The following is a 124601-nucleotide window of genomic DNA, read 5'->3' as shown; positions in this document are numbered from 1 at the left end:
TTAAAAATTGATGTTCTGTGCTATATTTTAATACATAGTGGAACAAGAAAAATCTTGATTTTTCTCATCAATCTATTTTTCCAAGTGGATTTTAGAATCATGTCCTCAAATTCCAACAACAAAAAATTCCAGTAAGATTTTTCAATGGGATTGCCTTAGTCTTGTAAATTAATTTGAGAAGAATTTATTCATACTTTTCAATAGCCAGTGTTTTCACCCAGGAATGCAATCTACCTTTTGATATTTCAACCTACTTTTATACTTCTTGATAAGGTTTTGGTGACACAGCACCTGTGTAGTCCAGGGTGTTTTATGCTTTTTCATTGCTGTCATGATCATAATTTTTTACAGAGCCTTTAAACCAACAATTGCTCATATATTGGAAAACTAAGCATAACTCTGGATATTCCACTCAATTTCACTTTATTTTGGGAGGGTTTTCTTATTTACTCCCAAGTCTACCCATTAAGTATTTCCTAGTAATAAAGATTTTCAGTAAGAAAGTCTTCATAGTTTCATTTTGTTATCTTTTTATAATTTCAAAACACCAACTAATGGAAAACATGGTTTCAGAGTCTCAATACACTAACACTAATGGACAGTCTTTCTTAAGAAGTAGAAATTTCTTACTTTAAGAATTTTTTTTCTTACTTGAATTTGGCAGATATCTAAGTGGGAGCTTTATATTAGTAACCCTAAAATCTGTTCTTTTTCAAGTTACCTTATTATGATTTATTTGATAATTATTACTACCTTGTAATTAAACAACAGATACATGAATATATCTGCTTATAAAAATTCAATATTATGACTAAAACTGCAGTCCTCACTTCGCCCTCATCTGCTATCCTGTACTCATCTCCAAAATTGACAACTCTTACCAATTTGCTCTATGTCTTTCCAGAACTTTTACCAATACATTTACTCTCAGAAAAGATATAGAGTTGCTTAAATTTAGTTTTAAAAATCTATTTTTTTAGTACTTAAATGTTGTCAAGCTATATACATTATTCTGCAATTTACTTTTTTCACTCAACTGGATGAGGAGGAGAGCTAGCCCTCTGAGGACTTGGTAGTACTCATTACTTCCTCCCTCTTCCTTATTGCATGGTATTCCACAATAGGACTGCACTACTGGATGAGCCATCTCCATAACAGCTATTTAGGTTGTTGCCGGGTTTCTGCGATCACAAGCAATGTTGTGTTAAGCATCTGCATGTTTATTTCCCAAGGTTGGTGGTAAGTAGTAGAATATCAGCCAAAATATTCTGATTTCTCATTGAGTTCCTAACCTATTTTCAATGTCTTGGATCATTTTCATTATTTTTTTCCATTATTACATAATAAAACAACATTGAGACTCAGAGTTACCGTGTCTGACTTGAACTAGTTAACAAGCAGACCTGGGTTGTTGTTTTCTTTGCTGGGCAGGGTGATTCCTGGAAACCTCATGTGAGCCAGCTGCCACTGTTTGTTTGTTACCCTGTGCCGTTTGGTTTGGAACATTTCTGAAGTCGTTCAGTTTCTGCACGTCTAAATGAATGACTGTTTCTGGGTACAGGTTGGTTAGTGGTTTTTAAATCCTGGACATGGGCCTGTTTCTGAAGGACTCAGTTCTGTGCCCTTGTGTTCCTCCACACAAGGGAGCCTTGTGTAAGGAATCATTCATTACATCTCTCAAATGGGCCATAGGAGAGGAGCTATTTCACTCCAGCCCACTAGTTATTACAATCAGGTGTGGACCTGAGTTGAAGTCAGTGAGAGAAACACTAGTCCTACTTATTTTCGCATGCTTTAAATTCTGGTCTCCCGTATCTCATCAGTACAAATCATTCTAAAACATCCTTTACCTTCTTTCCAGGTGTATCCCTCCTTTATTCCTCATTGCTTTATTCAGTGCTTTGTGTATTTGTTATGTAGCTACTACTCTACGCAAAACATGCAGAAGCCTGAATGCCTGAACTTAGGAGAATGGATGATGGGAAGGAAATATTCTAAAATATCCCTGATTAAGACACAGTAACTTTCAACTAAACAAGACATTAAAATTACCTGTGCTTTGGAGTCAGTTAGTTCTGGGTTCAAATTCCAGCTTTATTTGTTCATAATAAGCAAATATTTGCAATCAACTCTAAGACCGTGAGCCACTTCAACCATTTTAGTCTGTTTTCTCATTGCCAAAATGGGTATAAGTAACAGGTATCTCACACAAAGTCAAATGAGTATATGAGCATGTACTGAGCACTCAGTCAGTGGTTTTATTATCTTTACGGCAAGTATTTGATATGAATTTCCACCAGGTGATATACCTGTCTCTATATTGATTTAGACCAGCAATTTTCAACCAGTGTGCCGCAAAAAATTTTAAAACATTCAATACATGACTATTTAATTAGGGGCGTTGACCTCTTTTCCTTTAGATTGTCAAATAAAAAAATGACAACAGCCACCCCAATAATAGCCATCCAGTGTGAATTAATCAAAATTATAACTTTTTTTTATCAGATTGGCAAACAATATAATGTACTTTTTGATGTGCCACAAAATTTTGGTAATTTGTTTATGTGTGCCATGAGATGAAAAAGATTGAAAATCGCTGATTTAGACAAATCTCCCATGTCATTCTTCCGAGGCCCTGCAAGAGCTTGAATTCTCAAAGAATGGTGTGGCTGGGATTTCTCATACTTTCAGGACAAATGCAGGAAAATTGATCAAAAATCTTAACAAGATCAGCCCTGGCTGGTGTGGCTCAGTGGATCGAATGTTGGCCTGTAAACCCAAGGGCCACTGGTTCGATTCCCAGTCAGGCCACATGCCTGTGTTATGGGCCAGGTCCCCAATAGGGGGTGTGTGAGAAGCAACCACACATTGATGTATCTCTCCCTCTCTTTCTCCCTCCCTTCCCCTCTCTAAAAGTAAATAAATAAAATTCTTTTTAAAAAAAAAAAACCTTAACAATATCATTAACAATAATCCTGGAAAGAAAAGACGTTACTTACTAACGCTCTCAAGCACTCCATTCCTGATTCATGGGGCATTCTCTAAGTGATAGCCAAATCTAGTCATGACACTCTGCTGCTTCTAACCTGTCAAGACTAAAACTGTTTGCCTGGTTTACGAAGCTCTGGGCTTCTTACACACATCCCCACATTTATTTGTATTTCACACCCTATTCTGATTCAGATTCTCTGAGTTACTGAAACCCAACACGTTCGTATCATGAAGCCATTGAATACACTGCTTTTTCTGTGTGATACACACTTTCTTTAAGTTATTGCCTAAGTTCTACTCTTGTTAGATGTCTTTTTCTCTGAGGAGCCTTCTTTGCCTCTCCAAGGCTGGATTAATGTGGTTTTGTGTGCTCCCATTACATCCAGTATTCCTTCCGTCACTGGCATGGCCATTTCATTCGTTTCCTTGACTAACCAATAAGCTCCTTGAGTGCAGAAACTTTGTTCGCCATCTCTAATCACAGCCCTGCCACACAGAACACACCCAGTCCATTCTTGAATATGTCCAAGAATGGAGTGCGGAAAGGATGTATACTTTTAGTATAGTAACCTAACCAATTTTTCCAAGCAGAAAATTTATCATGAGGAGTTGTGGGAAGTGAGACTAGGAAATAAGTCTATTCAAGATTTTAGAAGCTCTTAAACTTAAGAGTTAAATTAAGAGTTCCATCTTTATCCTGTGAGCAGTGGAGATCTATTCAAAGTTTTAGCTCCATAAGATGACATATTAAAATGTTTATTTAGCACTATTAATTTGGCATTAGATTATTTGACAGAGAAAATGAGTAGAGATCACAAAAGGGAGATTAGACTTGGAACTTCAGTTTCTCACACATGAGGGGAAAAGCTGACAAATGGTTGATAATTGTGACTCTTAAGAAGGTTTGTAACTTTCCTAATGGTGAGAACCATATTATTTCTTATTTCTTTTTTTTTTTTTTTTTTAGTTTTTATTTATCTATTTTCGGAGAGAGAGGAAGAGAGTGAGAAAGGGAGGGAGATAAACATCCATCCATTGGTTGCCTCTCACACACCCCGAGTCGGGGACCTAGCCTGCAACCCAGGCTCGCGCCCTGCCAGGAACTGGACTAGCGACCTCTTGGTTCACAGGCCAGTACTCAGTCCACTGAGCCACACCAGCCAGAGTTTACTTCTTATTTCTATCCATTTCTTAACCGTATCTTATTTCTATCCATTGCAACTGATATAATGGTTTGCGTTTCACTGATGCTCAGTAATAGTCACCAAGTGAATGAATGAGGTATACAGACAAGGACAGATGTATAGGCTTGGGGAAGGAAGATTTGATAAGACTTGACTGGTCGCCTCTGAAAGGGTGCCAAGTAGAAAACGGCGCTGTTGCTAGAAATAGGGAAGCCAGTTTATGGAGAAGGTGAGGCTAGGAATCCACATTTTTTGTGTACCTTTTTCCTGGAAGGAGTAGACAAAAAAGCAATTCATTCTCAAATATTCTTAAGCCTGAGAAAGAATTCATAACATCCCTACTCTCCTTCTTACCTTTAATGGTAGGAAGAAAGTTGCCGGATGGTACAATGAATCAGTGATAGTCATAGAGCCAGCAGAGAATGTCCTAAGAACAGGAGCCTTCACATGGTTATCTGGGACTAAGAACATGCACATGCACTAAAAAAGCCTGTCTTTATTTTTGTATTTATTTTTAGAGGAAGGAGAAGGGAGGGAGGAAGACAGCGAGAGAAATATCAATGTGTGGTTGCCTCTCATGTACCCCCTACTGGGGACCTGGCCTGCAACCCAGGCATGTGCCCTAGACTGCGAACCAGTGACCCTTTGATTTGCAGGCCAGCACTTAATCCACCGAGCCACACCAGCCAGGGCACAAATCCTGTCTTTAAATAAGCACATCGTGACACTCTGTATTTCCATTCTTCAACTTTTCATCTAGGTGAAAGGAGATGAAACTCTAATTGCCTGTAGTCTGGGTAGATGGCAATAGTTGAAAAGAAATAAAAACCATGCTGCTCTGAGTACTGGATTGGCCAAAAAGTTCATTTAGTTTTTTTCCATACAATGTCCCTAGTAGTGCTTTGTTGTCTTTAATTTCATTCAAAACAATTTTGTTAGATTGTATTGTGAAGGCTATCATATTAGCGTACATTAAAAAAAACCTTATCAAAATTGGTGAGTTTTTGCACATCCATTTTAATATTGAAGATGGAAGAAAATACACATTTTTGGCATATTATGCTTTATTATTTCAAAAAAGGTAAAAACGCGACTGAAATTTAAAAAAAAAAAAGGTTTGTGCAGTGACTGATCAAAAATGTCAAAAGTGGTTTATGAAGTTTCTTGGTACTGCTGACATTTTAGCCAAAAAAACCCTTCCTATTTAAAGCCTAGGGCAGTTGTCTTATGCATTGGAAGATGTTTAGCAGCACCCCTGGCCTCTACCCACTAGAAGCCAATAAGGGGAGGTAGCCAACATACTCAAAATAGCCAAATTAATAAAGTTATTGGTGAAAATGAAAAACATGTCTTTTATTTTACTGCCAAAACTAAACAGACTTTTTGGTCAACCCATAGAATTCTCAGGTCGGTTGTTTTCTGGGAATGCTCTCTTGTGTAAAAGAGTAAAATGTGGAAAAATGGTTAATTTACAACAAAAGGAAAAGGTGCATGTGAACACTGGTGATAAGTAGTCCAAGCCGGGGTTAAGTAAATGGTGATCACCCTCCAAGCAAGCTTAATCAGGGACTTTTTTTATTTCAAGCGTAAAGATGTTTACTTTCACATGTACTTGGCGTGGGGTCTGTGGACATTGCCTGACAGCTGGGAACCATATGCAGCCCACCCAGACTGCCTCAGGAACTTCTTTCCCCTACAGATGCCCCGCCAGGTCACCCTCGTGTCAATGAAACTGGCTGCACACTACATTGGGCAGGCCACGGTTATTCATTCACACACAAATATTTGTAGAGCACCTACTTGTGTGACCCTGTGCTAAGTCGACTGGAGGTGGGAGAGGACAGTAAATACCGAGAGGGGTAAAGCATTTCCTGAGTATGAAAGGTGCTTGCGATCTACTCTGGCAGACAAAGTGCAACACTGAGAAGAAAGACAGTGTAGGATTTTCATGAACCATTGTAAGAGGTGTAGGTGTCCCAAGATACTGTGCTAGTACTTGACAACGTGTGGAAAATCAGGAGGTGACCAGAGTTTGCCGGACAAAGACAGCCCACCTTTTGTTGGAGGGAAGATCTTAGGAAGGAGAAGAAAAGTTGAGCTGGACTATTTGCTGTTATTATCAAAACCTGGCCTGAGACTGAGCTAAATGATGTTGAATGAGTCACTAAGAGATAAAACAATGAAACAGACTGCCTGGCTTGCACAACCCAACATCCGGTCTTAAAGCCTTTTCCTCTGAATGGCCAGTTGTTCTGACACCGTGTAGCCACAGCCTACTGTCTCACCCTTTACTGTTTTAATACTTTAAAGTCACTGAATTTATTCTTTTAGGGCTGGTATGAGCTTTTAGATGTCATTATGAATGATTAGTCAAATTCCTGGATTATTAACAAGCAAATGGAAGCCAACTCACCCTAGAATTCTGGATTGGCAAGTACATCAGGGAAAATCCCAGAGACCAACAGAACATGCCTGCCTTGATGTGTGACCCCAGTTTAAGACTCTGAAACCAGACAGGCCAAAGGCTGCTGCTGTCTCGTCCATGCAGAGCCCTAGCGAGGAGGAAACGCTCTCCTCAGTCCTTCCCTCTCTAAGCAAGGAAAGACAATTTGGGGTATAGAACTGTGTAAAGTTGCTCATCTTCTATTCCAATCGAGAAACCATAAGAAATTAAATCCAATGCAAGCTTTCTAACACTGTGGTTGTTAGAGAGTCTGACAACCAATCAAATCCTTCCTATTTAAAGCCTAGGGCAGTTGTCTTAACAAGGAGAGAAAGGGAATCCCGTCTAGACAGTGTCATCTGAGATGGGCAGAGTGAAGGGAGGGACTGCAGATGAAAGGGCAAATCTTTAGAGACAGGTGCCACCAGGTGCCTGTTCATCTGCAAACTTCTTTTCATTCCAGTTTCTGCTTCTCTTGAAGTCTTCCCTGCCTGTGTCCCCTTTGAGCCACCACAGTTCCCTGCCCAACCCTCCATAACGGCACATAATATGGCAATGCAGTGAGTCATTTGTCTATGATTCCCTCCTGACACAGGGAGTTTACATCTTAATCACTTTTGTACTCTCAGTACCTGTGTCATGTCTGATTCAGCAGAAATATTCAATAAAAGTTTATTGAAAGAATGAGTCCTTGGGAATAACAGTTGGCAAAGTTGTAGCCTAAGGACATGTTTCTCAGACTGAGATCTTCAGGGTCCCAGAGCTCTGGAGAGGTGTCTTGGGACCCCCATGGGAAAGTGGAGTAGGGTTCTCCCAGTTGTTCCATCTCCTGTTACAGCCTTTGATCCAAGTGGTTCTGATTTTGTCTGTTTTATATAGTAAGGGTCTACATTTTGTTCTGTTTGAAAACTGCTAGAAAAATCCTGTAGGTGGAAGGAGGAAGAGCCTTTGGGACTATGGTCCAATATTAGCAGGATGTTGTTACAGGACAAAGACGAGTCAGGCCACTGTTTCCTCTTTAATAGGAGTGTTCAGCTTGGCCGTAGCCTCAAGACTGATTGCAGGACAGTAGAGACAATTGGCTGCAGGAGAAGAAAAAAGGTGGATTAAGGGATCTTTCAATTCACTTCTTGAGTGTGTCCCTTTGGTCTTTGGCTCTGGATTAAACTCCTTAATATAACAGACAAGGCCTCACTTCCTCCTCTTGCTCTTCCTACTGTCTCACTCTTCCCTCTGACTATTCCTCCCTCAAATGCAGCTTGATCTTTCTTGCCTCAAGATGTTTGCATTGGCCCTTCCCTCTGCCTGGAAAACGTTCCTGGGCCAGTCTTTGTTCAAGTCTCCATTGGAATGTCCCTACCTGACATCCTACTTCCCTCAACCTAGACTAGGATGGCTCCTTTATTCCCTGTTTGTTTATTTCTAATTTATTTATTCCCTGTAAATTATTTCTAATTTAGTGTGCTTATCTCAATTATAATCATCTATTTAATGACTGCTCCCTTTCTCCCAGATATGTTGTGAGTGCTGATGAAAGCAGACTGTTTATTGCTATATTTCCAGCACCCAGTACAGTGTCAAGCAGCTAGGGGTGGTCTACAAATTCTTGACAAATGCGATTGGTAACCTCAAAAGAAGCCCTGAGTTATCCCCACCTCTTAGCATTCACAGACTTTGCATAGTCTCTTTACCTCTGGTCATTTTCTTCTAAACTTTACTATATGGCGATATTGAGGATATATCACTCCCATTATTAGGCTACAAGAGATTGTAACTTGCATCTTGCTAGTTACCTTTTCAGCCTACATGCTTTGGTGAAGCAAGCTGCCATGTTAGAAAAGTTAATGTAGCAACCAACCGAGAGAGGCCTGAAAAGTTGCTGAGGCCCTCAGCTCAATAATTCGCAAGGTACTGAATCCTACCAACAACCACATGAGCCTGGGAGTGAATGCTTCTCTGCCCGCTCCTCACCCCCAAAGCCCTGTGAGATGAGACCCCAGCCCTGGCCATCACTTTGGTACCAACCTTGTGAGAACCCCTGAAGCAGAGGACCCAGCTGAGCCAAACTCTTGACTCTCAGAAACTAAGATAATAAACCTGTGTAGTTAAGCCACTAAGCCTCGGGGGTAATTTGTAACACAACAGTAAATGACTAGTAAGTCCAATGAACGAACGAACGAATGAATGAATGAATGAATGTGAAAACCTCACCAAAGAAGGACAACTTAAGACTTGAGGGAAGTGCACTGAGGTACTGAGACAAAGACAATTGTTGATGCTTCCTGTTTGATTATGTTTCTCCCAGCTACAGAATCTGCAAGTGGGAGTTTGGGGTAAACTCTTCCAAGTTTTCATAATCAGAAATTCCCCAGATCAGCGGATACCTTGTATGTCCAGGTACTATCTGGTATAACCTATGAGAATTTGTGTGTTTATAGAGAAATAACAAATATACTCAGTGATGCCAATTGGGATCCAGTTTATGTCAAAATGTACAGTCTGGCTTGGGTGGGCTTTATTTTAAATGGCTGCATTTCAAATCTTGACCCAAGTACCATCTCTGCATGTCTCTGTCTCCGGCGTATTTGCCTGCAATTAGAGTCTCATGTGACTCTGAAAATGGAAACAAGCTTTAATAAATTGAAATGGGTTGATAGGCTTTAATTGTGTCTATAGTCCAGATGTAAATAACATAAAATCTTGATAGAGCTATAAATACCAGTTTTGTTAATAGCTGTCATAATTTCTAATTTCCCAATTCATTTCAAAGATGCTAATTCTCACCTTTTCCCTAGATTGATTTCCTTGCTTTCAAGTGACAAAAGGGCGCAAAAAATAATAGTATATACATCAGAGAGCATTTGTCTCTTAACATCCAATTTTAATGGAGGTCTGAAAAGAAGTTCCTTTCCTACCTTTCTAAATCTTATATATTTTTTCATACATATATAAAATCTTATATATTTCCCAGTTGCACATGGGAAATATAATTGGTTATGGAGGTTCCTCCAGGTTAAGCTTCAAATACGATCTACTAGGTACTAGCACGGTGGCATTGTATCCTGCCCTAACATTTAAAGATTATTTCCTTTCAAATAAAGGTCATTTATTCTTTCTGCTATTTATAATAATTTTCTTAATCTTCTCCTTGCAGCCAAATCCCATTCAAATTGCTCATTACACAAAGCTCATGTTTGCTCTGTGGAAATGCATTTAACGGCATGATGTACCTTTCTGTGTATCTAAAAATAAAGTGAGAGGCCTATTTGGAGAAATCTGGACAGTTAAATCCTAAATTTAAAGATGAGTTATGGAATGACTATTTGAGTTACAAACTTTTATAAAAGTGGTTATACATTTATATAATTTAGGAAGTGCTCCTCCCAATAAGTCTAGTACCCACCTGACACCACACTTAGTTATTACAATATTATTGACTATATTCCCTATGTTGTATTTTACATCTCTGTGATGAGTTACAAACTTTTAAAAATCATTATTTGCAGAAGGATGCATTGCACTATTCCTTAAAATGTCCAGCTTCTGCAGAAGTTGCAAAATCAAGATTCTTAAAGCTGGCTGTTTTAGGGGCCACTGTAAAAAGGTAATAATTTATTAATCAGAAATTAAGATAAAGTGGTAATGGGAGTAAACTGAGCCTGGAGAGTTTCACAAATTATGCTCAGGTGGGCTGAGAAAACAGCTTTGACTTTCTCACAAACCCTCGCTCACTGAGTCAACTTAGTCTGCTGCAACAATTCAAACAGTACTTGAGGAAAAATGCTTAATCTTTTCAATTTTCTACAGTGTTGCACTCTCTCTGCTTCCACTGGATGGAACTGCGGGGGCAGGGAGTGTGTCAACTGAGTCATCCTGGGACTAGAGTAGTGGGGTTCTAGAATTCAAGAACTGTCATTTGATGTTCCAACCCCAGCTCTTGCCCACTATCCTCCCTGTTTGGAACAGAACCACAGGGTTCTATTGCCTGCCACCTATAAGAACCATGACTCCCAATGCCAGAGTCTTATGAAAAGGAAAGGAACTATTTATTCAAAAGTCATACATCTTTAGAATAATGGTGGAATTCTGCCATTAAATCCCATGCTTTAGAAAAAAAAAACAAACCCAAAACATACAATCCTGCCTCCCATTGCCAAACCAGGCCAGTCAGGGGTACCATCTCTTAGGGAAAGAAATAGAAGTCTGTAGCTTAGCTGGGCAGATTCCTCTCTGTATTATGGCTTCTTTCAGACATCTGTGCTCGGATAGCTCAGCTCCTGCTCGTAATCCAAAACCGTGTCCTCATGGTGGGCAGGGGGGATCCTTCTGCCTAGACCCCCTGACTGTTGCTACATCCTGCCTTTCTGCTCCTTTCTAAGCTGCATGGTCAATTGAACGAGAGAGAGAGAGAGAGAGAGAGAGAGAGAGAGAGAGAGAGCACCTCTCCTGGCTTTCCTACTCTCCTTCCCTCATGGTCTAGAGCTTCGCATGGCTAAGACAGAGCACAAGAGCTGCCCCCATGCCTGGGTTTAAATCCCAGTGTGGATCTTCCTCTGTAATCCCATTTCTGACTCCTCCTCCACTGGCTTATACCTGCCAATAGTCTGGTCTCTTCTGCCTTTCAGCTACCGTTGTTAGTCTGGGCAAGCGTGCCCCTGTGACCTAGGAGCCAGCTCCAAGCCTCTCTCAGAGGCGCACCAAGCCCCTCCAATTACCTCACGAGTTAGAGTCTCACCCCATCTCCCTAGCTGTAAGCTCTTCAGGCACAGCGCCTTAACATTACTAAAACACTGGCCAAGTTCTTTCAATATGCAAAGTAACACTCAGTGGCTCTGCTTTGCTTCCCCTTTGCCCAGCCATGTTAATGGAGGAACTTTCCATTTTGGGGGACCCTGATATTCCCTGTTACATGCTGACCTTTGCATACAGATAAATTGACTGTGTTTCAACATCTGGCATTTTGGCCCGAATTTGGGGGTGATTCTAGCTGCCTGCATACCCCAGCTTCTTGCTTCTGTCAAACCACATGAAGCCGTGTCTCCTATCACCTGGTCTAGATAATTAACCCATGCTCTCTGCTGTAGGGCCATCTCCCCTTGTCACAGTGAGCCACTCTACACTTAGCTCTCTCCTCTCACTCAGTGAGGGAACTGCAGGGCACCCCCATACAATATGGGAAATGAAATAGTCACTGATCGACCAAGTTTACTTAGCAGTGGTCCTAGGTATGGTGCAGGGCAGGTTGCAAAACAGTCTGATCCCAGAGTTCAAGCAATGAATTGAAAAAACAAACAATCAGAATGTCCCCACACTTGGCTTCTCTTTCCACAACTCCCTTGACTTTCTTCCCTAAGAATGGAGAGATGGAGAATCATATAATTAACTTCCTGCCTCACATGACTCTCTCTCCTATTCCCACTATCCATTCAGGTAACAAGGGGAACTTTCTTTTCTTTCCACTTCCTAAATACTTGAGAGTTCCTCTGTGTCATACCCTTCTCCTTCTGAACTCCAGCCTCAAAGTTGAGACTTAATGACATGACACATTGCATATGAGGAATAGCTACTTACCCATTTCTAATTCAGGAACCATTTCAAAAATAATATACATCTTCTATAAGTCAGCAGGAAGTATAGCATCTGATTTGGAATGAATATTATAACTTGACTCTTTAAATATACCTAGAAATTTATTGGGTGCCAAATATATGTCAGCCATTGAAAACAATGAGTGTTCTGCTACATACTGTACAGTTCCATTTATATGACATTTAGGAAAAGACAAAACTATAGAGTCAGAAAACAGACTGGTGGTTTGTTTTCTGGGTGGGGAGAGGGGGTTGGCCATAAAAGGGCATGAGGAACTTTTTGCGGGTAATGGAACTACTCTGCGTCTTAACCATTTTGGTGGTGACATGGTTGTATGTGTATGTTAAAACTTGTAGAAATGTACACCAAAGGAGATGAATTTTACTATACATAAATTAGACCTAAAGAAACCTGACACTTTTATAAAAAAAATACTGATGACCTTTTATATTCCCAAGAGTATAACCGACACTTATTGAGCACTTACTAAATAATTCAGGGTTCTACCACTTGAAGTGCATTAGCTCATTCAGTCCTCGCAATAACTCGGTGTGAAGGTGCTATTATTATCATCATCTTCATCTTGTTAATAAGAGAACTGGGACCTAGAAAAGTTAAGTAACTCACCCAAGACCACATGGTAAGTACAAATGGAATTGGAACCCAGAGCTGATGCTAAAGTCTTTGGATTTTACCACTATGTTAATGCAGGTATGTATGTATATGGCCTCTCAAGATAAGTGAGTTTAGGCTGATAAATATTGAAGAGGTAAACCAGTCACATTTACATTTGCCTGTAACTTATCCTTCCTAGAGTCTTTTCTGGTTTAATCACATTTACTCTCAGAACAGAAAGTAATGGTACAACACTCCGCCCCATAATTTCTCTCATCCCAGGAACATAGTTCTCCAATTGCCCCAATTGAACATCCTCAATTCGATCAAGAGACCCATTTCTCTCAATTGCCTTCAGTGAGCTAAGCATGAGTTGTATCTGGGTGACTGTTGGCAATGATGATTCCCTGGAAAGTTGTAGGGGGTTCGGTGGCCCACCATATTTCAAACTCCTGACCAGGCCTCCAACCTATACTCTAACCTGGCGGCCTTGCTGTTCCAACCCAGATACCACTGCAGTCTGGCATAGGAAAGATGGCAGACTTCTCCCCTGCTTATGGAGAGTTCCCTTCTCAAGTCTGCATTCACACACCCTGGGTCTGAGAACTCCAGCTCATGCTGCCTCTAACAGCAAATGAATGAAGCACTGTAGGGTGCTTCATTAGCTGCTGATGCTAGCACACCCCAGATGTCAGGATGCCAGGGAGTCTTCCCTGCTACTGTTCTCTATGATCAATTATGGATCTTGGTGTAGGACAGTGGTAAGTTATGGTAAACTCAGAGCTGGTTCTTGCCGCAGGAAAGGAGTGCTGATCCCCACATCTGGTCTTTCGGTTGTCCCGGCAGGGTATATACACAGCAGGGTGCACTTGCCATTAGCAAGGAGGTCAGAGTGTGCACTTTATTACCTCAGAGGCTTTGGGCATCTGCTGAATCCACTGCTGGGGAAATTTAAATGTTCGAGTCTCAATTTGCTCAGCCAGGACCTTGGACCAGAAGTGGACAATGCAAACATGCTGAAAGAACAGTGATCCACCCCAGCAAATTCCACCTGTGTTTCCATCTTATCTGCTTTACTTAGGGAGCAATGTGGTCCACCATTATTGCTGACAAGTCACTGATGATATCCATAGGGTCTTAAACAGGTGCTTTGGAATTGAGAGAAGACCACCTAGGCCACAGCTGAACTCATCTGTCATCATCCTTTATTGGGCCCCTGGACCAGAGGGCAGGGTTGCTTTGATTGGGTGATTTGAAGGTCTATCATTTAAACGTGCACTTGCCCCTAATTCTCACTGTTCGGGGGACCTATTGGTATTACTGGTCAATTTATGACAAAGATGCTAAGGACTGGGACGAGGTGGGTAAGTTTTGATGGCATGGTGAGGGGAGAGTGGTAAGGAAGTTGGGGCAGGTTTGTAGATAGTGAGCCTTCCTTGAGCTGATAGAGCCTCAGAGAAGAGCTCTTGAAGTGGTGACATCTTGGCACTGAAAACAAAACATCAAAAATAGTCAAGTGATTCTTAGAAGACAGATTCTTTTTCTGCTCACCGTTTGGCCTGCAATAGAACCTACTGGTGCTACTCCAAACTATTATCAGTTGTTTGTGCCTCCGTATAAAGGAATTTTTCCTTTTTAATAAAGAAAGCCATGAAAATATGGGACACCTGAGGGAAAGGGCCACAATCAAGTAAATAAAGGACATAGAGGAATTAAAAGACAGGAAGTGCAGATGTTGTTTATATTTACTTTTGCAGCCCAGAGCATGAAGATAAAGATCATTCGAAACTGAGTGGGACAGGCAAAAAAGCAGCAGAGAGATCAGCCAAGATAGTAACAGAAGGCAGAATTAATTCTGTAAAAAGTGGGCCTTCCTATAATTTTATTTCCTCAAGCATTAGAAATCACACGATTGAAACCTATAAAGCCATCCTATATCTTTACACATAAAAAAAAAATTGCTACCTTTAGAGTTGTCCCTTGTCCCTGTTTCCTAGTCATCTGTTTTGTTGTTTCAATCCTCCTAAACGTTTTTGCTTCAATATTCTTTTTTTTCTATTTAACAAATAGTTATTGGGTGACTGCATATGCAAAACTTACTGTTACCAGTGGGAAAGATGGTGATTTCTTAAACTTTCTCTGTACTCCATACTCAGACCATTATGGAAGAAGCATTAGTGCACAGGGTGGGGCAAAATGGGTTTACAGTTGTTTATAATACAATACAATACATTATAATTATTGTAATAATACAATAATTAATAAATAATACAAGAATAAACTCTGTGTTTCAAGCACTCACAACTCTAAACCTACTTTTGCCTCACCCTACATTGAAAAAAATAAGTACTTACTGTATACAAGCACCATGCTAAGAAGAGAGGACTGTGTTTGTACAAAATTGTGCTGTACTAGCACTTCTGAAGATTGGGAATCCCTGCTTTAAAGGAAATGCCGTGGGATGGAAAACTGAATTATGAGAGTTCCGCTTCTGTAATTACTTCCACCTTCTTCAAACTCCCTCCCCCAACTTGCCTTTTCTCATCTATAAAACGCACAAGATCACAGTTCACTGAGTTAGATCATCCGCTCGATGATTTGTAAACATAAATCAAGATGTCAGGACATCATCGATGCAAAGTGGCCTTGTTCACAGACACAGAAACTAAAACAAACCAGACCATGTTTGGACCGGCAAGCGGTCAGCGTGACCTCCAGAGGCAGGGACTGTGTGCTCCTCATGGAGCCTGCTCTATCCTTCCTTCAATGCCAAACTGTAATTCAACCCCAACCTGCACTGTGGGCTTGGTCTCCTCAGTCCCAGAAGGTGGTCCTCCCCCGACCCACACCCCCACCTCATCCCTAAGGGTTCAGTTATCTATGGAGTTTACCTGGACATGCAGTAGTAGCCCTTAGGTGTGAAAGATTCCATTCTGGTGTCTAGCACCAGGGAAAGGGCCTGTAAATATCGACAGTGCAGCATGTTATAATTTTAGTCCTTAAAAAAGAAAAGCAACATAGGTTTGTAGAAAATTCAGGAAATACAGAAAAACACAAAGAACAAATTGGCTTTCACCATCTAGTAATTTTTATGTGCATATATCTATCTATCTATAGATATATATATATATATATATATCTATAGATAGATAGATAGATAGATAGATATATGCCAAAGTCACCTTTAAGAATGTATTTTAGAGCAAAATAAAAAAGTAGCTTTAATACTATTGTTCTGTAAGACTGCCCAAGATGCCCCATGGAATCTTCTTTATTCTTTGCCCTACACTGACCCAGTCAAGTATGAGACTGTTCTTGGCAGGGGAAGGGGACAGATTCTAAATACAGTATCACAGTCCCTTCCTAATTATTTGGGAATGTGTAAGCCATTTTCAGGAAATGCAATTTTCCCTATTTTATTTTATGTTTTTGGTGGGGGGAGGTATGTGTGGATGAGGATGTCAACAAAGGTACAGGAGTATTTCTAAGTCCAGAGTGGTCCAGGATAACCAGCAGGGGCAGGTCAGACTGTGGACCCCGCTCCAGACCTGCTGATTGAGAATCTGCATTTTCACTAGACCCCAGGTGCTTCCAAACTGCGCGCACCTTAAGCGTGAGAAGCACCGGCCTTTGGAGCCGATTACTGGCCTTCCTCAGGTGGTATTGATTGTCAGGACTTGTACATAATGTTCACATCTCTTTGATGTTGAAACTAGCAATAAAAATCCCACCTCCATGGGAGTAAACACCTTTTGCTCAAACCACAGTCCTGATTCTTTTGGGAACACTCTTAATGTGTTACCTTCCAATTGCCCTGAGAGTTGCAGGGCGCTCCAATGGAAGCCAAGGGAGGAGGTCAACCCTTAATATTGCCTCCACCTCAAAGTCCATTCCCAGGTCAGAGTCATTGTGTTTGCAGCCCCTTATGTCATAGTAAATCATTCACCCAGTGGGGGACAAGAGAGAGATTCACAACAGAGCTCTTTCAAATCTGTTGGAAAAAAATCAACAGTCATCTTACCTGCCCCTTCCCCTCCCGCCCGCCACCTTCTTCACTCCCATACCTGTTTTTGTTTCCTGCCTCAAATGATTCATTTAACCTTCGCTTGTCCACCAGGGGGCCCCGGGAGGCACAGGCAAGGCACGCGTGGGATGGTGGCGACCCTAATCAGGGGAGCTGGGATCAAAGACTTTGGGTGCACTCCTGCGCTTAGAGGGAGAGAAAGAAATGGCAGAAGCCAAAGCAGTCCCATCTATCCCTGCTGCCAGCCACAGTCATGTGTATGCTTCAGGATGTATGTCGCTCCCGCCTGGGCAAAGGCCCCCGAAGGGCTGCTAACGTTAGGCCTGCACTTGAAATCTCAAACCAGGGAGGTGTTCCCAGGCAGACACCTGAAGCCACCTTCAAAAAGCAGCATTCCCCTTTCTAGGACTAATGGCACCGTGTGAAGTATCATTCTTGTCTCTTCTTTTCACAAACTTGATAGGTATCGCAAAGCTTTTGTGCCTGGGGCACTGTGGCTCCCTCTGGGTTCTGGCATTGGGTCATCCTCACTCTCTTGGATAGCATCAGACAACCCCCCTGGCGCCCCGCCTCGGCCTTGGCTCTCAAGCACTCATCGGCCCCTCTCCCTTCTCCACCTGGGTCTGGCTTCTTAAGGTCTGCAAATTCTTCCATGAGAGCATATGGGACACCTATGGGGGTCCAGTGCCTGAGGCAGCAGGGTAAAAGATAAAGGATGGTTAAGAATGGCTCCTTCCTGGCCCTTGGGGAACTTATAAATATCACTCAGTTCATTCTGGCAACCCCCAGTTGATTATAAAGCAAGCAACCACAGAGGTCTTTTTCTTTTCGATGGTTATGGAGCATAAGTGGTTAAAATCTCAGACCCTGCGGTTAGAGAGACCTGCACTCAAATCCTGGCTCCCTGTCACTAGCTGGGTGACTCATCTTTTGCCTTCTTAATATTTAGGCCTCAATTTGTACTTCACTAAAATAGAAGTAACTATACCTGTCACATAGGTAGATAAAATGCTGTTTGTAATGCACTTAGCACAGGGCCTGGCTTTGGTGAGTGCTTGGTGAAAGGTAGCTGTCATTATTGTTACCTAGAAATGGACAGAAGGACATACAAGATAACCTGACAGCTCAATGTTGTAACCTGGTATAGAACTGAACACTGGGTTCAGTTCTGGATCTGCCTTGAGTTAGCCTCGTGCTAGTCTGTGTGCCTCGTTTTCTTCATCTGTAAAATGTAGGTGCCACTATGTGGTATTTTTGTCCTTGTAGCTAATTTGATAAATTAGACACAAGGACAGAGTTATCAAATGCTAACTGTGTACTGGGCCCTATTGCAAGGGCTTCTTGTGGTAATTCATTTGCTCCTCACCATATACCTGCTTGAGGCACAGAGGTAATATGCCCAGGGTCAAGCAGCCAGGAGCGGATGAAGCTGAGATTCCAGTGCAGGCAGCCCAGTCCCAGAGTCTGCAGAGTCAATCTTTCTTACTTGAAGAGTAAATGGTCTAATGGTTTTGAAAGTGCTTTTGGAGTGGGAAGCACTCTACAAACTTAAGAGATTATTGCTATGTATCCAAGTCTCTTGCTGTTTGGTCTTCAGCTGAGATCTTTAACCTTACCTGGCAGGGCATAGATTTGGGGAGCTACTTTAGGTTTTCCTGAAACCTTTTAATCACTGGCTATTATGAGTTGAATTGTGTCTCCCCAAAAATATGTATTGAAGTCTAGCCCCTAATACCTTAGAATGTGAGCTTATTTGGAAATAGGTTATCAAATTAAAATGAGGTCACTGAGCCCTGGCTGGTGTGGCTCAGTTGGCTGAGCATCACCATGCAGGGCGAAGGGTCGCCGGTTCCATTCCCAATCAGGGCGCATGCCTGGGTTGCAAGTTCGGTCCCCGATCAGGACATGTGCGAAAAGCAACCATTCGATGTTTTTTCACATTGATGTTTTCCCCTCTTTCTCCCTCCCTTCCCCTCTCACTAAAAGTAAATAAATAAATCATTTCTAAAAATGTGGCAATAGGGATGGGTCCTAATCCAATGACTGGGATCCTTATAAAAAGGGAGAATTTGGACACACACACACACACACACACACACAGAAGGAAGACCATGTGAAATCACAGGAGAACACCACAAAAAGATGGAGGATTAAAATGATCATCTCCAAGCCAAGAAACACCTGACCCTACCAGAAGCCAGGAGAGAGGTCTGGAACACATCGTCAGTGCCTTCAGCGGGGGCAGGGCCCTGCCAACACCTTGATTTTGGACTGCTGGCCTCCAGAATTGTAACAAAAAAAAAATTTCTGTATCTGAAGTGTCTAACCCATGGTCTGCAGGCCACATATGGCCCAGGATGTCTGTGAATGTGGCCCAACACAAAATCATACATTTACTTAAAACCTTTATTTTGTACATCAGTTTTCATTAGTGTTGTGTATTTAATGTGTGGCTCCAGACAACTCTTCTTCCAGGGCAGCACAGAGATGCCAAAGTTTGCACAGCCCTGTAAGCCATCCAGTTGGTGGCACTTTGTATGGCAGCCCTAGGAAATGTATACACTGAGATCAAGGGAGGTGGAGATTAAGGGGAAGAAGGAGATGAGTGGGAACTTCAAGGCTGATGATGGGTAGTAAGAGGATGCTCAGAAGTCCAAAGGCTCCTAGATATACATGTGTGTGCGTATGCATTTTGTCAGTGTGAAAACTGATCTGTGAGCTCCCCAAGTTTGGAGATATTTCCTCTCTAAGGAGGTCACATGAGAGAAATGAACATTAAATCATCTTCCATCTCCCCTGAAACAGGTGGGAAAAAGGAAGTGAGAAACAGCGGAGCTAACTTTGTAAGTCCCTTGTACCAGTGAATAAGAGAAGCAGAATTGGAAATTGGGTTTTCTGACTCCTGGCACACAGACCGACCCTCAGCGCCTGATTTTTTGGTCGGCACACAGGAATTCCTGTTACAACTTATTTCACGAGATTACATTCTGGTTCATTTTTTTTTTAAAGGAAAATTTTGATTGAAATATAACATACAGAAATGTGCACAGATCGTAAGTGGACAGCCCGACATCTCCATCTCTGTAAACGGCACCCAGACAGAATTAGCACATCACCCGCACCCTTGAAGCCCTCCTGCCCCTCCCAGTCAGCAAGGCCAACAAAGGAACCACTATCCTGACTTCTAACATCACAGACTGATTTTGCCTGTTTCTGAGCTTGATATAAATGGGATTTCACAGTACTCTTTTGTGTCTGCCTTCTTTCACTCCACATTATGTTTGTGAGATTTGTGTGTGTTTTGCATATGGAGTAGTACATTCTCACTGTGGTAGAGTACTCTGCGGTTCTGGTCTTTTGAACCAAATCAAGGGTCCACAGAGAAAAAAGTGTCCTGAAATTATTCAGGCTGGTCCTTAAAAAAAATATTAAAGCAACCAACTTGCTGAGGCAACAACAAAAAAAGTTGGTTAATCTTTACAAATTGGAGTCAATTTATTAGCCATCTATTAAAAGCCATTTTCCCAGATCACTCCCCAACCCCCTTTCCTTCTCTTGTTGCTTGGATTCGCACAGCCCCAGCTGTGTTACAGTTGGTGTGACTCAGTCTGGACTGATGGGTCGGGGTTGGAGGTTAACTAGCTGTGTTCTACCTGGGTGAACCCATCCTGACCTCAGGGTTGCTCAGAGCCTGGACTGTTTCTCATTTTGCCAGTGGAGTTTCTGTACCATCCGTCACACAGGTGGTATCGGAGCCACCTTCATCAGGGAATCTGCCTCTCTCATCTGACGTTTTGGAGTTATTCCCCTTGTCTAAATTGCCCTCAGGATAAAGCTCCTGAAGCCTCAGGCCAGCCAGAGGCAGAATGGCCTCTGCAGAGGAGGCTGGTCCTCCTGCCGAGCCCCTCCCTTTGCAGCCACTGCTAACAGTCACTCCCACAGCTTTCTCAGGCTCTGGCCTTCGTTCCCAAGGGCTGCTTGGCTGGAAAGGGCCTGCACCCTCTCCTCTCGCCTTTTCTTTGCCAGACCACAGTTGGCCCTGATTCCTTCATGCTAACTGACCATTCTGGGGTCTCCCTTTTGCTGGTAACAATGACCTAATCACAAAGTGCAATTTTAAGGGAGCCCCCATGCAAATCAGCTGGACTGCCGTCCTGAGCCTGAGTCCATATATGGTACAATCCTTGAACTGCGCAAGGATAGTGCTGAGTGCAACACAGCTGATTCACCAGCTGTCCCTCTCCCTCCCTGGGCTGTGCCTGCCCACTCCAGTTTCCAGTGACATCAGCACTGTGCACCCATAGCAAAAGGTTAAGGACTTCTGTGAGCCTTCGGGAGCTGGCAATTGACGGCAATTTTTACTTTTTTCTCTGCTCCCCAATTCCTGGGACGCTGTCCTTTCTGGAATGTAATAGAATAATAATATGGCTGATGCTTTTTCTCCAGTGCTTCTCTTGTGGGGGGCCTGGTTCAGGGAGGCAAGGAGAGAAGACAGTTTATAGCTCAGAGCCTTGCTCAAGCCCAATTGCAGAGGACCGTTTTGAACAGGAAGCAGTCCCAGGGCCCCACCCGACACCAGCCCTTCGTTGGAGACTTGGCTATTCTTTGGTCTCCACCCTTAAATAGTTTTTATTTTTTTGGCCTTCTTTTAAGTATGAGCAATGGAACTAAGAAATTCTCAGACACAGGGAAGAATACTGAAACCTGGATCACCAGCTCTATTCAAAGCTCATTAGTGAATAATCACTTTCCTCTTATTAGCATCCTCAACCGTGTTCCAGTGCCTATTGAAAGCAAAGCCTTGGACTTGATTCCGGCAGCGGTGTGCTCAAGCCAGTTCAAACCAGCCATGAACTTAATTGTTAAATATTCAAGAAATTTGCAAGCCAATTGTTAGAGACATTAATTACTAAAGATTAAGTTACCTATAGTTAAAATGGAACATATTTGATTTAAACAAAGGTAATAATCAAAACTCGTTCAGTTCCTCATTAGTTCACTGTATTTTACTTTTACCTGTGCCCTTGAGGTTATCCCCACTATTGTGTCTGTATTGTATAAATGCCATGTACCAGTGTGATTCTGCACATCTCTTCCCAGCTCCTTGTTCAGTAATGTCACACTGGAAGCTCGAAATCAGGCATGCTGGCAGTGTTCAGGTGGGAAACACAACACATCAGGCCCTTCCTCCTCCACGGTCCCAGAGCCAGCTGTTAGACCGCACATACAGACCCGCGGGTGCGGAGGTCAATAAAGAATGACTGACTGACTCACTCCCTGCCTTCAAGGTACTTATACTGCAGTGAGGGAGACAAGTCCTTCAAGACTTGAACTGGCCTGTGTCTCTTCTAAAATATCGAATGGCAAGTTAAAGAGCATGAGCTTGGAGGTCAGAGAGAGACCTACTTTAGCATCCCAGTTTTGCCGCTTACTCACCACGGCATTGGAGCCAGGTTGGGGATCAGGTAAGCCCCAGGAGAAGGCAGACCAATTGTTTTTAACCGTCTTCTGTTCTGATTGGTCTGGTCGTTAAACATTTTAAATATCAATACTTACCCAGCAGAAGAGATACCATGATCAAGAAGGTGGTTTTCTTAGGGTGTGACTCACCCATTGTACTAAGGGTGTGCTGACCCCTGCAGTTTCCCCAGATGTGGGAAATTCGACTGCTGATTTGTGGTAGCGGGGGACTGCTTTTGTGCTTTCCCCTGGCGGCGGGGGCGTGGCGGAGACGGTGTGCGTGTGAGAAAATTTTAAATATCAGTCATGATTACAACTAGGGGGCCTTACAGACCCTATAGATCACCCCCATTACACCAGAACCCAGGCCTGATTGGGAGGGAAAGACTCGGAGAATGGCACACAGGCTCCCAGCCTCTGGCTGAGCTTCTAGAGCTCAAATATGGAAAATGCTTACCATACTTCATCAAACCTGAGGCGTCTTTGCTCATAAGATACACTTATTATTTCATGAACCACTATTAAAGAAGAAGTGCTGCCAAATAAACAATGACATGCCATTGATTGTAAGATCAATGTTAAATGAATAAGATGTTAAAATGAGAAAAGGTGTGCATCTTAGAATCAACCAAATAATGACACTGCAAATCTTCCACCAAAGGTAAATATTAATTTCTAAAATGCTGCCAGATCAGTCAAAATTGGCAGAAGTATTCATGAGCTTCTAAGAAGACGGGAGCCCAGGTAGGAAGGTGAAAGCAGGCTCGTGGAGCTCCTTGAAGCCCAGCTAGAGGATGAGGATTTCCTCCTGCAGGCAGTAGGCAGTCTCCAGGGGTTCCTGGCAGAGGAGTATGACATCTCTGATCAAGTGGCCTTGGGTGTCTGAAATAGTTATGAATCCATCTGTCAATGGAAGAATGTCCAAACCTGTAGAGAATTTTTGTAAGAGTGTATTTGAACCAAGCTGATGACACACTGGGAAGCAAGATCTCAAAAGCTCTGCAGAATGACAGTTTTGTAGTATCTTCTATACACTTGGAACTAAAGAGGGAAGTGAGGAAAATTACATGAAGGTGGGAGAAAGCAAGGTACAGGATAGTTAACAAGATTAAATGCTCCCTTGAAGGTGATTATGCCTCCAAGGGGTCTGAAAAAGATCACTCTGACATTTCAAAGGTGTGTTAACCTAGATACAGGAGAACAATGGACGGGGCTTGCTTAAGGCAAAGATAAATCCTTTACTGAAGAAGTTATAGCCCTGGGTCTTGACTATCTACCTTGACCTCCCCAGTTTGGAATTTATGATCAGATCTCACTCTGAAGTTACTCTCTGCCACTGAACTTGTCAGATTTATTACAGAGCCCCTTCTTCATTCACACATCTCATACCAAAGAACTCCCCTCTTACACAAGAGAGTTGGACTAGAGCAACTGCTAAGCTCAACTTTGACCAGCACTGGTGACTGTGTTCACTCCTGATACAAACGAGGATGCACTCACGGGACAGCTCTCTTTTAATAAGGAGCTCAGATGTAACCCAGGAATTCCTGGGTATTTATCCAAAGAAAATCAAAACTTTAACTCAAAGAGGTATCTGCACTACCGTGTTCATTGCAGTATTATTTATAATAGTCAACACATGGAAACACCCAAATGTCCATCAGTGGGTGAATGGGCAAAGAAAATGTGAGATGTATATACATCTCCTTAGAAGTAGGCACCTTGAGACCTCATACAGCTCCAATTGCCATCAGCTGCCCTGTCATATTTTCCTGAATCTCATTAATAGTCTGAAATCTCTTCCCCTTCAAAGGTGATTTTAGTTTTGGGAAAAGGGAGAAGTCACAAGGCACCAAATCTGGCCTGTAGAGGGGCTGAGTCACCTGAGTGATTTGATGTTTAGCCAAAAAATTCTGCACAAGAAGTGATGCATGAGCTGTGTGGGCACAAGGTTGTGATGAAGCTGCCAATCACCAGTTGCCCATGGCTGCGGCCTTCTGAATCATCCAAATAGTTTCTGTGGAGGAATGTTCAAGCTTAATGCAAAATTTGATGCAGATTTGCTGCTCTACTTGCTCAGTCATTTTGAATGCAACAGCCACACAGTGCACACACTCACTCACTGATGCCTACTGCCCCCACTGACTAGTACAGTGAAGTCATTATTGTTCACGCATGCACATTCAAGTCTACTCTCCTTGGCTGCCAGGTTACATCAATGTGGTGTGCAAACTGTTCTCATTATATTAACATGGCTAGACTTCTTCTGGGCAGACCTTTGTATATCACATTTACATGTATCACAAATATATATATATATAAATGTATGTTTATATATATAAAAATGGAATATTATTCAGCCATATAAGAGAATGAAATCTTGCTATTTGCAACAGCATGGATGGACCTTGAAGGCATTATGCTAAGTAAAATAAGTCAAACAGAAAAGGATAAGTACAATAATATCTAATTCATACGTGAAATCTTAAGAAAAATGAAAACAAAAAAACCCAGGTTCATGGATGTAGAGAACAGATTGGTGGTTGCCTGAGGCAAAGGGTGGGGGTAAGGGTAATGAGCAAAAGGGGTCAAAAACTGTACTCTTCCAATTTAAAGTGAATGTCATGTGAAAGTAATTATAGCATGATAACTATAGTTAATACTGTATTGTATATTTGAGAGTAGCTTGGAGAGTGGATCTTAAAAGTTCTCATCATGAGGAAAAAAATTTTGTAATTATTTATGGTAATGGATGTTCACTGGACTTATTGTGGTGGTAATTTTGCAATATATACAAATATCATTACATCATAAATCTGAAACTAATATAGTATTATGTCAATTATACCTCAATGTCAAAAAAAGTAGTATTGACATTTTTAAAAAATAAAGGGCTCAGTTACACCCATCCAGGTGTGCAGGGTCTGTGCGTTCTCTAAGTCGCTGAGTGACAGACAAACCCTCTTGATAGGGGAACTCAAGAGTTAAAAGATTTTAGCTTCATTTTAGCTTCAGTCATAGTTGATAGGCTTAAGTGATTAATGCATGTGGAAAGCTGTTAGTCCAGGGGTTGGAATGCATGACCTACATGACTCCAAGAGGTCCACAAGCAAGTCAACCTTTGTGCCCCAGGGGTCTGCAAGCAATCAAAATGGTATCTGAGCAATCCACAGACAAAAAAATACTAGGAAAATCACCATGGACTGCAATTGTTATCTGATTAACCTTTTTCCAAACCCCTTACCTACCCTTTCTATCTCCCTATGAAAAAGGTCAGCTTGAGATGGGATGTTATGATGGTTTTTGAAGGTACGTAACCTGCCATCTCCTCAGGTCACTAGCATCTGAATAAAGTGCCTGTAAAGATTCAATTCTTGTCTCTACTTATTGATTCTGGTAGTGACAGGCAGCATGAATGCTGACTTTTCTGGTTTCATATCCTGGCAACTCCATCAGGACACCTCCAGTACTTTCCAGCAATCTGGGTATTTGGCAGGGAGTCCTGTTGGCTGCTTGGATACAGAGCGATCTGATCAGATCACTGGGGAGGAGAAGGACGGGGCCATAGGAGGAGGTTCCTGGAAGCAATGGTAAACAGCCTGAGATGGGATTGGCTGAGAAGCTGAATGCCTCCAGTGTGCGTGGAATTATGAGCTGGAAGATTCTGAAATAAAAGAAGGGCTCTCATGCTTGCTGGCTTTCTGGCCCTCTCTTCTTCCTCAAGGATGCCTGGGTGATTAAGCTGCAGCCGCCTGCCATTCCCCAATGGATGGTATATTGGATGGGAAGGAACTCTGAGCACAGCTTTGGATCAGGCTGGCCTGGTAGGGGATGGCAGGGTTTTTCTTCTTTGGGCAGTCTAGAGGGGACAGACTCTGAGGCAGAAGCCTACCATTCCTAACTGACAGGCTTAACTGATTAAAGTTGTAACTGAAGAGTTAGAGTTTAGCCTTAATTGATAGGTGTGACTAAGGCATATGGAAAGCTGTTATTCCAAAATTGTGTAATTTTTTAATAAAGACTTCTTTCCTTTATCACCAAAACTTTGCCTCCAGAATTTGCCTAGAGGGTAACAGTGGGCAGGAGGACCCCACTTGCTATTGGTAACACCTGGACTGGAGACTATAGGTCCTGCAAAGTGATTCTACTGTGGGTCTCCAATTCTTGGCACTCCCCATCATCTTCACTTTCAAATGAATCGTTGCGTTTTCTGGTTCAGAATTGCAGTCCCAGATTACGACTCAGAATTGTAGTCAGGAATTAAGGTGGCTTCTGGTTTGTGTGACATTACAGAGCCCTGTTTGGTAGAATGTGGAGGGGGATCCTCCATTCTAGTAAGTAGCCCTTTGGAGCCAAAATGGCTGACTGGTTGACCTATACTTATGAACCTAAGAAAATGGAGGTTTTTTGGTTATACTGCTTGGTTTAGTATAATCTGAACTCAAGAGAATGGTGGCTGCTGAACCAGTGTTTATTTTATTTATTTTATTTTTTTATTTTTTAAAAGGGTTAATAGTTTTTGTGTTTTTTTAAGGAAAAAATTCTACAAACATTTAATCAAAAAATGGATAAAGAATACCCAAAATTCATTTAAAGCTTTTTAAAAATAACAGAAACAGGCAAGAATATACAAAAACAGGTCTAGTTTCAACAAATAATAAAGTAACAATTAAAACAACATCATTGTCACAATCAGATTAATAAGCATTAAAAATATTGGTAGTATCAAGTATTGGTGACTGTGAAAGGAACTGGGTATTCAGACTCTTTCTTCATCTTCTTAAAGCAGTCCCTTTAGCATATCTTGTAGTGCTGGTTTGGTGGAGATGTATTCTTTTAGCCTTCTTTTTTTCTGGGAAACTCCTTATTTCACCTTCCATTTTAATTGAGAGCCTTGCTGGGTAGAGCAGTCTTGGTTGCAGGCCTTTGTTTTTCATGACTTGGAATATTTCTTGCCATTCCCTTCTGGATTGCAGTGTTTTTGTTGAGAAGTCAGCTGCTAGCTGAACCGGGGCTCCCTTATGTGTTACTACCTGTTTCTCCCTTGCTTCCTCTAGGATTCTCTGTTTGTCTTTGATATTTGCCATTTTAATGACGATGTGTCTTGGAGTGAGCCTCATTGAGTTCCTCTTGAATGGGGCCCTCTGTGCTTCCTGGACTTGCGTGACTTTTTCCTCTCCTCAAAAGGAATTTTTCCATCATTATTTTTTCAAACAGGTTCTCTATCCCTTGCTCCTCTTCTTCTCCTTCTGGTATCCTTATCATATGGTTCTGGTATCCTTATCATATGGATATTATTACATTTCAGGTTGCTCTGCATTTCCCTAAACACCTCTTTATTCTTTTTGAGTCATTTTCTTGCTCTTTCTGGGAACTTTTTTCTACCTTATCCTCCAGCTCACTGATTCATTCCTCTGCTTCATCTAGCCTGCTTTTGTCGCAGTAGACAAAGATTCCTTCTACTGTGTTTTTCAATTCAGAAATTGTATTCTTCATTTCCTCTTGTCTCTTATTGACAGTTTCTATGTCCTTTTTCATGCTGGTATAGTTTTCATTAAGTTCCTTGTAGTTTCCCTGTAGTTTTTTGTAACTCTCTCTGAGCTCACTGAACTCATTGAGCTTCCTTAGAACTGTTGTATACTCAATATATGATAGTTTACTTGCCTCTTTTTCATTTAGTTCTCTTTCTGGGGATTCCTCCTTTCCCTTCGAGTTGGGGGTGTTTCTTTGTCTTTCCATTATTTATGAGACTCTTCTTTTTTGCTTCTACTTCTTAAATTGATCTGTCTTGATTTCCTGACTTTGTGGTGTGAACTTCTATGATAGGAGACTGCTGGTTTTTCTTTTTGGATCTACCTCTGGTGATGTCAGATATTGACCCCATCTGACCTTAGGCAGTCTTTTCGAGACTTCCAGGAATCTACTGTTTGTGACTGTCTCCTTCAGTTGTTATATAGTCACTCTGCACTCAGCAGTCAGGCTTAGACACTACAGGGCAGGACCGAGTCCCTCCTGCGGGTGTGTGTGGGGGTTGGTTATTGTGTCATCTCCGCTGTTGCTGCTCAGTGGAGTGGTCTGCTCAAGCAAGATGGCTGCTGCCGCATAGTGAATGAGCCAGCACTGGGGTCCCACCAACTACTCTATCAGTTTTCTCTCCAAAGCCTCTTTCCCCAGTCTCTCCTCTGGTGTCTCTCACTCATTCTGTCCCAGTCTTTGCCAGAGCCCAGGGTAGTGGCTGCAAATAAAAACTTATGTGTTGGCCCTTTAAAAGTCTCTTTGAGTCTCCAGCTACCTGTCTCTGGCAGAGAGCAACCCTGCCAGTTTTCACAGCTGGCTGTTTTTGGGCTCTAGTGCTATAGTCTGGAGATCCTCACTTATGTTTAGACCCCACTCTTCTCAGGGGGATCCAACTGGCTGTTTCAATATCCTTCTGGTGCTGCCGCCTGTAGACATCCCGCCCACCTTCTTGAGTCTCTACCACACACCTTACTAGTTAGATTGCGCTAAAGCTGATTCTTCTGTCTGTCGGGGGTTATAAGGCTCCTCTCTTGCTATTGTTCAGTTGTTTGTTCCAGGTGATTTTTCCACGATATAGTTGTAATTCCAGATTGGTCCTGGGAGGAGGTCAGTGTTACTTCCATTCACTTCTCTGCCATCTTGATTCCCACCTGAATGGGTCTTTAAACTACTGTACTGTACTACAATTAAAGTTGTTTTGTCAAAGATCAGAGAAATGGGAAAATGTTCCAGAGGAAAGAGAATTTGCCTGTGGCAGATAACAGAAGCTCAGAAGACCGAGAATATCAGGATGGCTGCCATGAGCATGGCCAGGGTTCCCAGTGTTCCCCCAGCCCTGGGCGATCATCCTTCATGCTCAGCTGAGGGAGCTGACGGAGGTGAGCCTGAACTTGTCTTTCCATCTCAAACCTGTCGGGGAACCAAATTCAGTGGAGAAATCTCTACTTGTATAGGACAATTATATTGCAAGGGAAAAGGGCACTGGAAAAATGAATGCACCAAGTGACAGGTGAGAGTCTGAGAACATGGGTAAAATTAACAGTGGACCAAACTGTAGTCCTTTTGATACCAGAGCAATATATTCCATGGTCAATAGACCTCTAACTGAACTGCAACTAGAATTTCCGGAAGCCCTGAAAGCCATTTTTTTTTTTTTTTTTTTTTGAAGCCCTTAGAATGTGCTATGGGAGATACAGTTTCCTCTTCTGGGAAGGGATTTTTTTAAAAAAAGATTTTATTTATTTTATTTTTAGAGAAAGGGGAAAGGAGGGAGAAAGAGAGGGAGAGAAACATCGATGTGTGAAAGATACATTGATAGGTTGCCTCTTGCATGCCGCCCAACGGGGGACCTGGCACACAACCCATGCATGTGCCTTGTCTGGGAATCAAAAATCATTTTCTCTCCAGAGTAAGAACAACTTCACCTATAGGTTCCTCCAGAGCACACCCAGCAGTTCCCTATGAAACTGTGGGAAGAAGGAGAAAAGTCACTCTGGCCAGAAGAAATTGAGAATCAGGAACCCCATTGTGTGGGCTGCTGGAAGGCCAGGGAGGGCTAAGTGAGCCCCTCTTGTTAAAGTTGACCTCAAACCAGGGGAAGGCACTCCCAATAAGAGTCAGTATCCCTTGAAAAAGGAGACCCTAGAAAGAATATGCCCAGCAAAGGATCTGGACAGACAATTCTCCAGGGAGGACATACAGAGGGCACACAGACATATGAAAGAATGCTCAACATCACTAGTCATCAGAGAGATGCAAATTAAAGCCACAATGAGATGCCAATTCATACCAGTCAGAATAGCCATCATTAACAAATCAACAAACAAGTGCTGGTGAGGATGTGGGAAAAAGGGAACCCTAGTACATTGTTAGTGGGAATGCAGACTGGTGCAGCCACTGTGGAAAACAGTATGGAATTTCCTCAAAAAACTAAAGATGGAACTGCCTTTTGATCCAGTGATTCCACTGATGGGATTATACCCTAAGAATCCTGAAACACCAATACAAAAGAACCTATGCACCCTGATGTTCACAGTAGTGTTATTTACAATAGCCAAGTGCCAGAAACAGCCTAAGTGCCCATCAGTAAATGAGTGGATCAAAAAACTGTGGTACAGTTATGCAATGGAATATTATGCAGCAGAAAGAAAGAAGGAACTCTTACCCTTCATGACAGCATGGATGGAACTGAACAGTATTATGCTAAGTGAAATAAGCCAGTCAGTGAAAGACAAATACCATATGATCTCACCTATAAGTGGAATCTAATGAACAAAACAAACAAGCGAGCACAATAGAACCAGGGTCATGGAAATTAGGAACAAACTGACAGTGACCAGAGCGGAAGGGGGAGAGAGAAAATGGAGAATGAAGGGGAAGGGTCTAGTCAAGAAACGTGTATAAGGACCCATGGACATGGACAACAGGGTGGAAACTGACTGAGGGAGCAGGGGGGCAGTGGGCAAGGCAGGGGAGAGCAGCCGGGGGAAAAATTAGGACCAATGTAACTGAACAACAATAAAAAAGAAAGAATACGCCCAACAATTCAGAAGAATCAGAAATATGGACTTGTTCAGCTCTGCTGTTCCCCATATGATACTTAAGGGCCATGAATGACATTGGACAGAACAGTATACCTGGGGAATGCCTCTGGTATTCAGCATTGGAATTAAAGGGGCTTTCTTTTGCATTCTGGTTGGAGAAGACTCTCAACTGTTTGCTTTTGGAAGGCAGCTATGCTCACCACTATACCACCAACGCGCATGGCCTCAACTGTTTGCTTTTGAATGGCAGGACCTGGAGTATCAGGTTAAGACTCAGCACTGAGTTTTGGGGAACTTATGTCAAACAAAATTTTATTTCTTGTCTTGTAGGCATTTGTACTCCCCTGAAAAGATAATTGGGGACCTATGGTAACTCTAGAGGACAGGAAAATATTTTCTTTAAAAAAATGCTAATGCCGCCCCAGCTGGGAAATGTGCAACTTTTGTCAACTGTACTAAACACTGTTTAGATGAATTGCAACACCACCACTCACATATCTTATGCCTTTAGTCATGTCTAGTTGCCTACAGTTTGGTTTTTACTATGTGGAAGAACTGTTTATTCAACAGCAAAATGATTTTTAAATAATCTTATCTGCTTTTATGTTGTTTTAGTTAGTATTTAACTAAATTTATCTTATAGAAATAAGATAATTTAAAACTAACTTGGCAGGGGAGGGGGGATGATAGAGGAACTAAGGCACTGGAATGCAGGACCCACGTGACTCCAGGAGGTCCACAAGCAATTCCACCTTTGAGCCCCAGGGGGTCTCTCTGAGCCATTGTGTTCCAGGGAAGGAACTTCAGGGACTCGATAAAGAACTATTGATCCACAGATAAAGAAATACTAGGAAAATTGCTAGGGACTGCAACTCTTATTTCATTAACTTTTTTTCTAAACCTCTTACCTACCTTTTTCTTCTCCCTATGAAAAAGGTTGGCTTGAGATGAATTGTTAAAACATGTTTTGAAAGTACATAACCCACTGTCTTCTCAGATCACTGGCATCTGAATAAAGCACCCATAAAGATTCAATCCTTGTCTCTACCTATTTGTTCTGGTAGTGACAGGCAGCATGGACACCAACCTTTCAAGTTTCACTCTTTGCACTCATCTGAAAGCTCTGCCCTGGGAGCCCAAAGGCCTGGTCTGACAGAGGGATGCTTTGCACAGATGGGGACTGTAGATGTTACTGAAGATCAATTGTGCCACCTACCTCATCCCTTTACCCGAGTCCAGGACATTTGGAGATTTTTCTGAGTACCTTTATAATTAGGGGGGAAAAATACCACAGCATCCCCTTATGGAAGTGCCCCAAGAAATCACCTCATTGACATACTTTCTCTAACTGGGAAATGGAGACTAGAAAAAAATGAGCATGGCTGGCCTGAAGTAACTCAACCAAGGAGTGGCAGAGAAATCCAAGTCTCCTGCTACCGCCCGGGCATGCCAGGAGGGGCATACCCCAGGTACACCTCTGTCTGCCTCTTCCTAGCCTGGGGACGTGGCAAGTTACTTACCTTCTCTGGGCTTCTATTTTGGTCTGTGTAAAATGGGGCTAGTAATAGTACCTACTATAGAGGGTTGTTGACAGGATTAAATACGTAAGTCCATGAGGAAGGCTTAGACAATTGCCTGCTAGCCATAAAGAGGGATTGTTTCTGTAGTCCCTCTGTGCAGTCTTAGGCTGCCTCCCCTCATCACATCACTCCTGCTATCAAACTGGAGGGCTGAACTTTGGCACTTGGGGGCAGAGGCATCTGTGGAATTTGCTCCCCTTGCTAATCTGGCAAAGTCAACAAATCATTTCTCTTCAACCCAGAGGAGCCTCTGGAGATGTTCGGTCGCTACATAGAACAGTTCCACGTGAGGGGCATCAAGCACTGAACGGAGGGAACTTCAGAAAGCAGGCGGTTTCTGAGGGCTGGGGGAAGCCAGCTGAGCGTGGAGGGGAAGGAGAAGGGTACAGCAGCCACGAGGCTGCTGGGTTGGCACACTTGGCCTGGAACTGAGTGCAGAGGGCCAGGACAGGGATGTGATGCGGGCCTTTATGGCTAGAAAGGAAGGGGACTCAGCCTATGAAAAGGACCATTTTCTGTGGTGCGCAGGAAGGGCCTCTCACAGGGGATTTCCTACACAGGGCTCCAGGCCTTGGCTGCCTTCCCGGGGAAAGGTGGTGTTTGTCCCGGGGATCCTGCACACTGCTCGGCTTTAGTTCAGTGACTAACGGTGCCCACTCCTGTCTCTGGCACTGCCGGTCTCCCTCAGCATTGTTCCGCTGGGAACAAAACATTCTTTGCTTCCATCACACACTTCAAACGTCTTAGTGCAAGATAGGGACACTGATGTCACAGCAGAAGGGGAATAAAGAGGAATAGAAGTTATGAACAATGCCGGAGTGACAGGAGGTGAGGGCTGCAGAGGGCATGCCCTCAGGATGGAACACTGGGGGCTATTTCAAAGAAATGGGCCCTTGGCATGGCCTTCAGTGCGGCCCAAAGACTACCGGCCGGCCCCCGGCCACGGCTCATGCTGACATGGCTATTCAAAGCAGCTCAGCATGGCCTAAGGTCAGACTCACCTGGACTGCAAAATTTTCAAAATGAAATCTTAAAAAGTATACTTTTCCTCTTTTTCTCATCCCCCATCAAAAAGTACAGTAAACACTATTGAAAATCCCATCTCAGAAACAACGTGCACCTCCTGACAGCATCCGCCAAGATTTCTGATGAGACCAATAGAAACGTGTTCCATTTTCATGCTGTTTAATGAATAGATGGAATCTTTGCACACCTGTTCAGGCGCGGCAATGATGATCCTATTGCTAGAGGCGTTGCGCTGCAAACACAATCTACCCCCTGCCCATATCCAGCCTCACTTCCTCTTTTTTTGTCTTTGCTCTTTACTGTCCTATGTCTCCCTTCTTCTCATGGTCACTTTGTTGCTCTCACTTTTCCTCTTCTCTCTTCATTTCTTTCCCCACCTCAGTGCCCTGCCCAGCTGACAAAAACCTGTGGGACAAAGTGAGGAATTCCCATCATGTCGGGAGGAGGGGCTGCTGAGAAGGCAGTGTGGCCAGGGCCCAGGTGCCAAGGTCAGGAAAAACAAGAGTCTTTGGGTCCCTCCTCACAGCCCTGGCGCGTCTATTACTGTAAAGGGCCCTCTCTGACTTCAGCCCAGTCACAGAAACATCTGTACCTGCCCCTTGTCCAGCCTCATCAGCAAAGAATCAAGAGAGACAGCAATGTGGACAGCTAATTCCTGCTAAAGAAACAACAGATGGAAAGGGTTTAATACATTTAACATCCAGGAATATTTTGCATCATCGCTGGATACTTTCTGGGTTCATAGCTGATATATGAAGGAATAAAATTTTAATGTTGGAATATAAGCACAAAAAAATTAAAATGAGGGGAATAAGTTTCAGGGTCAGGAAGAACCTTCCTTGTGTTTTTAAAATCATTCACTCATTTTTATCAACAAATACTCAGCACCTACTATGTGGTATAGAATAAAATCATTACTAAAGCACATAGATGGAAAACTATGAACCCTGCCTTTCAGGGCCCTAAAATCTATCCCAAGGCAAAGTGCTGTCCACCCTAAATATAGCTTTGGTTGTGTACACATCTCCTGTGTGAAGCAGGATGTCCTTGGGAATCCTTCACTGTGGAATTGCCTTGGGCACCAGTGTGAAGAAGGGATGGTAGGGATTTCTGCATATTGATCCATTAGTCCATCTACCCATCCACTCTTCCACACATCCATCCACCTATTCATCTATCTATTCATCTGTCTACCTATTGACCCACCCATCTATCGCTTATCTACCTGCCCATCAAACTATTCACCCATCTACCCTTCCACCCATCCTCCTACCGGCCATCCCTCCGTTTATCCACCCATCCATCCATCCTTCCGAGCAAGCGGTAAGAGGTCAACTATAGCTGCGCAGGGAGCAGGATACACCTAAACAGTTACTGTGGTAGGAAGCCACACAAAGACAGTAAAAGTACCCCAGTAGTTGCATGTACTGTTCATGCCTGACCACTCACATGTGAATGGTTCCTGAAGACTGGGCTGTGAGCTGAGAAACAGAGATAAGCTAAATTTCAAGGGCTGGTAACAAAGGCTTACAGGGCGGTACCTAAATTTAATCCAGATAGTGTCTACCTCTCTCCCCTGTCTAGGAGAGAGCTGCCCAGGGACAGCAGGCACAGCAGTCAAGCAACAGTGCTTCATGAAAACCTTCTTTCCACTGAGTTCCTGCTATAGAAATTTTCCTCAATGTGATGGCCCACTGCATTACAAAGGTGCCATTCTGAAAATTATTGCTTTCTCCTTGAACATAGGAAAAATAAAGATAAACGTTTCTGTGGGCAGTTGAAGTTCCCAATATACTGTCTATTGATAGATAACCCCCAAATTGGAGAACACAGTGAAAATCAATGCCTAAAATGTTTCCCTTGTTCCCCAAATATTGTATTTCAGTATTTTTCTGGTTGTGGGGCTTTTGACTGAAATTTACTCGTTTCTAATATCAATTTGAGCTATGTCTCTTTTTTAAAAATGCTCCCCTCTTCCCATCTGAAGGTCAGGTGGTGGTTATTAGTCGTCTGGGATTAATCTGTCTGTAGCTGAAGGAGAGCTGAAAAGAGAAATCGGGCGGGGGGGTGGGGGCAGTGGTTAGAGCCCTCCACTGCCTGGCTCCTGTGTTTTACTCTGTCACTGAGTCACCAGCTAACACGGGACAGGGAACGTGGTTTCCTGAGTTATTGTCTGACTGCTAAAGAAGAGCAGGCATGGGGCCGAGACCCGTGGTGGGAGCCCTGAACCAGGAGGAAGAGGCCTTGTCCTCATGCTGACTCAACAAATCCTTATTAACTGCCGCAAGTTTTTGAGCTTTCCTCTCTTTGTCTCTACTATGAGGGGAGAGGATGTATGAACGTTAAGGTAGTTTCTAAGACCTGGGATTTTAATTCCACTCACTCTGGTACTTTGCATATTTAATACAGGGTGTTATTTCTAACACCCTGATCCTCTAGATGAAAAAAAAAAAAACCTCCCCAAATCACCGTGACACATGATACGGCATTTTGTACTTGGTTTCACTGTTTTAAAATGTAAATAGAAGCTACAAGTGGTTACTAGGATGATAGAATTAAAGTAACATTCTATTTCTTCATCTTTAGAATCATTGTGTGCTATCATTGTTTCGGATTTTTGGTTCAAATGCAAGATTCTGTAGTACCTTAGGGTTGGAGACATGACTGTGCCGTGAATATGCACGGACAATTCCAGTTGAATATGAACTCAAAACAAATGTGTGCATCTGAGACCACCTGTATCTGGGTTAGCTATACATATAGGAGTTCCTAGGATTAACTTGCATATAGAATGCAATGTTTATTAAAAAATAAATGATAAAAATATGCTAAGTTAAACCTGACATATATAATAAGACTCAACAGTACCTACAAATGCTTAGAACTTAGACCAAATGATTTTGGGGAGGGAACAGTGTTGTTATCATTAATGTTGTTTAGAATTGTCATGGTGACAATAAAAAAGCAGATCAACATTTCATCAGTTTTATCATTTAGAAATCTTTTAAATTGTGCAATGATTTTAGATTTATGGGAGAGTTTTAAAACTCGTATAGACATCCCCTTATACCTTTCACTCAGTTTATATAACCATAGTACATTTATCAAAACACAGAAAATAACATAGATACAATACTACTAAGCAAGCTACAGACTTTGTTTGGATTTTACCAGTACTTCCACGATTGCCCTCTTTCTGTTCCAAGGGTCAGTCCGGTAGACCACGTTGCCTTTAGAGGTTTATCACTGTTTTAAAATTCTTTAACAGATCACGCAAGCCCCCCGTGCTTGCCCCCATGGCTGCCGCCCCCACCGCCTTGCGCCTGGTACGCCGCCGAGTGCCGCGGCGGTCCTGGGGGGCGAGCAGATCCGACGGCTGTGAACCTCGTCCTGGGGCGAACGGTGCCGTGGAACTGACATAATAAGCTGGACTGTCAGAGCATGAACACTCCATGTTGTCAGGCTGGGGACCGTTCAGCCAGACACTCCCGCAGTGCCTGTTGGGTTCATGGCATTTGCAAGGCTCGTGGGTCTAGTGTAGAGAAACGAGAAGGCAAGGTTTGTTTGGGGCAAGAGTGCTGTGTGTCCTGTGAGGCAAAGAAGCAAAAGTATGGCATAAAAAGCCGTGAAAAAAATCACAGCGCAGATGCTTTTGGATGCTTGTTCCACACCAATTCTTTCCTGCTATCAAAGTTGTTTTTAAATTAATAAATATTTACAAAATCCTACTATATTCCAGGTGCTATTCTAGGCACAAAACAATGACCCCTTCATTCGGTGCTTGAGTTCTCGCGGGATAGAATCAAATAAGGTTTCATCACAGGGTATGCTGCGCATGAGTTTGGGAACTATTGGTGCACACGGACAAGTGCACATTTAAACCTACAGTGTGCTCCCGGTAGCCACCTCTACTGTTGAACTTGTTGAAGATGTTAATTAAATATTGGGCTGGTCCAAAATTTCATTCAGTTTTTTCCATGTAATAATGTCCCTAGCAGTGCTTAGTTGTCTTTAATTTCATTGGAAATAATTGTGTTAGACTGTACTGTGACAACTGTCGTATCAGCATGCATTAAAAAAAAAAAAAAAAACAACTTATCAAAACTGGTGGTTTTTTGTGAATCCACTTTAATATTGAAGATGGAATAAAATATGCAATGTTTTTGGCTTATTATGCTTTCTAATATCAAGAGAGGTAAAAATGCAACTAAATGCAAAAAAAGATTTGTGCAGTGTATTCTGAAGGTGCAGTGACTGATTGATTGAACATGTCAAAAGTGGCTTGTGAAGTTTCTTGGTACTGTTGACATTTTGGCTAAATAATTCTTTGCAGTGAGGCTGTGTTTGGCATTGGAAGATGTTTAGCAGCACCCCTGGCCTCTACCCACTAGAAGTCAATAGCAGGAGATAGCTGACATACTCAAAATATCCAAATGAATAAAGTTATTGGTGAAAATGAAAAATGTATCTTTTATTTTATGAAAAAAAACATACAGACTTTTTGGCCAACCCAATATATTCACTTATGAGAGTTCGTATAGCAATTGTGTCATTAGAACTTTCATTTTGTTCCGGAAAGGCGTAGCTAGGATCTTCAGAAAAGGCTGGAACTCTCTTCGGTTTCTCTGAGGATGCTTTCCTGGGGAAGTTAATCCAATCATGTCAGTTCCACTCACCTTGTCAACGACCGGTTTAGGAATGGTCCTGTGATACTATTCTGGCCAGTGAGGCATAAGGGGATTTCAGGGTTTCTGGTAAAGTTTTCTTTATACTTCAAAATTCTCCTCCTCTTCTTGTCTGATTTTGGGTCTCGTATGAAGGATAAAATGCCTGGAGCTGCTGCAGCCACTTGTACCCACGAGGGACAATCCTGAGACAAAAGCAAACACAAAGTGGCAAAGTGGAAGCTCATTAAGATGGTAGTCTTTGATGAATCACTTATCCCTGGGAATTAACTAACTCAGGACATCTTGTTATGTGAGAAAATACATTTTCCACTTTGGGGGATAGCGGTCAGATTTATGCCAGCCACAGCACAGTATACATTATTCAGTCACTCATTCAACCAACACTTGATGAGAACACACCATGTTGGTAGTTGGAGCTATTGGAATGTAAGTGCGAGTGGATGGATTCCTGCCCAGAACGGTCACACCATCCAAAAGGGGGGTAACATTTATAGACAAACACTGCTTGCAGGAGAACCTGCTGCTACCTGAGAGGTGTGTGCAAGGTGCTGTGTGCACGCCTCCAACTTAGTGCCTTGAAGACAGCTTTGCAAAGGAAAAGGTCCATGTGCCTTCCCTTGAAGGATGGTTACCTTTCAGGTATAGGGATATGGAACAAGAGCCTTGTGAGTGGAAGGCAGGCACAGACAGGGGCAGATGGTGCCTACCTGATCAGCGCCATGCTTTAGGAAGCCTGAAAGACTACAGTGTGGTCCAGCAAGTGGAACCCTGCGCTGACCTGCTGGTCTGAGTCCTGGTTCAGCTACCCACTAATTATGTGGCTCTTGGTCATCCATGTGTCTCAGAACAGCTACAAGAAGGGGTTGATAATAACTGTCTTCCCTCCCTCACAGGGCAACCATGAAGTGCAAAATAAACGTGAGAGGTTATTATCTCCTCCACCTGTAGACATAACTATATACTCACCCGTTCCTAGGTCCCTGCCCAGCCTCTGAGGAGTTTTCTTTCTTCCTGTTGTTGGAGCTACACTCTAGTCTTCTCCTTAGTTTCATCAATGATCTCCTATATTTACAGTATTTTAAAGATTTTGTTTATTTATGTTTAAAGAGAGGGGAAGAGAGGGAGAGGAACATCGATTGGTTGCTCGCAGCACCCGCAACCAGGGACCTGGCCTGCAACCCAGGCATGTGCCCTGACTGGGAATCAAATAAGCACCGCTTAGGTTGGCAGGCCATGCTCAATCCACTGAGCCACGCCAGGCAAGGCTGTATTTTCAGTATTTTAAATCCTTTCCCTCTCTCCTGAGTGTTTCTTCTCTATCTCCAAACATGCACCAATCTCAAAATGTAAATATATGTAATTTAAAAATCTTTCCTTAGATCTTCTATATCCCCACAAATGTGAGCTAATTCCCTTTTCTCACCAAACTTCTTAAAAGAATAGACTGTTTTCTCTCCTCCTTTTCTAGTCTTCTACCCACTGTTAAGCTCATTCCAATGTCCAGTTAAGAGTGGGCTCTTAAAGGTCATGATGCCTGCACATAAGGCTTCGTCTTATTCTGATGCCTGATTTAACCTGCCTTTATGAAGTGCATGTGTCATGGTTTCCTCCACCCCACCCTTTCCTTTTCCTCCTCCTCCCTTCTCAGTGTTGGGGTTCCCTAGGATTATGTTGACTTAGGATTTTCTTTTTCTCTTTCAGCACACTCTCCAGGGAATACTTATTTAAGTGCATGGCTTCAACAGTCCCAATATAGGTGAACCGCAAATATATTTAATTCTGGTTTTCCCTCCCTAAATCCAATCCAGCACTTTCCAGCAGACCTATCGAAGTATTGATTTGGATGTCCTGTGACTCCTCAAGCCCTGCTGGTTCAAAGCTGTGGCTATCTTCTCTCTCAGGCCTACTCTTCCTCTGTTGTTCCTTTTTTTTAATGGTCATACCATCATTTATATCATCCTAGCCTAAAATTTTGAACTCCTCCAACTCTTGTATTTCTTACAGCAAAGCAGTCAACGAATCCAATTAATTAACCCTGGAAATGTCTCTGAAATAATTCATCTCTCTTTGATTCTTATCTATTCTTTGTGAAGTGTTCATTTTTTTTTTTTATTGGACTGTTATAACAGTTTCTCAAGTGGTCTTCTTGACACCACTCTTTAAATCAAAATGATTTTTCATATTTATGATAATTTTCTCTCTACAGATTTGGCCATGCTTAAAAACTACCCATTCCTTCCCATTGTTGGCAAAATAAAGTCTCAACTGTTTAAAAAATTTTTCAGCTTCATTGAGTTATAACTGACAAAATTGTAAGATTAAAGTATACAACATGACTTAATAATATGTATACTGAAATTCACCATTCTGACATTCAAAACCCCACTCTTAACTCTTCATAATTCATCTCCCACCCCTCTTCTGCATTCTGTCTGTAAATTCCTTCTAGGTAAAGGTCCAACCCAAATATCCTCCCCCTTATACTACAGACAGAATTAAGTTACCTTTTCTTTGTATTCACAGCTTATATAGTTCTAGTTGTTCTTAGATTCACCATCATCACACTAAATTGTAATGATACCTCTGTTTCTTCTAAAAGATTATAAGCTCCAGCAGGGTTATTAATTACCTCTTGTTGCATAACAAGTGACAACGGGATTTAGTGACTTAAACCGCAAATGTTTATTATCTCACCATTGCTCTGTGTTAAGAATTTGGGAGCAGCTTACCTGGCTAGTTCTGGCTCAGGGCCTCTCATGACTTTGCAACCAAGAGGTCAGCTGGATCTGCAATCATCTGAAGGCTTGACTGGAAGCGGAGAATCTGCTTCCAAGATAGCTCACTTACACACTGGGCAATTTAGTGTTGGTTGTTGGCACAAGGCCCTGGTTCCATGCCATTAGGATCTCTCCATAAAAAGCTGCTTGAGTATCCTTGCAACATGGCAGCTGGCTTCCCCAGAGCAAGTGCCCCAAGACGAGAGAAAGGAGAAAATCAAAGTGCCTTTTATGACCTAGTCTTGGAAATTGCACCATCAGAACTTATCCCATATTCTATTTGTTAGCAGTGAACTACTAAGTCCAGGCCATACTCAAGGGGGTGGGGAGATTAATCACCACCCCTTGAAGGGAGAAGTATCAAACAACCTGAGGACATGTTTTAAAACCATCACACAGGCTGTCTTATCTTTTTGTTTCCAGTAACTAGTGCAGTGTCTGGCACTTAGTAGGTACTCAATAAATGTTTCTAATAAAATGACATATTAAAGGGGGAGGTATTAAAGGAAGAGCATCCATGGGTAATGAGTGTGGGCCAGGTGAAGAGTGGGGGAGGGGAGAACTGGTGGGAGGTAAGAGTTCATAGGCTCCACGACTGATTGGATGGGAGTGGTTGGGAAGAGATCCATTTTGGGTTGAAGATGGTTTTAAAACTAGGACTTAGAGATGGTTGTGATGGCTGTAGTAGGCATTTAATACTTTCTCCATGGGGTTTCAAGGTAGTGACATATCAAACCATGTATCTGAAAACCATACGTCTAATTGTTCAATTATATTTGAAAGGGCCCAGGACCGGCAGTCAACAATATAAGCACAGACTAAGCCATTCCCTTTACTCCGGGTTTCTCATTTATAAACGTGGAGGTGTAATACCTAACTATCTCCCAGAGCTTTTGTCCTGAAGTCAATGTTCAGAGGTCAACAACATCCCACTTTTCACAAAAAATTCCCACCACAACGTCCTTTACAGATGGTCATGGGGAAACATTAGATAACTATTAGGTCGAATCGTTTGAAATGCTGGTATTCCAGTTTTGATCTACAATGAAACCAATTTCATAAGGTTCAACCTGGTAGATGTGGTTGCAGTTAGAAAATTTGAATACCAAGCAATAGAATGAAGAAACAAAATGGAGTCACTATAGTCAAGCTGCTAAATTACTAAAATGAAGTATGTTGAGGTATGAGGAAAGGATTTCATTCTTGTTTAGGGTAGCCTGGGAACTTAAACTTTTGATTATTCCAGTCCTGCACCATTGCCTGGATTATACACCAAACCTGGAGGACTAAGGAAACAGTGTTCACATATCCAGACCATTTGACATTCATTATCCAGACCACTTGTCATCCAGAGGATTATCATCTCGGACTCTACCCTGAGGCTAAGAATACAGGACTGATTCTACTCAAGAGTGTACTTTTTACTCTAAGAACCCTCAGCTTTTCTTTCTTCTTGGAGAACACTCTGGGTATTGCCCACTTTTGTTTCTGGTTTGCCAACTTAAGACACTTGAATAAATCTTTATCATTTATTTCTAGCCAAAGCCCCCTGATTCATTTAAGCTCAGCTGACAACAGCTATTCACAGGTGGAAAATTGAGATGCTCTAGAATTCTTGATCTTTCTATTTCTGATAACACTAAGGTCCAACTTTAAGAAAGGTCAGTCCTTTTAAAAACTATATATTAAGATTTTATTTATTTATTTTTGGAGAAAAGGGAAGGGAAGTAGAAAGAGAAGGAAAGAAACATCAATGTGTGATTGCCTCTCATGCACCCCAACTGGGGGCCACAACCCAGGCATGTGCCGCGACTGGGATTTGCACCAGTGACCCTTTGGTCCACAGGCTGGTACTCAATCCACTGAGCCACACCATCCAGTGCTAAGAAAGATCAGTTTTGAAGATACAGGAGGGTTAGTCCAAGTCAGGCATCACACTCCCATTTTCTTAAACTAATTAAAGGAATTAAAGACCAAAGACAGTATGCTAAATGCTAGAGTCAAGAAACTTTAAGATATACCTAGGAGCCCCAGGTAAGTCCAGTCTCAATCACATTTCATACTGTGTCATTTTTAAGAAATCATATTTACTTACAAGTGAAATATCTACAGAAGTAAGAATTTAATAGTTTTTTTTTGACATCTAAAAAGTGATTAGTTGACTTCATTATTGATGGAAATCAATTATTTGTCAATATAAATTAATTAAAAATACCTCTTGTGCTTTCCCAGAGTACTTTCAAAACTGAGTATTGGCCCTCCGCATATGCCAAGGTGGCAGGTTCCATTTCTGGTCCGGCAGGGCACATACAAGAAGCAAACAATGCATGCATAAGTGGAACAGCATGTTTCTCTCTCTCTCAAATCAATAAAAAAAATAAAAAAAAATAAAACTTATTTAACTTGCAATGAGAAGTTCTGTATTTATTCTTCCATTTCTTCCTATCAATTAATATTGAAGGTAGACGTTGGGTAAGACGTGTAAAATGAATTTATACTAGCGAGCGATACTGAACGCATCCATTCCCCCACTTCCGCCACCCATTTGGAACCAAGGCTCCCCAAGGGCAGGGTCTTTTCTTGTTTGTTGCACAATCACAGCAACATGAACCATGCCTAGCCCACTGCAAGCTCTTAATAAATCATCAACCGTGCTTGCAGTTAGCTGTGGTCAGCGAGAAGGCCGGCGTGCAGCTTCCCCTCTCCACTGAACCTGCGCTGCTCTCAGCGCCCTACGGCCACAGCCTGCACCCCAGGGAATATCCGGCTGCCAGTAGCCGCCCGGGCCTTCCTTTTCCGCGGAGGAAGGAGCGGGCGCCGGGAGTGGGAAACCCGGACCCACTTCCTGTCCGGGTAGGACAGGGCCGGGCGTCCCCGTCCCTAGCGGCCTGCTTGGTCAGCGCCGGGAGCAGCCGAACCGCAACACTAAGAATGCGGAGGAGTGCAGCGCGGTCGCGCGGAGACGGGGCCCGGGGCGAGGGGAACCCGGAGCTACGCGAGCCCGTAGCGAAGGGGACCCTGGCCGCGCCCGCCGGCTCCGCCCCCGCAGCGTCCTCGGCGACGAGGGGGTTAAGTGCACCGGGGGCGGGGCCGGATCGAGCCGGCGCGCCGAGTGCGGGCAGCTAGTGGGGAGGGGGCTGCGGCCGGGGGCGGTTCCGGGCGGCGGGGGCGGGGGCAGTCGGAGGAAGGGGGCGGGCCCCGAAGTTGTTGGGCGCTAGGCCGGCTGGCGGGAGGGCGAGCGGGCTGCGGGCCGGCGGGCGGACCGGGCCGGGGCTGGAGAAGTTTGCGCGGCGGCTTGTGAGCGCAGGGTGCGGGCCCCGCCGGCCGCTGCGCGCCCGCTGCCATGGCTTTCCGCAGGAGGACGAAAAGTTACCCACTCTTCAGCCAGGAGTTCGTCATCCACAACCATGCGGACATCGGCTTCTGCCTGGTGCTCTGCGTCCTCATAGGGCTTATGTTCGAGGTGAGCGAGACCGGGGAGGGGTACCCTTTCTTGTGCGCCGCCCGGCGGACCCTTGCAGGTCCCTGGGGTCCTCGTCTGAGCTGGGGCGCGGGGCTGCCATGTACGTTATCTGCACCCCGGCTTTGTACACTGTACCCCCCTTGGTCTCCGAGTCAGCCCAGACAACCCCCCACCCTCCAGCTCTGCTCCTTGCCAGCCTTGCCCTGCTCAGCCGCCCCCTTGGGCACCCACCATATCCTGCAGCTCTCTCTGCAGCCCTGAATCCTAAGCCTGGCCTCGAACCAACCGCAGTGCTGCCACCCTGGCCCGAACAGTGGGGTTTCCTTTCTGGTGTCCGGGAGACAAGCCCGGAGACTCCCAGACCCGGAGTCGTTGCACAACTATCTCCCTCTCCCAAGCGGTAGCTGCCACCTCTTCTGGGCTTTTCCAGCGCGGGGGACCCAGACCCTTTTCCACCTCCCACTTGATTTTCTGGGTCTTCTGCATCTTCACGTGTGGTCCTGGTCCCATCCCTGCTGTGTCTCCCCCTCCCCCCGCCCCTTGGCCCTTGCCTAAAGGCTAGTTTTCCTGTTACCCATTATCACTCTGGATTATTCCTTCAGCTCCGTCTGTGGTACACCCGGAGCTTCTCCCCATTACAGGGCCAAGAACAGGGACGGGATACCATGTGTTTTTAAGGGCAAGGTGATTCTCTCACAGCTATGGGGGTAGCGGGGAGAGGATGGGGGTCCTACATTGCCTCTCCCCCACCTCCCCAGCAATGCCCTGGTGCAGGCCTTGCAGAGCAGGGACTTGTAGTAAGCCCCACCTGGTCAGGACCAAGGGGATCTGATGGGAAGGACTCTACACCTAAGAGAGATCGAGAAAAATGTGATATTCAAAAGTGAGAAGAACTGGAGGGAAGTGAGCATAATAGCTCTTGCTGTGGTATATACCTCATCTGGAGTGAGATAGTGACACCCCTCACTCTCAGTGTGGTCTCCAGTGAGGCAGTGCCTTGTCCTACTTTCTGGGTGGAGTTGCTTATCTGCATTCCCAGAAATGGGTTAAAAAGCTGTAACCGGTTGTAAACTACCTTGGAGGTGGAGGATTCTAGTGGGGCTAATTTCTCCTTCTGTGTCTCTCTGTCTCTGTGCTCCTCCTCTACTCTCTAAGTATGACAAGGGTCCTAACTGGCCCATGGAGAGCTGTCTTCAAGCTGGGGACATTTTTACGACGGCCGAGTCAGATTTAGATGTGTGAATGTGCCCTTGTCTGGGCTTCAGGGTCTGTAGGAAATACACCTGAGACTAGGATTGGGGTCTGCACACCAGCTTTTGGCAGTTCCTCTTCAGTCCTTCGCTCCTTTCTCTCACCCCTATAGCTCTCATTGTGTATTGGAAAGGGCTTTAGCTAGGGTCGTCTCTGTGTCCCATTCCCTGCTTTGTCATGAGACTGATTAAAACAACAAAACAAAAAAAAACTGACTGCAACCTCAGTTTCCCCATTATTAAAGAGGTTAGTAAAACCCATCTTCCTCATGGGGTTATTGTAAGGCTTAACTGAGATCTTATAGGCAACAAAAGCCGTAATAGAGTCTATAAATGTGAAAACAAGTCAATTGTTTCTGAAGCCCTGTTATTATTTAACATAATAATAGCTTAATGAAATAAGAGGGCCAGTACTCTGTCCTATTTGTATCTGTTTGCTGTCCTCCATTCTAAGAGGCCTCCCAGTGCCATGTCACCAGTCTTGGAGGGTGTGGTTGGAAAGACACACGTGACAGCTGTAGACCTCATAGCCACGCACTCTGCAGCCACTTAAGTCTCTAGCATAGCCTTATGGCTCTCTTGGCTGAGTTTCTGACATTTGTTCAGGTTTGTGGCTCTACCTGCTTTCTTGGCTCAAAAGGAGCTGCCTAATGTTTGAGCTTGGTACCTCCTGCCCTCCCTGCCTCTAGTGTTGGAAAGTCCTATGAACTAAAGCTGGTACTCTGTGGGAGTTAAAAAGTGCTAGGATCTCTTCACTCCCAGCACCTGATAGAAGAGGAAAAAAAAACTCCTCTCCTCCCGTTCTTGGGATTGGACTGAGGACTGTGGAGGGGACCTTAGCTGAAGTGCCTGCAGGCTTCCTATCACCCTCTCCCTGTAGAACCTTAGACCTACACCTGTGAGCTTACAGGGAAGGCGTCTCCTTCTCTGGAAGGTGCGTAGAAGGTGCATTGCGGGATTGCTGGTATGTGCTTGTCTGGGAGAAGAGGGGCTGTGCCGAGCCTCCCTTATGGAGGATGCATGTTCTGCTGTGCCAGGTACAGAGTAGATCTTCATGGTCTATACCTACTGACTGACTCCACTGAGATAGGTATTTGGGGGGAACTGAGATTTTTGGAACTCTGCTCTCCCTACCAGCTGAGAGCAGAAACAGCCCAATTACTTTTAGGGATTTCAGAGGAACACATGTGGGCATCTGCACATTTGGAGTAAAGCTGGGGGTGGCACCTCATAACCCAGCCAAGGACTTACTGGATATCACTTAGGGCTCTGGGTTCTCCCCTGGAGGTGTGGTATGTATGTGTCTCTGTGCAGCGATGCATATGGGAGACAGTCCAGCACTTAACACTTTTTCCTAGAAATGTGGACAGAGGAGGTAAAAAGGGAGGGGGAAGACAGAAAGAGAGAGAGAGAGAAAACAGCAGGCTCTTGGGCTTCTAACTTGGGCATGGCTAGGATTCCTTCATTCAGAAGCTGAGTCAAGAAAACTCATTTATAATTCTTCCCACAAAGAGTCCGCTGGCCACTCCTCCTGGGGTCCCATGCCCAGTCTCTGGCAGTGAGCCGGTCCCCTCTCCCACCCCAGGCAGCCCCAGCCCATTTGTCCTAACTGGTCTCCATCTTCATTCCTGCCTTGCCCTTTTCCCCAGCTCCCTCGTCAGCTCGCCATCATTCGTAGCGGCTTTCATTCCCCCCTCAGGGACCCCAGGACTTCAGTTCTGTCCCCTGGAGAGGATGACGACTCCAAATTCCTTCCCTTGGGATCACTTCCTTTTGGGAACACACATGAAAGGGTGGCTGTCCCTGTTCCTCTTGACTTAGTTTTGGGCCATCCCGAGATTCCTTCTCACATTGCCAAGGCAGGGGACAGGTTCTTCCCTGAGAACTCAGGTTTTCTTTCTGTCCTGCAGGCTGTTTGGAATAGAGCTGTTCTGTGCAGCCACAGCACTTGGCTAAAAAATGTCAGGAATGTGGAGCTTTATTTTCCCCCTCCTTCCCTTCCAGCTTTCTCTTTCTTAACTCTGTTTTCCGGAGAGGTGGTGCATGGGGAGTTTTCTACTCAGCAGTTTGGCCCTTCCCTCTGTCGTAGGGGGTTCCGGCCTGACAGTGCTTCAGGGCGTGGGCCGCCCCTGGGGTGTGTATGCTGTGTGTCAGGGTTAAAGCAGTCTCTCGCCCCAGCCCCTCTCCAGTCCCTTTCCAGTGTCCCTTTCGGTGCCACGTTTCAGACTGAGACCGGCAGGGAAAGAGAGAAACTCTCATCAGTGAATGGAGACTGGCAAACGTGGGGTACAACTTACACTTTACTTCTAAAATGTCATTTCGAGATAGAAACTTTGCTTGTTTATTTTAAAGCTCATTTGCAGGCTCTGCTGGCCCTGCAGCAAGGAAATGTTTCTGAAATTCTGGGCCCTCATTTGTTTGGTCTGCGATGACTTCAGGGTTTTGGACTTAGAGGAATTTTTGGGTAGTGGCTGGTGTTTGGTTTCTGTTTCGAAGCCAGGTGTGGAAGGGTTCCCTTTGTCCAGGATCTACCTTCCCTGTGTCTGACCGACTTGTCGGATGGTGTGTTTGCTGCACTTACAGTGGGAGCCCGGGGTGTGACGCCTGTAAGCACATGGGTTCTGTGGGAGGATGGGAGTTCACACCCTCCCAGACATACCTCTGGTCATCACAGCCTGAAGTGAGACTGCTGGTCCTGTCTCTTAATATTAGTGTCATAAAATGGTCCCACTTATATTGCGTTAATACGGAAAGGTAGGCAAATGGTACAGATGGGCATCTGTGGACCTATGCCGTCTTTGACTAACTTCTACTGCATTTTTAAAGAGGTTCCTTTGCCAGTTTTTATACTTCCTGGTTTTATGCATCTTCCCGTCCACCTCTGACATAGCCCATCAGTAATGTTCTAGAGAAATTAGTCAGGGGAAACTGGAAAGGGTCGTTGATTCTCTTGGGTGCCCTTGTTCTGTGGTTAGCTTTCTACAGTGATCTGACTAACAGAGTAGAACTTTGGAACTCGTCGCTCCTGAGTAACTCTCAGACGTCACCCTCTCTATGGGATGTAAGGCACGTTGATGATCCCAGTTTCTTCCCTTGGTAAAATGTGATATCCAGAACGGTGGTGTTAATCAGTTGGTGAGGTTTTGATCTTCACTGCAAGATGAAGAAACCTGTCCGCATGCCCTGCACTGTGCCTGGCACGCTGGCACTTAGCTGATGGTCTCAGCGACCACGCTGATGGTGATTGCTTGGTTTCATTGTTGGGTCTGTGTGTACACCCTCACGCCAGCTGGTTGGGGACCCCGGCTGTATTTCATTTTAGATGTGACCTGCTTTGCCATGAGACCTGTCTCTGAAGTTCTCCAGTGCTAGCTGTCCGCTTCCCAAAGCATGCGATTGTTATACACTGGGTCCCTCTTTTCCCCAGGGAGCCTGTGGTGTGGCTGCTCCACATCTGTTTTCTCTGCCATCCGTCTTGTTAGAACACGGGCTGTGGATACTGGAGGGTCTTAGTGTTGCCAGTGTCAGCCGTGTGGAGGAGGAAAAGCCATGAGGAGGCTGCCTCACAGGCAAAATACGGGCCACTTTTCTCTTTCTTCCTCTGTTGTCTGAACCCTCAGTTGCCTGTTCCTTGGGGGCACTGTCCAGACGGGTCACAACAGAGCGCCTTAGTCCTGGCTGTTTGTAGAGTAACATGTGTTGCTATGGTGAAAACTTCACTCCTGCAGGCATGGGCTCCTTTTTGATCTGCTTCGTAGCGGGCAGGGGCCCCAGAAATCTCTCTGTGGCACAGCTGATGTACCTCCCGTTCCCACCCTGATAAATGATGACGAAGCCAGAGGGTTGATAAGACTGGATTAGAGTTTCCAAACTACAGAAGTGCTTTCTAATCAGTGAGTGCACTATTAGCAGGCTTTGCTGGGAAACTTTCCCGATATTATCTCTTAACCTTTTTATCCAGCGCTGTGTATCTGGTATCCATTGGTACCTAATAGTTAAAGAAAGGAAAAGAAAACAGTAAAACTACTAATGTGGCTCCTGACACAGCTTCTTATTTCATGGGCAGACCTTTATCTCTTATGCAGTCTAATGCTTTGCCTTGATTTACCTCTACTGTCTCAAATGTCCCCCATAGAAGAGAACCAAACCTAATTTAAGCACAGCTGGTTAACGTTGGGAGTTAGGTGCGTGGTTTAAAAAGCTTCGCAAGAGGCTCTTCTGGGCAGTGCAGGTTCACACAGCTCCCCTGGATTTTCAGCAAAGGAAATGTAGCCAGATTGTGGTGGTGGTGGTTGGGGGGAGCTCTGAGTCCTCTAGAGACCTCCGGTGAGTTTGTGGGAGCCCAGGGTTAGGGGAGGTGCTGTTCCCTGATTCTCCACCCAAGCCACGTTGCCTCTTGACAGTTTTCCTCATTTCTCTTGAGGGGTTGGCAACACTTTACATCTGTGAAATGCTTTACTAGTTTCACCCTGTAATCTGGATGGTTTATGGGGGTTGTCATACCCATCCAGAGCCTGGCTTGTAGAGGAGAGACTTGGCCAAGGACCATCCACTCCGAGTTAGAGTCAGAGCCAAAATAAGAATTCAGCCCCGTCTGGCTCACATTTAGAGCTCAGCCCCGGTGCTTCCACAAATGGGGTGTCAACGGAATGTAGCCACAGGCTGCTTTATTTTTCTTTGTCTGAGTGGAATCTGTTTATTACCTGGAAGTAATGTCTGCGGGTCATTGTTCTACTTGGAGGCTTTTCTGTCTGGAACAATCATCGAAATTTGCATCTCCCTGAAAGAGACTACAGACAATGCCCCAAATGTGAGCACAGGCAGACGCTTTACCCACTGTTCAAGCTCCTGCCTGTTATTAGCCAACATCTGCGTGAGAGTAGCTGCCTCTGGCTATTATATTTTCACTGCCCAGTATCCTCAAGTTACTATTGTGGGCAGCTCAAGGGCACACCTTTTCTTCAGAGTTTTACAAGTTTAACAGCTAAAGGGAAACCTAGAAGTTATCCATTGCATTTATGGAAAAGGAAAATAAGGTCGGGCGATTTGCCCAGGACGGTAGGGGGAATTTTTGGCAAACTTGAGGCTTGAATCCACATCTTCTGACTCAAGTCCAGTGCCTTTTCTACACATCTGCCCACTGGAATTCTAGATGCTACCTTTAAATGCCAGTGTATGTATGTGTAGAAGCCTTGAAAATGATACATCTTTCTTAAGTGTGCTGTGCCCATCCATTTGGCAGCTGTTTATTGAGTGCCTGCTGTGTGCCTGTGTTGAGCTCTGGGAATGTAGATGGATAAGGTGGGGTCCCTGTCCTCACAGAGGTCACACCGTGGTAGCTTAAAGCCGATAAACTATTTGTGGATAGGAGTCAGGTCTTGAACTTGATGTATGTGGCAGGTGCCACTCACAGACTTACAGACTGTTGGGCTTTGACCTCGAGCCATTGCGATTGGTGGAAAGCGAGTGTGGTTTTTTGAACTGAGACCCAACACCCTGAGTGTGGGGTTGTCAGTAGTCAGAGGACAAGAACGCTGGTCACTCCTAGAAATCTTGGGAAGCACAGCTGGTGCTCTTGTACTTGACAGCTTTGCGAGTAAGAGAACTGACCAAGGGAGTCTGTGTTTGAGTGTGTGCATGTGCGCACAGGTGCTGTTTCTAGTGCTAGGAGGCCTTGATTGGTTGAAACCTTGGTTGAGGTTAGGAGAACTCTTTCACATGGCTTCTTAAGATTTTTATCATCAAACTCCAACATGATCTGAAATGTTCCTTTGGAGTAGGTAGAGGTGACAGTCACACCTGGCGTGGGAAGGACAAAATCCTCTGAGCCTTAATTGCCCTGTCTTTGAAGTAGGGAGAAGGTTTCTTAATAAAGCTCCTGAATTTTGCAAGGGCAGAGTATTTTTCATTTAATCAGTTTTGGTCCTTGATGTTTATTATAAATGTGTAGATACTCTCTTTTTATAGTGAATTTCAAAAAGAGACTTTTGAGTGACTTGTCACCGTTGTGAAGACTTAGGTGGCTTATGAGGAGAGAGAAGGTGTGACTACCTCAGGACAGAGGATAGGGATCAGATCAGATTTTTACAAACATGCCCCCTGCTCCTCAGTCGACCTCCCTGCTTGCGTTGAGGAATGCCCAAGCCCCTGCTAGTTAGTTGCCAAGTATTTACTTATGGTCAGGTTTGTGTCCCCAGTGGGGTGCTGGGATCTGCGCAAAGACAGCCTGTGAGTCAGTGAGAATGTAGAATGTGGCTCTAGGTTTAGAGGTGCCAGGGGTGTCTTATCAGCCCCTTTCCTGAAGGTTAGAGCAGTCTGGGGGCTGCTGACCTGGAGGAGCACTCCTTGGATAAACAGGCCTTCCCTCCAGCAATTCCTGGAGTCCTGTAGGAAGTCAGGAAGTTGCAGGGCCTGCTTCACAATACTTGGTTTCCTGCTGAGCATTCCTCAGAACTTGGAGCAGAATTGAACTTTTTAGACCCAACACTTCTGGGGCTTTAAGTGTGTTTAGTTTGTAGTCTGACTTTGTACTGGATCAACTTTTGACCTCAGTGGGCAAGGAGTGACTTGTGTATATGGATTTTGTGACCGTTTGGAAGAGGGGTGCCGAGGTGGGAAGGAATGGTTGATAGCCGATACCGTTTTTCTAATAGCAGTTTGGTCTCTGATATGGCAGGGAGTGTGAGTCTGTGCCCCTCTTCTGGAGTCTCTGAGGTATACGCTGTGGCCTGGGCAGGGGGGTGTCTGGTGGCGGGGGCCAGGTCTGGGACCCGGGACGCCTGCTTCTCCCCAGGCTCTGCCACTAAATAGCTGTGTGGCCCATGCCAGCCCCTGTACCTCTCGGCCCCTACTTGCTTCCTGGGGGTATCAGCTGTCCTGTAGCTCAGTCATGCCCTCTGAACATTGTTATTGAGACCAGGGTTGGAAAATGTGTATAAAACTTAAGTTGCCACTCAGAAGTTGGGAGGAAAGGGAAGGAGGCACCTTCCCCCCCAACCAGAGAGATTTAAGATGAGTCAGAAAAAAGTTGCACCTCTTTTGGATTAGTGTCTCAACTTCAACTCTTGGTTTCATTTCTTATTTGAGTTGAAATCAGTTTCTAGCCTACTTTTGGGTTTGACATATAATACAACTTAGCGGAACCAGTTGTGGGGAGGGAGAAAAACACCCATGTAATCAGAAAGGATTCGTCGAGGGTAGGGGAGAGGGTTGGCTTGGTTTGTGACTTCCATGTCAGGGGCCGTCTGGCCTCTGCAGGGCTGACCAGGGGCCCCAGGATGAGTAAGAAGAGGTCAGTGCTTTGGGCAGGGTGGCCCATGCCTTCTGCTCTGCCAGGTCAGCTTTTATCACACCAGCTCTCCGGGTGTGGTCCGGGGCCTTGGGCTTGAGCATATTTTTGTAGTCAGTGGTATGTTCATCATACACACATACACTTATCTGTAGCCTTTTCTTTTTAAAGGTCAGTAGAATGAACGTAGGGTCTGAAACCTGACCTGTGATCTGCAATCCCCAAACTCCACACCCTAACAGCGCTCTTCAGGCTTTGCCTGGACAACTAATACTATTGCTTCTACAAGCTCCACTTCATCTCAAAGTCCTCTTCAGCTCCTCTGATTGAATGACATGCTTTCTTCCTCAAAGTTATGAGAATGAATTAAAAACAGTGCAGGGATGGAGAAGATGTTGAGAGGAGGTGCATCAGTATTTAATTACCATCTTCTGAAGCCTATTTCAAGTAGGAATTATCCATTGTTTTTAACATTTGACATATCACAATTTTTGAATCACCAAAAGTGCTAGTAGTGGGTAGCTACTAGCCATATTTGGCTATTGAAATGTAAACGCATTGACATGAAATGGAATTGAAAATTTGGTTCCTTAGTCACATTAGCCACATTTCAAATGCTCAGTAGTGTAGATACTAGAATATTTCCATCATCACAGAAAGTTTTATTGGACCATGCTGGTCTAAACTTGCTGTCTGGGTTTTTTGTTTTCTCTTTTCGTAGAAATAAACAGTCAGGGGTCCTTGTGGTGTGGTTCTGTTAGGGGACTGTCAGTGGTGAAGGTCGTAGCCCTAGAGCCGCACTGCCTGGGTTTAAATTCTGGTTTGCCATGCCCTAGCGGTGTCATCTTGGTAGATTCTGTAACCTCTCTGTGCCTCAGTTTCCTCATCAGTAGAATGGGGATCATATTATATTGCAGATTCGTTGAGAAGATAGAAAGATTAAGATAAAACGTGTTAGAAATGTTAATACAAATACAGCACTTCAAAGAAGTCCTGTACCTATCATTCTTATTATATTTGAAAGGCTTGGAGTTATGCCTCCACTATTTGGAACATAGCTGAGAAAGAGGAGGCAGAGGGGAGGTCCTGGAGCAGCCTGGTAATGGCCCTGCACCTGTGCCCGGTTGCTGGGTGTGCCACACTGAGACCAGTCTCCCAGGCCTTTGCTCACAGCCCACTGTTCTTTCTTTATATAGAGTTATGCAAGGCTTGGTTACCTGGTTCCCAAGATTACGGAAGAGTAAATTAACATGAAAGAAGAGCTGGGATAGGTAGATGAGTGGTAGCTGACAGCTGGGAGAGCCATTCATTATGAAATACTTAAAAGTCGTAAGAAAAGAAAAATAAAAAACAGGAATACCAGGTGTCAGCGTATGAACAAAGAACTTTGGTAGATTTTGAGATTGTTATAATAGGCTAGTATAGTACAGTACATGATCATGATTCTCTGTTGTTTCATGAAAAAATTAAAAGGTATGCAGTATATTCAGAAAGATTTTTAAAAAGGTTTCCATCCACAGTGATTAATGTTAAAGTTTCAATACCTCGATCTTTAGCAATATGGACAGTTTGGCTCTCCAGAATGATTCGGCCCCAGAAATTGCTGGTGAGCCACAGTAACAGAGCCCTGAAATAAAAGACAAAGTTGGTGGGCTGTGCAGCATATTTGATTACCCAAGAAATGAGAAACTTTTTTTTGACGTTCTTATCCAGCCTGGGAAATATCTTCATTCAGCACTGTTCAACTACCCAGCCATTTAACTCTCTTCTTTTTTAATCGTTCAATGAATATACCTATCCTGTGCCAGACTCTAAAATCTGAAATGGAAGCCAGCTTACTTGTTTGTTGATGTGAGTTGGACCGCTGTAGCCATTTTCAGAGTTTCCGGACAAAGATGAAGCGCTTCTCAGGCATTGTTCCTGGAGTTGCTTTTGGGCCCACATACATCAAGCATGACAACTATGATCTTGTCAGATTGTCGTTGGCCACTGACCACACCTTTAGCCTGCAGCTGTGGCCAAGGGTAACTCGACCCATGTGACTGGTTTCTCAGTCACACCGATGTTGCTGCTCACGTGGTCCAAGGGATATGAGTCTGAGTTGATTCTAATCTTTTGCCCCCTCATTCTACAAATATTGATTAAACAGTGCTTTTTTGCGAGGCATTGTTCTGGCTTCTGGGAACACAGGAAAAGGAAACATGCCCGGATTACAGGGAACAACCTTACCGTAGGGTAAGGGAGACAGATAAAAGGACACAAATATAGTCACTTGACGGTGAGTACTGCAGTTGAGCTGCTAGGGAGGGTGCTTCGGGAACATGGAGGAGGGGCTCCTAGCCCAGCGTAGGGATGAGTGGATGCTGGCCGAGGCCAGGGAGAGGGAACATGTGGGACGGCGTTAGACAGGTATCGGCTCGTCCCTGTGAAAACAGGTGAAGCGGGCTTGGTCTGATGTTCAGCGTTAGGGTGCTCAGTGGGCTGGTGTCGTAAGATGCCCTGGAGGGGGGTCGAAGGTGGAAGGAAATGGAAAGAGAGGAAGAAGGGCGAGGTCACGGAGGGCCTTGTAAGTCATGCCAAGGACTTGAGACCTGATCCTGGAGGGAATGGGGGCGGGGCGGTGTTTTGGGCAGGACAGTGACATGATGAGCTTGCTCCGGAGACTGTGAGATTGGAGTTGAAGAGTGTGAGCAGGAAGCTGTGGCACTGATCCACATGAGAACTCCCTGCTCCCCACCCCCCAGATGTCAGTCTCCACCCTTACCCAGGAGGTATGCCGAGAGACCCCCGTACCGAATTCTCCGGTGTTGGTACAGAGACTGCTAACACTGCGAGGCCTCCTCTTTCCCAGTGCTCGTTCCCTTTCCATACACTTCAGGTGACACAGGTGAGTAGCAAGGCAGTTGTGTGGGGCGAGCAAGGACAGTGAAAGCTGGAGAGAGAAACAGCTTTTCCTCACACCTTGTTGTAACCCTGAGGCAATGATGCGGTGTTGCCCTTGAACATACGTATCATGTTGTTTTATTGCATTATGTTGCCTTTGCATGATGTTATCCTTTGGTCTTATTCAGAAGGTATTTCTAGCATTTAATGTTTTTTAATTTTTTGAAAAAGATTTTCTTTACTTTTACAGAGGTGGGGAGAGAGGGAGAAAGAGAGAGAGAGAAAGAAACATTAACGTTTGAGAGAGATACATGGGTCAGTTGCCTCTCGCGCACCCCCAACTGGGAACCTGGCCCGCAACCCAGGCCTGTGCCCTGACAGGGAATAGAACTGGAGACCTTTTGGTTTGCAGGCCAGTGCTCAGTCCACTGAGCCACACCAGCCAGTGTATAATTTTTAATTTTTTAAAAAGTAGGGCCTCAGCTACATGGAATATCTTTTCCTCTACATTTTATTGTTGTTGTTTTTTTTTTTTTTTTTTTTTTTTTGCTACATAAGCCGCAGATAGGCTTACATTCAAACATGGTGGCCTTACTTGAGGAAGCTGGTTTTTTCAGTGTTCAGAGGAGGTGGAGGGAGAGGGACTTCTTTGTCATGTACCTTCCATCTCTAAACTTTTGCCAGACCCATGAAACAGATACAATGAAGTTTTCCTCTGGCTGATTTCTAGCATTCTCGTCAAATCACTCTTGTTGAAGACCTGTGCGTTGAGGGGTGGGGGTGGGGGGCGCGGGGGGAGGTGGATGTCTTCTTACCATGATTTTATTAAATATCCTCTGCCCCTCCGAGTTTACATGATCTCCAGAAGAGGGAAATGAAACAAGTGCATCGTCAGAATAGAATTCTACAGTCGTCACTTCTCCTTTGCCTCATCCTCCACATCTGGTCACAGAGTCCCACCTGCACAGTTACAATAAATCCTAACTTGGTCCTCAGCCTCTTGTCTCTTCTCTGGCCATCTCTCCGTCGCTCCCACTGATTGTCCTCAGACACAGAGCTAAGCATGGGTCTCCCTTACTTCAAATCCTTCCATGCTGCCCACCTGAAGTCTGAGCTGCTCAGCGTGGCATTCAGGACCCCCCCCACCCCCCGCCAACAAGTCTGACCAGCTTTTGTCCTCTGCACCTTCCTCAGGCACTGCCTCTGTCCTTACCCCTCATCACAAACCAACTACCCTGCTTTGGTTTCCGAACCACCCCCTAGTCTTTCCCTTTTTCACCTAACTCCTCATTTCATGCCTACCCCTTCTACCACGCAAGCACCGCCTGCTGAGAATGTTTCCCCTGGCTCTTCTTCCTGAATAGAGTTCACTCCTGCCTTCTGCCTGCCTCTGTGTGTCTCTTGTTTATTCATTCAGCCAGACTCAGACTGAACATTTGCTCTCTGCCAAGCACTGTTCTCGGGGCTAGGATAAAAGATGAAAAGGGAAAGACTCTGCCCTCATGGAGCCAAGAGTCCTTAGGGAGGTGACCGTGTCATTGCTACTCGAGGTACAGTGTGAGGGTCAGGGAAGGAGCATAACACCCCTGGGAGCGTTAGGGGCAGGCCACTTTAAAGAGAAGTTGGGGGTAGTCTGAGGCCTGAGGGGCATTGGCCAGGCAGATGTGCTGGGCAGGGGGTCTTCAGGCAGTGAGAGGACGCGGGTACAGGGTAGAGATGTGCAGGTAAGGGTGTGGTGTGTGTGGTGTGTGTGGTGTGTGTGGTGTGTGCTCTGTGTTGCCAAAATGGGGGAAGGTTAAAGAAGAGAGCGATGGAAGATGGGTCTTGACTGTCAAGAAGGGTTGGGGCCATGGAGGCCCTATTTCAAAAGTGTGGATTTTTTCCTAAGCTTAGGCAATCAGGAGCCACTGAAGATTTCTGAGCAGGGGAGTGACTCGATCAGATTTGTACCGATCGAGTACAAAGGCCACAGGCACTAGCTAGGGCCGAGTGTGGCTCCTAGCACTTGCCCTGAGCCCTCCAAAAGGAGGAAGTTGCTTTATGTTTATTTTCATGGTATCCCCTGTGTGCCTGACACGTAGCTGGTGTGAACTAATGGAGGATGGTCCAGTGCGCACACAGGACAGTGTGTGTCTTGAGTCATCTTTCCGTTGCTGCTGGTCCTTTGCACCTTTTAGTCCATGCTGTCTCTTCTGGGTTCCCAGGTAACCAGAAAAAGGTGCTTGTGAGCCCTTTAGGAAAGCTGACTACTTCAGCATCTTAGCCTTTTAAAGCTTAGAAAAGAAGTTTTTTGAATAAGTGGTCTTTGGCAATACAGTCACCTTTTTCAAAAATCAAAACATAAAAAAGAAAACACTGAGAATTGTTCCCTCCCTACCTCTTCTCATCCAGCTCCCCTTCCCTGCCCCTGTATAACCGCTGTTACTATTTTTTTGCCTTCTCTTGGGCTTATATATGCAAATACAAGCAGCTATAAATATATGATGGATTTTACCTTTGCACGTGTGTGTGTTCCTGCCCCCTTTCGTAGCCTCAGTGAAGAGTATTATCTACCTGTTCCGCACTTTGCCTTTTTCAGTTAACAAAATATCCTCGAGATCTTCCCGTGTCGGTCCATAGAACTTCCTCATCCATGTCAAGGTAGCAGAGGCCTCCATTGTACAGGTTCACTGGAAATCATTTAACCAGTCCCCTTTTGATGAACACTTGGGTTGTTTCAATCTTTTGCTTTTATAAACAATGCTATGATGAATAGCTGGGTGTGTTTGTCATTTCATACCTACGTAAGCGTGTCTTGTAGCATGTTTTCCCAAAAGTGGGGTGATTGGGTCCAAGTGTAAGTGCTGTTAGATTTTGATAGATGTTGACAAATTGTCTTAGTCCTTTTAAAATACCATGTTGAAACTGAGGGATCAGTTAGCTGTGGACTATTTATCATGTATCCATGAAAATATACAGTTTTAGGCTGAATGCTGTACCAGTGTCAGCATTGATTTTGTTTGCTGCTGTATCCTCAGCATCCAGCACAGTGCCTGATACAACAGGAGTCAAACTCTTGTTGGAGTTTTAAAATCACATTTGGTACATTGGGCATCAGGACTCTTTACTGATTCTCTTTCAGCCCCCCATGATGCTTCTCTTGCCTCTGGGCCTTTGCACAGATTCTTTGTTCAGGACACTCTCCCATCTATCACTTGGCCAGCTGCTCCTCATTCCTCCAGCCACAGACCACTTTTCCTGGAAAGCCCTCCTTTGCCCCCGGACAGCACTGACTTCGGCCTCAGCACTCGGAATTCCCTGCGCCTCCCTGTTACAGTTCTTATTGCCCCCACTTCAATGGAGTGTGGCCTTGTCCCTCCCCACAGCTTGGCTCTAGGGCAGGAGCAGATGTTGCTCACTCTCTGTCTCCCGCACCCAGCACAACGCTTGGCATTCTGGTGGTCCTCCTGGAATATCCTTTCAGTTAATAAATGGTAAAGTAGAATTACCAACTGACAAGTTCTCAAAGAATTTTTTTTTCCATGTTTAATTAAGAAATTCATCTATCAGCCCTGGCTGGTATGGCTTAGTGGATTGAGTGCTGGCCTGCGAACCAAAGGGTTGCCAGTTGGATTCCCAGACAGGGCACATGCCTGGGATCGTGTGCCACGTCCCCGGGTGAGGACATGCAAGTCCTCCTCTCCTTTCCCCTCTCTTGGAAGTAAATAAAATCTTTAAAAAAATTCATCTGTCATCAAATTTACCATTTTAAGTGTACAGTTTAGTGTTCTTTAGTATAATTCATCATGTTTTATAACTATCACCATTATCTAATTTCAGAACACTTTCATCAACCCCCATCCCCACCCCCCGAGAAATCAGTTAGCTGTCATTTCCCGTCATTCCCTACTCCCCAACCACTGATCTCCTTTCTGTCTCACAGATCCAGATAGGATCTGCCTATCTGGACATTTCAGGTAAATAGAATCATAAAATATGTGGACTTTTGTGACTCCCTCTTTCCACTTGGCATAATGTTTTCAAGGGTCATCCAGGTCGTAGCATGGGCAGTGCTTCATTCCTTCTTATGGCTCAGTAATATTCCACTATCTGCAAATGCCGCATTTCATTTATCAGTTCATCAGTTGATGGCCATTTGGGTTGTTTCCACCACATGACATGAATAATGCTGCTATGAACACTCATGTACAAGATTTTATGTGGACACAGTATTTTCAGTTCTATTGGGGGTGTGTGTGTATATATATATATATATATATATATATATACACACACCTATGAGTAGAACTGCTGAGTCATCAAATAATTATAACGTGGGAAAGGAGTCAGCATTGAAACTGTATTGAACAGTTTGTGTTTTTGATATCTCAGGGCCAGCAATGCAAATATTGCTCCTTATTATCCAGGGCTGGCTCTTGAGACTTGTATTTAATAGACTGTGGCCTGATAATCATCTGTGATTCAGAGGCAAATATGGTCAGAGTTTACGCAACAGAATTTACTGAATTTTTACCACATGCACTGTGCTAACTCTATGGAGATGCCAGAATACACAGGACACAGCTCTTGCCCTAAAGTCATCATTTATTTGAAACAACCTGAATATCCATCTGTATTGAACTGATTAAGTGCATTATGGCATGGCCATACAATAGAATACTTTATAGCTGTTTAAAAGAGGATTAAGTCAATCTTTATGAATTGTCGTGAACTGATGTCTGAGGAAAAAATAGGTTATAGACTAGTATGTAAAAGATGAGCCCATTTTATTAAAAGACTGTATATGCTCAGGCAAAATCTGGAAAGACCACAGCAAAATGTCAACATTGATTATGTTTCTAGGACGTAGGTTATGGAAGGCTTTAGCTTTCAAGATTATATGTTCCACTTTAAACATTTTTACAATAGGTATGCATAGCATTTAAATTCATTTAGCTCCCCCAGCCCTGGCTGGTGTGGCTGATTTGGTTGGAAAATCATCCCGTAAACTGAAAGGTCACAGGTTTGATTCCTGGTCAAGCCACATGCCTGGGCCGTGCGTTCCAGTTCCCTGTTAGGGTGCATATGAGAGGCAGCTGATTGATGTTTCTCTCTCACATCAATGTTTCTCTCCCTCCCTTCCCCTCTCTCCAAAATCAATAAGCATTTTTTCCCGTGAGGATTAAAAAAAAATATTCATTTAGCTCCTCCAATTCCATTTTGGAAAAAAAGGAACTTGTGATAAGAATGATCTCTGAATCACTAGATACCAATATAGGATATAATACTATGTATTAGTGTATGACTAAATGCCAAATAAATTTATGGTCAGTATATATCTTACAAGCTGTGTAAGCCCAGAGGTGAGAGAGCTTTTGGGGAAGTTTCATGAAAGAAGAGTGGGACTTGACTTGGACCTTAAAGGATTGTAATATTTATGTAGCATTTCACAGTTTATAGAGTCAAAGATAACACCCATGTATTGAGTGCTTACCTGGTGCTGAGCACAGTGATAGGCACTTTACCTATGTTCTGTCCGTAACTTGTCAACAGTGGGATAGCTACTATGATTACTCCCATCTTATAGATGAGAGAACTGGGATTTAGAAAGACTAATCCTGACAAGGCTTCCCTTGCTCTTAAATGCTGGAGCCAGGATTCCAAGCCTGCCTGAGTTCAGAGCCCAAGTCCTGTATTCCACTTTAACAGGAAGAAGACTAATGCCTGGAGAATTCAAATCACTTGCCTGAGAATTGGGGAGCCAGAATCTGAACTCAGGATATACTACGAGTAATCTGTCATGTTTGTTACGCTGTTTCTTTTTTTTTCTTAGTAGAAAATCCTCAATTATTTTTTTAATTATTATTATTATTATTTAGATTTCATTTATTACTTTTAGAGAGAGGGGAAGGGAGAAAGAGAGGGAGAGAAACATCAATGTGTGAGAGATACATTGATCAGTTGCACACCCCCATCTAAGGGCCTGGCCCACAACCCAGGCATGTGTCCTGACTGGGAACCGAACCAGTGACCTTTTGTTTTGCAGGCTGGCACTCAGTCCACTGATCCACACCAGCCAGGGCTACACTGATGTTTCTTGACCTGAGTTCTAGGTTGTTGAAATCCCTGGGGTGGTGACGGGAGGCCGGGAAGTTCTGCATCAGAGAGGTATGTGAAAGAAAGTCTTCCTATCATGCCTCCTTTCTTGAAAATCATATAAACATCCTAGACTGGTGTCCAACATTTGTCAGACTTACCCAGCCATCTCTTTCAAGTGGTATTTAGTAACATCCCACAGATTGCACTTTGTTAAATGCCACCCTCCCATGCTCTAAGGGGGCGCAAGTGAAGGTGGGTTCCTGAACAGCTTCCTCTTTCTCCTTCCATAAGTAAGAGTGTGGACTCTAAGGTTTAGGGCTGGAAGAATGTGGAAAAAGTTGTATTTAATGGAATTACCGGAGTGGAGTTTCCTGGATGGATTTGGGGCCGCACCTCTAACCACCTATGCATTTTACGGACTACTACCTGGAAGAACGAACCGAGTATCTTATTTGCCATCTCTGGGACTTTTTGTCTCATTAAGTCATTGTTCACAATGATCACAGTTACATAGTTAAGCCCTTTCCAACACTTCTCAAACACAAATTATTCAACCCACACTTCACCAAATTTTATACAGTGAGCATTAGAAGTTTCAAAGTGCCACCACCTTTTTTTTCTGTAATAGGTACCATTATTCTGTTTTGATTGTGGTAAAATATACATAACATAAAATTTAGTTATCTTAACCGTTTTTTAAGCGTACGGTTCAGTATTATCAGTGACACTGTTTTTGTGACTGATCTCCAGAAGTCTTTTAAATTCCACAAACACGTATTGAACACACACTCCTTGAAGGCGCCTGGGACATGGAGATGATGAAGGCGCAGTCGCTGCCCAGGCTACCGAGGAACGTGGATAAGGAACCAGCGGTGACAGTTCAGTGTGGCCCGTGTCCTGAGGTGCTCCTCACAGGATTAGATCCTAGGGGGCATTCTGCGCCTCCGGGTGGGACTGCCACCACCACCTAACGCGCCAGGCCTCCTTCTCTTCAGGCTGCTTGTTCCTCACCCTGTCGCTCCTTGGAGGAGTGCTGCCACCTCTGCTCCCAGGGCCCAGGGAGAAGCTGGTGCGTTTTGTCTGTGTGAGAGCCAGGCTCTGTACCCGAGCCCACGTGGCCTGGGGCGGGGGCAGGGTGGGAGAAGGGCAAGGCTGCCAAACTCAGAGCTTCACCAAACCCCCATCAACCATTTGCCCAAATATAGTAAACTAGACCTTCCACGCGTCATGTTTAAGCTAAATATACTGTCCTTCAGCCTGCAGGCTCAGCTTCCTCCAGGAATGCCTGCCTTCTGTGATGATTCCTGAGTGCCTTTAGTCCGTTTTACTTCTAAAAAAATGACCACGGTGACGTGGCTGAGGTCCCAGACTAGGGGCATGTGTAAAACTAAACAGATTGGAGAGGACTGGCTCCAGGTCCCATTTGGTTTGCGCATTTCCATGGAGACCTCTTGAAAGTGAAAGACAGTTGTGGCATTCTTGTATAGTACACAGAGCTCCGTATAGAGAAGAAGGTTTATTATGATGATTAACTTGCAGGCTCTTTCCCTTGAAAACTTGAGGCCTTAGCCATCTGGATGTGTATCCTCATTCCCCATTTCAGGTTGCCACATTGTACTGGGTTTATAAATACTGTGAAGTGGGTACAGGTTGGGGGTGCAGGCTTTGAATTCAAATTGCCTGATTACAGATACCTATCTTACAGATTGTTACTAGAGAACTGTGCCCCAGTCTTTTGATCAGTAAAATGGGAATGAAAAATAACTGTGCCTTTTCCATTGATTTTTTTTTTTTTTTGGAAGGATCCAGCGATAATGCATGCACAGCACTTTCACAGAACTTGATATCATGTAATGACTCCAGCGATGTATTCGTGAATGTTAATTAATTAATTGCACGGCTGTCGCAGCTGTCATTAGGCAGCCATTGTTATGTGCCTCTCATTTTCATGCTGTAGTTCTGTAGAGTCTGTTTAACCATCTCACACCAGATACACCTTTTACACTCAAACATTGCTGTCTGAGCTACTGAGACGATTAAGCACGATGCAGGTTTGAGTTGCATTTGCTGAAGGCTTCTCCTTGGTGAGCTGAGCCCAGGGCCCCAGCCCACGGTTCTCCCCGTGAATGTCCCCCCTCAGGTTTCTCCAGCCCCAGAATTACCTCTCACCTTTTCCCTTTCTTAAAGAGTAAATGGCTTCTGTACTGCTGCCTCCCTTTCAAGAAAACTATGAGGTTAAGTGAAGTGAAGATCAGCTGCTTGCTGGAAATATTTTACTAATGCATGACCTCACTGTCATTGCATATTTTTAAAATAATGGGCATTTTTGCATTTTACAAGTCATTTTTGTTGAAGGACTTTCTTTGCTGTTTGAATACCACTCTTACAAAGTTTTTCAAGTTCTTCTGCTTAGCACAGCTGACTTAATTTCTACTCTGTTCATATACCCAGACACTGTGGTTTTTCATGATTGTAATAAAAGTGCACAGACCAAATTCTGCTTTTTTCCCCACTCAATATTATATCCAGATATTTTGAGAGGTAGTATTTTAAAAAGATGAGGTTGTTCCTAAATGTCTGCCATTGAGGGATTTGTTAGGTCAATTTAAAATGGTGACATAATTCCATATGCAGTGTCACAGAGTGATGTCCAAATCATATGGTTGTAATTTCTTTAAAAAAGCAGATTGCAGAATGACATATTGCATGGGCCTTTTTCTGTAAAAGTTTGGATTTGTTTTATCTGTTTTTATTTATTTTTTACTTGTTATCCGAGGATATAGTTATTGATCTCAGAGAGAGAAGGGAGAGAGAGGAACATTAATGTGAGATAGACACATCGATCAGTTTTCTTCTGTATGCACCCCAACCAGGGATCGAACCCGCAATCTAGGTACGTGCCCTGACTAGGAATTGAACCCATAACCCTTTGGTGCATGGGACGATCCTTCAACCTACTGAGCAACCTGGCCAGGGCTGGATTTGTTTTATTTTTATAAAGAGATCGCTCTAAGGATAATCATCAAAATACAATCAGTTTTTTCTGTATGGTAGAATTTCAAATAATTTTTATTTTATTTTTTATGCTTGTATATGCTGTGTGTGTGTGTGTGTGTGTGTGTGTGTGTGTGTGTGTGTCCCCTCAGTGAAATGTATAGCATTTTGATGGTCAGAAAAGGCACGTTCAATCTGTCTCCATTTTGGAAATGACAAGATGGGACGTTTGGAATGGTGACAGCCTGTTGCTGGGAGAGCAGGAAGATGAATGGAGTGAGGGAGAGGGAGAAGCCGGGACCTGGGAGAGGGCACAGGGAACACGGGAGCGGCAGGAGGGGGTGCGGCAGGGCAGCCAGGAGGTGCTAGGAAGGTAAGTCTGTGCCCTTGATCTTAGAGATGTCATTCCCACCTGCTGTAAATAAAGCCTTTGCTTTCCAGAAGCCTTTTGAAGAGTGGCTTGCGAGACGAAATGGGTATATTTTAAACCAGAGAGGACTATACAGAAAACATCAAGAAAAACTCAAGTCAGGATCAACTGGAAGTGGAAATGAAACTTCTCAGTTCCAGATAGAAACTAAACAAGTCACGTGAATGAAATGGCCTGTGGTAAAAATTGAAGCTTTAAAAAACAGCAATTGAAAATGTAAAATTTAAACCCTGACACAGCAGCCCATTGTTGCTCCATTGTGGGGCTGTGGAAATGGGCCACCCAGTCTGCTTTTGGGTGAGACCTGTCCACTTTGGTCCTTCCAGGGGTACAGTAAGCAGGAGGTGGGGGTAGGAAAGTATGGCAACATTCGAGAACTTCTGTGGTGTTTTAGGACTTGACTGCCTTGAATAATCTTTGGACCGACAGCCTCTTGCCCAGTTCTGATAAACTTGGGCAGATGGCTCTGCTTTCCTGCCCAAGGTGCGCATTTACCTGTTGTAGGGGGAAGGTGAAGCTGCCACTGGTGGGTTTATGTAGGTGGAGGGGTAGGGGATGTGACTTAGTCCTGGGTCCTCCAAAGTCTTCCCATCTGAAATAAACACAGAAAATGATAAATGACAAAGCCAAGTTAAAAAAATAGGAGGAAAAATAACTAATTGTTACTTCCTGAATGCAGTGATATGCCAGGCCTTGTGGTAGACTTGACCTTCTAATCCCACTAATCCCCTCAACAATCTCCTTTAATAGACCCTGTTATCTCTGTCCGCACCAAGCAAGCTGAACAACTCTACCTCAGGTGTAGTGAGGGCAGAATTGTGATTTTTAACACAGGTCTTTCTGAATTCAAAATTAGACTCTTCACTACTGTGCTCTTGCCTCCCAGCAAGGAGGAACAGGTAGCCCGTGCTTCCAGTGTGAGGGACGGAGGCGGCGTGAGCACCGATGATGGGATGGGGGAGAAGGCTTCCAGAGGAGCGAGGCCGGAGCTGGCCCTCAGAGGGAAGTCAAGGTAGAGACACAGATGAAAGCAGAACAGAGGGCTGCTGTTTAGGCAAGAAAAGAGTTGAGACTAAGAAAGTAGTAATAGGTGAAATGCTAGAAATGCTACAAAAAGTTCCTGGGCCAGATGGGCTTAGGAAATGCTAGGCTAAACACGTTTCTTTACTGTAGGACTTGTCAGAGCCTTTAATATAGTAATTATATATATAGAGAGAGAGAGAGTATATCTGTACCAAACGCATTTGTTGACCTCGGAGAGTGGTTCATGGGATAATATCTAGAATATTCTTTAGGACACCCAGTGTTGTACTCTTTCTTTGGGAGTTGTGATAATCAAGGATGGAGAGGGAAGGAGGTTCAGTAATGTCAGATTAAAGAGATAGTATCCTGTAAGCTGTGGGGACCCATAAAGGGGATATCTGTTGTTTATATAACAATAACCTGGCTAATCTGTCTGGAATGGTGGGAAGGGAGGAAGGAGAGTTGAGTCCTGAGGAAGAGAATCCAGTGAGAAGCGGCTTCTGCAGGCTGCTGAGAGATGACCGTGTGAGTCTCTTTCGTAGCACTGTGAGGGGAAATAATGGATTTAATAACATGATAAAGGAAAAAGCCAACTGGTGGCTCTAAGGGAAGGTGGGGAGTCCTTGACTGCAGCCTGGGACATGGGCAAAATATAGGGATGTGCCCCAGTCACGGCTTTTGAAATACATGCAAAATTTGCTTATATAATGATGTTAATCAATGTTACCCCTCCCCCCATTTAATTTTTAAAAAGATGCAAAGAATGACTTTTGGCACGTTGAGTGGGAATGGGTGATGCACAGTCAGGAGAAGACCCCGGGCTGTCCCCCAGCAGGAAGGTCTGAGTAGGAAAAGTAGAGTTGGGTGTCCCTGAAATAAAGACAGCCATGGTGGCAGGGATTTCTAAGGAAACGAGAAGAGCTGGGCTTGAACCCTGCACCTGTAGGTCAGTCCCTGTCCTGGAATTGTGTGGAAGACTCCGTGGAAGCAGAGGGACTTCAGAGAACACCCTGTAAAAGGACAAAGACGCTGAGGCCTCGTGAGGGAGATGGCCGTGGCCTGAGGCTCCACTCCGCAGCTGGTCTGTGGCTGAGCTAGCTGTCCAAGAACAGGTCTCTTGCCTCCTGCCAGAGCTTTTCTTTTCTTTCGCTCTTCAGCGCTGCCTGCTTCCTCTTCTCAGTGGTATATACAGCATCTGAGGGTTAGATACTGCAGGTGCTTCAGGAGGGCTGCAGGTGGCCTTCCTGCAGGTGTGTCCACCAGGGCCAGTCAGGACTTTCGTCATTTTGTTCTTGCCTCCCCGCTGCCTCCACCCCATCCCCGGGCCCTCTGCGGGGCAGCAGAAGGGCCTGATGGCCTGGTGGTCTTGTCCGATGGGCCTCGCCTCCGATTCCTTGCCCTCTGGGCTGAAGTCTCTGTCTGTAAGGCTGGGGGCCAGGGTGGCTGCCCAGGGCTGCCGGCTCTCTGTGCTCTCCCCCTGCCTGGCCTCTGTATGTGGCCCAGGGCCTGCTTGTCAGCACGTGGCTTGGGTTTCCGTGTTAACGTTCCCAAATTGGGATTGCAGAGGATTGAGTGTCCGCGCTGTCTGATCACGCTGAGCCTTCTCAAGCAGCCAGCTGCGAAACTTTCAAAGAGCTGTGTGTAATTGGTTTGGGAGATGGTGGGGGGTGGGGGGTTGGGGGCAGGGTGCAGGGGGACTGAGATGGGGACAAAGAATTCAGTTTTTAAAAGGAAAAAAATAAATGAACATAACAGCCTTGAGCCATTTGGGTGGGGCATGGTGCTTGGGCACACTGGAACTCCTTTCCTCTTCCCTTCATATTTTTCCACTTCCAGAGGCCCCTTTGGCCAGTGCCTTACTGACCCCTGCAGACCCCCTCTGTGTAAATACAGCCTCTGTTTCCCACCCCCTCACTCATGACGCATTCCTTTAATCTGACCCATCTCCACGTCCCCAGCTGGCAGAGACTCAGCAGATTCCAAACCCCAGCTGGTGCCGGAGTGTTTACACGGGCGGGGAAGCTTGGCAGACAACTTGCCCCCAGGCTCCTCAGCTGTAGGAAAAGGTAGAAAGACATCCCAGAGATAAGTGGCCCGTTTGTTTTTCGATGCTCCCTCCTCCCTCTTCACTCTCCCCCTCATGCCCACCCTCACTCTAATTCCTGTTCTATCCTGAAAAAATAAAAGGGAAAAGAATCTCTTTGTGTCCCAGGAGTGCTGCGCTAGGGACTCCCTGGCTCATCCCTTCTACCCAAGTAACCCTTTATGAAGCACTTGGAGCACACAGAGAAAGAGCCTTTCATTTCACTAGAGCAGATCGGATATTATTTAAAAGACGTTATTTGTCACTATAAAAGTACTCCCCATTCATAGTGGCTATTGCTTGTCCAAAATCAGTACTAAAGGCCGTGTGGCCGCATGCTCATGAAGCCGGGCCTGGGATTCATTACCACAGCCTCAGGTCGGGGGTGTTCTCAAGGGGGCGTGTGCCCCAACTCCGGATTCAGTGAAGGCTCCCTGAGGCACTCAGACAAGGTGGTCACTAACCCATAGCGGGGGTTCATCTTGATCCGAGTTGGTGAGAAGCCTGTGCCAGGGTGTCCTGCACAAAGAGAAGCCTTTTCTCATCCCGTTGTCAACACCGTTGGTCCTTTGGAACTTAGCTGGCCCCTTAGAGAGTGGCTCTTTGTCCACCTCCCACTGGTTTCCCAGCATGTTTGGGAGAGGCCTTTGCCAATGTGAAGTGCCCTGTTCCCAGTGGTTGTATAGACCATGTTAATCATTATGGGGTGGTGTTGGTACTCAGCCTTTTATTTGAGGAGCATAACTGCATGAGTCCGGGTCCCACAGGAAACTGATGGGGTCATTCAGGAAAGGTTACTGAAGGGCCTGAAGGAGGGTGGAGTCAGGATCGGGGAAACGGATAACGGGTGGGAAAACACCCCAGCTCTTGCAGGAGTGGGGCAGTAGTCCTAAGCCTGGAGGGCCAGGGATGGGGTGGACACAGAACTTCCTCAGATGCCAGGGAGAAGGAGAGAGGAGGAAGGCGAACTAATGCAAGCGAGCTGTCGCCAAAGGAGAGGGCGGGACGTTTGGTAGGGATCAAGTCCCTGTCACGTCTGCCCAGTGGGGAGGGCGCCAGGTGATGAACACCCTCCTGTCCTGCGGATTCAGCTGAAGCCAGAGGTCCAGGAAGCCCACTGATGTACTCCGTAAAGGTCATCCGCTCCTGGGCTGGGGCACAGAGCAGGGTGGAGAGTGGGCCTGGAGGGGCACGTGGAGAGTCACCCAGCCCGGTAACACAACGTCTGTTCTATCTCCCCTTTGAATCCTGCCTCATCCACGCCCACAGGCAGTCGGAAAGGGTGGCATAGTGAGGCTGGTGCTCTTGAAATACTACAAACCCTCACAACAGGCATTTTAGACAGATGTTTCCTGATTGCAATAAGCCAAATAGTGTAATACAGCTACTTTATGCTACCTACTGCCCTGATCTCTGGTGAGACCAGGATCACCCGTGCTTCTTAAAAGTGGCAGCACATTAAATGCCTCCACTTCCATCTTTTGGGGCTAGTTTACATAATACTTGAGTACCACTTAAACCCATTTCCCTCTCTTACTGTAGTGCTTTGCACACTCAGCCCTCAGGGACCTAGCGCCATTTCCAACATGGCGTAAATGGGATTCTAATCACCGTGTCCAGTTACCACTATTCTTTGAATGTGTGTATACAACAGGAAATTACTTTCTTGACAGTTTCACTTGGAGGAGCTTAGACTCACTTGTCCATTGGGTAACTGATAAAATTTAATTGGTAGGTTATTAAATATGGGGCCGCTTTTAGAGTCTTATGTCTGGACACAAAGACTTTGAGTTTTTATGCTACAGTATTGCCTCTCTCTGTTGTGGGAAGCAGTTGTTTCTTTATCTGGACTGAAATCATTTTGGGCAGCAAGGTTTGAAATGTACAATGTGCCAGAATAGAGGATGTCTCCATGAACACAGTAGACAAAGGCAGTTGACATGGGGACCCAGTAGCTTTTAGAATAATCAGATGAATGGATGAATGAATAAAAGCTTTAAGGGGTCTGAAGGTTGGATTTCCTTTTCTCTTCCCATTTTAGACTGGCATGTTTGAAACGAATGGAGAGAGCTGAGACCTAAAGGTGGCCCACACAGTAGATGGTCCCCCAAAGCGGCCATGTCTTCATTAAGCTAGACCAGTGATTTTTCAATCAGTGTGCTGTAGGAATTTTTAAAACATGCAGTACCTGACTGTTTAGTCAGGAGCACTGACATCTTTTCCCTTAGATTGTCTAATTGAAAAATGACAACAGCCAATACAACAACAGCTGTCAGGTGTGAATGAATCAAAATTATACCTACTTTTTTTGGTCAGGTTGGCAAAAAATATATTTTTTGGTGTGCCACAGAATTTTAGTAATTACATTGTGTCCCATTAAATGAAAAAGGTTGAAAATTACTGAGCTAGACGGTTCCAAATGGAGGCCTCCTCATGTACTTTCTGAGCACCTTGGTGATATGTTCAAACCCTCACCCCCTCCCAGAAGTTTTCCTGAAGGAGATGCATAGGTCTTCAAACCCCGAGCACTTAACAGGGACCCTGGAGGGTGCAGTGAGAATAAAACCGTGGTCTCTGCTTTGAGAAAGGAAGAAAGCCCCTGCTTGTTTTTTGCCTAATTGTTTCTGGGTTCATGACATCTGGTCTTAAAACGACCTCTTCATGTGTCAAAATCTCACTTTGATAATTATTTTTAGGTGTGCTATTCAGGTAGCATGGTGGTTAAAAATCTAGGCATCATAATCCAGGGGGCCGTGAGTTCATCCTGTTTGAGTTCTGGGGCTTGTTAGCTGCCTGCCTTTGGGTAAGTGTCTTTAAGTTTTCTGAGCCTCACTTGTTCAGGACAGTAGGATTTCTGGAAGGATTAAATGAGATTGTTTCTGTGAAGTGTTTAGTGCAGTCCCTGGCACATCGTAGAAGTCAGTAGCAGTAATAGTTGATTTTAGAGTTGGAGGTTAAATGGAGGCGATCTTGTTTGGTGTTTAGCACAGTGCCAGCACTTAATAAAATCTCACACACCAGTCGTGCCTTACAGGGTCATTGGGGGTTACAGGAGGTAATCATGTAAAGTACCTCAGCCTTGCCTGGTTTGCAGTCAATGTTCAATAAAGGGTGGTCAGTTTTATCGTTTCTGAAATACGGGTGCTGGACTAGATAGGTAGCTTAGCTCCTGAATTTGGTCTCTAAGCCTTTGAGGGAAGGAAGTGGATCTTACAGTTTTTTGCATCTCCTATAGCACTGTGCCTTGCCCAAAGCATGTGCTCAATGTGTATTTTGTGATTGAAGAATTGATTTAATATATTTTAAGAATTCTCTCTTTCTATAGACAGTGCTAAATGAAGACATGTTTCTGGGGTGTGAAAGTGTTGAGCACACACATATGCACACATACCCCTCTAATGCTTTCCTGCACACATCTGTTTGAAGTCCCAGTGTGGCCATTTTAAGATCCAAGAGACAGCCCTGGAATCACCCCGGTAGCTGTGGCGGCCACCGCCGCAGGCCTTAGAACGGGGACCCTGGCCCATGGCCAGATGCTTATCTGCACGCCTGCGGGTTCTGATTCTGAACCCCATCAGTCCAGCCACAGGCAGCACAGGCTGGTAGACTGACAGGGAGCTGGAGGCCTCCCGATGGCCTCTGGCTGGCATCGTGACGGTTTCACCTTGGAACCCACAGAACAGCTACCCTCTTGTCCATTCATCCAGGTGGCCCCGCCTTTCTCTCTTGGGACATGAATGGAAGTCAAGTCATGCTGACAATGGCGGTGTAGCACTGGTTCAGAGGAATTCATTAAGTAGATAGCACAAACATTTACTAACCATGTTGTGAATATAAAGCAGGGCCGGAGGAGGGTGTTCATTTTGTTTTTGCCTCTCTCCACATGTCCTCCATATTCCTATTCAACTTCGGTTTTCTCCTTGGAATCACGTCAGTTCCAGAGGGATGAATTGAGCACCTTCTCTGTATCTAGACGAGTATCAGAACTTCAGAGGGAGCAGAGACCTTGGGGCACGGCAGGCAGTGGGGTCTGACAGGGGAGCTGCCTGGGGCCAGTGTTCTGCTTGGGCACCCCTCCGCTGTGGTCGTAGATCTCACTTCCTAAGAAATACCCCTTGACTTGAGGTATTACTCTCTGGTCCCCCTCTTGCTTTTCTGCATACCCAAACATTTTTTTCTCTTTGTGGTCGTCACCTCACATAGGTTCAAGCTTCTCCCGTTCCTCCCTGGCCGCCCATCCCCCTGGCTCCCAGACAGCCGAACCAGCAGTCCACACTTCGGTCTCCACTCTGCTACTCTGAGTTCACCATATCCACCAGCTCTGCTTTCTCCTTTCCTCCAGGGGGACTTAGCAAGGTCCCCAAGGACCTTTGGTTTCCGAATCTGATGGATTCTTCATGTTGTTATTCATCCCACAAATATTTATTGAGGCCCCACTGTGTGCTAAGCGCCATTCTAGCCCCTTGACACCCATCAGGAAAAAAATCCTTAAGACCACTGCTCCTGTGCAGCCCACGTGTCAGTCCTAGGTTGGCTGGTCCTCCCTGGAGTCCACCTGCTCTGAGCTCCTTACAACACTCCTCCCGGGCGGTGGCTGTGGGGACCCTCTGATTGGTCCTTCTCAGTCTCCTCCTCCTTTGCCCCTCCCAGTCCCAGCACCGCTGCCGTTTTTCTTCAGGTTGATGGTAACTGCCATCCAGACCACTCCCTGAATAACCATCATAACACCTAGCCCATTTCGTTTAAGTTTTATACTTGTGCATCTGTTTCCTGAACAAGACCGGAGCACCACACCTGACCTCTCCTCACCTTAATTGACTGTGCCACTGAGTCTTTGAAAATGCCCAGCGCTGTTCTGTGTCTCTTGCCATTACCTTCGTCCAGGCCTGATTATCCCTTCTTGCAGCAACCTCCTTCCTAACTGGTCTCCACGCTGCCTGGCTCACCTCTCCTTCTGCAGCCCATCCTCCAAGCAGAATGAGCTCTCTGTGATGGAAACCTCATTGTGTTATTCCCTGCCTAAAATTGTAAGTGGCTGCCTCCCACGTGTAGGATAAAGTCCAATTTTTATACCTGCCATAAAGGGCCCTTCATAGACCTGGCTCCTGCCGGCCTTCAGGCCTCATCACCTTTGACACACACACACACCATTCCTTTTCTCTGAGAGTTGTATTGCTCCCACTTCTTACCTTAGTGAGTGCAGCCCCCTTCTCCCTTCTTTGACCTGCCTGTCCCTTCAGGATACAGGTCAGGCACAACCTCCTTGGTGATGTTCTCTGTCTCAGTCAGGGGGACCCCTCTGGTCCTCTGAATGAATGGCCTGTATGTACCCTCTAATGATGACAGTGTTGTCTGTTGCACAATAAATGAGCATTTGCTTACTGATTTGTCCGACTGGGCTGTGAATTATTGTGCCTCTCCGGCCTGGGATGGTGTTTGGAGTGGAAGAAGGGTAGGGGGCATGCCTGTGTTTGGGAGTTGAAGGGGCAAAGCTTGGAAAGAAATGGTTGGGAACCTGCGGAGTCCCAGGATGCCAGTCTGGGGTCCCGATTCTATCCTAGGCACTAGAGAGTCATGGAGGACTGCGGGACAAGGGCTGTGGTATTTTAGCCAAATAGTTCTGTGGTCTTTCCCAGGGCAGTCAGGGAGGATAGCAAAACAGCATTCAAAGACAGTGCTTTAATCCGGCCTCTGCGGGCCTCAGTTCCTCCTCAGGCTGCTTGCGCAGTGCGGGACACGGCAGTGGCTGGCCAGTGAAGGGAGCAGACCCACTCTCCCTGCCCTCCGCCTACCAGGCCTTGGCCTTGGCTGGGACAGGCGTTCCCCTTTCCCTCCCGCTTTGTGTGTGTTTAGGTGTGTCTTCTCCTTCTTCTGCATGAAGATTAATCTGGCTAGAGTTTAAGGTCACCGGTGTCTCAGGCAGTTCCTGTTCCTTGTTCGGGGGATCCCTGAAATACAGCTGTGCAGCAGGCCCAGGCGGGTGGGGGGACACCTGGCCCCCAGGCTCTTGCTCTGAGGCCTGGATTCACCAGCGAGCGGGTTGTTGCACGGAGCCCGGCTGAGGAGGCCTGTGCACTCACACCGCTGCCCCCCGCCGTGCCCCCAGCGCCAAAGACCAGTTGAGTTCATACTGAGGTTTAGCCTCTCCCTCTGACGTTTGGTTTTCTTCCTGGGCTGCCTTTTCCCTGTGTGAGGTCACATCCAGCTTCTTAGGGTGCTGAGAGGCTGAGAAAAAGCACTGCACATTTTTACATGGCATTTAGAACACTACTTTCAGCTAGTAAAATGAAATTTGTAATGATGTGTATTGCTGTATGTGTGTATGGGGGGGTAGGGAGAGGGAGAATCTTGGAATATGGCATTTAACAGATCTCGACATTTGACAAGACTTTGTTTATTTGGTTTAGAGGTATGGAGGGACTGGTTCGTGGCAGAGTGCAGATAGTGTTTACTTCTGGTCATGCCTTTGGGGTTAGAATTGTACTTTTTGTTTATCTGTAGCACATTTCTCTGGCAACTCTTGCGATTTATGTTGTTATTTTCCTTTTCCACTTTGAAGACCATTTGGAATATCCCCTTGTGAATATTATTTGCTGATGAACAGGGATATTTGAGTGTTGGAAGTTTTCCATTAACCGTCTTGGCTTTGATTTAATTCCGCTGAATCAAATCATCGTCATCATCAAGTTCTACTTATCGGGCGCCCTTATACAGGTGGCCCTTGGCAGGCCTCGGTGAACTCATGCAGCCTGGGCTGGAGGCCGGCCCCGCATGGGCTTCCAGTGCCTGGCACCTAGGAGCAGGATGCATGGTTGTAACTCCTGGTAGGAAATAAAGGTGAGTCAGAATCCAGATACACATAGCAGACCCCAGGCCTGACCCTGTCTTTCTGCTGCGTGTGGAAGAGCACAGCCCTTAGGATGGTGCCACAGTGGCCAGTTCACGGGGACCCACTACTTAGCCTCTTTCATTAACATCCTACGGAGTAGGGGTGTGCAGAAAGGGGGACAACAGAGGTCACACACCAGAAATTACTACAGAATGGCTTGTTTTCAAAACTCGTTTATTTGCCTTCCAGCCCTTGTTTTGCTCAGTTTAAATTTGGGTGGAAGAGGACACCCTGGGTTAGGGCCTCTCTCTAGTGACCTGACACAAACACGCAGAGGCATCTGAAGGCTCCCTGTGCAAACAGACCTGGTTTATGGCCCCAGGAGGCAGCTGCGCTTTGCTCTGTCTCTGTGAACTCAAAGTTCATTTTTCTAGCAAGCTCTTACCCACAAGCCTGGGCCTTCAGTCAAAACGTGGGGATTGACGTGCTGATGTTTTGAACAGGAAACTTTCCAGATGGTAGAGAATAATTAAAAGTGGTTGCAGTAGATCATTGTCTGCCTACTCTTTCCTTCCCTCAGTGTAAACAAGCAAATGAAGGCAAATGGCACCCTGCCCCGTCCAGCTACCCTGGGGTCTTCAGAGCCCCTGAATAATCCTCTCATTTCCCCAAATTCCAGGACATGCCCCAGCTCCTTCGGCCCTGGCACCCGCTCTTGCCAATGGCCAGTGATTAGTGACTGGTCGTCACTGACACATCTGTGCTCATTAAAGTTACCCACTGTCTTTGTGTTTCCTGCCTTATGGAGCCAAAGCTGCTTTTTAAATGGCAGCTAAGAAGTCTGATGTATTGGTGCAGTGGTTCCTTTTTTGAAATCAGATCTATAACGTTCCCTAATCTTAACTCTTCAAAAATCACTTGCAAACTAAAATTCTACATTTCGGAACTCTTTTATTTTTTTCCTGTCTTTGATTTTTAATTTGTTTTTAAGATATTTGTATCTGAACAGGTGGCTGTTGGCCAAAAGTAAGAATAATTTGTTTTGACCAATGTATGTGTTTCACAAATACGCACAAAGCAACCTGTAATCTGAACTCTGCCATGTGGTGAGAAGAAATACCTTTTAAAAACACAGATAGTCTTAACAGTTATTTTGTGTGAGCACTTCTTTATTTTATTTTGTTTTTAGCTTTCATGAGGAATAGCTTATGAGCATGCTATGCTATCCAGATAAGGGGAAAGCTGCTGGGGGGAAGTGAAGAAGATTGAAGTAAACAGTCAAGTAAGAATGTTAGATATAGTGATCTGAGGCTCTTTTTTTTTTTTTTGAGGGAGACGATGAGGTATATATATTAAATCCTTTAGAGAAGAAACATTTATTTTATGAGAATGTTTATATTTTATCTAAGGGTGTCTGTTAGGCACATGGTAGGTCAAGTTCAATCTATGCAGTCTTCTTAAAGTTACAGTTAAGTTGTGGCTATGTAGGAAGTGGGGAAGGGCTGTCCTTAGGCCTCCTCCTATTTTCAGTACCTCACTGACTTCCCAATACGGATCTTTAAACCCCGAGTTCAGAGGTTTTTAAAACTCTGTAAGAGACCCTTTCTAAATTCCTCTCTATCCCACTATAAAGTTTAGATTCTGGGACTGACGAATATAATAAAGCAAGTAATATTTTGCTGTGGCTGTTCTAATTAGGGGTTTTTCTCATAAAAATACATTGTCACTTTTTAATCTAATATAAAACTGTGATCATGGCATTAATAGTGAATCTATTCAGCATTGTGAACACGGGCTTGTAGAGAATCTGTTGTGTGTGTGTGTGTGTGCTTAGTGTTGCTTAATTCTTATATCAATGCAGTTTTTCAAGTGAGAAAACCAGAATCTCTAGGTGTTGCTAAAAGCCACACAGAAAGTTACTGTCAGAACTCAGCCCTCTGGCTTCAGGCACTAGGCCCTCTCAGCAGCCTCTGGTCATCCAAAACGGAGAATTTCAGAAAGCAAGAGTGAAAAGCATCTTTGTTTCAGCTCTATCTGCCTTTTGTTGAGTGATGGAGGGGCTGCAAACCACGGACGTCGAGTCCCAGCCATGGACGCCTTTGTGCAGGTGACAAGCCGCACTCGCGGGCCTCTCCTAAAGCAAGAACCTCAGGAGCAAACACTCCAGGAAACAAGGGCTAAAAGACTCTTTTATTAAAAAAAGAGAAAAAAATAAAAAAAACCTCTTCCCTACCAATTGGGCGTAACTTTCCAGTGTTTTCCTGTCTGACCGAAATTTTCCTATCCACCACTTCAGCAGAAAGATGCAAAATCAATTTGGGGAAAGCCAGAGTGGAGGCTGTTTGGCTTCCTGAGAACGGGCTGAGCTGGGAGAGGTTTCACTTGGCTTTACCTGGGCCTCTAAGGAAGGCGGAAACGAGTATCCTTAACTGTCAGTCGGGAGGTTCTGGGTCGGCCACGTGCTGCTCATTGCCTTTCGGCCCTTGGTTCTGTTCAGGGGGCAGAATAGATGCGATTTGCAGCAGAGCTGCTTCTGTGAGAGCAAGGTCTCACACACTGTCCCGATCCCGGTGGCTCATCTGCCAACACAGCCCCTCCCACGTGCCAGCGCGTGGCTGTGTCTGCCAAGAAACGGAATAAACCAAACCAAAGGACTGAATACTACCTCAAAAGAAAGTGATGAGTCTGCTTTCATTGCAGTTCTTATCTTTTCTCTTTGGTGCCCAGGTATCAACTTGCAGGGGAAAGAGAACAGATTGAGGCCTTTGGAACCCTGGGTGTGCCCAGTGTCCGTGGCTGGCAGGCTGGCATGAACTCGAGAGTTATCTTTCTCAGTCCGTCAGATGTAGGTGATACCCAGACCTCGTCTTTACAAGGTGGAGAAGCAGTAATGTACTTTGAACTTTTGGGAAGACCTCTTAAGGGAGGCTGTGTTTTAGGTATTGACAAATAAGTAGAATCACAAAATGAGAGCCGTTTGCTGCTGAGGCCAAAGAGGACCTTTAAGGACATCCATTCTAACCCCTGCAGTTGGCCTTGATCTTCCAATGTATCTGTAAATGGGGATATTAGTATGTAGCCTATAGAGTCATTGTGAAAACTACATGAGATAATTTATATAAAGCACTCAGAACCGTGCCTGGCACTGAGTAAACACTTGATAGCATTAACTGCCATTATTGTTGTTGTTAATGGATGAAAAAACGGGTCCAGAAAGGTAAAATACCTGAGGTCACCCAGCTGCCCTGCAGCTGAAATGGGACTGGAGTCCAAGTTCGTGATGCTTTGCTGGAAGCCGTTGTTTCACCGGCGTCCTTGGTCGCCTTGTAACCAAGAGCTCAGATTCATGTGCCCCTAATAGAACACGGCATGTGGGACAGGTTTGATTTTGTTATGGCCGCACAAGCTTGCTCAGTGTCACTGCCTTTGTGCTTGATGCCCTGTTCTAGTTAAAAGTTCGGCGAGGCTGTGTGGTGTGTGTGTGTGGGGGGGGGGGGGGGGTAGAATGAGAGAGAGGGAGGTGGCCCCTCCTACATAATTTAGTGTTCTCCCTTTGCATTAGTGTATTAGCACATTGTCACTTTTAACCTTTCACCCACTGAGCCTGGCATTTAAAATGCTATTAAACTCAATCATGTTTCCTATAAACAGCCTTAGAGGGGTGGGAAATAATTGGGATGACATTTTTAATAGGCCCCTGTTTCTCAGCCTTCTGTGCTTGCAGAGAGGAGCTTGTTCGCTGCCTTGTCCCTGTTCTGAGGTGGGGAGAGGGTTATGGAGTGAATTTGGGGGATGCAAAGGGCCTGTTAAAGCACAGAGAATGGTTTTTATGCTGGAGGAGTAGAGCTGCTTTTTCTAATAGTCATTTTGTTTGTTTAGTTCATGGACATAGTGAATCCGGGAGCTGATCACTCCTCCCTTCACATGGCTTCGAGAAAGCTCAGAGCCGAATTTCTGGCCACCTTTAGCCAATGAGTAGGACTTTGTATAATGTATTTTTTTGGCTCCATCTAATTCCCTACTTCTCTTTGACTTCAATGTATATATTGGTCCTCTCCTGCCTCTTTTATTTGCCATTCTATTCTATGTGCCATATTTTATGCATCCTACATTTGCTTTTAGAACAAACTTAAAAAATCAAATTGAATGTTGTCTTTTCTGCTTGTAAGGTTGCGAGGTTTTGGGAGGCCAATTTACCTCTCTGTGCCCCAGATTTAGCTTCTTCATTTGTAAAACAGGGAGACTGACAGTACCTTGCTCTGAGACATGGCAGAGTGGGAGCGGGCATGGCTGCCTACAAAGAAAGATGCATGATTTGGAATGGTTTCTGCTGCTACATCCGGGGGTGGGAGGTGGGGGTAGGGCTGGAAAAATACTGGAATGTAGTGTTTTTGCCTTAATCAGAGCCCTAGATCCTTTTCTCTCAGAATCATGTTGAGAACACATTTATTAACCATTCATCTATGGTTACTAAATACTATAGCCGCTTGCAGTATTAGTTCATCAAATACGTATCGTTGAGATATGTACTACGTGCTCGGCACTGCCTTGAGCCCAGGGAGAGAGAAAGGATGTGCGTAGGAGTATAAATGTGGGCAGATGATGGACTGAGGTGAGGTACTGAGCACAATCCTGGCTCTGCTACTTAATCTCTGTCTCCATTTAACAAGTGCTTACTGAGTGCTGGCCATGGTCTAGGCCCTGTTTTAGGCTGTGGATTGAAGATAATCAGGGCAAGTAAGATCCCTACTTCCTAGAACTTTTATTCTAGTGAAGGGAGAGTTTAAAAACAAGTAAAGATAAACCCTAGAAAGCTGTGTACTTACAATGGCTGAATTTTATGGTGTGTAAATTACACCTCAGTAAAGGTGTTAAAAAGGACAAACCCTTGGCCTCAGGGAGCTGGCCTCAGTGCAGTTGATCCCTTCTTCACAGTCGTGTGTCTCCCAGTACTCATATTCACTCGGTTTATTTGCATCCCCAAAATCAGCATGCCCAGTGATGTTGGGGTCACTCATGGGCACAGCCAGAGCAATGAAAGATTAGAGTGACCTGATGAGCATGTTCCCAGCTGAGGTCCAACCAGATGACACTCAGCTCTCCTGTAAGTGTCCTTCTTGCAGTCTATTGAGTGCCACTTTTTTTTTTTCCCCGCATTGTTGTGCTCTTTTTTTTTTGGTGATTTTGCTGTTTAAAATGGCCTTCACAATGTGATACTGAAGTGCTATCTCGTGTTCTAAGCCCAGGGCCGTGGTGTGCTCTGCGGGGAACATACATGTGTTAGGTAAGCGTCCTTCCGTCATGAGTTATAACACCGTTGGCCATGAGCTCAGTGTTCATACTTCAACAATATGTATTAAGTACAGCATCTTAAAACAAAAACACACACAAAACAAGGTTATGTATTGATCTGCTGCTGGAAGTTGTGTGGCCAGAGACCTGTAGAAACCTACCGTGTTTCCCCTGGGAGCAATGGTGCAGTATTTGCTAATTCAGTGCTCACAGCGACTTCATAGAACAGAGCTACTGTGAATGCCAGGAATTGACTCTGCAGGACAGAGATAAGAATATACGTGCAGCCCATATAACAGATGTCTGTCTGTCTAAAACAAAAAACCCCTGCTATTATTCTTTTAGTAGTTAGAGTAGTGGACTCTGTACTTGTATATACATTCCCACAGAGAACCTGTTTTATTTGGGTGAGCTTTTCAATTTTAAGCATTAGGGGTAACCCTGTGGGAAGGATTAGTGGAAAGCACTAGTATGTACGAGGAAGGTTTTGTTATATAACCACTTATTTATGTGTTAGCATTAATAAGCAAAAGGTGGGCCTTCCCATTTTCTATGTAACTATAGTTTAAATACACTGAAGAGATTTGTCCCTGGGCCTCTATGATACTGCAACAACCATTTGATTCACAGAGCTATAAAAGCGATTTAAATATTTAATAAGTTGTAGCACTTTGAAATTTGATTTTAGTCTTTAATCCCTCGGGTCAAGTTGTGTAGTCACAGTTCAAGTTGTGATGTCAAGATAAAATGAAATACGTAAATTGCAAATGGATAGAAGCAAAGGGAAAGCTCTCAGAGAACTGGCCCCAAACACACGGAGGGAGACGTGGGAAAGGAAGGAAAACAAAGAAGGTAGAGTGGATGTTAGGGTTTTTCTTTACATATTTCTGAATTCTTTTACTCTTTAAAAGGATGCATTTTGAAGTTGAAATAAAAATTTACTGAAAACATAAATGAGTTTTATGAAGGACACAGAAAAGTTTCTGAGACAGAGACTGGCGGAGAGGCCGCTTTGAGGGGATGAGGAGGGACAGACTCTGCGTGTGGCTTCCAGATGTGGCTGCACAGTACAGCGCCCTGGGAGCTCACCGGCGTGCAGGTGCCCCGCACGGTGCGGCTTCATCGCTGCGGAATCCCAGGCGTGGACATCTTAAACACTCCCCCAGGCATTCAGATGTGTGCTCAGAGTTGAATACCAGCTCTCCACCCATGGGATAGTAAGGTTTACCCTCAGGGGAGCCATGGTGTACAGTATGGACGGATGGTCAGGTCAAGGATGACCGATGCGAGCAGAGTGTAGGCAGGGGAGACCACCATGGTGAGGGTGGGGATGGTGGTGAAGTTTGGGGGGTGTGGCAGCTACACTGCTCTTTGAGAAAGCTGTGGGTGACAGGGACCAAGGCCAGCTTGAGTGACAGTAAGTCAGCACAGACTCAGTTTCTGATATTTCATCCTATCCAGTGAGCAGTTACTGAGCACATCCTGTGGGTGTGTGGTTAGTGACTTGAGACAGGCACGAGGACAGGTGAGCCAGCACAGCCCCTGCCCTCCGCAGGGCCACCTGAGGAGAACTGTGAGGGAGAACGTGGGCATGATGGCAGGGCGGGAGTGCGGCAGGGCGCTTCCTGAGGATGGACACGTCGCAGCCTGACGGCCGGTGGGGAAGGCTTTGAGGCGTTCCTGTTGAGCTGGGTTATGAAGGATGAGTGAGATTCTGATAGGTAACGTTTTTTGGGAGCTGGGTTACGAAGAGAGGGGGATTACAACCCCCAAAAGAAAGACATGGGTACCATGTTTTTGTCGAAATAGAGTACATATATAACTGTTGTAAAGAAATAGAGGCAGTTGGACTGGAAGGGAGGTCAGCAGCACCTGGAAAAGGTCTTGCGACCACAGCGATCACATTTTGGGTGGGGGTAGGAAACACCAGGATATTTGGATAGGGCCTTCCATTTGCCAGAGTGCCTCCTCATACCTAGTCTCATCTGACATTTCCCTCCGAGCTTGACAGAACATGTCTGAGACAATAGCACACAAGAGGAGGCTCGTGCCTCCCTGCATACAAAGAGCAAATGACACACTCTGGAGGGAGATGGGTCTGGTAGGTGGGGAGAGTTTTGCTCTTCACTGGATAGAGAAGGCTGAGGACAGTGACCTGTCTCTAGGAACGGCAGGCACAGAGGCATGCACGGAGGGCTGTAACGCGTCATTCCTGCTTTCCGTGCTGCTTTTGCCATGCCCGGTTTATTTCCTCACACCCATGGTGCCTCCTTTAAACATTTTTGTTTAGAGGAGAAGCAGTAACTCTTTACTGATGAGCTGTGTCCAGAGGCTTCCTGGAGAAGGCCTGGCCCTGGCCTCTTCCCCTGACCTGCCACACACTCCAGAGCAGTGCAGGTGGTGCTTCTCCGCCCCAGCTGCACATCAGAAACATCTGGGGAGCTTTAGGCAGCGTCACCCAGACCAGCCAGGGTACCGCAGATATCCTCGGTCTTAGAGACAGGAAAGGGAGGCTGAGGAGTCCGATGGCTGGCTTAGGGCTGCACAGTCGGCCAGTGGCAGAGGCGGTTAGGAGCCCGGGCAGCCGATTCTTGAGCCCAAGCTTCGAATCCCCTGCTGGCTACATTGCCAGAGGACTGATTTGCCAGGTGACAACTACAGTTTTTCTCACAGCACAACTAAGATTTTCAAGTCAGCTTTTGAAACAAACAAACCAGAAGTGTGGGGTGTTATGCCTTGCCCCACGCCCCACAGTGGGAGAGGTGTGAAATCAGCAGCTGGCATTCTCCATCTCTGAAGCTCAGGCTTAGACTTTTGGGGCTGCTGTCCACTCTGTAGTTACCCAACGTGCTTGGGGAATCCTCAGCTAGGTCCTGCGCTTCCAGAAGGCTGGCGGCTCATTCTGTTAGTTTCCGTCTTCCACGGTGCTGGATAACCAAACTCGTTGAATGAATGGCAGACAAATTTGTATCCCTACCACAGAGCTCTCAGCTGCCCAAGCACAGCTTATTTCATTCCATCTGCAGTGAGTACAAGTTTAGATACCATGCAGGGCCCGGGATTGTTTGCTTTGCTTTTGGTGCAGATATTGGGAGGGATGCCGTTGGATGGAAGAGAAGCCAAGTCAGTGCTAACTGTGCATTAGGTAAAACCCTTCATTGGAGGGGCCTGTGGTCTGAGATGTAAAAGGGGTGGGTGCTGGGGGCTGGCGGCAGGCTCCGCTTGATTCTTTTGATGTCACCAAGAGGCTAAATTGGAACTATTTTTCTTTATTTTACAGGTCACTGCCAAGACTGCCTTCTTATTTATTTTACCTCAGTATAACGTTAGTGTGCCTACAGCAGGTAAGCAGAGAACTAGACTCTGACTTTCCCTGGCCCTGTTAACTCTGAAGGACTTGCACAACCTCCTTTACCTGTGTACTTGTATGATCCTTTTAGATTTTTAAACTCAGCATCCAACCTCCTCCTGCTGTTAAGGTACAGCTGCAGGCCACAATCGGCCTTGGCCACGGCTTTGCAGATCTGGGTTCTTGGGGTGCACCACCAGGAACCAGCACTTTCTTCTTTTCATTGCAAAGCCCTGGGCACCCCCTTGCTAAATAAAGAATTTTTGTGAGCTGAATCTAATTTTTTCCTCTTCATTCTGTAGTAGAGAGGTGAGTTTAAGGTAAGATTCCTTTCTTTGCTGGGCTCCACTGATGATTAGATGAAGGACTCTGGGGGTAAATCCCTTAACTCACAGCCCATGGAGGATGTGGCTTTGAATCTTTTCCGGACTTGCCTGGCCCCTGCAGTCCCTGTAGCCAGGCTCTGGGAGAAGCCATGCTTCTGGGGCAGCCACATCGGTTCCTTCTCAGGAGAATCAACTAAGGGATGCTGGCAAGAGAGGACGAAAACTCCATGCTCGTGTGAGAAGAAACAGGAAACACTGTGACCAGCACCAGTAGACGGGAAGCCAGGCAAATGCCGGCCTCCCCCCGAGGCACCCTCCAGCCCTGGCGGGCGCGGTGGGTTGGCTTGCTCGGTGCCCTGAGCTCCTCAGTCACAGTCAGTCTTCTTAGCTCCTAGAAACCCTAGTAACCAAGACACCTGTAAACCAAGCTCAGCTTATGATTGACTCATATAAAATTTTTAAAATTTTAAAAATTATGGTACAATAATGTCAGATTTATTATCTTAACCGTTTTTAAGTGTATAGTTCCGTGACATTAAACACATTCACGTTGTTGTGCAGTCGCCACCACCATCCATCTTTAGAGTTCTTCATCTTGCAGAACTGAAGTGCTGCACCTGTTAAACTAAAACGTTAAAAAACTGCCGCACCTCACCATCCCTCCCCACCCGCCAGCCCCTGGCAGCCACCATTCCACTTTCTGTCTCCGTGATTTTGACTGTTCTAGGTGCCTCATGTAAGTTGAAGCATATAGTATTTGTCCTTTCGTGACTGCCTAATTTTAAATAAACTTTTTTTTCAAAATACATTCACATGGGTGTTGCATGTCTTCCCAAGGAAATTTATAAAATGCAGATAAACATAAGAAGATAAACATCATAAATGACCCCACCATCCAGCAAAAACTACAGTTAACATTTTGGAGTATAGGGTCTTGACCTACTTCTTCTACTGTTAGTATGCAGCAAACCTATTTTCCATGTTGGTAATTGTTATTCCATTCAGGGAGACATTTTGAAAAGTTACAGAGTATTCCTTAATAGGGGTTACCCCAAGTTATCTAGTCTGTCTCCTGTTATTGGATATTTAAGTTTCCAGTTTTTAATTGTAAACAGTGCTAGAGTAAACATTCTTGTGACTAAATTTTTGAAAGTATTAATAATTATTTTCTTAGGATAAATTCCTATTCTGGAATTTCTGAGTCAAGTAGTATGTAAATTTTAAAGGTTTTATATATGTATTGCCAAAATATCCTCGGCCATCTAAATCTTAGAACTCATAAATCCTAAGTTTTTTTGCAAACATAAAATACATAAGCTTTTCTTTTTTCTTTTTAATGTTAGAATGCCAGTTTATTAATTTATAAAGAGATATTCAGCTATCAAATGTTATACTTGTATTTTCGTTACATTTCTCCCTAAAGTCAATTTATATGGGATGCCAGATCATGACCCAGCACAGCTTTGTTAATTTACTGTGAGAAAGTATTGTCCTGGGGACCACAGCAGTTGATATGCACGTGACCAGACAACGTGCCTTTATTATAGGAAGGAACTATTTGTAAAGCCAGATCATGATCAGAGGGTTTCTCAGAGAAATTAGTAGGCAAGTGGTATCTTAAAAGCATCCCTTTCACAGCCAGGATGAGAAGTGTAGACTCAGAGAAATTAGAAGACAAGTGATACATTTAAAAAAAAACAACATTTATTTATAGAGAGAGGGGAGAGAAACGTGACGTGTGAGAGAGAGATTCATTGGTCTCTTCCCTCTTGCACACCCCCAGCTGGGGAACTGGCCCTCAACCCAGGCCTGTGCCCTGACTGGGAATCGAACCAGTGACCTTTTGGTTTGCAGACTGGTGCTCAGTCCACTGAGCTACACCAGCCAGAATGACAAGTGATATCTTAAAAGCATCCCTTTCACAGCCAGGATGAGAAACATAGACTTTATGCCCCAGGGTTGAACTCAGAGCTTCTGAGCATAAAGAGGCTCTGATTTAGGGGTGTGCCAGAATTGATCATATCATGCCTTCATCTGTTTGTTTTAAAAAAATTGATCAAGCCAGACAAACATTTGTGTGCCTCCTCTGCAGCAGGCCCTGGGTATAATTTATAAAACACGCCTGATACCTGACTCATGGAGCTTACCATTTGATTAGGGAGGGATCGATAATAAGCAAGCAAACAATAGTCATAGTTGCAATAATTGTCGCGAAGGAAATACGCACAGTTACATTATAAGGAAAAATAAAAGGGGGATGATTGAAGATGTTTCTGAGAAACTGTCATTTACGCTGCGTATGTATAGGGAGTTGTGTTGGGGTTTTGGCGGTGGCGGGGGGTCTGTATAGAAGAAAGTACATTCCAGGCAGAGGGATCAGCATGTGCAGAGCCCTTAAGAGAGAAATAAACACCTTGGCATGTTTAGTAATTGAAGGCCAGAGTGACTGGAGCCGGCTAGGTTTGGCATTTTTCTAGTGTGGGGCTATTGAATTCTGCCCCTGGAAACCCCCTCCAGGCCAGAACAAGTTCTGGGTAAAGGTGAAGGTACATTAAAATTCATACTGAATTGAGGAGGTTTCAGTTACTTTAGAAAGGGAGGATAAAGTATTGTTAAATAGCCTATCTTTTGTTTAAATCTTGCCATTTGGGGCTATTCGAAATATGACAAGCAAATAATCAAGAGAGACAATGAAATCAGAATAGCCTGCTTAATTTTGTTTTGAGCTCTTTAATCACCGATCCAGTAATGTTTGGTTTGTAAGTACTGAAGGAAAGCAAACTTCTCATGGGAAAAATCCTGTTCACAATAACTGGTCTGTTGAGGTTGTGAATTTTAAAACCCTCTCTGCAAACCTCTTTAAGGCTGGAGGTGCTTGGGAATGTACCCTTTTTGTATACACAGGGCAAATTCTGATTTCTGAGGTTTCTTCTTTATCTTGCGTGTAACTTGCTCAGCTCGATGTTTAGAATTTGAATTTCAGCAGAGCACTGAGTGTTTTCATACGTAGTGGCTTACCATTTCTAAATCCCTGTGTCTTCCCTTGGCTAAGGTTTCAAGTTCCACAGAAAATAGCTAATGGTAATGTTGATGAGTTCTCTTGCTTGTTTTGTTTTGTTCCCTCTTCTTCTCTACTGTCTTCTTACCAGCTCTCAGCATTTGTTTATAGGGCCGCAGTAACCAAAGTACTGAATACCACAAGCCCAGTGGCTTAAACAACAAAAATTTAGTGTCTCAGTTCTTGAGCCTAGAAGTCCAAAATCAAAGCCAGCAGGGCCATGTTCCCTCTGAGGGCCTTAGGGAAGGGTGTGTGCTACCTCTCTCCCAGCTTCTGGTCGTTCCTTGGTTTTGGCAGCATGAGACCCATCTTCACATGGCCTCCCCTCTGCGTGCCTGTCAGTCTCTGGGTCCAGAGTTCCCCTTTATACAAGGACATCAGTCATATTGGATCGGGGGCCCATTCTGCTCCATTATGACCTCATCTTAGCTGATGACGTCTTCAACAACCCTGTTTCCAAAGCAGGTCACATTCTGGAGTGCTGGGGGTTCGGATTTCAACAACATATGAATTTTGGGGGAATACACTTCAATTCCTAACACCAGCTATAAATGTAGGATGTTGTCACATTATTGGTTAGTTAAAAAGGTGAAACTCTGTTCAGAGGGGTGAACTAAAAGAAGAGATGGGCACAGTTGTCGCAGTAATAGCTTGTGCGTCCTGGTGGAGTACCTGCCACGCCTGCATCCTTGCGGTTTTCTTTTAAGGTCAACAGCAGTGAAGCAGGAAATGTTCCTTGTTACCAAATCCCTACTCTACTTATTCCCACTTGTAACCCTGTTAGGGCTGTCAGACTTAGGGGAGGAAAGTCTAAGATCACCAGTTAAATTTGAATTTCAGATAAACAACAAATACTTTCTTATTGTAACTATATCTCAAATTATGCAATTGGAACATAATTTACTAGAAAAGTACTCTTTATATGAAATTAAGTTTAACTGGCTGTCCTGTATTTTGTCTCTCTGTCATGCACCCTGCCCAGCTCTGGCAAGGAATAAAATGTCAGGTTTCTGGTCTTACCATTAAACACTCTCAGTCTTCTTTCTGATGAAAATACCACAAAGCATCTTGTATTATGGCAAGAGATATATAGACTGTGCAAGGTCAGCAAAGAGTAGAGATTTGATTTTTTATTTATTTTTTTATTTTTATTTTTTTGCTGCACAGACAGACTCAAGGCCTTCTGGCTTCCTTTCTGATATAGAACAGGTGACTCAAACAAGCTAAGTGTTTGCAAGGTTGTTTGGCGTTGTGCCACTAATTTGCTGAATTGTCCTGGGGAAACCACTTAACATTGGGTCTTCACCTCTCATCTGCAAGATTGAAGATGATGGTCCCTGTCTCAGCCCCGGTGTTTCCTGAAGACAGGAAGCCCTAGGAGGCCTCCCAAGCACTTGCCCCTCAGATCTCTCACAGACCCACGCCATCAGCTTGCCCTGGGAACTTGTAAGAAACCTCAGCCTCTCAGGCCGCACCACAGAGCTACTGTGTCAGAACAGGATCCCTGGTTAAAGTCTGAGAGCAGTGCTCTAAACGCCCCGGGGCAAAAAGCTCCAAGTAGCCTTTCGAATGACCCCATCCTTCTAACCCCAAAGGTATGACAGGGCAACCCACGAAATCCGGTGACTCATTTGCATCTTTCTGTTCTCTCTGAGTCTTGGTTTTTCTATAAGTGTTTGGTCTGCAGGGTGGGGGGAGGTAGGGAGTACCGCTGGGTGGATGTGGTTTCAGACTGGGGCTGCAGTGCCCTCAGAAGTCAGAGGCATGTTTGCAATGCCCTGTGGGTAGGAATCGCAGAGCTCTGACATCCCGGAGCCTGCCTGCTGCTGCACACCTAGAACAAAAGGCTGAGGGTGGGGGACCTCTCCCAGAGAAGGGTTTGTTTTGCAGTAATGAAAGGTAACAGGGACCCATCCTTGGGCTCTGTTGGCCCCAGCTGGTTTTATGGCCACCAGCTGCTGTGTGGCATTTTGAAGCTAGAGATGAAAAGCCGGGGAACCTCCCACACCGTAGCCTGGCCATTGTTTTTACAGTCCCTTCTAGGATGAGACACACTGCCCTGTAAAAACAACCTCAGACAGATGGTTTTAAAGCTTCATTCAGCTGAAGGACTTTGTCTGCTGCGGCTCCGAGTGTTTTTGTTCCCTGCTCTAGCTGGCAGGAATTAGTCTTGTCTTGTGCTTGTATCATGGACTTTAAAGATTGGCATCACATAGCAAACTGGGTCCCTCTTTGTAAGATGAGCTTGTGAGAGACAAAAAAGGGAAGAGACAGGTGGGCAACAGTGGCCCTGGAGATGGAAGCCATACTGATTAGAGATGAAACTACGCCAGGCAGACCTGTGGCCTGTACGGCGGGAGGAGACCTGAGGCTTACGTGGGCCGCCTGGTCCTTTTATAGCCAAGGGAACCGGGGTGCAGAGATTTGATTTGGGAAGGTTAGGTTTGCTAAACAGGCTGGTGGGCAAACGGGGACTCCACCTAGGGAGGCAGAGACCTGGCTCCGTCGTGGTCCCTCGGGCCAAATACCGAACAGCCACCAAGATCCCCTTTGGCCCCCAAGTCCTGTCTGTACAAATAAGAGAAACCAGAGACCTCAGTGTCCCTGGCGTTCCTGGAGGCCGTCTGAAAAAGAGCGGGAGCCTCTGATCCAGGACCTGCAGCCAGCTCTGAACTTGATTTTGTTTTATTTTTCAGTAAATGTACTGTCTTAGTACATTTAGTCTGCTGTAACAAAATGTCACAGGCTGGGTGGCTGATAAACAACAAAATTGTGTCTTGTACTTCTGGAGGCTGGAAGTCTGAGGTCTGTGCCAGCGCAGTTAGGTGAGGGCTCTTTTTCAGATCACAGGCTTCTTGTTATATCCTCACATGGTGGAAGAGGCCAGGGAGCTCTGTGGAGTCTCCTGTAAGGCACCAAACTCATTCATGAGGGCTCCACCTCATGACTCAAGTGCCTCCCAAAGGACCTACGTCTAGCGCCATTATATTGGGCGCTAGGATTCCAACCTGTGAATTAAGGTGGAGGTGGGGTGGGGGCTGCAAACATGCAGGCCACGGCACTTCCTATTTAAGTCTAACAGTTGTGCAGAAAAGCAGACAAACCGTAAGAGGTGAGCCGCATGATTTTTCACAAAGTGAACATGTCTTAGTTCAGGTAACCAGTACCTCAGAAGTGATTTTATCAAGTTTCTCATTAGAGTCCAGAGAGTTTATCCCATTCAGTGTGGAACTTCCAGAGCTGTAAGGAAGGAAAACCACTGAGTTGCTATGGTGCGTTGTTAACCAGACTGAAGTGCTGGGACAGTGGCCAGACCCTGCTGGTGACAACTTGCTGCCTCTTCTCCTTAGTCACTTCTGAAGCAGCTTGCCCTTTCCCTTCCCTTACACAACCTCTGACCCACATTTTTACTTCCTCACATCCTGTTTCTCCTGATCAAATCTTTACATCCTTCTAGGTAGGACAATTTCTCTTACTCAGTTGTTCTTTTGGAAATAACCTTTGTCCTTAATTTAGCAATGGGCTTGTCTACATTATTTTTATCGAAGTTAAGAAAAAAAGCCATGATTTTAGACTTTTTTGGTATGTGATTTTCAGGGATTAGTTTTCCTTTATGGCTTTTAGTGAATTAAAAAAAAAAAAAAAGTTCACACTCCCTGCAGCTGGAGGCATTCTTCTCTGGCAGCAGGTCTGCCGGGCCGAAGGCGTGCGGAAGCCTGGGGTTTGTGAACTTCGGCGGAGGCTTCGTGCGCGCTGGCCCCTGGGAATTGCGCTCTTTCTTTTCTGAAGGCCACAGGGAATGTCACGGCCTTATTAAAAAAAATGGTCCATCAAGAATACAATTCAGAAGTTAAGTGCTTTTATTTCCAAATTCTCTTTAACACTTCTCTTAGTTTTGCTATGTCTGTTTACATCATAAAAATGTCCTTTTCATGTTTTCCTACCTTCCTGTAAAACTGGAGGAAATATATTCCAGTCGTGCAATATGGGGTTAAAATGGTAACTTTGAAGATTCCTCAGCTATGTCTTTACTTCTCTGGGCATCCTGAAAGGTGGTGGGGCGGGGGTTATGTGTGTGTATTAGTTTGTTTGGGCTGCCATGACAAAGTACCACGGACTGGGAGGCTTAAACGACAGAAATTTACTGTCTCACGTTTATGGGAGCTGGAAGTCCAAAGTCAAGGTGTCGGCAGGGTTGGTTCCTTTGAGAGCTGTGAGGGAGGGATCTGTTCTAGACCCCTCCTTGGCATATAGATAACTGTTTTCCCTCTGTGTGTTCTGTCTCTGTGTCCAAATTTCCCCACTTTAGAAAGATATCAGTCATATTGGATTGGACCCTCTCTTCAAATAAGGTCATATGTGAGGTATACTGTGGGTTAGGACTCCCAACATGTCTTTTTCTATGTTGAGTTGGGGGAACCACAGTTCAGCCCCTAATAGTGTGCGTGCTTGTGGGAACCACGATTGCGCTTATAGTTCAGATACCACAGGCCACATCGTCCAGGGTGGAAGGCTGGAGAGAATGTGGCCCGCGGCCTGGGGAGGCAGGCCAGGGGGAGGTCAGAAGCTGCTGTGTGCCCCGTGCCTGTCCTCCGCTCCTCTTTTTCCCCTGGCACCTTCAGCACCTTCAGGGTTTAATGAATGCACTCCTGTGTGATTTTAAGGGGAGTCGGGAAGTAGAGAGGCCTGCTGGGGAAATGGTGGGCCTTGGCTCCTGGCATCTGCGCGTGGTTAGAGTCACTGCTGGCCTCTAGGCCTTAGCTGCCTGTCTGTAAATGGGGCTAATACTCAGGATTACTCTGAGGAGTCAGCGATGCCACTTACAAGATGTGCTCGCTACAGTGCCTGGCACAGAGCCAGTGCTGAGTAAATGGCTTAGAATTGTTTGTATCATTAATGTACATGAGCACCCCAAAGGGAGTATTTTGGTGTGTGCTGGATAGTGACTGTTCTGCTCCTTTAGCTTTTGATTCTTTCTGTTGGAAGCGATTATAATGATCTCACGTATTTGGATAGCACTTTATTTTATAGTGCCCAAGTCAGCTATGTTATCCTTTTAGCTTTGTGAAGAAAGGTCGGTAGTATTATCCCCATTGTCCAAGAAAAGTAACTGAGGCAGAGAGACCCTGGATCACACGATAGGCAACTAACTGGCAGCTCCAGACATGAGCTTCAGGTCTTTTCATGTCTGATCTGGGCCACAAGGGGAAAAACAAAAGTTAAGAAATAGAACACAAGGTAGGGAAGACATCACTTTTAGAATTTTATTTGTATAAGCAGGAAGAATTTGAGGATTTATCTATTTAAAAATTTTTGAATAGAAAATACACTCACGTGGTTCAAGAAAAATCTGAATGAAAACTTGGGGTGACAGTCTTGTCCCTACTCGCCCTCCCTTCCTTTGACGCCCCGTCCCCGGTGGGCAGTCGCTGTTATTCCCCGTCTGTCCTTAGAGCATCTCTTACGCCGCCTGTCAGTGTCTGAAAGCTACTACGTAGCTTTCTTTTCTCTCCCTTTTCACATAGTAATTAGAATACCCTGTATGCATTCTCTCTATACCTTGCTTTTTTCTTATACTAAATAACGTATTCTGTATATCATTGTATCATTGTCTAGAGAGCATGCTCATTTTCTTCAGAAATTTTACTGAAGTCCATATAACAAATGCAGCAAAGCATACATACTTCTTCAGAGCGCAGCGTTTTGAATTCTTACATATGTGCATGCCCCTGTAACTAACTGTCGTCTAGATCAAGGCATAGCCCTCGCGGCTTTCTCATGCCCCTTCTAAGCAATAACCCCCTCAACAAAACCACCGTTCTGTTTTCTGTCTCCTGATCAGTTGTACCTGTTCTTGATTTTCATTTCTCTCTGATTTTTAAAAGCAGCTGCTTTGTTTGCATCAGTGCCTGTTAAATTTTAGCGTGAATCAGAATCACCTGGAGATTTAGTTAAACGTAGATTCTTGGGCTATATTTTGAGTTTCTGATTCTATAGGCCTGGGGTAGGTATGCAAGAATGTACATTTGTAAGCTCACAGGTGATGCGGACGCTGTGAGCCCGCAGCCACACTTTGTGGTATGTTGTAACTATGACTTTAACCAGTCTCCTATAGAGGAAAACAACTGGGTTGTTTCCATTAGTTTATTGTTAAACACAGTGCTGCCGTGCATAACCTTGTACACATGTTATTTTGAACAAGGCAGGTATTAGCTGTAAGATAAATTCCAGGAAGTGGAACTTTCCTCATCTCCGCATCAAAGGGCCGATGCATTTGTAATCTCTGCCACGTTGCCCTTCCAAAGAGGTGGCACGTTCGCATTCCCACCATCAGTGTGTGAGGGAGAGAGCCTGGTTCCCTGTAGCCTCAGCAAGAGTGCATTGTCAAGATCCAGATTTTTGCCAATATAACAAGTATAAAATGGTATCTCATTGTAGCTACCATTTTTTAATTTGCATTTCTCTTCTGCTTAAGGTTGAACCTCTTTTTAAATGTTTAAGGGCCATCTGTATTTTTTCATTCTGTGAATTATCTGTTCATGTCCTTTGCCCATTTTCTGTCTTTTTTATCTCCAAGTTCTAGGAGCTCTTTATTAGCAAGATTAGCCCATTGTATATGATCCAAATTGTAAATACTTCCCACTAGGTGGTCATTTGCCTCTTGATTTTGCTAATGGTGGGGTTTTTTCACACTAAAGTTCAGATTCATATAAATATACAGGATCCGGCACAAAGAACACTCCCTTTTTATTACAAAATCATGTAATTTTGTAACATAACAATATCACACCCAAGCACACCATAAGACATTTTGGGTGAAATGTTCAAGTTAAAACTATAAATTATTACACTCACATTATTACCCTACCAACCACACTCAAGCAGGCCTTACTTCTGCCGGACCTTGTAAACACTGTAAAAGATTTGAAAGAAGGTGAAAACAGAGTTGGCTGTAAGCACAGACACCAGTAAAAGATAAATTTTACAAATGCAGGTTTGCAGGGCTTATGAAGGAACCTGGGCAAGAGAGGAGCATCTCTAAGTAGTGCTATTTAAACAACCAGTTTTTCAAACAGAGGCAGAAGCCTCATTGGCAAATGCTCGGACTCCAAGGAGATATGAAAAGCACACCAAGTGGCCGCCAACTGGCTCAGGTCGCTGGAGGAGGTCAGAGCCTGCACAGCAGTGTCGAGATACGATCGGAACATGTAAAGGCAGGCAGGAGGAGCACTTACAGGTAACACCAAAGGAAACAAAAAAATGTCTCTTTAGTCAGAGGAAGCAAAACAGGAGGTCAGTAAGGATGTTACTCCCGGAAAGAGACAGCTGGTAACAGAGCTTGTCAAAACAACCAAGGCTCTTATTGATTATTTAAGTTGTCTTTTAAAACTGTGATCAGAGATAAACAAAACCAGTGTCACTTTTGATGGGAGGTAGGATAACTCCTTTACAATGGGAAGGTCATTATTGAAATTGAAGGTGCCTTCTTCCAAAACGAGATGAATTTCTACAGTAGGGCTTCTTGATGTACTCCATGGGGGGGTGTGTAGGAAGAAGACTCATCGAATATTGGTGTTGGAAAGGTGCCAGGGGTCATTTAGGCTGCAGAGTGCAAATTGGTGGCCTGTGGTCAGAATTGGCTTTAGATGTGTTTTCTTTGGCCAGTTTGGTGTTGGCCCATGAAGTGTTTTGAAAGTTTTTGAATTAGTCACCAATATTTTAAAATCAGATGATTTCATGCAAAGGTCTCTGTCTTTACTTTTGAATTATTGGGAATCTGGCCACACTGGGCTGAGTCCCTCCCATGGCCACAGTGGCTGAGAAGCATCTTCCCCGCCCCTTCCTTTAGCCCCTTGGGACAAATGATCTGCAGTTTTCCACAGTTGCCGCTCCTCTCTAGTATGTCCCTAACACGGAGACTGGCAGTCGCCGTTTATCCCAGTTTTAACTGTTGTTTTTATTTTCATAAGGTTAAAGGAAAGTGGGTATTTCTTAAACTTGTTCTGCTCTCCAGGTAGAAATGAGAAAGCTAGACCAAGAGGGTGATACGTTGAAGGAAAAACAGTGGAAAGTATACTGTGGACAGAAGACCATTCCTATTCAGTGCAGCAGACCTCTGTGTGGAAAGGATTTACGTTTGGACACCTGGACCACTTTGCTCATTTGTGTTACCCACCTGGTCTCTGTAGGCATTTTGCTATGACTTGTGACCAGAATCACCTGTCTGGTCTAATAGCTCAGAGATGTGCTGACATTTTCTCATCTAAAAAAATATGACATGTTACTTCCAAACTACTGCTGTTCTTTATGAGAACTCATGTGAGATGGGGCAGTGCTTACGGAGTAGGAGCTCACGCTCGCGTAGGGAGAGGATTTTTATAAGAATTAGTGAGCAACCAAAAATTTAAAAAGAAAAAAAATCAAAAGCATTAATTTGTTTATAGCATCCTAGAAGAACATAAAGTTTCAATCTCCGTAACTGTGTTGAAAGCAGATGGGGGTCAAATCAATTTTCTTTTCTGATCAAAAGGAAGATATCACATAAAGGGAAGCATAGAGATAATGTGTGAGTCAGAGCGCAGCTTTGGGGTGTTTGCGCATGATGCTGTTTGTTAGGATTGTAGGCGATAGGGATCAAAGGAATGGCTTCTTACCAGCAAGGATTCAGGGCCTGGGGAGGATATGAGGGGGTTGGGTGGACTCCGAGGTGGCTGTTGGATACTGGGAGACCTAAGAAATGGCCCATTTCTCTCCTTTAACTCTCTGAATCCTGCTTCTTCATCTGTTTTCCTTGCTTACCTTATGAGATGGTTCTGAGGATCAAGCAAGACAGCACACGCTGAAGAATTGTGAAACCATGGAGGACTACAGGTTACAGATGAGATTCCGGAAGGAATTCTGGAATCACTGCCCGCGGCCAGTCTATCAGCTGGTCCTTTTGATCTCGCCCACATCTCTCTAAACTTGTCTCCGCTGCTGTGCCACGATCCTAGTGCGGGGCACCCACCGCCATGCCCTGGCCTGGAATCCTTGCAGGCGCCTTCTAACTGTTCTCCCTGTTTCTCTAACCCGTCCGACATATGGCAGGAGAGGGATTGCTATAAATATGTTTGCAACTGGCGTCCTCCAGTAGCTTTCCATTGCCTTTCAGAGACTCTACCATGACTCGTAAGGGGGCCCTTGTTCCCAGGGCCTCTACCTCTGCAACCCGCCCCGCCCTGCTCTCCAGCTTCATCCATCCCTCAGTCCCAGCGCCGCCCCCCACACTCCTCGGCTTCCCTGCCCCCTCCTTGACCGCCCTTTGTGAGGCTTCTACTCATGTTATCTCCCCCCTCAGCCCTCACTCCATGTCAGAGCACTTAATCACACTTGGTCGCTGGTGTTTGTTTTAAATTGTGGTAAAATACATAACATTTACAATCTTTACCATTTCGAAAGTACATTCACATTGTTGGGCAACCACATCTTGCGAAACTGCAACCTTGTACCCATTAAAGAGCAATTCTCCATTCCTCTTTACCCATCCCCTGGCAATCACCATTCTATTTTCTGTTTCTATGACTTTGACTATTCTAGTAACTTTATATGATGTAATCATACAGTCCTGTGACTGGCTTATTTTATTTAGCATAGTGTCCTCTAGCTTCATCTGTGTTGCAGTATGTGACAGGACTTCCTTCCTTTTAGTGGCTGAATAGTATTCTATTACATATGCATACCACATTTTGTTTTTTCCCTTCATCTGTTTTTCCATTCAACTTGGGTTGTTTCCACCGTTGGCTATTGTAAATAACGCTGCTATGCACCTAGGCATACAAATATTTCTTCAAGACCCTGTTTCCAATTTTTCTGAGTAAATATCCAGAAGTGGACTTGCTGGATCATATGGTAGTTCTATTTTTAATTTTGAGGAACTGCCATGCTGTTTTCCACAGTGACCGTACCATTTTATATTCCCACAAGCAATACACAAAGATTCTAATTAATACACATCCTCACCAACATTTTTTTCTTTAAAAAATTTTTTTAAATTGTATTCATTATACTATTACAGTTGTCCCATTTTTTTGTCCCCTTTATTCCCCTCCACCCTCCACCTCCCACCCTCAGTATCCCCCCAACCCCCGCTTAGTTCATGTCCATGGGTTGTATACATAAATTTTTGGCTTCTCCGTTTCCTATATTATTCTTAACGTCCCCCTGCCTATTTTGTACCTACTATTTATGCTGCTTATTCCCTGTACCTTTTCCCCCATTCTTCCCCCTCCCCATCCCTTCTGTTTTACTATTTATAGCTTTTGATCTTTTTCTTAGGTAAGTCCCTTTAACATTTCATACAGTAAGGACTTGGTGAAGATGAACTCCTTTAACTTGACCTTATCTGGGAAGCACTTTATCCTGTCCTTCCATTCTAAATGATGGTTTTGCTGGATAGAGTAATCTTGAATTGTAGGTCCTTGCTTTTCATGACTTTGAAAACTGCTTTCCAGCCCCTTCTTGCCTACAGGGGTTTCTTTTGAGAAATCAGTTGGTAATCTTATGGGAACTCCTTTGTACGTAACTGGTCTCCTTTGCTCTTGCTGCTGTTAAGATTCTCTCCTTATCTTTAATCTTGGATAATGTGACTATGTAACTATGAGGTGCCCTGGTGTGTCCTTCCTTGGGTCCAGCTTCTTTGGGACTCTGAGCTTCCTAGATCTTCTGGATGTCTATTTCCTTGGCCAGATTGGGGAAGTTCTCCTTCATTATTTTTTCAAATATAAGTTTTTTATTTCTCTGAAAAAGAAATAAGTTCTCAATTTCTTGCTTTTCCTCTTCTCCTTCTGGCACCCCTATGATTCAGATGTTGATCATTTAAAGTTGTCCTGGAGGTTCCTAAGCCTCTCCTCATTTTTTTGAATTCTTGTTTCTTCATTCTCTTCTGGTTGAATGTTGATCTCGTCCTTCTGCTCCCAATCATTCATATGAGTTCCAGTTTCCTTCCCTTTCCTGTTGATTCCCTGTATATTTTTCTTTGTTTCACTTTTTCCTCCATTTTGCAACCATACTCAACCAATTCAGTGAGCATCCAGATTACCAGTGTTTTGAACTATGCATCTGATAGGTTGGCTGACTGTTCATCATTTAGTTCTATTTTTGGAGCTTTGATCTGTTCTTTCATTTGGGCCATATTTCTTTGTCTCAGTGCTCCTGTTACATTGGAAGGGGCAGAGCCTTAGGTATTCGCCAGGGCAGGGCAACCCAGGTCACTGAGTTGTGATACTGTCTGTGGGGGAGGGGTCCAAGAGGGAACAGTGCCTCTTGCTCAGCCCTCAGCTGGCTTTCAATCACTTCTGCTGCTACTGACAAGCAAATCGGTACCTTCTAATGCTGATTCCTGGATGGTGGGTTTGTGTACATCCTAGGACCCCATGGTTCTCTCCAACGGACTCGCCTGTGAGGCTGGGAGTTTCTCCTGCTGCCGCAACTCCTACAGGTTTTTACCTCCAGAGGTTTTGAGGCTTTCTTTTCCTGTGCTGGAACCCTGGATTGCATGGTCTGTCTTGTTCCCCAGCTGTTTCTCCGGTTTATCCGCACGCAAATGTGGGACCACCGTGTCCACCAGTCACCGCCTCGCCGCCCAGTCCTCCTGCAGCTGCCTTGCCACGCGTCCTCTCTGCCTCGGCTGCCCATCTCTGTTCATCCTACTGGTCTGGATGGATGTTTCTTTAACTCCTTGGTTGTTGGACTTCCATAAAGTTTGATTTTCTGGCAGTTCTGGTTATTTTTTGTTTCTAAATTTGTTGTTTTTCTTTTGGTTGTGCGAGGAGGCAAATTATACCTACCTATGCCTCCATCTTGGCCGGAAGTAACACTTGTTGTTTTGTGTTTTTTTTTTTCCAAATTGTAGCCATTCTAATGCATGCGAGGCAGTGTCTCACTGTGGTTTCAGTTTTCATTTCCCTAATGATAGTGATGTTGAGCACCTTTCCGTGTATCTGTTGGCCATTGATACGTCTTCTCTGGAGAAATATCTATTCAAGTCCTTTGCCGTTTTTTAATGTGGTTGCTTGTTTGTTGTTTGGCTTCTGGATTTTCAGTAGAGGAGAGTTTGATGTGCACCCTCTAAGCTCCAAAAGGACGGGGCCGTTCCCACCTTGTTCATTGCCATCTCCTCAGTGCCCAGCATTGAATACGGTTTATCGGTTGATGATGAAACATGCATGTAGTTCTCAACAGTGAAGGAACAAAAAAATATATTACTTCACACATTCATTCTTGTTTCAGGAAGGATATAAGGCTATGGTCACAGCTCTGAAACCATGGCACTTGTGGTGAAGAATGGTAGGTGGCCCCAAATATGCTTGAAAATGGAAAATCCAGTCTTCACAGATGGTATTTCACTATTTTTGCGCTGTGCTTTTTAACTCCCATTTTGCCTAATAATGCTGGTCTTGATGATGAAACTTGGTATGTGTTTAGTAATTTAATAGTTTCAAAGTATGCTACCATCTAATTAATCTCCTTTGATCCTCCTTTCTGAAAGAAGCAGAGAAAATGTAATCAGAGCTTTACAGATGGACAGAGAAAGCAGAGGCTGAGCCCCACATCCATCTCGGCTCCCAAGGCCCGTGCCTGCTCCTCGGGCCCTCCGTGCCTGCCCCTCCCAGATCTCAGCCCCCTCGCAGGGGCAGTCACCCAGCCTTACGGTTCTCTATCCTGACAGCCCTGTCTGTCCCTCCAGCTCTCTCTCCTGCCCTGGTGGTTCCTTACCTGCATCATGGCGACAGCTCCCTATCTGGGGCCTTTACCTCCAGGTACGATGCTGTTCACTGCTGCCAGAGAAACTTTCCAAAAACCCAGATTCAATCATTTTCCTGTTGAATTTGCATTCTTCAGTGTTTCCACGTAGCCTTCAGGATAAAGCCCCCACCCTTTTACGGGGCACCCAGGCCGTTCACAGAAGCCTCATCATCTACGGTGGCACCCTCCCCCGTTCCTGTAGGTTTCCAGCCTCATTCCCCACATCCTTTGCCAATGCCATCTCCTCTGCCCGTCGGCCTCCGATGCACCCCCGCCCCCCCATCACCACCTGACCACCCCTACTCATTCCTGCCTTTCCTGTTCACCCTCACCTGCTACCTGGCCACCTCCACCCCAGCTGAGTCAGGCCCTCGCCTGCCTTGGCTCCCTGTGTTGCTTGTTTACCTCTCGGTACCCCGTGCCTGTCCGTGTGTAACGGTACATTCGTCAGTCTCCTTCGGGTCTGCACTCTGAAGCCAGGACGGTGTCTTCTATCCATATTTCAGCTGTTAACACAGTGCCTCTTACAGAGTAGGTCTTTCGGGAAAGGCGGAGGGAGAGGAAGAAGGAAGTTTGTCTGATTTCAGAGTTCATGTTCTCCCTGTCCTCGCCATCCCCCGCACCCCCTCGTCACCGCCCACTGTCACGTTCTCCCAGTCCAGGGTGGCTGATGCTGTGTGGTGACCCTAAGGGAATTGGGTCTGCTTTGTTCCGTGGCCACCCCGAAACTCACCCACCTTCTGGTAACTGCATCTCAGCAGAGATGACTCATGCATGTGACTCAGTGCGAATGCAGGCGCTGCTGGAAAGATGGTCAAGCATGTGCTGGCGGGAGGGGACTTACCAGGCAGCAGAAATCCAGACCCAAGTTCACAGACTCCTGCAGCCCTGCAGCCTGCCTACTCACGCGCAGGTGTAAATCCTGTCCGTGGAGAAGGAGACTGTACTAGACAAGCTTTATAAGACTTACATATTCAGGATTCTGATTGGTTACTATTAAATAATATTTTCATAAACTACTATTTATTGCATGCTTACCACGGTTATAGGCACTGTGATAAACACCTTGCCTACGAATTATCTCATTCTCACACTAATGTAATTCTCCCAGTATCAACAACAAAAACAGCAGCTACGTATATAGCAGTTACTTTGCTACGGATACTAATCTAAGCACTTAACATTAAGTTGTTTAATTCTCACAATAACCGTAAGATACAGAAACTGCTGTTATCCTTATTTTTACAGATGAGGAAACTGAGGCACAGAAAGGCCACACATTAGAGGTACCCCAAAGTCACATAGGAAGTAAGTGACAGGTGTGATACCAGTGCAGACTTCTGAGTCCGTGCTCTTAACCCCTGTGCTATGCATCCTTGATGAAGTGTAACTGCGTTTTACAGGGAGGAAACTGCACCTCAGAGAGGTTGTCACTTCTGCTTAGTCACACAGCCAGGCAGTGATCCAGCTCCTGGCTTGTGACCATAGTGCTCTCCTGCCCAGACTCAGGAGACGGAGCCCTCACAAACTGGGGTCTGCTTCGTTCCCCCGAGCCCTCCCCACGGGCACTTTGCCAGGGTCACGTCCAGAGGCAGGATGCCAGGGAAGAAACTTTCTTCTGAGGCTAGGGTTTACAGCGAAGCGGGGCACTGGGGGCACATTCTCCTTCAGGTCTCCTTTCAGCTTGGGGTTCCAGAGCGTTTCCTCACCCAGGGATGCTGACGTGGCTCTTGTTACCTCCTCAGACAGCGAGACCGTGCACTACCACTATGGGCCGAAGGACCTGGTCACAATCTTGTTCTACATCTTCATCACCATCATCTTGCACGCTGTGGTTCAGGAGTACATTTTAGATGTAAGTGATGTGTCCAGGTTCTGAAATCAGAAACTGGGGAGGTGCCTTGGGGTGCAGGCGCTCACGCTGGAGGAGCTCTGAACCTCTTCACCCCTGATTTTTGTGGCCCAGTTGGTCCTGATGACTAGTTGTCTTCTCACCACGCTTGGGTCTCTGACCCTGTCCCAGGCTTCTTGAGCCGGCACACAAGACAGCAGCATTTATTACACGGGAGAGAGCTGTCTGAACTATGACAGGACAGCATCTGTATGGTCTGTTGTACGTGGTTTGGTTGGAGGGTGTGTTTATACCTAGGCTGAGGGCATTAATCTTACTGCTTTCTCAAAATGCTTGCTTTAGACTAAGCACTATATGCACACAATAGGCTTACACTAGATAACTTGGATTGCAGCTGGCTTCAGACTTCGGCCTTTTCGTGGGAAGAAACAGGACTTTGAAACTTGCCCGCTTGTTACCACTACACTGGTATATTAATATGTGGGATTCTCTTTATTCTTTAGAAAATCAGCAAACGGCTTCATCTCTCTAAGGTCAAACACAGCAAGTTCAACGAATCTGGACAGCTGGTTGTCTTTCATCTCAGCTCGGTGATATGGTGCTTCTACGTGGTGGTGACGGTGAGTGGTCCTTGCGCCCCTTCTAGGATTGCTAATAAGATAACTGCTAAGGGCTTAGCGGGGGAGGAGAAGAATAAGGAGCAGTATGGAAACTTGGGGGGCCATTTCTTAGCACTGAGGCTATTTTTACATCTTCGTGGTATTGTAAGAGGGAGGTCAAATAATATAAATGCCATTTTATAGCTGGAGAGAGTCATCTTGTCTAAAAATAAACACTTGTAGTTATTATATGAGGTTACTGTAATGGTACTGTATAGCTAGATAGCACTGTATCATTTCACAGTGCCCTCCTACAAACACGCTGCCATGAGACCAGTCTGTGCTCCGTCGGGTGCCCGTGTTGGATGGTAGAAACCCCAGCTCAAGTTTCCAAGTGCGCCCACCGGCACTTTCAGAGTAGCAAGGATGGGCTTGGACTGGGAACCTGGCTCCGAGTCCAGGGTGCTTTCTGGTTTTTATTGGCTTCCTGCCAGCAAGGCCAGCATCCCCCTGTCCACGCACATCGAATCCTGTGAGTCAGTGCCGTTCCCACAGCTGCGTGGCGGACCAGACAAGTTATCTACCTCCCGTTCTACACAATAGGACTCTTATTTCAAGCAACCTTTGATACAGCAGAATTCCTTCGAACAAAGGAATGTGGACAGTCCTTTGGGGTTCACTGTAACAAGACCCGGTCTGTCCCTGCTAGGAAGTGTTTAATTAGCATTCCCCTTCCCACCCCCCTCCCCAACCTGGAGCACCACGTGCCTGGACCTGGTCTCTTTCTCAGGAGCTAGAATTGTCCTATGAGAAATCCAGGCCTGGGATTGGAAAACTCAGCAGCCCTGTGACCTTTCAGAAATTTCCTTCTCTGCCTCCGCCTTCCTCTTCTTCCTTCAGTGACAGTGATGAACTCTAACATCCTAAGGAACTCTTTGCCTCCAGAGATGAACATTCAATTCATATTCTCAAAGAGGTCGGCGTGTTCTTTCGTACATTGCTTTTATTTCCATTATCATTTAATCCCAGAACATTTATCCTAAACAGAACGCTAGGAATTTTAAATGCAGGACCTAAGATGTCTGTCTTCCCAAGCAGGGCTGTCCTGGTACCCTGTACCGGGGGCGGACGTACAGGTGGTTGTGTGAGTAGCGCCCCCTGATGTTGTGCAGCGCACATCCTGGTCTAGCAAGTCTAGGTACTTCTGGGTTTCAGACCTGTCCCCAGCAATTGGTATTTGGCTCATGCCTGCCTCTAGAGACCCTGAGCTGCTCTGAGGCAGAACAGCCTCAGAGACCACATTTAACTGGTTTTTCAGCAAAGCATTGCCTCATCTCTGAATGAATCACTTTTACCCTTCCTACCTCACCCTCAGACGCTCCACACAGCTGTGACACATTTAGACCAGATTGGAGGCCAACAGCCAAGTTACTTACCGCCCCTTCCAGAGTGTGAAATGCTCAACTGCTCTGTCTTTGCTTCTCTCAGCCTTCAGGGGCTTGAAAATGATGATGCTAATTAGTCTGGGAGAATGTAGCACTTTTAGGGGGAACCTTATAACAGGCTCTTATTATGGTGACAGCCAGCTCCCCACTCAGCATCTTCCACAGGAAATGGAGACCACGGGGACCCTGGAAAGCCCCAGTGACCCCGCCTCCTAACACCGTGTCGCTCCTGGCTCTCACCTACCCCATCTGTACCACTCTGCATGGAATGAAAGTGCAGTTTTGTAAAAGGAGTGAAAACGGCTCAGTTTTTTTAAATCATATTTTTATGTTACGATGCACATTTTCCTTGATTCCTCTCTTTCTTTCACCTTCTACAGTCAGTTCATCAGCAGATCCTGCCCCCAGAACACATCGGGGCTCTTTGGGCTGCTCCCCACCTGCACCGCCCCGCCCCGCCCAGCCCAGCAGTTCTCCAGGGGAGGTTCTGCCCCCAGGGTGCATTTGGCAGTCTGCCACTGGCATCTGGTGGGTGGGGCCGGGGTGCTGCTGACATCACACCGTGCACGGGACAGTCCCCACAACAAAGAAGTATCTGGTTCCCAGTGTCAGTAGCGCCAAGGTGGAGGAACCCGGTCTGCAACCCAAGCCACCGCCTCTTGCCTGGATCATTGTGCACCTTCCTTCTAGATCAGCAGGCTGTGTCCTCTCCTGGCCTCTCCTACCCCAGTCCATTTTCTGCTCAGCCGGGCAGATCTTTTTAGAATGTAAATCAAATCATGTATTTTTCGGCTTAAATGCCCCCTCCCACTTGCAGTGAAATCGTTTCCTTGCTGACTGTTGTGCTCTGGGCCCTGCCGCTTTGCCCCTCCCATCTCGCCGCCCCTCCCATCTCGCCGGTCCCTGCTGGCCCATTGCCCCTGGGCCCCTCCCACTCTCCTGGGCACTCCTGCCTCCCGGACTTTGCTCCTGGTTCTTCTGATCAATGCTCCATCCCCTGGCATCCCACAGCAGGCAGCTCCTCTTTGCTCTCCAGGTCTCCACCTCAATGTCACCTCCTCAGAGGCCACCCCTCCCCCCGCCCCAATTTGTATTTTCTGGACTATGCTCATTGCTCTGGTGTTTTTCTTGTTCATGTGTGTATTCTCTGCTGTCTGTTTCTCCCACTGGACCCTGCTCTGCTCACTAAATATTTGTTATGAGAATGAATGAACTATAAAATGCGTCTTCTTGCTCCAACTTTGAACCGTTTTTAAAGTAATGGGTTGTTTTTATAAACATCATGGATGATCATTTTTTAAAAAATAAGCAATACATGAAAGTTGAAAAAAGAAAGCAAAAAAGTTACCCCAAATCCCTTCTTCCAGAAATAACCAGTTTTATTTTGGTGTTTGATGTAGATGTTTCTCTCTGCATTTAGACAGGCAGAGTGATGGGAGTGTGGCTGCAACCAGCAATGTTATAAGAATGTCAACCTCATACTTTTTAAAATTTACCTTTGAACTGCTGTTCATTGCCTAGGACCAATCTCTCCTCCCCTCTCCCCCCCCCCCCCCCCCGAGGAGCAGGGTGGTAGACATTTGGTCCTGCTGCCTGACTTCATATTTTAAAACCTCAATCCAGTGCCCAATGAGAACCTGGTAGAGGGAACACCTTTCACGCTGGCGTTTGGGTCAGGGCTAATTTCTGCTATTTGCTTAGGGGTAGCACTTTAGTATGTGCTTGTTCCTGAAGGATAAATGTTATAAGGTATATCTGAATTAGGTAGCAACTGGTGGTGTTGTGACTGGCTTCTGCTATTTCTGTGGTTCTTTTTGTTCTTACCCCAAAAGGGAAGGGTGCCCGGGAAAAAGGGAGAGATTGTTCCAGCGTGCTCAGGCCTTGCTTAGCTCATAGGTTGACCTGTAGACCCAGAAGAGGACAAAGGATTCCAAAAGCTCCCCAGACCCTCTGCCGGGGCCTGTTGGTGGTGGGATTCGGGGTCGGCTGTAGACGCTCCCTCTCCCGCACTCGTCCCCCGGGCCCTGGGGTCCTTGGCACGCCTGAGCTTGGAGGTCGTCCTAACCCCAGGCCCACCTCAGGCGGCTGCCTGGCCCGAGGTCTGGAAAAGGCTGTTCCCAGGGCGGTGAGTCATTTGTCCTCTGGCTCCCCCCGCTCTCCTCCCCCACCTCCTGCACAGTCCCCGAGGACTGGACATTCGCAAGCAGGCAGCATTTTTCTCTGCTTGTTGGCTTCAAAGTTCTGACCTCCTTGTCTCCTCAGTAAAGGGGCCAGCCGGGCCGAGTAGGTTCCTGTTTAAAATCACAAGGTCGGCTGGGCTTTCATTTCTCTGTGCTGCCTTCTGGGCCGGTCTATTTTGGGGTAGAAATGGCTTTCCCACCTCAATACCAGAAGTACCATTTCCCTCCTTAACTACTTACACTGCTGCTTTCTCTGGAAAGGAACATTCTCACCTCTGTGATTCCCGTGGAACAAGGTAGAGAGTGGAAGACCGTGTTTTGCTGTGGCCCAGGGCCGACGTTTTGGTCAAGGCAGGCGAGCAAATGGCAGGGGTGGATAGCAGCCTCGTGGGTGTGAGAGAGTGTTCCTCTCCCCGCCACAGTGCCCCAGAACCTCCCACCCCTGTGCCCCAGTCTGTGTGTGGTGACCGAGGGAAAACGGGCGGCGGCAGTGAGAAGAGGCTAGAAACGAAGCTATGAGGGTTTGGGGTAAGACCGGTTCATTCACATCGAAGCCACCATGGCTTCACTGGTGCACGTGCCTGATTGGACTTATCTGGTCATTGTGCTAAGGAGGCCCCAAGCTGGGGGAGTGGGACTGAGGAATCTACCCATAATGTCCCGGGGCATTTAGTACCACCAAGGTGGGCAGACCATCCCTCACTTGGAAATCACCTGAGGATCCAATGGACGGTAGGTAACCTGGGGTGCTTCTCATTACAGCCTGTTGGCCTCCTTTCCCTCCTGAGCACCGCTCAGTCCCAGTGTGAACATGCGAGGCTCTCAAGCTCCTCATGGGAGCCACCAGCTCCGTTTATTTCCTGCCTTCCTGAAGCAGCTGGGCCTGAGGCTGTCGGACCAGGAGTCTGGTGGCCCGGCTCAGATTTTAGCTGGGTTGCCGAAAAACCATCTCGTATGTCCCGATGGTGTCACTGGCCCACAGCCCTCTTCACACTGCCGGTCCGTGGACCACACAGGTGGTATAAATTGAGCTCCAGACCCATGTGAGAGCAAACCTCAGGCAATGAATTTTCAAAGGATAATATTTTTGTGTTCATCCTTAGCCCAGGATGGGCAGACATCTTCATCATCTCCCTGGGGTGGTCATCAGGCTCTTTCTAGTCTACTCTTTCTCTAAGGTGGTAGCCTTTTAAGGGTCCTAATTTTACACATGGGTCTCGGGCCCCACCTCCCAAGGTACCATCTCCTGTCGGTACCCTGGGCAGCCACGTGGGCATGAGCGCCCCGGCCACCTTACTGCTGTGACTCTCAGCTCCTTATTCTTTTTGGGGTCCCAGGGTATTTTTATTTCTTATAACGAGCTCAACTTTGCATTTAAAAGAATACTTGCTAGATTTCATCCGTCATTTCGGTATGTTTTGTGATGGAAGGTGTTTTGGGTTGCACTCCCTACTCTGTAAGAGGCCCTGGGTGTCCATTCGACATGAGGCCCTGGGCGAGATGCCAGAGATTTAAAGAAGGGCCGGAGAAGACCACAGGCTGTGGAGCTTGCAGAGAAATGGAGGCGACTGGCCACAGTGACACGGGGTAATAAGTGTCACACTGGCGAGGCCTATGGGGTGATGTGAAAAGCCAAACTGGGCTTATTTTTGTAGTGGACGGTGATTCTGAAGTCCATTTGCTTATTCATTCTACAAGCATTTCCTGAGTGCCACATGCCAGGCATAATACTAGACCCTGCCGCATAAGCATAAACTGTCATATTCATTTCTAACAGTAACTCTGGGAGGGTATTTGTATTCTCATTTTATGGACGAGCCAGCCACAGCGGAGGGACTGACTTGCTCGGAGGATGGATGCAGCCAGGACGGGCCGGGCCCACTCTCCGACGCAGGTCTCTGACCCCGCGGAGCTCCGCCTGCTCTGTCCCAGCAGAGGGCCCACCGAGTGCCAGCAGGCCCCACGTGGAGAGGCCCTCCATGTCACGTTTCCTGTTCTTTCCTCTTCCTGGAAGCTAGGGATTGGATGCTTCCCTGACCCCTGACTGCTGACATTTCTGAATACTGTCTCTTCTTGCCTACTCCAGGAAGGATATTTAACAAACCCGAGAAGCCTCTGGGAAGACTACCCACATGTGTACCTCCCGTGAGTATTCTCGTGACTTGGTCTCCAGGGAGGAGCCAGCTGGCCCTCTGGCTTCCTCCTCCCGGAATGTGTCCACATCACCACGGAGCCGGCTGGCGTGAGGACCAGTCAGATCCCGAGCCTGTTAGGGCACAGTCTTGTGGAAGACAGACTTATCTGCGTGCTTCTTCCTCCCAGTCTGCTGGACCGGAGAATCCCAGAGTGGAGTATTGTGTGCACCAGCCCCTGTCTCAGACATGGCGTCTTAGCTTGGGCGGCTGTAGCAGACGGAGCACCACAGACTGGGTGGGGTGTGAATAACAGGAATGCGTTTCTCACAGTTCTGGAGGCTGTGACGGCTAAGATCAAGGTGCCCGCAGTTTCAGTGCCTGATGGCCCGCTTCCTGTTCATAGACAGCATCCCTCCCTCCAGGTCCCCACAAGGCAGAAGCAGAGAGGGAGCTCTCTGAGGCCCCTTTTACAAGGGCATCAATCCCACTCACGAGGGCTCTGCGCCCATGGCCAGGCTGTCTTCTGTAGGCCCCACCTCCTGATACCATCACGCTGATTAGGGTGTCAGCGTATGAATTCTGAGGGGATTCAGACATTCAGTCTGCAGCAGGTTCTTAAACCATGTGAGACACAAGAACAGGGCACCTCCATATAGTTCTCTGGGTTTGGGCTTCTGGTGATCCACTCCTGTTCACAGCACGTCTTCCCTTCTGACCTTTCCTGGCTGGTGCCCCATCAGAGGCAGCGTCCCTGTCCCCTCCTGCTCCGGATGGGACACAGGAGGGCAGCAGCCAGGCCCTGTCCCTCAGGAGGCCACTCCTTGCTTTTCCAAAGACCCATAACAAGAGAGGACTTGAGCTGAGTTAGGTCCTTCCTTTGCTACTGAGGTCCATTCATTAAGTGTATTCCCGCCACCCTCTTCTCTACTGACAGTTCTCCAGAATCAGCTCCCTCCTCAGCCTTTCCTCCTCCAGGCTGAAGACGCTCCTCCTTTGCACTCTTTTCACCATTTCTACTTCTCTCAGTGGACCTTCTGTGTCCCTCTAAGTGGTCTTGGCTGTGGAGCTGGGTCCCCAGGCTTAGGAGCATGGTGCTGCTGACCTCCCTCCCTCCCCGCTCCTGGGCCGGCTCCTCGTGCCGTCCTGGCCCTCGCCGACCCCACCGGGCCGTTCTTCTCCATCCATCCCATGTGACTTGCTCCCTTATCTCCAGCTTCCAGGTGAAGTTCTTCTACCTGTGCCAGCTGGCCTACTGGCTGCACGCACTTCCGGAGCTATACTTCCAGAAGGTACGGAAGGTGAGTACTCCCTTCCCCCTCTTGAAGCCATGCATGCTCCCCTCCCCCTTGGTGTTCCAGCTGGTCCTGCCCCTTCCTTTAGAAGCCCAGAGCGCTGGGTCGGGTTGAGAAAATGCCAAGTCAGCCACTGGTGAAGTCCCCAGGAAGACCTCCGTGAGAGTAGGCCACCAGCGTCAGTCTCTTGCCTGCCTCCCACGTTTAACATGTACTTGGCTTTGGGGGAAACCTAAGTCTCATCTTCTGGATGGCAGATGGAGAGGGTCATGCCTTTCCCACAGTCTTTTTTTTTTTTTTATAGCTTCCCTCTGAATTATTTCCAGAGCCCTGTCCCCCAGTCCCTGTCCCTTCTTTCTCAACCGAGCCCCACCCTCTGACTTCAGACCTGAAGCTGCCGCCTTGCCCTCAGACTTCTCAGCAGCCTGGTGCATGGCCCTCTAGCGTGACCTGGGACCGGCTGTGTTAAAGCACCAGCCCCATGTCCGCGGGGGAGGTGGCCTGGCCCTCCCCCAGCCCTCTGTACTTCCCCTCCGTCCCTGCTCCTGCAGTCACGGAGCGCGCGCCCTCACTGTCCGCTCCTCTTGTTTGCAGGAGGAAATTCCCCGCCAGCTCCAGTACATTTGCCTGTACCTGGTCCACATAGCTGGAGCATACCTCCTCAAGTGAGTGACACCGGGCCGGCCCTCTTGTTCGCACATCTCTGCACACATCCACTCAATTAGCCGGCATTTATGAGATGCCTCCTGTGTGCTAAGACCTGGGAATACAGAGAGAGATGGTAGAAAATTCCTTTGTCTTCAGTGGAGTGTTCGCAGCCTGCTAGGAGGGACAGTTATACACACAGGAGGAGGATGGTGTAGTGTTAAGCACTGCGCTACAATGTGTGCCATCTGTCAGGGGGACCCGGAAGAGTGACCACTGCAGCCGAGACAGCAGGGAAGGCTGGCCAGAGTTGGCACTTGGTCTGTGGCTCTGCAGGTGGGGGGCTGGGCCCCTCCCTCATGTGTCCAGCGGCAGGAGCTGCCAGGGCGCACGGCCCTGGAACCCCTGTCCCTTTGATTTGTAACAAGAAACGGTTGTTCAGAAATTGAAAGAGTTGCTATGGTGTTTGGCCTTGAGTGTCTCTTATGAAAAGATTCATATTGAGGAACAGGGTATGTCATTGCTAATTTGGGTTTTTCTTGAGCGTTATCCATGCAGTACAGGGGAACACCCAGGACTTTCTCTAAGCTGGCACTTTGAGAACTTGTGACGTGTGACTTGGTGATGTGTAATCTGCGAAGCCACCCGGAGCTCCCGGGGCCCCTCCTCTCCTGGGCCCTCGCCGCAGGCATCCAGTGAGGATGGTGGGCTCGGGTGAGTGAGGCAGCAGGAGGCTCTCACGTCCGTTCTCCTGTTTTGCGAGGCTTCCAACCGTAAGGGTTCCTGGATGGGCCTTAGGGGGCGAAGGCCATGTGGTGAGGGCGGCTCTGCTCTTGTGTTGGATGCTCATGTGTCACATGCAAAATGGGTCTGGGGAAGCCAGGCTGTGCCGCACCCCCCAACAGAGTGTGATGAGGACGGGGTGAGAAGGCACTGGCAGGACCACGTAGGGGAGCTTCCTGCTGGTCTCAGGTCGCCTCTTGCCTCTGAGGATGCGAGGTGCTCCCAGATCCATTTTTCTCTGCATGTGTATCTCCCAAGGAAGGATAAGGCAGGTGTCTGACCCTGTTTGCCCCAAGTCCTTTGAATTCTTGTTTTGGAATGAGAAGAGGACAGGGAGGGCAGGTAGCAACAGACCCTCCAAAGCCATGCCCATCCTGTTCCCAGAGAGGCTGGCACCGGGTCAAGGTGCAGCTGCCTCTCTCCGCTCATTTAGGGAATGCGTGCTCTTTACCCCTCCGTCCTTCTAATTTTTTGAAGTGAGTGTGGGGAGAGGAGAGGCCCTTGGCTGCGGGATTTCCCAAGGAAGATAGACCTTTGAAATGCCGAATAGTGCGGGGTCTCATTTTGGTGAAGAGCTTGGCTTTTGAAGGCCTTTGCTCACTCAACAGAGACGTGAGCCCTCCCATGGAACGGGCGCTGCTTCAGGCTGCAGTTACATCTGGGTGAAAGCAGACAGGTCCTGTCCTCCTGGGGTATCTGTTCTAGCAGGAGGCAAACCACAGACAAGAGAATAAATAGAGTTTCCTGTGGCGGTAAGTGCGATAAAGAAAATAAAGCAGGGCAGTGTCACAGAGCGATGGGTGCACTTGGCACCTTTGGTGTGTGAGGGCAAAGCCTCTCTGAGGAGGTGATTCAGGTGGAGACATGAATGACAAGAGCCAAGTACGTGGAGACCTTGGGGGAGAGCTGTACAGGCAGAGGGAGCAGCAGGTGCACAGCCCTGAGGTGGGAGTGAGCCTAAAGCCCAGTGTGGCTGGAATGCAGAAAATGAGGCCTGAGACAAGGTCATGGGCAAGATCGTGGTGGACTTTCTAGGCCACGTGAAGACACTGGGGAGTTTTCACATTATTCTCTTAACCATTCTCGAGATCCAGTGATCATCGTGATTGATTTTGCACTTCTTTGGTCTCATTGGGTAGAAATGGCTGGATCGTTCTCTGTCACTACATGTGGGAGGGCCTCCACGTTACCTCAGTGACGTCCTGACGCCCTGCAAATTCAGCAGGATCTTTAATCTCTCTTTGTGTTTGCATGACAGCTGGCTATCTGCAGCAAACTGCTTAAGAAAGTCAGTAACAACATCATGCCTGGAATTAAGCAGAGAGTATGTCTGAGTGGATACTATTTTTTAAGAGTTCGGTTCACTAGTGTAGATTTTTGCATTATGTTGAGTTTCGCTTCGCTGTGTGCCTCTGAGCTGTGAAGACTTGGCTAATGAAAAATTAGACGGCAGGAATCCCTGGTTCTCCCTGGAGAGCCCAGCAACTTGCTCTGAGCACCTTGTATTGCTTCAGCCCTGGCCAGATGATGAGTGCTATGAAGAGCCTCGACTGGGGCCACTGTGGGAGCAGTAAGGGTGCCTGACCCAGACCGGATGGGAGAAAGGCCGGGGGTTCAGTGTTAGGAAAAATTCCTGAGGTGTGACAGCAAAACTGAATCCTAAAGGATTAGGCAGGGCCAGCCAGGGAGTGGAGTGGAGAGCAGAGCCCAGGGCGTTGGGCCCCTCGGGTCTGCTCTCCGTGGACTTGGGGGACTGTGGGGCGCGTCTCTTCCCGCAGCCTGAGCCGCCTGGGCCTCATCCTGCTGCTGCTGCAGTACTCCACCGAGTTCCTCTTCCACATGGCCCGACTCTTCTACTTTGCAGACGAGAACAATGAGAAGCTGTAAGTGCTGAGGCTGGGAGGCTGGCCTGCTCAGAGGTGCAGCAGGCAGGGGTGTCCTCTGATGGGAGGGTCCTGCCCTGGGTGTCAGCTGCCCCCCCGCCCCCACCACCTGCAGGCTGCGCCAAAGGTTCCGTTTTTCCTGGAGCATCTTATTCTAGATACCTTATCCCTCAGCCGCCCTTGATCCTTCTTCCCACTTGGGATCAGCCCTGGAGAAGCAGGTGAAGGTTCCTCGTGGGCCTAAAGGTTGATGTTCCTTTTCTGCCTCTGCGAGCAGGTTTAACGCCTGGGCTGCTGTCTTTGGGGTCACGCGCCTCTTCATCCTCACCCTTGCCGTGCTGGCCATCGGCTTTGGACTTGCTCGCATGGAAAACCAAGCTTTTGACCCCGAGAAAGGGAACTTCAACACCTTACTTAGCAGGTGAGCTGGGCAGAAGCGCAAGGCAATAAATCAGGGCTCCCAGGGAGCTACCAAGACCTCCTGAACTTGGCCCAACTTATGCAGAAAGTCAGGAGGCAGTAAACACCTGGGCCTCCTGTGTGCTGATATTTACGGGAACCCCTGGACATTAGGCCTGAGGGGAGAAGAGTTACCAGTCTTCTTTCTCCATCAAAACCATCCTCAGCTCCCAGCCCAGGCCCAAAAAGGAGAGCCAGGGCCTCAGTCCACATGGCAGTCCCCTCGCCTTTGTGGTGCTCAGTAGGTTTCTCACCCCGCCTTGCCAGTGATCATTACAGTTCCGCTTGGACTCTTTACAGCCACATTCTCAACAGGTTGACCAGTGGCCTCCCATAGCAGTGAGGAAGGCAATGAGGAAGCCATTGTGTTTCCATGAGACCCTAGGTCCTGAGAAGGTGTGTGACTGGTCCAGGGTGGCACAGCTTTTAAGTGCCATGCTAGATGAGAAGCCTGATAGAATTATTTGTGCTGTCTATGGTTCAGTTCACTTGAATTCTAGTATACATGGAGCTGACATGAGCCGTATTTTGTGCTGTGGAGGGTACAGAAGGGCCAGGCTGAGGGCCCCAGCCGGCACGGGGACAGTGTGATTGTGGAGCGGGATGTACGTCTGTTGACAGTCCCCTGGGCCTGGTCCCTCCGTCACCCCCCTGAAGTGTGCTAGAGCAGAGGTGGGCCCTGGGCCCTGTGCTCTTCCTGGTGGTGGCGGCGTGGTGGGGCTGTGCTGGGGCTGGAGGGGATGTGCCATGGGATGGGCAGGGTTCCAGACCCCAGAACTCCCCACTCTGCCCCTCTGCAGGCTCTGTGTGCTGCTGCTGGTGTGTGCTGCCCAGGCCTGGCTCATGTGGCGCTTCATCCACTCCCAGCTGCGGCACTGGCGGGAATACTGGAATGAGCAGAGCGCCAAGCGGAGGGTCCCAGCTGCCCCTAGACCACCATCAAGGCTCATCAAGAGGGAATCTGGTGAGTGCCAGGGCCTTGGGCAGGCCGAGGCGGAGTCTGCCTGGGGCGGGGGAGGAGTCAGGGCTGGGCTCCTCGGGCTCTTCCCAGACCAGTCCTGCGGCCCTCCGGCCCTCCCTCTGGACTCCTTCCCTGGGCCTGGGGCTCTCTGGCTCCTGCCAGGGCCTGACTGGCACGTGGCTGGGTGTGGGCCAGGGACAGACTGTGGGCGGGGCTGGCCCTGACTCGGCGGGTGCTCTCTGGCAGTGGTGGGGCAGGGCAGTGGCTGGGTGGGGAACGCTTGGCAGGAAGCGTGTCCTCAGGGTGGCTTCTGGACCCCGGCCAAGTTCTGCGCCTGTTCTCTGGGCTGCACAGCTGCTCTGTCCTCACCTGCCCTCTGCTCTCTCTGCATCGCGGCCGCCCCGCCTCCCAGGCTGCTGGCTCCACTTCTGTCTGCAGGAATGACTCGCCAGCACAGGGGTGGGTGGCGGGCGGGGACGCCCCCCTCTCTGGCCCCCACCACACCTCAGTAACCACCCACGCGCTCTGGGTCCCCGGGCACTACCAGCCCTGCGCCTGCTGCCCAGCCTGGGGGCCTGTCTGCACCAGGATGTGTTCTGACTCACCTGCCCTTCTCCAGGTGTGGCCTGCTTGGCAAAGGCTCATGTGTGTTAGGACCAGACACGTGTGCGGCTGGGTGTGTAGAGGAGCCAGGCCTGGCTGCGGTGGGTATGGGGCAGGAGGTGGCAGCCAGACGTGCCTCTGTGACTTGAAGCAAGCACATAGGCATGTTTCTGACAAAAACAAAAAGATTTCTTTTCTGCCCTAATTTTTCTGCCAGAGTAGTGTCGGGCATCTGAGGAAAGCCTTGTCCCTCCAGCCTCTCTACCCGTCCCCTCAGTTGTCACCTTCCTGCGAGTTGTTGCTAAAGTGGGTGGCAGCCCTTCAGGGGGTCTGAAAGAAACTGAGGACACTGGCAGCGGCTGAGTGACCGCAGCGAGGACCTGACCGCAGCCTCAGGCCTGGGCGGCAGGCCTCTCCTGTTGCGGGTCACTGTGTCATCCCAGCCCCTCCCACCAAAGGACGGTCCGGGACCAACACCTCAAACGGAGCCAGTGGGAGACGCCCCTGGGGGAAGCAGGAGCCCCCGGGGGCTGCAGCTGGGCCGGGCCGCCTGGGCCCCCACCCTCCACCCCTGCTCCGGTCCCAGCAGAAATGCCACGTCTGTCTGTCTCCCTTTCCTTCCTAGGTTACCATGAAAATGGAGTGGTGAAAGCAGAGAATGGAACCTCCCCACGGACTAAGAAACTCAAGTCTCCTTAAGGCCAAAGTGCTGAGAACAGGAATCCTCTTGGGGGGCCCAGCAGGGCAGCGGGGGGCCCAGGCCTCCGTCACTGCCTCCCCTTCCTGCTCATGACGCTCCATCGCAAACAGCAGGAACCTGTCTTTAAACGGGGCTTTTCTTCTTTCTTACTTCTTGGCTTTTTCTTATTCTTCCGTAAACCATTCTCAATAAAACCAAAAATCTTCCTCTTTCTCTCCCTCAAGCCACTCATGTCCTCACCTCTGTCCTGTGTTGGGTTTTCTGGAAGCGCAGGTTCTCCTGGTTGTCTTTCTGCTGTGGCCTCCTTGCTCGTCTGTCACAGCTGCTGCTTTCTCTTTTTACTTCTTTTACTGTGTTGTGCAATTTTTCTGTCTTGACTTTTACCATGAGAGGGAGCTAAGATTGCAGTCCTGGCCACCCAACCCCAGCATCGGTCCCCAGGACCTGTCAAAGTCCGGAAGCCTCGCGTGAGGATCCCGTGCCTGGGGCCAGCGGCAGGCCCCCCGGTGGTCCCCGTGTGGATGGGCAGAAAGAGGAGAGACCGCCCTCTTGATCATAATCTCCTAGGTGCTGATTAACTGACGACATGTATGATTCCAGTTCTGCGCGCACTGTCTCGAGGCCCAGCAGGACTGCTGCTCCTTGTAAATGCCAAGGCATTTGGCTTTGGGACCTGACGACTCGGTCTGGGAGGATGGTGTTAACTGTGCTGGGTCCCCTGACTCAAGACAGTTTGCCAGTGGCTGGTCCTGTGTTGGAAACCAGCCTGCCCTCACTCTGCTGGGGAAGTGCCAGAGATTGGACACGTCTTCCCACTGTCTAGAGCGAGAGCAAGTGTACTGAGCCATCAAGCTCTTCTGGAAAGTGATGGCCGAGTCGACCCAGGACTTTCGTGAGCAGCCCCAGCTGCACCTGCTTTGCTACCCTTCACCAGCGTTCAAAACCAAATCCGACAGCCGATAGGACTGGCTGGGCGCGGGCTGGTCTCCACCCCAGCCCCAGGCAGCCCTGTCAAGCCAGCCCTGCTGCCCGACTTCATCTCCCTGCCCACAGGAACACCAAGCCCCCGCCGGCCTCCCTCGTTGAGTGTCCTTTGGAATCGTCGTTGTCATCTGCTGATGTTTGTTGAGCACACCTACAGCACAGCGCTGTAGATGGTACGAACCAGGACAGGCTGCTTAGATGAGCTGTACGGCTATGCCGAGGCTTCCTGCCTCATCTCACGTGGTGATTCCCTCCTCTCTCCCCAAAGATAAGGTCCTGACAGGGCCTTGCAGGGACTTGCACAGAAGAGTCGGGCTTTCCGGGGTCCTGTTTAGAACTCCCGGACTCTGTACTGCAGTGATGGGGAGTGGTTCTTGGTGGGCGCAGGAATGTTAGTGTCATTTGATGAGTTGGTCCTCTTTCTGACATCACAGTAGAAGCCGAATCTTGGATCATTATCCAGGAAAGGGGGAGATGGGTCCTTCCATCAAGGCAGGGCCCATTCTCTATGTCACTTGCATCAGAGATCAATTTTAATTTTCTAGAGACTTAGGGATTTGTTTCCTAACACTGTTGTAGACCCTTATGTCTCTGTCAGGATAAGGTGACTGAAAAGGAGGAACTACCCTTGGCTGCTTCCGATTACTCTTAGGAAGTGGGGCTGTTTTTGAAAGTAGGCGTCTCTCCCATCCTTCTCTGATGCCCCTCTGGGTGGCGAAGCAGAACTTGGTGAAAGGGTAGCATGGTGGTGGCCAGTGGCAGACCGTTCAGCCAGCAGCCCCTGCGCCTGCCCCAGCAGCCCAGGCACCAAAGGTTGTCTCCAGACCACGTTCTGGGCAGCGTGTCCCTGCCCCCCAGGTGGCTGCTTCCCCGGGTGAGCCCTATAAAACTGTGGAGTCTTGCCGTCAGCAAATACGTGCAACGTGTGTGCTGCGGGCTGGCCAGCTGCCGAGCAACAGCCCAAGGCCTGCCCTCCAGCAGCCTCCCTCCCCTGTGCACGGGTGTTCCAGGTGTTCGCTGCCACACAGACCACAGGCGTCGTGTCGTAAGCGTCCCGCAGGCTCCAGTACTGTGCTCGGTGTGCCTCAGGTGGCGCTGCCACCCCAGAGGCCAGGTCAATGTCGGCTGCTTCTTAAAGCACAGGGCTGAGAATGATGAGAGTAAGTCACATCTTTTCTGCTCTGTAAAAAGCCCCGAGACATGAGTAAGGCTAGGATCTCACTGGCTGGTCTTCAGGAATGATTTGAGGGAGCAGGGGATAGGGTCATTGGAGGGCGCTTTGTAACCCCACTGGCATCCCTGGCACGGTTCTTGCAGAGAGCGCCAAGTCTTTGGCAGGTTGGCTCAAACCATGTTGCCAGGGGTCAAAATAACTCAATTCTATTTCACCCTGTGAGCTTGTTGGGCTGGTTTGTCCTGATTTGGCCACTTTGACTGTTTGCAGTCTCAAACACCCTTCTGGTCCCAGCTATGCTAAGCCATCTGCGTAGGCCCTGACAGGCACCTCTAGGTTCGGGAGGTCAGCTCAGCAGCACCCACCCAGGGCAGGAGAACACGTGAATCTACCTCAGCGACCGCTGCCTCTCAATGTCTCTGATGGCACCAGCGTGGGGCAGCCCAGCAGACAGCAGTGGCAGGAGAGGGACAGGGAGGCCGTGCCGGTGGGACAGGAGGGTCCTGTGTCGCCGATTCCCCTCCTTGGAGGCTCACTGATGGGAAGGTTATTTTTACCATCCAGACTCTGAGAGCTGCACTATTAATAAGTTACATGTGTCCCTTCTGAAGGTAGGGGACAGTTCTGCGGGAGGGGGAGCAGGCCGGGCCAGGAGGAGCGCTGCTTCTCCCGTTCCAGTCAGTTCTCACCCTGTGTGTGTCTGGCCACCAGACCAAAACTGTTACCGAGAGAACCGTTTTCCGCTTTGTCTGAAGGCAGCAACATTTCAGAAACCAAACTAGCCCTCCGTGCTCTGACCGCCTCTGCATCCCTTGACTGGAACCCCTCGGACCCTGGAAACCCCTGAAGCCTGGGCTGCCAGTTCAAGGGGCGTGTGCTGCTCGGTTTTCTTGGGGGAACTTCATTACCTTTGACCTTTTTTCTAAGTGGTAAATAAAAAGTAGGGGCAGAGAGCACCACCCCCACCCAAGATTCCTGACAGGAAAGTATTCCTTGGCTGACTTTTTAATTCCATGTGGCTTGCTGACTGTGCAGCTGGGGAAGCTTGGGTTGGATTTTTTTCATAGGTTCAGCTTTCCCGAAGCCAGGTGGTTTTTCTGAGGCCTGGGTGAGAGAAGATGGTGGGGGGGCCGGGGGCACGACACGCCTCACTCCCCATGTAAGGGCCTCAGCACCACACATGAAGAGATTTCCAGTCCTGGTCTTCACAGGCCCGCCTTTTAGTGGAGAGTGCGCTGAAGGCTTGTGAGTTGGGACAACAGAGTGGTCTTTATTCCCCCCGCCCCCCACAGCCTTCCCAGCTCACAGCCCTGCTTGTCAGGAGGGACTTGGGCACGACTGGAGAGCTGGGTCATTATCAGATCCCTTGAAAGCTAAACAGAATTGCTCTCTGGCCCTTGGTTGGCCCAGTGAGGAGGCCTTTATTAACTTCTCACTCTTCACCCCCATTCTGTGAATATCAGTTCCCCCTCCCCAAAGGCTGAAAAAGACCTTCTTCCTGCCCCCATGTGCCCCTTAGCCTTTTCATGGAGGTCTTCGAAAAGCGCGGGGACAGGGGCCTCCTGGCTCTGTGCGGCCTCTGCGCGCGGCAACCTGTGTGAGCGTTTGTCATAAGCAGAGCAGATTCTTACTCTCTGTGTGAGAAGTGCCTTACTTGCCGTGTGGCCTTGGCCTTCACTGTTGTGTAGAGCCAGCTCCCAGCTGCCAGGGCACTAGGGCTGTTTGTCACATGCAGCCAAAGGCACTGGGCCCGGTACAGTTACATGTAAAAGGGACACCGATTGTGACAATTTCGCCTCATTTGTCTCAACTGCCCCCACACGCACCATCACATTAGGGTCTGTGGCGTGACCCCTGTTTTGTTTCAGGGTGCTCCCTGGAGTCAGTGCTCAGGCCTGCCGGGGTGGATGCGGAGGCCTGCGAAGGCCCATTGCAGCGCCGGTGCCTCGTGCCTGTAAAGGGAAGCTCAGAGGGCCAGGGCACTAAGCCCTGTTTGTGCCTCTGGCCCCAGCACGGTGAGCCCCGCTCTTCCAGCACCCCCTCACCATGATTATGAAAGGGTACCCTTGCTATAACCTCTTCTGATCTATTTTGCTTCCCATTCAACCCGAAGTCTATATGACAGTGGTGTCTACTTTCCAGTCACAAGTGTTAACTCACAGATACCCATTTAACAGTGGGTCTAGGTTGGCCAATGCAGAACTTCAAGCTTCCAGTTCAGTGTTACCTTGTGTTAGCAGCAGCTCCATCTCCCCGGCCCCAGCCCACCTGCCTTTCCCTTGCTCTTCCGGGTTGTGCAATAACCCTCCCGCCCAGTGGTCCTTCCACAGGCTTTGCTGTCCCTTCCAACACCCTGCAGTTGGGAAGGGAAGGGACCCATGGGAGGGGCAGCCATCACCCCCTACAGAAGAAATGTTAGCCACTCTCCCTGTGTTGCTTTTCTCATGATTCTGGGTAGGTTTCTGTGGCACTCTAGTAGAACATTGTAGCATCATCTTAAAAGTCCATATAATTTTTTTAAAATAATCTGTTGAAAAGGAAAAATAACTATCCTCATGATGGGGCATTAACAAGAGTAATAAGTCAGTGTCTGGGGATAAGATCTGTTGTGACACCCGAGGTGCCACCATCTCTCTGCCTGAAAGCATTCTAGAGTTTCTTGTTCACGTGGAGAGGAAGGAGAGCCACGTGTGGACAGCCCTGTCCACCGGACAGGGACTGCCCGTGATAAGTACCACCATTTCCTTGGGTACAGATTCAAGTGTTTATGTGCTGAGACTAAACCTCATTTTTCAGTTCTTCTTGTTTAATAAACATCTGAAGGATGAGCTGAGGCTGCTGGTGCCCTGAGCAACTCATAATGCAAATGTGGATAAAAAATGTCTTTTTGTTTTTCTACTTAGCCTGTTCATGTTATGGACCAAATTACAACAAGGAACTCAAGGAAAATTTGTACCTGCCGTATTTATGCTCATGTAAAAGGGGTTTTTTGTTGTTTTTTTTTTTGGGGGGGGGGCTTTTTACTTTCAGTGAACTTTTTTCAAAATCCTTTTTCCACTGTTTCTGTCTGGTTTGAAAACAAATTACAGTTTTGTATGGATTTTTTAAGTGTACATTTTGAAGCAAATGATCAGCAAATATTTTTGAAATAACTGAATAAAAGGCATAGAGTTATCAGTCTCATTGTTTCTGGTATAATTCCTTATATTCCTTTTTGATGTGGGTGCTTACCTTTGCTAGTACTTGAAAAAAATGTCAAGTATAATTTCTAATAGTTTTTACTATATCAGTCATTTCATGTATATCTTTTAAGATACATTTGTTAATTGCACTCATGTGACTTAGGGAGCTGGAATTGAGGATGGAGAGTTACACCAAATATTAGGTAATAACAAGCATCTTCTTTATTTGGGTCTATAACAGTAAAGAATAAAAGTGGAAAGGCGTTTTCTTGACATGGGGTTTTTGGGTTGGAAGCTCCACTAGGCTTGATGTCTACTGTATTATGAAGTCATTTGGCTAGAAGATGGGATTAAGTAAAAACCATCAACTATTTGTGCTGGTAATGAATAGATGTTCAAGCATCAGTAACAATGGTGGGCCGGGGGTGGGGGCAGTTGCTGGAGTCAGTCAGACGGCCTATTGCCTGCAGCTGTTTGCTGTGTTTTCCAGAACCATCTTCAGAGAGAGCTCAGGGATGGGTGCAGTTACAGGTGGCAGTTAGCCAAGGACACCCACAGCGAGTGAGGATTAAAAAGGAAACTTTCAGCTGTGGTGCCGGTGAGTGGCACTGGTGGAGGGCAAGCTTTGGTGCAGACTTAGGTGGTGGTCCTGCTCAGCTGTGAGAAGTTAGGTGACCTCGGGCAGTTAACCTTGCTGAGCCTGTTTGCTCACCTCTGTTCTGCAGTTGTGGAAGCTGGTTGTTTGCTTGCTTCCTTTTGCAGGGAGTGGTAGTGATTTAGGGATAGTGAGTGCTAAATTCATGGTACAAATAAAGCATTCAATAAATAAATTTTTTAAATGAACATACTCTTATGCATGTGCGAGCAGGATATTCGGGAGTCACTCGTCCAAGTGACTCTCGAATCTCTGGAAACGTTTAGAAATGTCCTCTACCTGTTCGTCCCAAGTACCCTCAAAGCCTATAGGTGAGCTTGATGAACCCCAATTAGATGTATGTTCAGGGCCCCCTGGTCGTGCAGACAGTACAGGGCTAGGGCCTGAGTAGTCGTGACTTGCAGGCAATGTACACACAAAGGCAGGTTTTACTAGCCCTAAATCTGTAAGCCACCTTAAACCATCTTACACACATCCCTCAGGTCTCATCGCCTCAGGTTCAAACGCAAATAGGGGGTGCTAATTCTTTCAGTCTCAACTCCCTGGTGGCCCAGGCAAAGGATGGTTATTTCTTCCCACAATATAGCTTACTGCAGGCTAATGCTCCGCTCTCCTCTGTCACGAGAGCCAGGACTCCAGATGCATGCCAGGTGTGACTATAGCATAAGGAAGCATAAATGACCCCTAATGGTTGCACTGCCATTCAGGGTCTCAGTGGGAAAACCGATTTGCTCTGACTTGCGGCTCCTGTACCTGGATGCCTTGCATAAACCAGCAGCAGTAAGCAGTGACTGTGGACACCACAGAAGTGACCTGCTGGCTCTGGTCATCTGTGAAGTCGCTTTTATACCTTGTGATGGTGCTGGCAGATCTGAACACCTCCATCTTGGGTAAGCATGGAAGATGAGGCTTGGACAGCAAGCTTAAGTCATGTGTGGGAATAGTGCCAATCTTATTCTGAGACACTTTTGTAAGAGACGGCTGACTTTTAAATCTTGGCACCCATTACAATGGAAAAGATAAAAGAAGAATAAAAGGGGAAAAGATGTCAGAACTGAGGTTAAAAGGGCTATGAGCACCTGGATCTCAAAGGATAGGCAAAAGGATACAAACTGAGACCTTCTCCCTGATGTCTCCCATTTTGGTTAAGGACAAAAATTGGCACGTATCTCCATACACTACGGATTGGGGCAGCTTCATGGAGGCTTGCTGAAGAGGGGCCCAAAGCTTTTGCAGACTCTGCCCTTCCATGGGAGGCCAGGGTGATGCGGACGTCACTGGGGAGCGTGGATTTCTGGAAAGGGTCCCTCAAAGTACTGTAGGTCCACAGGCGCAGTGATGGCAGTGCTTCAACAGACTCGGGGCTTGAGGTGTACCCCCTGGAGTTTGAAGAGCATGAGGTCTGGAGTGCCCGGTTCTCACCTAAAACAAGTCCCAAGGGAAGGTACTGGCTGGGCTGCCTGACTGCACAGCCCAGAGAGTGACACAGAGGGGAGCACTGGCAAGAGCGGCGCCCTGAAGGGCGAGCAGCCTGCGCGGCCGCTGGGGAGAGGGCCTCCTGGGAGGATGAGGAGCCCGGTGGGGGTGTACTGTTAGCGTTGGGTGGTCAGCTGGAGACAGAGCCATCTGTCTCAGAGAAAGGTGCCCCGGGAGAAGGGGCTCGCCTCTAGGGCCCTGACCCCTGCTTATGGCTTTGCCAGCCACCGCTGTAAGACTGGGCCCCTTTCCTCTGGTTTCTAGCCCTACCTCTCCAGACACCATAAAGACCAGAAACAGCGATATGGCTGCCCTGACAGACTATCGCCCCGACCCCACCCCGTACACACATACTACAGGCTTCCAAGCTTGGGGCAGGACTGAGCTGGGGCAGGCAGGATCGAGCTTTGTGTTTTTATTTTAGATGGAAACAGACTTTTAAATACTTGAAAATTAGACTTTTTAAATAGTTATGAGTGACTTCGGGAAAAAAAAAACAACAAGAACGGATTCTTTTTGATATAGCAACCTGAAGCAGAAAAGGGAGAGTCAGCACAATACATTTACAGGCCCTTTCATTAAGCGGGTTAGAGGTCTCTTGGCTCATTAGGAGAGGTCAAACCAAAGGAGGTTCCCGCTATTTCAGAGAGGGCCAGGCATCCTCCATCATAAGAAACTCCACCCTCATTTATGCCACTTTTTGGGTAGCAGGGAGGAACCTGAGACAACACTTATAAGGATGAAGTTGGTGGCTGACTTTAAGGAACAGCTCTGATTCCAGAAAGTCTGTCCAAGCTCATTAGAAAACCAGCAACTACTACAGGTCTTTTTTCCTATCTCAAGGTAGGCTGTCTAAAACTAGAGACTTCCTAATTTTTTTTTCTTTCTTTTTTTGTTTTAAACTACAAACCACATCAACAAATACATTTTACATAATAATCCAGTAAATACACACTCTGCTGAAATGAAGTTTCATGAAACAGTACATACTCTTTTATGTATGTGTACCACACTTGGATATTTTCTATTCTATTTCATTTTTTGAAAATTCAGATCTAATGGGCCTAGAACCACAGTTTGAAAAATATGTGGTGCATTTCCCAGTAATACTGGGGCAAGCACGCAGGTGGGGAGCGGGGGCATTGGCTTAGCAGCAGTCAGTACTGTGTGCTTATTTCCAAAACCCCAAATAGTGCTTCTAGCAAATTCTATCTTTTCTCCTGCTCTTAATCATCATACACCTGTATTAGTCAGGGTTCCCCAGAAAAACAGAACCAATAGGATATATGCATAAAGACAATGAGATTTATTATGAGGAATTTGTTCACGTGATCATGCAGGCTGACAAGTCCCAAGATCTGCAGGAGATCCGGCAAACTGGAGGAGGCTCATGGGAGCTGGTGGTGTAGCTCCAGTCTGAGGGCCAGCATGCTTGAGACCCAGGAGGAGCTAATACTTCAGGTTGTGTCAGAGGCAGGAAAAAGCTGATGCCAAGGTTTGAAGACAGGCAGGAAGAATTCACTCTC

The 124601-nt window shown here is 46.3% G+C and overlaps 1 protein-coding gene and 1 non-coding gene across 2 annotated transcripts; both read left to right on the top strand.

Moving 5' to 3' along the window:
- Positions 1 to 22394: 22394 nt before the first annotated feature.
- On the top strand, positions 22395 to 22557 carry LOC129068063 (U1 spliceosomal RNA). The gene has a single exon (XR_008528875.1). It is a non-coding gene; the product is annotated as a U1 spliceosomal RNA (small nuclear RNA).
- A 21590-nt stretch (positions 22558 to 44147) lies between these two features.
- Positions 44148 to 120741, top strand: TRAM2 (translocation associated membrane protein 2). The gene is made up of 11 exons (XM_054569478.1): positions 44148 to 44401; positions 83832 to 83895; positions 101813 to 101922; positions 102423 to 102539; positions 108230 to 108288; positions 109492 to 109576; positions 110165 to 110235; positions 112777 to 112881; positions 113159 to 113302; positions 114141 to 114304; positions 115530 to 120741. The coding sequence occupies exons 1-11, from the start codon at positions 44282 to 44284 to the stop codon at positions 115601 to 115603; spliced, it is 1113 nt and encodes a 370-aa protein (XP_054425453.1). The 5' UTR covers positions 44148 to 44281; the 3' UTR covers positions 115604 to 120741.
- Positions 120742 to 124601: the final 3860 nt, after the last annotated feature.

The sequence above is a fragment of the Pteronotus mesoamericanus genome, unplaced genomic scaffold (assembly GCF_021234165.1).
Source record: "Pteronotus mesoamericanus isolate MK-2021 breed Mesoamerican mustached bat unplaced genomic scaffold, CSHL_Meso_final contig_20, whole genome shotgun sequence".
NCBI lineage: Eukaryota > Metazoa > Chordata > Mammalia > Chiroptera > Mormoopidae > Pteronotus > Pteronotus mesoamericanus.
This window is presented reverse-complemented; position numbering and strand designations above follow the sequence as displayed.

Bases quoted from the DNA above. Each gene is read 5' to 3' on its own strand.
- TRAM2 (XM_054569478.1), top strand. From the start codon at position 44,282: ATGGCTTTCCGCAGGAGGACGAAAAGTTACCCACTCTTCAGCCAGGAG. The intron at 83,896-101,812 runs GTAAGCAGAGAA...TTACCTCCTCAG, and splicing joins CGTTAGTGTGCCTACAGCAG to ACAGCGAGACCGTGCACTAC. The intron at 109,577-110,164 runs GTGAGTACTCCC...TCTTGTTTGCAG, and splicing joins ACTTCCAGAAGGTACGGAAG to GAGGAAATTCCCCGCCAGCT.